General features: G+C 36.8%; 3 protein-coding genes across 3 annotated transcripts; all 3 read left to right on the forward strand.

Annotated features, from left to right (window-relative positions):
• The first annotated feature begins 1,872 nt into the window (after positions 1-1,872).
• LOC138326233 (QRFP-like peptide receptor) lies at positions 1,873-71,927 on the forward strand. Its single transcript, XM_069272358.1, has 6 exons — positions 1,873-2,179; positions 32,255-32,376; positions 44,553-44,676; positions 59,698-59,903; positions 64,640-64,778; positions 68,756-71,927. Exons 1-6 carry the CDS (start codon positions 1,922-1,924, stop codon positions 69,149-69,151), a joined length of 1,245 nt encoding a protein of 414 aa, XP_069128459.1. The 5' UTR covers positions 1,873-1,921; the 3' UTR covers positions 69,152-71,927.
• An 8,272-nt stretch (positions 71,928-80,199) lies between these two features.
• On the forward strand, positions 80,200-87,845 carry LOC138324710 (uncharacterized). Its single transcript, XM_069269808.1, has 2 exons — positions 80,200-80,695; positions 86,252-87,845. Exon 2 carries the CDS (start codon positions 86,270-86,272, stop codon positions 87,347-87,349), a length of 1,080 nt encoding a protein of 359 aa, XP_069125909.1. The 5' UTR covers positions 80,200-80,695; positions 86,252-86,269; the 3' UTR covers positions 87,350-87,845.
• Positions 87,846-90,024: 2,179 nt separating this feature from the next.
• Positions 90,025-94,503, forward strand: LOC138326152 (mucin-5AC-like). The gene is made up of 4 exons (XM_069272280.1): positions 90,025-90,059; positions 90,722-92,072; positions 92,110-93,473; positions 93,558-94,503. Exons 1-4 carry the CDS (start codon positions 90,025-90,027, stop codon positions 94,501-94,503), a joined length of 3,696 nt encoding a protein of 1,231 aa, XP_069128381.1.
• Positions 94,504-103,356: the final 8,853 nt, after the last annotated feature.

Below are 103,356 nucleotides of genomic sequence, written 5' to 3' on the forward strand. Positions count from 1 at the left end.
CTACATTAGGGCAAAAGTTAAAATGTAACAAATATCACGAACATACTGCAGTCTACCAAAATACACCTATTACAAATAACACGCAGCATTCACGGTGGACCGTCCTTATATGACCCTGGCTGTTAATAGGACGTTTTATCAAATAAACCATACAACCCAATCAGATTACTAAATTGCCAATAACGATTCAAATGACGTGAGTAAGTGTAAGCGCGGCACTTTCTAGTCTGTCTGTAATGGGCAAGGCTAACGGTGGAATAGTTGATATAACAGGAGTTTATACGGAAATGTTCATAACGATTGGAGATGTTTTAGATGTAGGCCAAATGAAACATTCTATTAGATTATGTTTATTGCTATGCTTATCTCCGACATTTCTTTCCAGATTAAATCTGTTATTTTCCAGTCGAGATAAGATTAAGTCTGCAAAACCGTCTAGTAATATGAGAATCCTTTTGATGTTTGAGAATTATCTAAAAACAACATGTCATTTGACCATTAACACAACAATACTCCGCTATAACCGGCAGCTCTGTTAGCTACGAAATCAAAACGCTTGTGACGCCGTAAACGGCTGAATTTATACAGAAAAATGTCTCATAAAATGCACAATAATCTTCATTTACCAAGCTCTATAAAAACATTGGATTGATATTGCTTTATTACATACGTTGTAAGTAATATCAAAATTAGAATCATTGCCGAACGTGTGTGGGAAATTGAAGACGTGAAATATCACTGATTCAGTATATTTCAATTACATTTGATTCCGAAACTATCATTTTTGTAAAGAAGTTCTGTTGACTTGAATGCATTTTGTAGTAATAATCCAACTTTTAATGTTCAGATAATACAATAGCTATTTGATACGATTTGATGTATCCTTTAGATTTTAATCAACCATCACTTTATTGTTGACAAGCATTTCGGTAAGATACATTACTTTGGGATAAAGATATAATACAATGATTATTTTAACATGGCTTAAAATACAAATAATTTAAGCATTGTTAGGTTAACACAATAAAGAGCTGGATAAGTATCATCAGTCACGTCAAAAACCATGAATATGTTTACAGTCGAGTGTCCGTCAATTTCTACTCAATCCCAATTCATACAAAGTAAGCCCTTTGACATTTTCAATGATTTTGCAAACTCTACATAAAATAGCACAACAAGCGATATTTAGTCATACAATAGTAAGATTGAAAAATAATTATTTTTAAAATATGATTTGATCATATTAAACAAACAAGTAATTAATTTCTAACGTAGCTCCTATTCGTAAAAATATTTTTTTGAAAATTATTACATTAATGAAGAAACAAATGAATGGGTCACAAAGATTACCGCGTTCGTGTCGAATAAAAGTGTGAGAAATGGCATTAGAAAATGGTAATTTAAGTAATACATTAAATATCCAACGTTTGACATGGAGCACTTGACACAACTATCGCTGAGGCCGACTTGAGTTCTTCTGTGGCGAGGGAGTGACCGTGGCGAGGACTTAACATCAGTTGTCGCCTCTCGGCCATTAACAGAACAGCAGAGCAGTGCCGCTACATTGACAAGCAGAAGTCGGTGAATGGTGAATGAGTAAAGCACAGCCAGTCAGACAGACTCCATGATCAGTACCACATCGCTAGTATCTGATTCTGGTTCGATTACGGAACTACGGACAATTTCCATACCTAGTCACAAAGAAAGAGACATGACATTCTGGGTGAACGGTAATGTGTCTTCAGCAATACTTTTTCGTAAAGAGTCGTCTTAAAATTAATTAACAATATTACACATTTTTATACATAAAGGCATAACGTGAATTAATTGTTTGTTTCAAACTTTTTACTAACTACTTATAAAAATGACATCCAGTGTGGTATATACGTCATTTTATGAAAATACATCAGTTTTACCTGTGATGTTCGGAAATACAACTTTAAACGAAACTGATGTGTACGACTACGACTATAACTCGTCTATGGGTTATCTGCCGTTGAAGGAACTCCTTCCGGTTTCGATGGTGTATGGAATAACTTTACTGTTCGGACTTGTCGGAAATGTTCTCGTCATCGTATCTGTGGCTCGGTTTAAGAAAATGCAGAATGTCACCAATGTGTTCCTGCTCAGTTTGGCCACGGCAGATCTTCTCCTGGTTGTAGTATGCATTCCGGTCAAGGTGAGTCATTTCCATGACCTTTAACCTCGAAGATTTTCTTGTATTTCAGTCTACATTTAAAATCAATGAAATCTTTCTTTATCATAAGCTGACTTAAAATGAAGAACTTTTAGACTTTCAATCCATGGTGTTCTAGTATTCAAATATTTACTAATTTCTATTTGGTGATTATCGAGAATGATGAAGATAATCGTAAAAATATTTTCTACTGTGATCATTAAACTTAAAATACCAAATCATTTTACCTTTACTATACGTAATGACGTATCAAAAGATAGGACATTTATAGACAACACATCGAAATCTAAATTATACAACTATAAGATTATTTTCCACTGATGTGTCATAAGACTCAAATAACGATGCTTTTGCCGCCATATATAAAATATTTCTTCTCCCCCCCCAAAAAAAACCCTCATTTTTTAGCCATTGTCTATAAATGGAAACACGGGTTTATAATCAATGTACCTTAAAAGCATGAAGTTTACCAAATCAGCACAGAGTCCTCCGTACATGGGATTGGTGGTAATTTGATAGAGAACATTGAGTATGAGAGTGATTATAAGGCCACCTTTTAGGATCCCATTGCCATGATGGACCAAACCATATGATATCTCCCTTTTATGGTGTCGTCCGTTTATTTTGATTATATAGACAGTAATCAAGTATCCGAGTGGAAAAAAGTACCAGTAAGCTCTAAGTACGGTCCATTTCTACAATGAAATCAGTGGTTCCATCACTGAAAAAATATTTGGGAATAGCGCAATGACACCATCTGTAATACGTTTTCATACATTTTTCAAACGTTATTCCCGTTACTTTTACAATTATCATTGACAAAATAATTAATCTAGATTTGCACAGGATTTCTTATTTTACAAATCAATATGATGATCAATGTGACAATGGTAATTGTGTATTTATATTGTAACTTATAAAATGAAATGATCCAATCAAATTGATACGGTCGTCCTTTTACATACATTGGTACATTGTAAGTCCATAGGCCCTAGAACAGAACTGTCCAGATGGACATTGTGCAGGTCGAAATGTCTGGTATTCTTACTCTTCTGATAGAAATGGTATCAGTGCTTTTGACTACTAACAATTGATTTTAAATAAAAAAAAATAAGTCTTAATCAAAAATTAAAAACCTTATCTTCTTATGAGACATGAAATTACAAGGGTAATACACCAGTCGATATAGTACTCGTTATTATCAAAATTCATTATAAATTTGCCGTACATTTCTATGATTGAACATTAATGAATCAGAAGACTCTTTTTATTTCAGAACGCTTGGTCCAATTCTCTTATCTATAAGCACTCTTTTGATGTTAACCTCTGTATCACTTGTATTATTACTTGATACAAAAACGGTGCTATTAAATGTCGAGTTTTCAAATTTGTTCTAGTGTCATGCTGTTTCTCGTTTTTGGACGATATTGTTTTGTCAAAATTTAAGTGCATAATTGTATAACCCTTAGTCCAGTTTCTGTATTTATAAGCATTCATTTAAACCGAATTATTACTTGATATAAATGTCCTGTATTTCAGTGTTTCTTTTTTTTGGCATGATTTTTTTAAAATCAAGTGCATGCATTTCCTTTTTCGTTTCTTTTCAAGAGTCAACATCAATATTCCAACCATACCACTTTAGATATGAGTTATAATACTATTGGGGTTCATATTCAGATTAAATATGAGTTATAACACAGGGGAATCAGATTCAAAGACAATACTATGTTGCAGCCTTTTATTCTGATGTTACATTGAACGAGATTTTGGCATATTTTCAAATTTTCTTCCGTTTGACATGGCTGTGGGATGTCGATGTGATTTATAAAACATCGAGTGTTGCCAAATAGTTCATGGTGGTAGGATATAGGTCTGGTACATCGAAGAAAATCTGGAACAAAGCGCCAAAATATCCTGAAATGTTGTACAGAGAGGCAGAATTTCATATGAAAATGACCTCACCAGTTTAAGATTTTAGATAGTTTTTATCATTTATGATTAAATAAAAAATTGTCATATTCTGTATTTGCTAATAACAGAGTTATCTGTCCTTATAGGTAGGTATAGATTGCGGCATCGTGGGTTTGTAACCGAAACGTCATAATTTTCAGAGAAAACGACGTAATTTTCACTCACTAACTAATGATGTCATAGTCGATACCTTACCGAACAGGCAAATAAATATGTAATGTGCAAAAACGGAATACATATGTAACAATATAAAAGATTACTCTAAATAAACGCAAAGCAGTTAAAGTTCAAGAAGTATTGTAATATTACTATGAAACTAAATGTGTATATCAAAACCTGATAAAAAAAAAACAAAAAAAAACAAAAAAAAAAGAAAAAAAAGGCAATTATAAACGAAAATACAATTTATACATGAAATTAAACTGATTTTTTTCTAACGTTTTCATCGAAACTGTTGTTGGTTGTTAAAAGATTAGCGAAATTTAGAGTTTTGAAATGGACACTTGACATGTAAACAGTCACTGGTAATTCAAAATAATTTTAATGTAAACATGTTTTCGATGAGAAAATAACTGAAAAAAAAAACATTTTGCGGATGATTCCATTCTCAAACGAGGCCGGTATTATTGTTTCTTTGTAAAATTTAACTCTAAGAAATCTCTTCATGTACACCAATACATGAGTAGTTAGTCTTCAAATAACCAAAACATACTTTTTTACCATTTCTTTAAACACACTTTAATTGGGTATCGGGTATACGTAACAGTAGGGATGGAACAATAATTGGGAACGAAAAGAACGAATAAATACCATATATTCCAATGTTTTGTGATCGGTAACAACCTAGTTGGATTTTCTGCCTACATATTCTGCCTCAATATTATTGACTGACTGTAAAGAATCACCATGGTTACGTCCATAAAACAATTAGACACACCTATAGTTTCATCTCACTGTACTGCACTGTTAAACATTTTGTGTGTCCTGTTAGTAATGATATTAATTTACAAGAGCAAGACAAATGATCAGTATCGTATAAATTTCCTCAAAGTTCACAATAGTAAAAGCTAGTGCAGTTATGGGGCCCATCTCACTGTACAGCACAACATGTCCTTATATGGTAATGTTTATTGACAAGCATATTAAAAATAATAATCATCGACGTAATGTTATTGTTCAGTCGGCCTATAAATTTGGATTCAATCACACTCATGCCTATCGAATCTAGCTCATTAAACTCCCCAGCTCAACAGCATGTCCTTTTATGAATGCTACTTATCCGAAAGCCCGAGAGCAGTAATAAACATCATCAATGTTTCGGTTTCAAAATGTTACACAATTAACATATACCTTTAGATCTATCACACTGCATTACATGATGTTTTATGTAGGTCTAAGTGATACTTACTTTGCTAACAAAAAAAACGTTGATATAAAACAATCGAAATAGGTTATTGTTCTTTCAAATACACCTCATGATACTCAAAATATGGGTCTTATTGTTAAACACAGGGAGTTGTATTGAAGATTATTTTGAAGCATTTAAAAAAGACGAAACTTTGAAATACGCTTTTTCATACTGAAGAGATTCTGTAGAGTAACACACGGTGAATGGTACTGAATCTAATGTACAAGTATTTACATATCTTTAATATTTTTATTGCCATACAGCCGAATATGTTTGTGATCTCGCGGGAAATTGTAATGCTTGCGAAAACTTGATCCTCGAAGTATTGAGAAACGAGAATAACCGGCTATACGGTATTTCACCTCCAAGTTCATAATGTCCGGCATTATTTTCTCAGTATCAAACAGAATAACGTCATTGACTTGCCGTTATCTGGGAAAAAAAACACCAAAGTAAACTGGCAATATTCGAAGACATGTTTTCCCCCATATCTAATTTGGTTTTACGAATAACACTTCAATATCCAATTCCACGTCATGTACTGTACACGAAATGTTATTTGATTATGTTAGTTTTGTATAATAGATAATGCAAAACAAAGTTGCTTCTTTTTGTGGTTTTCGCTGAGCATGGTAAATTATAGCGAAATCACTTGAATGGCATATTTCCAGATTAAGTTAGATTGAAGATAATGCGTATGACAATACTGATACCATGTCTTATTCATTTACACCTAAAACTATAATGGACTGTCCCAGGTCTTGAAGTAGATGAGTCCATATGCGTTTTCAGGGATGAATGAGTTAATTGGCTATTACGTGAAATATCAAGAGGATATGTCACAAAGGCGATATCAGAGGTAATGGCAATCTACTTTAAATCTTATTGATTTCTTATTGATTTCAGGAGAATATACTCTTTTCGACACAAAATCTCGTCACTTAATACTACCAAATTAAGTAAGTTTCAAAATAAAATAATTAGAAAACGCCAATCTAAATAACAAGTTGAAAGATAAAAGAAAAATTCTGACATACAATGAGTTTTGACAATTAAAGAGGATTACGTGTTAATCATACTTCTTAATGTTATATAGCTTCATGAAATAGCAGTCAATATTCACTTACAATAATACTATGTGTCACTATGACTTTAAGTATATATTAGTTACAGAAAACAAATCAGCAGAAGAACGTTTGATAGTGAAGCGTAAGACCTTTTAGAAGATTTGCTAATTTCTATCGATATAACAACAGGGATATGAGGACAAATTCTACATAGGCCTAATGAACTGCATATAGCCTCATAAACGTTAATGTTTCTGACATATCCTTATTGTCTGTATCAAAACACTTAATGCTTTCTCGGTTAAATCTTTGGCAACATATCAGCATGTTCTAATGCAAGCAAACATGAATGTAATTAGGGTTTCGTTAGATCGTTGGAGTGTGATGCAAACTTACGATTGAATTGTTTTGCAATTCAAATCTGCTGAGAGGACACACTCGAATGTTATGAATGACTGAAGGGCACGCTATCTGAGATCTATGACACATTTTACACCCAATTGTCTTGGTTTTAAACTGTTGATGGTTCGTAACATGTACCTTTGTTACACATTTTCACACATTCACAGAATAACTTGACAACTTTATTCCGTCTTTGCATACTACAGAGTTAGCTCCCTTGCGGGTAGGTATCGATTGTTATGTCATTATTTTGTGAGTGCAATTCACGTCATTTTCTCCGAAAAGTAAGACGTTACGCTCGAAAACACATGACGTCGCAATCAATACCTACTCGCAAGGGCAGATAACTCTGTAATATGCAAATACGGAATAGCTTGTAGACAGGATACCTGGTATATGTAAAGTAGACATCACAATCCCTGTGGTCTCATCATACTCATCACCAATTCATTCTCTGTGAGTGTAAGCAATTAAAAAAGAATTGGTGTAAATAATGCTATTTAGAAATTCAATATACTTTAACACCTTACATTGATATTTCCATTTTCTTTGACTTCAAGGCGTCGGTGAGATAAGAATTTTTATCTGGATCCCATCAATACTGGGATATTCTAGCGGGATGAAAGAGATATAGGGAGAAATCTTTTGGTATTATTTTCAATGCATTTAGAAGGACATTCAATTTCAGTAAAATTTCTTCTTTGAAACTCGGTATTATCAACTGTGGTTCTGTATTGTAGCTTATAATATATCCTCCGTGTTCAATAACACAAAAATATGTAAGTTCATAGCTATAAGATAGTGCATCAAATGGTCGCTGGGACTAACACTTTTATTTTTTCATTTCCTATTTTAATGCATATGATAATGTACGAGTTATCATTGTAACTTCAAATCTTGCTCGTTTGGAATCATTCTATAGTCTTTCGAAAAATACATAAAACCATTTTGATGTATGCTTTAAAAGCATTTCCTAGCGTAATCTTGTATTCATTTACAAAAATTAACTTATCAAAGTGATTATGAATTGGCAACTGAGGTTCAGCAAAGATCGATTTGCTCGGAGGAATCGAATATGTTGTGATACCACTCTAGTTGAAGTAATACTTTATTTGGTATTCCTACGATATTTCCATAATTATTTGGAACATTTTCTCCTGAGGAATTGTGTCATACAATATATGATGATTTAGCACTTTCTGTGGACATCGACTTGCACAACGTCTAACCGTCTAACCTAACTAGTCTTATTTGCATATACCATACGTCTGGTCGAAGAGCTGACCATTGGAAGGTCGCATGTACTGGACTGCATAGTGTTGGTCAATCGCATGACAGACATCATCCGTTCAATTCCCTTGTTGACGAGGGGCCGCGATGGCCGAGTGGTTAAGATGTCTCGACACATTACCACCAGCCCTGTTCGTCTTTGGGTCGCGAGTTAGAATCCCATGTGGTGAAGTTGACATGTACTGACCGCTGGTCGGTGGTTTGTCTTCGGGCACTCCGGCTTTCCTTCATCAACATACCTGGCACGTCCTTACACAACCCTGGCTATTGATAGGACATTAAACTTATAAAACCCAAACCCTCTGTTGACATTAATAATGCTTCATTTAATTCAGTTAGAGTCAAAATAATATTTATATGAGTCGATACCTAGAATGATGAAAAATAACAATAAATAAATGGAAATGTTTGCTGTGACAATGTTATGTTTTCATACTTTAAACTAGTGTTGTAAAGATAAATCTGCCTTATTGGCTGGTCGATTGAGAGTTTTTCTGAAATTGGGTAGTGAAATTGGGTAGTGTTTATATGGCCGGCCGAGTTATAGACCTTGACCCAGTATTATACTTTATACTTATACTTATATTAGAAACGAACACCGGTGGTAGCACTGCACATAACGGCAATATGGCCTCTAAATGGACGAACATCATCCTAGCGCAAAGCGTCGTCAACGGGATTTTATGCAGGTTCAGACTTGAGCAGACATCGCGTTTTAAACTTTGTCTGGATTTATGATGATTAACAGCACGTATAACAGCTTAAAAACAACAACAACCCATACAGTGTATGGTGTATCGTGAGTCCATAGTGTATGGTGTATCGTGATGAACAACAACCCATACAGTGTATGGTGTATCGTGATGAACAACAACCCATACAGTGTATGGTGTATCGTGATGAACAACAACCCATACAGTGTATGGTGTATCGTGATGAACAACAACCCATACAGTGTATGGTGTATCGTGATGAACAACAACCCATACAGTGTATGGTGTATCGTGATGAACAACAACCCATACAGTGTATGGTGTATCGTGATGAACAACAACCCATACAGTGTATGGTGTATCGTGATGAACAACAACCCATACAGTGTATGGTGTATCGTGATGAACAACAACCCATACAGTGTATGAACGTGTATAGTGCATGTTGTGGTATATTTTGACTCTAAATATCATCGCGGAGCAGTATCTTTGTGATTCTAAAATTGTTTTTCTCAAATAAAATTATATGATCTCATCAGCATTTCGTTTTCAAAATTTCTAATCAGTGCTTATACAAATTCAAATAATTGTTTCATTCCAATTTATCTCAAAGAATTCCAATAAACACTTTCTGATTTCTGTCCAGTAGCGTGAAATATAGTGAAGGTTGAATATAACAGCAATGCGGACAATTAGTTAAATTAATCAAATGAAAAACGATAATGAGGTTAATGATACAAACATGCGATTTCAGTCACCATCTTTGGTTACCTAGCAAAGACGCTGTTCTTTAGGTGACATAAAACCGATATTAAAGCGAAATCATTGACGGGTTTCTGAATATTCTTTGTTACAGTAACGGTTAATTCTTAGTGAAATGTGGAAGTGAAAATAGTTGCCAAAACAGCTGCTTTGTTTTGCCTTGCTTTCTTTAAAATAATTACCTTTTCTAAAACTAGTTTAATAATAATTTTTCGTAAATTCAAACAAATAAATGTTATGTGATAGCTTGTGTATTTTGCGATTTGATAAACAATTTTTTAATGAAAAAAATGGTGTGATTTTCGGTTTATCGTTGCACGGTAATTGCATGGTGATAATTGTAGAAACAAAGAACCAAAAAACACCATCGTGCATCTTAACAAGATAACGTCCTTCCCTTCTATCTAGAATTCGATATGGCAGATGTTTAGAAGGAAAATCTATTTCCAAATTGAGAAGGAATTCCTGTAGAATTTTATGCTATTAATCATTCATGGTTGAAACACTATATTTTAATATTTTTCCTTATTTTATTAAAGTCATTACTACTATTACAAATGGAAGCTATGGCCCTACCGACTGACTCTGAGAGTACAATTCTTTTTTTTAGAGATAAAAAATATCTATTCGAATGGAAATGAATTTAAAAAAAAACCATAATCTCGTAAAGATGTCTTCTAATTGCTTTGGATAGTGAGTTAATTTGACTGTTACGTTACGTAGAGACAGACATAAAGCACTAATGTGTAATTCCGAGTAGATTACAGCTCTGCTATCTCTGTGGAAATTAATGTTAAGATGGCAGATCAGAGCTGATTACGTGTAAGATCTGCTCGTAATTCCGGAACAGACAGAAAATGCTATAGTTCATATAATGATTTTCATTTCCCTAACAAGGGACCCATTCATTTTTGATACTTTCACTTTTGATATCATTTATAGGCAGATGACGTATAACGTAGCAGGGATTAAGACGAGTTTTCATTGCTATCGTGTTTTAATGAAGTGTTCCACGACTACTACGGGAGTGGCAACATTGGCATTTATTAGATCTTTATAAGGTGTTGGTTAGAAATTAACTGTTGGTAATGGAGCTAGGGAGTCTTCGAGTTTACGTCGTTGTTCTGAATGACTTTATAGTAAGTACTATTTAATGAGATAAGCGCCACATTGACAACAACTCTATGGTTTGAAGCGGTGAAACAGTTGATAGGTGTTACAAAGTTAGTGTATTAACTGTTGTGGATCCTCTTAAGAATCACAATTAACACAAATTACCATGTAAGTAAGAATAAACGAAATGTTGATATTAAGATTATCAAAAACTGAGATAACGGGAAAGTGTCGTTGTCGTATCAAAACGAATGCGCAGATTTAATTTATGTGAAACTATTGATTTTATCTCAATAAAATAATCCACTTTAGATCGTCTTAGATAATATATCCATTGAATGTAAGCTCTTTTTTTAAAAGTTGGTATTAAAAAAATATTAAATCATGTATCATGCTATCAAAATTATGCAGGTTAAAAAATATGCAATAAAATAATAAACATATCGGTGGTTAAACTTCATTTACTTTCTAGTACACGTGCCCGACCCATGCCGAATGTTTATGTCTGTTTTAAATATAATGTCGGTCATCTATGAGTGTTCAATAAAGTTCTGTCATCAGCTCCTGTCATATAAAGGTACAGAGACGGGCCTAATGAGTTAACCTCCCTTGGTACCATAATCCTAGGCGGATATTCCTTATCGTTGGTCCTGGCACGTTCGGTGTAGAATTCGATAAAAAAAAAAGTCATTCACCTCTCAATAGAAAAGCGGTCATAGCATTTCCATTTCCTTCACACTTCTTTCACAGAACATTATTTTACTGTGGTCGCCGGAAACTACTGTGTTAATGCTATGTATTTTTATACGGACTGGAAAGGATTGGTACTTCGTGTTATGTACTTTTATACGGACTGGAAAGGATTGGTACTTCGTGTTATGTACTTTTATACGGACTGGAAAGGATTGGTACTTCGTGTTATGTACTTTTATACGGACTGGAAAGGATTGGTACTTCGTGTTATGTACTTTTATACGGACTGGAAAGGATTGGTACTTCGTGTTATGTACTTTTATACGGACTGGAAAGGATTGGTACTTCGTGTTATGTACTTTTATACGGACTGGAAAGGATTGGTACTTCGTGTTATGTACTTTTATACGGACTGGAAAGGATTGGTACTTCGTGTTATGTACTTTTATACGGACTGGAAAGGATTGGTACTTCGTGTTATGTACTTTTATACGGACTGGAAAGGATTGGTACTTCGTGTTATGTACTTTTATACGGACTGGAAAGGATTGGTACTTCGTGTTATGTATTTTTATACGGACTGGAAAGGATTGGTACTTCGTGTTATGTACTTTTATACGGACTGGAAAGGATTGGTACTTCGTGTTATGTACTTTTATACGGACTGGAAAGGATTGGTACTTCGTGTTATGTACTTTTATACGGACTGGAAAGGATTGGTACTTCGTGTTATGTATTTTTATACGGACTGGAAAGGATTGGTACTTCGTGTTATGTACTTTTATACGGACTGGAAAGGATTGGTACTTCGTGTTATGTACTTTTATACGGACTGGAAAGGATTGGTACTTCGTGTTATGTACTTTTATACGGACAGGAAAGGATTGGTACTTCGTGTTATGTACTTTTATACGGACTGGAAAGGATTGGTACTTCGTGTTATGTATTTTTATACGGACTGGAAAGGATTGGTACTTCGTGTTATGTACTTTTATACGGACTGGAAAGGATTGGTACTTCGTGTTATGTACTTTTATACGGACTGGAAAGGATTGGTACTTCGTGTTATGTATTTTTATACGGACTGGAAAGGATTGGTACTTCGTGTTATGTACTTTTATACGGACTGGAAAGGATTGGTACTTCGTGTTATGTACTTTTATACGGACTGGAAAGGATTGGTACTTCGTGTTATGATTAAAACAAGCCTGCAATCTCTAGCGCTTTCGCAGCTTTGCTGCTCACCAGTTTAATGATCATTAAAGATCTCCTACTGAGCAGTGAAGCTGCGAAAGCGCTAGAAATTACAGATTTGTTTTATTTTTGTAATATCTTAATTCCATCACAAGGATATTATATATTTATTTATTCTATAATTATATATATAAATTATTTCTCAACATTTAGTTTTAATTCAAATCATACTTATGTTGCTTTTTCTATTTGATTAGTGACGTCATATAATAGTGTCCAAGCCCCATATTTGACATAAAAAGACTTTTGTTGAAATGGATTGTTTTATAAATTGGAGAAATGACAACTTGTGACATGATTTAGACACAATAGCCTGAGGTAAAATTTTAATACTAAAACAGGCATAATAAACCTTTCTCAGATTGATATATGGATTGAAATGGTAACATGAATTACTGGATTTTCGATGCTTTTATCTTTTTCGAAATTCGAAACCAGAAAACCATTTCGGTTATAGATGGAATATTATCGGATGCTATATACTATGTCCGTATATCAACAACCAGTGCAAATGTACTTACCTCAGTGTTAAGAAGACAAATCATGGCACGTGTTCTAATGAATTTTGAAATATTTTATATCAGTTCAAACAATTTGAGGAATGAAACGATTTATCAAGCTTTGAATGCATAGATGTTAAATTGAAGTTGAGACATGTCTCTGCTCCGAAGAACGGATTCTAGGCGTTATTGGAAACGGTATGGAATTCCAGTGTAATGTTTACATGCATTTCCTTTCTGCCGAGCAGAGTAGATGCGAACAATCATTAAAACACACAGGTATTATCCATGTTAGACATTATTGCGTCTGTGAGTGTCTGTCAATGCCTTTCTTGTTAATAAAATGTGTATAAAATGAGGTTTACAAAAAGCAATATATACCTTTAAAGTAAAATGAACAAGATTTTATTTCACTCAGGTTAAAACCTTCGGGACGACATTGCTACAAATCTTGCAGATATTGCAGACCTCTTGGCTGTATTTATCAATGTAGCTTAATGAAACCTTAAACCAATTTCCAATCTTTGACGTTTTAAAACTTTTTGGTATAATCTAAATAAATATTTGAAAATGGAGCAACCTAATAATTCTTTACGGTTTAATGTCTTTTACATGATAATTCGTTCTCAAGTTCGATCATCAGATCTTCATCACGGCCATGATCGAATCTGTCTCACGTATAGAATCAAGTGGTTTATTTTTTATTTATTTTTTTTTTTTTTGAATCTTCACAAATCTTATGAGATCCATGCTACGCCGATGCCAAACTTGGATAACTGAAAACGGTTGCCTTCCAAGTGATGCATCACGTTATGTAACTGTTCACCCCTGCCTTTTGCTTATAGACTTTTAGACAGATCAACAGTACTATTCTCAGCTCAGCTCCAAGCTTAGCAACAATCATTAATTGATACTAATATAGATTTTGCAACAATTTAGGAATTCTTCATTTAATGATTCATTTAAAATAATACTCTGAAAAATACCTTAAAATTAGGTTAATAATATTGCACAGGCTGTAACATGTCAAGAACATTTCAACTTAATTTCATGGGAATAGTTTATGATTATATGAGTTGGCAATGAAGCATCGGAAAAAAAATGGATTATAATAAATTCAAAATTACGAACTAATAAGACGTTTTAATCCATACAAATCCGGTCATCAGAAAACACGTACAGTGTATACTTCAAAGAGTTATCCCACTATCGTAAAGCTGAACTCCTTGTACAAAAAAGTAAAAGTGGAGATGTCAATACAAATGCCTTTCGTCGATGACATCATCAATTTTTACGCATGAAGACGTCACTATCATGACGGCACGATAAATATGCTTCTTAGCAAATGGAATTCCAATTAAACATCTCTGTTGTTTTTTCTTAGTATAAACATCATATTAAACAAGGGTTTGGGATAGATTGATTGGAACTTTCTCGAAACTTGTGAAGAAAATTTTCTGCTTAGCACTTATCATGTCTCGAGCAGATCAGTGAATATTGTCGAGTAGATAGACGTTAGCAGATTCTTACATGAGTCTGTCAAGTGGACAGGGGTTTTGGCTTGTCAACCCGAGGCATACCGACGTTTGACGATCAAAATCTTTCACGAGGATTGAGAAATCCCTGTCCACCTGACAGACCCATGTTTGATTCTTTTTCTCCCATACGTTAACGAAACATTATGAAAATGCAGTCGTTTAGAAACATTTACAAAGTGTCATCATAGGAATGTCGCAATGCGTCAAAATCAATGACTCCGTCAACTTTTCCGCATTCGCACATTACAGAGTTGTCTGCCCTTGCGGGTAGGTATTGATTGTGACGTCATATGTTTGTTAGAGTAAAGTCATACGTTTCGGTGAAAACGACGTGAATTGCGCTCACAAAATAATGACGTAACAATCGATACCTATCCGCAAGTGAGCTAACTATGTAATATGCAAAGACGGAAAAGTTGGCGCATGTAATGATGACGTCAAGTCATTGTCTAGCGAGTGGGAGCTCTTTTTTTCCTACCCAGTGTTATCTTTTCCCTAGCATCCGTGGGATTATATGACTCTTTCATATGTACATATGTAGGATAGAACTATTCCACCCGAGGGTACAGAATTTTGGGTCAGAACCGAGGCTTGCCGAGGTTTCTGACCCAAAATTCTGTACCCGAGGGTGGAATAGTTCTATCCTACATAATTTACATATGAAAGAGTTATTTTCTCACATTGCTTGTCGAGTTACTTGCACGAAAGGTGAGGCAGCCATTTTGTTACAAAATCTTAACTTCTTAAATAATTCATCGATTTTAAAAATAAGAACGCCATTCGAAAGAGCTCATCAAAGTTTGGTTTATATTATTAAATATAAACAAGAAATCTTAGGTAAAACGGTTTGAAATGCAAATTAAACAAATGAAATGGTAAATAAATCCGGCAAATCAATCGAAATAGAAGAAAAATGACGTCAACTTTGGCTGATATGACGTCATTTGATAGTTCGGCAATTGTGACGTCACAGCTATGTAAGATAGATTTATGTTACATAGCTGTCTTTCATGGGACAACTCTATCTTACATGGCTAGCTATGTGAGAAAACCCTGTCAGTTATGGAAGAAATTTTAAACATAATTTAATATTTTGGATGGTCAGTACTCAACAAGCATACCTGTTATATTGGTAGACCTATCGCTATGTACCCTACAAAACCATAGTTAAAAGATTTTATTAATCTCTTAGACCCGTGTTTTTTCTCCCTTTTTTTTATTGTATTTTATTTCATTTGTTTGTGTTTTTTTATATAATTAAGATTTTTATTTTCGAACTTTAGTATCAATAAAGATCCTTATAGTTTTCCTGCAACAAGAAAACGAGTATCCATTGGAATATGAAAACCTAGAAAAAATGGACAGAATAGAACGTTTTACTATTAGCTTCAGGTATGGCAGATACGGTGAAAATGGATTTTGTATCATTTTTTTAAGAACAGAGTTTGTGAAAATGGCAAGCAAATGTAAAAAATACAAAATGTGTATATCCCAACTTGTAAATCTTCAAATCGAAAATGCATTTGATAAGTTTTAGAGGCCTATAATGACTATAGATGAAATTCTTTTAGCTTTAATGATATAATCGAAACATCAAAGCTTGCTATATAGTAATTAATATCGCACATGATGTAATGTTTCTAATGTTCACCCGAACCTCTGTGGGAAATGTTCTATTTACCAACTAGCATTGATGTCACTAACTTTTAATTTTTCCATACCCCGATGAAATTAAAGAACGGTGACATTATTACTTAACCCTTTCAATGCCGAATTTTTGAATTTGCCAGAAATGACGTAATAATTGATGACGCCAAAAATTGATGACGCGACATAAAAAGGCTCATCGAGAGAGATCACGTCAAAGGCGCGATTTGCCGATGGAAGCGGTGACGTCGAACGTGTGTAATTTATGGGTTTTCACCGAATTGTTCGAATCCAAAAGAAAAATAGATATTTGCAAACACTAATAAATAATCGTAAACTTATTTTATTCCATAACATTAAGCGGTCGGATATATGCAAATTCCAATACATTTAAGAAATAAAATAAGTACTGATCCAATTCCTCGCACATCTATATTGATCATGTACACGCACAGGGACCTGTACAACCACATACTCATTGTTCAATACGTTGCATGTCTCACTCTCACACTGTTAGGCACTTAGATAGAGTCGATGCATACTGGGCAATATACCGGCCACGTCATTTTTATATATTTCATGCATGGGACAAATTTTAATCAATTTTCATGGGTTCATTTCCCATTTTCGAGCGATAGTAGCAAAATTATAGACAGATTGCTTATAGTTATAATTTATGGTGGCTGATTACGGCCATCTCGTGTTGTTGTGTTGTCGCCTTGTCGAGTTGTCGCGGTCTCACACTGCGACAACTCCAAATTTAACAGTTAAAATGTTGACTTGTCGCGTTTTCGAACCGCGACAAGTCGACAACACGACAAGACGACAAGTCGACAACACGACAAGTCGACATTTCAAACACGCTAATTAGCGAGTACAGAATCTCGTGTTGTCGCGGTAAAATGTCGACTTGTCGTGTTGTCGGCTTGTCATGTTGTCGAGTTGTCGACTTGTCGCCTTCCTGTTACACATGCGCAAATCATATGAAATAGCCACTATCTTTGAATATAGGAAACTGAAGTCAGTGCTTGTACCATATATTATGGTGGCATATGTCTGCCATCGATTTGCCGACTTACGACTTAATAATGTCGACATCGTTAAGGCATTAAGTCGACATCATATCGGAAGATGTCGACATAAACAGAAGAATATGTCGACTTACCACATGTACATGCCCACATATTGATTCCAAGCTATTTATGTAGACAGTCGGTAACTCGGCGATTAATGTGTTTATGCTCGGGTGTGACACCGACTTGTCAGTTATTGATGTCGACATCTAAACTAAAAGATGTCGACATCTGGTCTTGAATGTGGAAATCAAAGGCCACCCTTTCATAGGGCACTGTGTATATGCAGCAAGGCACCATACAGCAGAGATCGACGTTGATTTTGTTAATTCAAGTTTTTATTTATTTGATTTCAAAATTTAAAAAAATTGTGATCCTGCACATCCCGGCCATGAAACTGTAGTCTACGTAGCTGTTAGCCCGAGCCAAGGAAGTGTACAACGAATTATTAATATATATAACCGTGGGTTGAAAATTCGTTTCAAAGCTGTGTGTGTGTTTTGTTGATTGGCATTCGTACCAAGTCCATGTAGTACATACCGTAATATACTATATTAAAAGAATGAATGGAAAAAAATAAAAAAATAAAATAAAAAAAGATTTTTTTATGTTGTATTTTCTTGTGAATCCCGAAAAATACCAGTTACGTAATTTAAAAGCCATAAAGGTCACAGTACAGGTACACAATACACATTGGGAAACCAGCTATACTTGTTAGCTTGGCCTGTCCATATACAATAAAATGTATATATACATAAATATTTACATCCCTCGATGCACTTATATAAAGGCACAACGAATTTTTGTTACGGTCTTAATGGTCAGATTCAACCTTTGGGCTAAAAATCCTCCAGGGACGCGGTTTTAAACTCCCAACTCGCGATACATCTGCATCTATTTTTCGTAGTAAAAACATGCGTTCTTTGTAGTCAAACGTAGTAAAAAAAAGTCACGTGCTTATACCTCATTCATGCCATTGGCCGGAATATACAATTGTGTTATGGGTAACTAGTGATCACGTGATTTTGTGTTTACTTCCAAATATGGTGATAGTTTGCTTGCCATTTCTTCGGAGAAATTGATTTATTTGAAAATATTTAGCTCCAAAATGTCTTTAATATTGCATGCATATCATTTTGACTTGCACATATGCACTGTTTTACTCAAAATAATGAACTGAATGAGTTATAAAACTGACATTTCCACGTTTTATATATAAATGATATAATACGAATTGACCAATTCAATAGGTCTAACCGTCTAATCTAGGATTAGCGAAGATCGGCTACTCCCGGCTAATTTCGTAGAATTCTAAATCTATATTTATATAGTTTATTACCTGCTTTAGGGCTCAGAACATATACATATAACACAGAGAAAAATAAGGCCAAATTATGTATAAATACCAGGTCAGAGAAATCACTCTATTTTGGAAGTAAACACACACTCATGTGATCACTAGTTACCCACTAAAACAATTCCATATTTATTTCGGCCAATGGCATGAATGAGGTATAATCACGTGACTTGTTTTACTACGTTTTACTACAAAGAACGCGTGCTTTGTACTATTATGGGGGAAATCCTCCGCGGATCGTGGTTTCATTTCCACCATTATTTGCTCAATTTTCATAGGAAACAGATGTAATGGAATCAAATACTCTTCATATATTAAAAGGTTAAATGGATATCATCACTGGCTGATTTCATGGGCCTGATAGGCCAATATATGGTGCTTATATACAGTGTATGTATTTGCTTCATTCTGTATCCGAACTCTGGTGACCAATCAGAAAAAAAACATGCATGGCTGACAGGTGGCTATGTGTTTTTGTTATTCCTGCTATATAGACTTCATTTTTAGTTTTCCCATGTTATAAAACAGAAAACAGGAAAGAAAAAGGTAAAAAAAAATACAGAAATAGAGAAAAGATAATCTTTTATTGGCATGATTTACATCAGTCAGGAGTGGGTACCAAGTTCATTAAACTTTTTAAATGTGCAACTGCAGGGGCGTAGGAAGGAAAGGGTCCTCCTGCACATTTTTTGTACTTCATTTTAGAAAATTTTGCCGCTTTGCAGCGCATTTCCTAAAAGTTCAAGCACGTAATGTTCAAACCTTTAATAATAAAAATTCAATACACATGAACTAGACTAAAAATGTCCATCAAGGGATTCTACTATTTCAAAAATGTTTCTTAAAATATTAAATTGTTTATATGTCTAAGCAAGACAATTAAATCAATTCATTTTTTTTTAGTTAAACAACAATGTGCTGATGGTGTGAAGTCGTATGTTGAGATCGAGCAGGGTTGCATAATGATATGACGACATTCACAATTATAATTTCTAAAATGCAGGTAAATGTAAATCGAAAAATTACCACGTTAAGAACGCATTAAAATCCTCAAAATACACCGTAAAACTCATCTTGGCCATTCCAAATCGTAATATTTTTCGCGGGGGAGACCCCCGGACCCCCAGAACACCAAAGTCTCGCGCATTCGGCGCTCGCAAAATCATCAAAATCGTAATTTATTCCGGGGGAGATCCCCGGACCCTCAAAAACACCAATATCTCGCGCATTCGGCGTTCGCAAAATCATCAAAATACATCGTAAAAATTATCTCAGCCATTCTAAATCGTAATATTTTTTTCCGGGAGAGACCCCGGACCTCCAAACACCAAAATATCGACTCTTCGACGCTCGCACGCCATTTTGCATATTCATTAATTTCCTATTAGCGTCGCCATTGATATGGATGTGTACAAGGATTATATGTAATGATTTATGAGAAAAAGTATATAAAGTATTATGGTTGTGTTGTGGTTGTGTGTAATCTCCTCCTGAGTGACCTATTGCAATTGTCTTTTTGTCGGCATCATCCAGTGTCTGTGGTAAACAATTTACAATCTTCTTAATAACCAAGAACCTCATACATGGACATGTTATTGGGCCATAGCATGCTGGGATGAAGGGATACAAAGTTTGTTCAAATCAATGATCTTGACCTATGTGCCAAGTCACAGGGCTGAGACATATTTATTTGTTTGTTTAAAAGCAAAACATTATTTATAACTGTGCATATCGGAATTTAGGTGACTGTTAGACTTATATATCCTTATTGCCTTCTGCTCATTCTCAACTCTCATCCATTTGTAAACAATTCAAATTTTAACAAATTTCTTCTCCACAACACGGTTTTTTCTCATTTTACAGCAAGTACAAACAACAACAATCAAATAACAATCATGAATATTTTGTATTGATATCATTTTTTTGTAAATTTTCAGCAAAACAAACATGTTTCAAATTAAATTAATACACATATTTGATTAATATATTTGATCTGCATTCATTATTGAATTAAAAAAAAAAATGAAAAAAAAAAATATATCATAGCAAAGGTACATGGTTTGTCATTTTAATCAAGGGAGATAAATCCGTTTTGAAGGATTTTCCACAAAGTGGAAAAGTTAAGATTAATTCACTTCCCATGCATTATTCAACCAAATTTAGCCTGGTACATTTCCTGGTCAACATCAATTATAATTTCAACACAAATGAATTAGATGATGTTTCAAGTAATTGTCGAGTATATATACATGAACTTTGACATCTGCCATGGCACAACATGTAATCTTCAATTTATCAATGTTTCACAATCAAAGTCTACTCTAAGCATTCTGTTTCAAATGGTGGAAATGAAATCACGATCCGTGGGGGATTTTTCCAATAATGGTACAAAACACGCGTTCTTTGTAGTCAAACGTAGTAAAACAAGTCACGTGATTTTACCTCATTCATGCCATTGGCCGAAATAAATATGGAATTGTATTATAGGTAACTAGTGATCACATGAGTGTGTGTTTACTTCCAAATAGAGTGATTTCTCTGACCTGGTATTTATACATAATTAGGCCTTTTGAAGAAGATCTTATTTTCTCTGTGTTATATGTATATGTTCTGAACCCTAAAGCAGGTAATAATATATATAAATATAAATTTAGAATTCTACGAATTTAGCCGGGAGTAGCCGATCTTCGCTGATCTTAGATTAGACGTTTAGACCTATTGAATTGGTCAATTCGCATTATATCATTTATTTACAAAACGTGGAAATGACAGTTTTATAACTCATTTCAGTTCATTATTTATAGTAAAATAATACATATGTGCAAGTCAAAATGATATGCATGCAATATTAATAACATTTTGGAGTCTAAATATTTTCAAATAAATCAATTTCTCCGAAGAAATGGCAAGCAAACTATCACCATATTTGGAAGTAAACACACAATCATGTGATCACTAGTTACCCATAATGCAATTGTATATTCCGGCCAATGGCATGAATGAGGTATAAGCACGTGACTTTTTTTACTACGTTTTTACTACAAAAAATAGATGCAGATAAATCCCGAGTTTGGAGCTAAAACCGCGTCCCGGTAGTAACATTTTGGCACTTATTGTATGTTTATTGTGTTCATGTTGTTGTTATTGTATAGCTATCGAATTACATGTGACAGTTGAATTGAATTGTAATTGTAATAATACCACACTCGAAAAATGATTATTTAGCCGCTAAAACCACAGGGACCTGGCACGATTTTTTTAAACAGTATACATATATATATATATGAAACCCGAAGATCGGCCCAATCGGTCCTCTGGCACTCTGGAAACCCTAAGATCGGCCCAAATCGGCCCTACGGCACTATAAGGGTTAAATGTAACATTCTCGTAGATTTTCAAGGGATTCTTTGTCCGAATCAAATACGCAACGTCAATTTCTCTATTGTGACGTCACAATAACGTCGGGTTTCGCGCCATTCTCGGCTTTTTTGCCTAAGCACACCCGAACCTCTGTGGGAAATGTTCTATTTACCAACTAGCATTGATGTCACTAACTTTTAATTTTTCCATACCCCGATGAAATTAAAAAACGGTGACATTATTACTTAACCCTTTCAATGCCGAAAATTTGCCAGAAATGACGTAATAATTGATGACGCCAAAAATTGATGACGCGACATAAAAAGGCTCATCGAGAGAGATCACGTCAAAGGCGCGATTTGCCGATGGAAGCGGTGACGTCGAACGTGTGTAATTTATGGGTTTTCACCGAATTGTTCGAATCCAAAAAAAAATAGATATTTGCAAACACTAATAAATAATCGTAAACTTATTTTATTCCATAACATTAAGCGGTCGGATATATGCAAATTCCAATACATTTAAGAAATAAAATAAGTACTGATCCAATTCCTCGCACATCTATATTGATCATGTACACGCACAGGGACCTGTACAACCACATACTCATTGTTCAATACGTTGCATGTCTCACTCTCACACTGTTAGGCACTTAGATAGAGTCGATGCATACTGGGCAATATACCGGCCACGTCATTTTTATATATTTCATGCATGGGACAAATTTTAATCAATTTTCATGGGTTCATTTCCCATTTTCGAGCGATAGTAGCAAAATTATAGACAGATTGCTTATAGTTATAATTTATGGTGGCTGATTACGGCCATCTCGTGTTGTTGTGTTGTCGCCTTGTCGTGTTGTCGCCTTGTCGAGTTGTCGCGGATCTCACACTGCGACAACTCCAAATTTAACAGTTAAAATGTTGACTTGTCGCGTTTTCGAACCGCGACAAGTCGACAACACGACAAGACGACAAGTCGACAACACGACAAGTCGACATTTCAAACACGCTAATTAGCGAGTACAGAATCTCGTGTTGTCGCGGTAAAATGTCGACTTGTCGTGTTGTCGGCTTGTCATGTTGTCGAGTTGTCGACTTGTCGCCTTCCTGTTACACATGCGCAAATCATATGAAATAGCCACTATCTTTGAATATAGGAAACTGAAGTCAGTGCTTGTACCATATATTATGGTGGCATATGTCTGCCATCGATTTGCCGACTTACGACTTAATAATGTCGACATCGTTAAGGCATTAAGTCGACATCATATCGGAAGATGTCGACATAAACAGAAGAATATGTCGACTTACCACATGTACATGCCCACATATTGATTCCAAGCTATTTATGTAGACAGTCGGTAACTCGGCGATTAATGTGTTTATGCTCGGGTGTGACACCGACTTGTCAGTTATTGATGTCGACATCTAAACTAAAAGATGTCGACATCTGGTCTTGAATGTGGAAATCAAAGGCCACCCTTTCATAGGGCACTGTGTATATGCAGCAAGGCACCATACAGCAGAGATCGACGTTGATTTTGTTAATTCAAGTTTTTATTTATTTGATTTCAAAATTTAAAAAAAATTGTGATCCTGCACATCCCGGCCATGAAACTGTAGTCTACGTAGCTGTTAGCCCGAGCCAAGGAAGTGTACAACGAATTATTAATATATATAACCGTGGGTTGAAAATTCGTTTCAAAGCTGTGTGTGTGTTTTGTTGATTGGCATTCGTACCAAGTCCATGTAGTACATACCGTAATATACTATATTAAAAGAATGAATGAAAAAAAAATAAAAAAAAATAAAATAAAAAAAAGATTTTTTTATGTTGTTATTTTCTTGTGAATCCCGAAAAATACCAGTTACGTAATTTAAAAGCCATAAAGGTCACAGTACAGGTACACAATAACATTGGGAAACCAGCTATACTTGTTAGCTTGGCCTGTCCATATACAATAAAATGTATATATACATAAATATTTACATCCCTCGATGCACTTATATAAAGGCACAACGAATTTTTGTTACGGTCTTAATGGTCAGATTCAACCTTTGGGCTTGAAATCCTCCAGGGACGCGGTTTTAAACTCCCAACTCGCGATACATCTGCATCTATTTTTCGTAGTAAAAACATGCGTTCTTTGTAGTCAAACGTAGTAAAAAAAAAAGTCACGTGCTTATACCTCATTCATGCCATTGGCCGGAATATACAATTGTGTTATGGGTAACTAGTGATCACGTGATTTTGTGTTTACTTCCAAATATGGTGATAGTTTGCTTGCCATTTCTTCGGAGAAATTGATTTATTTGAAAATATTTAGACTCCAAAATGTCTTTAATATTGCATGCATATCATTTTGACTTGCACATATGCACTGTTTTACTAAAAATAATGAACTGAATGAGTTATAAAACTGACATTTCCACGTTTTATATATAAATGATATAATACGAATTGACCAATTCAATAGGTCTAACCGTCTAATCTAGGATTAGCGAAGATCGGCTACTCCCGGCTAAATTTCGTAGAATTCTAAATCTATATTTATATATATTATTACCTGCTTTAGGGTTCAGAACATATATACATATAACACAGAGAAAAATAAGGCCAAATTATGTATAAATACCAGGTCAGAGAAATCACTCTATTTTGGAAGTAAACACACACTCATGTGATCACTAGTTACCCACTAAAACAATTCCATATTTATTTCGGCCAATGGCATGAATGAGGTATAATCACGTGACTTGTTTTACTACGTTTTACTACAAAGAACGCGTGCTTTGTACTATTATGGGGGAAATCCTCCGCGGATCGTGGTTTCATTTCCACCATTATTTGCTCAATTTTCATAGGAAACAGATGTAATGGAATCAAATACTCTTCATATATTAAAAGGTTAAATGGATATCATCACTGGCTGATTTCATGGGCCTGATAGGCCAATATATGGTGCTTATATACAGTGTATGTATTTGCTTCATTCTGTATCCGAACTCTGGTGACCAATCAGAAAAAAACATGCATGGCTGACAGGTGGCTATGTGTTTTGTTATTCCTGCTATATAGACTTCATTTTTAGTTTTCCCATGTTATAAAACAGAAAACAGGAAAGAAAAAGGTAAAAAAAATACAGAAATAGAGAAAAGATAATCTTTTATTGGCATGATTTACATCAGTCAGGAGTGGGTACCAAGTTCATTAAACTTTTTAAATGTGCAACTGCAGGGGCGTAGGAAGGAAAGGGTCCTCCTGCACATTTTTTGTACTTCATTTTAGAAAATTTTGCCGCTTTGCAGCGCATTTCCTAAAAGTTCAAGCACGTAATGTTCAAACCTTTAATAATAAAAATTCAATACACATGAACTAGACTAAAAATGTCCATCAAGGGATTCTACTATTTCAAAAATGTTTCTTAAAATATTAAATTGTTTATATGTCTAAGCAAGACAATTAAATCAATTCATTTTTTTTTAGTTAAACAACAATGTGCTGATGGTGTGAAGTCGTATGTTGAGATCGAGCAGGGTTGCATAATGATATGACGACATTCACAATTATAATTTCTAAATACAGGTAAATGTAAATCGAAAAATTACCACGTTAAGAACGCATTAAAATCCTCAAAATACACCGTAAAACTCATCTTGGCCATTCCAAATCGTAATATTTTTCGCGGGGGAGACCCCCGGACCCCCAGAACACCAAAGTCTCGCGCATTCGGCGCTCGCAAAATCATCAAAATCGTAATTTATTCCGGGGGAGATCCCCGGACCCTCAAAAACACCAATATCTCGCGCATTCGGCGTTCGCAAAATCATCAAAATACATCGTAAAACTTATCTCAGCCATTCTAAATCGTAATATTTTTTTCCGGGAGAGACCCCAGACCTCCAAACACCAAAATATCGACTCTTCGACGCTCGCACGCCATTTTGCATATTCATTAATTTCCTATTAGCGTCGCCATTGATATGGATGTGTACAAGGATTATATGTAATGATTTATGAGAAAAAGTATATAAAGTATTATGGTTGTGTTGTGGTTGTGTGTAATCTCCTCCTGAGTGACCTATTGCAATTGTCTTTTGGTCGGCATCATCCAGTGTCTGTGGTAAACAATTTACAATCTTCTTAATAACCAAGAACCTCATACATGGACATGTTATTGGGCCATAGCATGCTGGGATGAAGGGATACAAAGTTTGTTCAACTCAATGATCTTGACCTATGTGCCAAGTCACAGGGCTGAGACATATTTATTTGTTTGTTTAAAAGCAAAACATTATTTATAACTGTGCATATCGGAATTTAGGTGACTGTTAGACTTATATATCCTTATTGCCTTCTGCTCATTCTCAACTCTCATCCATTTGTAAACAATTCAAATTTTAACAATTTCTTCTCCACAACACGGTTTTTCTCATTTTACAGCAAGTACAAACAACAACAATCAAATAACAATCATGAATATTTTGTATTGATATAATTTTTTTGTAAATTTTCAGCAAAACAAACATGTTTCAAATTAAATTAATACACATATTTGATTAATATATTTGATCTGCATTCATTATTGAATTTAAAAAAAATGAAAAAAAAAATATATCATAGCAAAGGTACATGGTTTGTCATTTTAATCAAGGGAGATAAATCCGTTTTGAAGGATTTTCCACAAAGTGGAAAAGTTAAGATTAATTCACTTCCCATGCATTATTCAACCAAATTTAGCCTGGTACATTTCCTGGTCAACATCAATTATAATTTCAACACAAATGAATTAGATGATGTTTCAAGTAATTGTCGAGTATATATACATGAACTTTGACATCTGCCATTGGCACAACATGTAATCTTCAATTTATCAATGTTTCACAATCAAAGTCTACTCTAAGCATTCTGTTTCAAATGGTGGAAATGAAATCACGATCCGTGGGGGATTTTCCCAATAATGGTACAAAACACGCGTTCTTTGTAGTCAAACGTAGTAAAACAAGTCACGTGCTTATACCTCATTCATGCCATTGGCCGAAATAAATATGAAATTGTATTATAGGTAACTAGTGATCACATGAGTGTGTGTTTACTTCCAAATAGAGTGATTTCTCTGACCTGGTATTTATACATAATTAGGCCTTTTGAAGAAGATCTTATTTTCTCTGTGTTATATGTATATGTTCTGAACCCTAAAGCAGGTAATAATATATATAAATATAAATTTAGAATTCTACGAATTTAGCCGGGAGTAGCCGATCTTCGCTGATCTTAGATTAGACGTTTAGACCTATTGAATTGGTCAATTCGCATTATATCATTTATTTACAAAACGTGGAAATGACAGTTTTATAACTCATTTCAGTTCATTATTTATAGTAAAATAATACATATGTGCAAGTCAAAATGATATGCATGCAATATTAATAACATTTTGGAGTCTAAATATTTTCAAATAAATCAATTTCTCCGAAGAAATGGCAAGCAAACTATCACCATATTTGGAAGTAAACACACAATCATGTGATCACTAGTTACCCATAATGCAATTGTATATTCCGGCCAATGGCATGAATGATGTATAAGCACGTGACTTTTTTTACTACGTTTTTACTACAAAAAATAGATGCAGATAAATCCCGAGTTTGGAGCTAAAACCGCGTCCCGGTAGTACCATTTTGGCACTTATTGTATGTTTATTGTGTTCATGTTGTTGTTATTTGTATAGCTATCGAATTACATGTGTAATAGTAAAAGTGTTAATACAGTTGAATTGAATTGAATTGTAATAATACCCACTCGAAAAATGATTATTTAGCCGCTAAAACCACAGGGACCTGGCACGATTTTTTTAACAGTATACATATATATATATATGAAACCCGAAGATCGGCCCAATCGGTCCTCTGGCACTCTGGAAACCCTAAGATCGGCCCAAATCGGCCCTACGGCACTATAAGGGTTAAATGTAACATTCTCGTAGATTTTCAAGGGATTCTTTGTCCGAATCAAATACGCAACGTCAATTTCTCTATTGTGACGTCACAATAACGTCGGGTTTCGCGCCATTCTCGGCTTTTTGACAGTGGAATGCAAAAACGTATTGGCCAATCAGAAAACCAGAATTAGAATGAAAACAAAGATAAAATAATTATAAACGAATGAATGAGTAAAAAAATAAGTATTTCAATCTGTTTTGGTTTTACGTTTAACATACAAACTCGTTTACACATCCTTACGCCTGCTTTGATATGGAAGCGAACAAGGATCTAGTCTTGTTCTATTTCCATATACATACCAGCCCATGGTTCTCAGACACAAATTTATATGTCAGTAGTTTGTACTGGCTGTGAATGTTAAATGTAGAAGGCTTTAGGAGCAGGAACTTGAACTATAAATCAGAGAAGGTATACATCAGCTATATCCCAGTCACACAGTAAGTGCACAGGCTTGATCACAGTGAAACCAAACGAATCTTAATGGCGTTACCATGTTATAGTAACTTTCTTCTTTATTCTATTGTAATACACGGGGACTGGTCATGCTTGAATTTTCCGATGCGGCCCCAAGATCGTTAAGTAGCCACACGGATTGACAAAACTACCATTACGGAATCAAACTCGAAAACGGATTTTACGTAAATGTTTATCCATAAAACAGCGAGGATGGAGGAGAATGTAAGGGGGATTTACATTGTAGAGCCCAAAGAAGCAACCAATGCCGAAATAGAGACAATTTTACGTACACGGTATAGACAGGAATCTTTGCTACTACGACTAACATGGTCTTCTACTCAATCTTTAGTCCTTATACTATATTGTTAATTCCTGATTTTATCGCCATTTTGATATGCTTCAATATTTCAACTTATAAAGTTCTGATAAAATTCCAGGGATTATTTTAAGTATTTGTTAAAATTTGATTGATAAAGATGAATACAGCTTAATGAGCACAACCAAATCAAAGCAAACTATGAATTTCAAATTCGTTATACAAGAAGACACAACACCAATATATCGCACTCATACACGTTATACATGGGATGCCGTCCTTACATGACCCTGGTTGTTAATAGGACGTAAAACATTTGACCTAACCAAACCAAATCGTTCCGACAGATATATGAAGGTTCGAGATATTTTCTATTGAAAAACGTTTATTTGATTAATCCATACACTTTATCTAAGTATCGTACACAAAATTAACTTAACAAGGAACGTCAACAACAAACACAAATTTCATCCAGCACTTGACTCCATGACGTCATATATAGGCTATATATTACACCGACAAACTAACTGTGTTAGGAATGGTTGACGTTTTGTATCCATCAAACACAATATAAAGTCTGTCACTTCATCTGTGAACTCGGGATATTTCAGTGTAATGTTCAACGAAGAGGGATTGTGTTTTTGCCTTTTGAGACAGAGTGGCGTGTAGTATTGGCAATGCATAATTGTATTTGTTTTCTCGTGATGAAACGTCGTTACACAATTTTATTTGATACGGATTTGCTCGAGGTCAATTATAGCGAGCAATTACTAATACAAATGATGATGGAATTTCTCGCCGCCGAAACACAATAAAAACTGAGCAGTGGAAAACAAGGCATTAAACTAGTATCGAGTAACAAAAATCACTCAATTTCCTAGAGAAGGTTAATTAGCGTTACAATGGTATAAAATCTTTGCCAACAGCCTTAGAGGGTTATTCAACACTCATCTATGTATTTTTATTATTTGTTTACATTTTGAGGGAATCGTTTAATAAATGGTCACTATAACAACATTTGTAGAGCAATAAACAGATGTATTCCCAAATCAATCTTACTTAATTAATTGATTAATACAGAAGTCGTATAACTCTGATCCCTTATTGGTATTATGAGATACACACCCTTTATGTTCCATGGGGTTACTATCACTGTCGTTACATCCACCCCTGGACAATGTCATAGTGCAATTGAAGGCACTATTGTGGCGACAACAGATGCGACAGTCAGCTCATGTACATAAAAATGTCACTATCTGTAATATCCATCGGAAGTATCTGTAAATATGTAATTGGTATTCTCCTGAAACTCCTTCAGTTTTAATATGACTTAGTCCATGGTAACGTTAGTGATAATAACCCACTGAATATCGAGGATGTTAGATAACATATGGATCAAGACAATATCGTAGACTGTGCTCCTAACTATCAATGGACCGTTTGACAAATTGGTTTTGCCTCTTGACATTCGTTTGATAAAAGGTATTAGCATACTATAATATACGAACACAAGGGAACCTCTTTAAATGCTCAGAATGTGAAAGAAGTAAAAAAATATAATACGTACTGATTGGTAATGTTTCAATTAAGTCTCTCGAGGCGGTTAATCTTAAAAAAACTGAAGGCATCATGTAGTCGCCAATCCTTTATAATGAATGAAAGAAGCTTTTAGATGTATTAGCAGTATTACTATGACTTTATTTTTAAATTTCCGATTTCGGAATTTTATTATGTATGTAATGCTCCATCCCATATTTTAAAATCCGCAATCATTCATTAAATAAGTTGAGATATCTCGGGAGGGTTCCGAATCAATAAAATCAAGATAACTTACAAGTAATTCTAACTCTATCCTGCCATTTAACATCATCATACCGATATCAATAGTTGTAATTATTAGTCATATTGAAATCAACAAATAGTCCCTAGGTACTGATTCGGTAAGATTGAGTTTTGGGCAGTACCGCTAGACATGATAAAATATCAAAAAATAAAGATCTATTTTCACAATGTATCTATTTTGTTTATATCAAATGGACGAATTTGACAAAAATACATCTCCTAGTTTCCCAATTCTATTACAAGTATTGTCATATATATGAAGATGATATGAGAAAGCGATCTCGCCAGATCATTAAGACAATGAATGATGTTGGATATATCAGCATTGCTGTGTGATGTGGTTTATGGCGTTTGGGAATTACTGGAAGCCGAAAAAGTAATATGATGTCATGTATCAAATAAACAAATATAGAAAAATAACATAGTATATATATTTATGTCTTCGTATAGACAAAATTATTGTCAACTGTCCATCTGATAAATGAGGCAATTTATCAAAAGAATGATAAACCTTCTAATTAAAGAGACACCAAACATATTGTTCTATTACATACACTGTATCCCATACCGTCAGAATCAGGGTAACTAACATGTGTTATCCTATTCAGAGGATATTCATCTCCATTAAACTAGGGAATGGCGAGGAAAAAACCCAGAAAATCTTGAATTTCCCTTCCTCTTTCTTTGGTAACCTCCATTTAAAATCATGCTAAGTGAAAAACCTAATTTGCCAAGATATAACTGATTAAATAATATGTTAAACTTTACAGTTATCACCAATATCATATGATCTATACTCTAGATAACATATCACGGCCATGTAATCATAAACCTCTTTCATGTATAGATAGGAAGGGTAGGACTGTTCTTACCAAGCCGAGGGTTTTACAATATTCTGTGATCTTGACGGTAGAGTATCACTTCCTATCCACATATCAAACGCTATTATTCTCTCTCATACCTCAAGGTTATTAAAGGTAGTAAACAATACATTACAGGCTACCAAATTATGTAAAATTATTCAGGATAAATTGAAGTTGAATTAATTAAAAATTTTAGTTTAGTGTGAAATTCGCCATTAACTATCGTTGATTTTCATGAAGACTTACAGAGGTAAATTAGCCCTGAAATTGGTATGAAGTTGACATGGAGTATTCGTTATTTCTTTAAACTAATGTTCATGTCATTTTAATGTCAATTTAGGTCGTTTTCATGTTAATTAAAACTTTACCATTTTAATCTTGTTTTATTTATAGAATTTTATAACAATGATTTTTATTATTTTTTCAGTGCGTGGCATTTTTCTCGTATACCTGGCATTTCGGAGAAGTGCTGTGTAAATTAGTCAACTATCTACAGAACATTTCCATCATCTGTTCGGTGATGAACCTGACCGGCCTTAGTCTTGAGCGGTAAGTACAAGCCCTTCCCCAACCTGACCGGCCTTAGTCTTGAGCGGTAAGTACACCCTTTTCCCCAACCTGACCGGCCTTAGTCTTGAGTGGTAAGTACACCCTTTTCCCCAACCTGACCGGCCTTAGTCTTGAGTAAGTACAAGCCCTTCCCCAACCTGACCGGCCTTAGTCTTGAGTAAGTACAACCCTTTCCCCAACCTGACCGGCCTTAGTCTTGAGTAAGTACAAGCCCTTCCCAAACCTGACCGGCCTTAGTCTTGAGTAAGTACAACCCTTTCCCCAACCTGACCGGCCTTAGTCTTGAGTAAGTACAACCCTTTCCCCAACCTGACCGGCCTTAGTCTTGAGTAAGTACAAACCCTTTCCCCAACCTGACCGGCCTTAGTCTTGAGTAAGTACAACCTTTCCCCAACCTGACCGGCCTTAGTCTTGAGTAAGTACAACCCTTTCCCCAACCTGACCGGCCTTAGTCTTGAGTAAGTACAACCCTTTCCCCAACCTGACCGGCCTTAGTCTTGAGTAAGTACAACCCTTTCCCCAACCTGACCGGCCTTAGTCTTGAGTAAGTACAACCCTTTCCCCAACCTGACCGGCCTTAGTCTTGAGTAAGTACAACCCTTTCCCCAACCTGACCGGCCTTAGTCTTGAGTAATCAATACAACCCTTTCCCCAACCTGACCGGCCTTAGTCTTGAGCGGTAAGTACAACCCTTTCCCCAACCTGACCGGCCTTAGTCTTGAGCGGTAAGTACAACCCTTTCCCCAACCTGACCGGCCTTAGTCTTGAGTAAGTACCCTTTCCCAACCTGACCGGCCTTTCTGAGTAAGTACAACCCTTCCCCAACTGACCGGCCTTAGTCTTGAGTAAGTACAACCCTTTCCCCAACCTGACCGGCCTTAGTCTTGAGTAAGTACAACCCTTTCCCCAACCTGACCGGCCTTAGTCTTGAGTAAGTACAACCCTTTCCCCAACCTGACCGGCCTTAGTCTTGAGTAAGTACAACCCTTTCCCCAACCTGACCGGCCTTAGTCTTGAGTAAGTACAACCCTTTCCCCAACCTGACCGGCCTTAGTCTTGAGTAAGTACAACCCTTTCCCCAACCTGACCGGCCTTAGTCTTGAGTAAGTACAACCCTTTCCCCAACCTGACCGGCCTTAGTCTTGAGTAAGTACAACCCTTTCCCCAACCTGACCGGCCTTAGTCTTGAGCGGTAAGTACAACCCTTTCCCCAACCTGACCGGCCTTAGTCTTGAGTAAGTACAACCCTTTCCCCAACCTGACCGGCCTTAGTCTTGAGTAAGTACAAACCCTTTCCCCAACCTGACCCGGCCTTAGTCTTGAGTAAGTACAACCCTTTCCCCAACCTGACCGGCCTTAGTCTTGAGTAAGTACAACCCTTTCCCCAACCTGACCGGCCTTAGTCTTGAGTAAGTACAACCCTTTCCCCAACCTGACCGGCCTTAGTCTTGAGTAAGTACAACCCTTTCCCCAACCTGACCGGCCTTAGTCTTGAGTAAGTACAACCCTTCTTGAGTCTTGAGTAAGTACAACCCTTTCCCCAACCTGACCGGCCTTAGTCTTGAGTAAGTACAACCCTTTCCCCAACCTGACCGGCCTTAGTCTTGAGTAAGTACAACCCTTTCCCCAACCTGACCGGCCTTATGTCTTGAGTAAGTACAACCCTTTCCCCAACCTGACCGGCCTTAGTCTTGGTAAGTACAACCCTTTCCCCAACCTGACCGGCCTTAGTCTTGAGTAAGTACAACCCTTTCCCCAACCTGACCGGCCTTAGTCTTGAGTAAGTACAACCCTTTCCCCAACCTGACCGGCCTTAGTCTTGAGTAAGTACAACCCTTTCCCCAACCTGACCGGCCTTAGTCTTGAGTAAGTACAACCCTTTCCCCAACCTGACCGGCCTTAGTCTTGAGCTTTAAGTACACCCTTTTCCCCAACCTGACCGGCCTTAGTCTTGAGCGGTAAGTACAAGCCCTTCCCCAACCTGACCGGCCTTAGTCTTGAGTAAGTACAACCCTTTCCCCAACCTGACCGGCCTTAGTCTTGAGCGGTAAGTACAAGCCCTTCCCCAACCTGACCGGCCTTAGTCTTGAGTAAGTACAACCCTTTCCCCAACCTGACCGGCCTTAGTCTTGAGTAAGTACAACCCTTTCCCCAACCTGACCGGCCTTAGTCTTGAGTAAGTACAACCCTTTCCCCAACCTGACCGGCCTTAGTCTTGAGTAAGTACAACCCTTTCCCCAACCTGACCGGCCTTAGTCTTGAGTAAGTACAACCCTTTCCCCAACCTGACCGGCCTTAGTCTTGAGTAAGTACAACCCTTTCCCCAACCTGACCGGCCTTAGTCTTGAGTAAGTACAACCCTTTCCCCAACCTGACCGGCCTTAGTCTTGAGTAAGTACAAGCCCTTCCCCAACCTGACCGGCCTTAGTCTTGAGTGGTAAGTACACCCTTTTCCCCAACCTGACCGGCCTTAGTCTTGAGTGGTAAGTACAACCCTTTCCCCAACCTGACCGGCCTTAGTCTTGAGTAAGTACAACCCTTTCCCCAACCTGACCGGCCTTAGTCTTGAGTAAGTACAACCCTTTCCCCAACCTGACCGGCCTTAGTCTTGAGTAAGTACAAGCCCTTCCCCAACCTGACCGGCCTTAGTCTTGAGTAAGTACAACCCTTTCCCCAACCTGACCGGCCTTAGTCTTGAGTAAGTACAACCCTTTCCCCAACCTGACCGGCCTTAGTCTTGAGTAAGTACAACCCTTTCCCCAACCTGACCGGCCTTAGTCTTGAGTAAGTACAACCCTTTCCCCAACCTGACCGGCCTTAGTCTTGAGTAAGTACAACCCTTTCCCCAACCTGACCGGCCTTAGTCTTGAGTAAGTACAACCCTTTCCCCAACCTGACCGGCCTTAGTCTTGAGTAAGTACAACCCCTTCCCCAACCTGACCGGCCTTAGTCTTGAGTAAGTACAACCCTTTCCCCAACCTGACCGGCCTTAGTCTTGAGCGGTAAGTACACCCCCTTCCCCAACCTGACCGGCCTTAGTCTTGAGTAAGTACAACCCTTTCCCCAACCTGACCGGCCTTAGTCTTGAGTAAGTACAACCCTCTTCCCCAACCTGACCGGCCTTAGTCTTGAGTAAGTACAACCCTTTCCCCAACCTGACCGGCCTTAGTCTTGAGTAAGTACAACCCTTTCCCCAACCTGACCGGCCTTAGTCTTGAGTAAGTACAACCCTTTCCCCAACCTGACCGGCCTTAGTCTTGAGTAAGTACAACCCTTTCCCCAACCTGACCGGCCTTAGTCTTGAGTAAGTACAACCCTTTCCCCAACCTGACCGGCCTTAGTCTTGAGTAAGTACAACCCTTTCCCCAACCTGACCGGCCTTAGTCTTGAGTAAGTACAACCCTTTCCCCAACCTGACCGGCCTTAGTCTTGAGTAAGTACAACCCTTTCCCCAACCTGACCGGCCTTAGTCTTGAGTAAGTACAACCCTTTCCCCAACCTGACCGGCCTTAGTCTTGAGTAAGTACAACCCTTTCCCCAACCTGACCGGCCTTAGTCTTGAGTAAGTACAACCCTTTCCCCAACCTGACCGGCCTTAGTCTTGAGTAAGTACAACCCTTTCCCCAACCTGACCGGCCTTAGTCTTGAGTAAGTACAACCCTTTCCCCAACCTGACCGGCCTTAGTCTTGAGTAAGTACAACCCTTTCCCCAACCTGACCGGCCTTAGTCTTGAGTAAGTACAACCCTTTCCCCAACCTGACCGGCCTTAGTCTTGAGTAAGTACAACCCTTTCCCCAACCTGACCGGCCTTAGTCTTGAGTAAGTACAACCCTTTCCCCAACCTGACCGGCCTTAGTCTTGAGTAAGTACAACCCTTTCCCCAACCTGACCGGCCTTAGTCTTGAGTAAGTACAACCCTTTCCCCAACCTGACCGGCCTTAGTCTTGAGTAAGTACAACCCTTTCCCCAACCTGACCGGCCTTAGTCTTGAGTAAGTACAACCCTTTCCCCAACCTGACCGGCCTTAGTCTTGAGTAAGTACAACCCTTTCCCCAACCTGACCGGCCTTAGTCTTGAGTAAGTACAACCCTTTCCCCAACCTGACCGGCCTTAGTCTTGAGTAAGTACAACCCTTTCCCCAACCTGACCGGCCTTAGTCTTGAGTAAGTACAACCCTTTCCCCAACCTGACCGGCCTTAGTCTTGAGTAAGTACAACCCTTTCCCCAACCTGACCGGCCTTAGTCTTGAGTAAGTACAACCCTTTCCCCAACCTGACCGGCCTTAGTCTTGAGTAAGTACAACCCTTTCCCCAACCTGACCGGCCTTAGTCTTGAGTAAGTACAACCCTTTCCCCAACCTGACCGGCCTTAGTCTTGAGTAAGTACAACCCTTTCCCCAACCTGACCGGCCTTAGTCTTGAGTAAGTACAACCTTTCCCCAACCTGACCGGCCTTAGTCTTGAGTAAGTACAACCCTTTCCCCAACCTGACCGGCCTTAGTCTTGAGTAAGTAAACCCTTTCCCAACCTGACCGGCCTTAGTCTTGAGTAAGTACAACCCTTTCCCCAACCTGACCGGCCTTAGTCTTGAGTAAGTACAACCCTTTCCCCAACCTGACCGGCCTTAGTCTTGAGTAAGTACAACCCTTTCCCCAACCTGACCGGCCTTAGTCTTGAGTAAGTACAACCCTTTCCCCAACCTGACCGGCCTTAGTCTTGAGTAAGTACAACCCTTTCCCCAACCTGACCGGCCTTAGTCTTGAGTAAGTACAACCCTTTCCCCAACCTGACCGGCCTTAGTCTTGAGTAAGTACAACCCTTTCCCCAACCTGACCGGCCTTAGTCTTGAGTAAGTACAACCCTTTCCCCAACCTGACCGGCCTTAGTCTTGAGTGGTAAGTACAACCCTTTCCCCAACCTGACCGGCCTTAGTCTTGAGTAAGTACAACCCTTTCCCCAACCTGACCGGCCTTAGTCTTGAGTAAGTACAACCCTTTCCCAACCTGACCGGCCTTAGTCTTGAGTAAGTACAACCCTTTCCCCAACCTGACCGGCCTTAGTCTTGAGTAAGTACAACCCTTTCCCCAACCTGACCGGCCTTAGTCTTGAGTAAGTACAACCCTTTCCCCCAACCTGACCGGCCTTAGTCTTGAGTAAGTACAACCCTTTCCCCAACCTGACCGGCCTTAGTCTTGAGTAAGTACAACCCTTTCCCCAACCTGACCGGCCTTAGTCTTGAGTAAGTACAACCCTTTCCCCAACCTGACCGGCCTTAGTCTTGAGTAAGTACAACCCTTTCCCCAACCTGACCGGCCTTAGTCTTGAGTAAGTACAACCCTCTTCCCCAACCTGACCGGCCTTAGTCTTGAGTAAGTACAACCCTTTCCCCAACCTGACCGGCCTTAGTCTTGAGTAAGTACAACCCTTTCCCCAACCTGACCGGCCTTAGTCTTGAGTAAGTACAACCCTTTCCCCAACCTGACCGGCCTTAGTCTTGAGTAAGTAGTACAACCCTTTCCCCAACCTGACCGGCCTTAGTCTTGAGTAAGTACAACCCTTTCCCCAACCTGACCGGCCTTAGTCTTGAGTAAGTACAACCCTTTCCCCAACCTGACCGGCCTTAGTCTTGAGTAAGTACAACCTTTCCCCAACAGACCCTTCCCAACTGAGCTAGTTCCCCTACCTATCTTGAGTAAGTACAACCCTTTCCCAACTGACCGGCCTTAGTCTTGAGTAAGTACAACCCTTTCCCCAACCTGACCGGCCCTTAGTCTTAAGTGGTAAGTACACCCTCTTCCCCATATATAGTGGTATTATCCTCACGATGATTTTTGTTTGTGGTCTAACTAAAGATACATTTACATACAAGTTTATCTGACTAAAAAGTGCAACCGTTTACCCCCCCCCCTTTTTTTTTGCAAAAAAGATGTTCATAAATCCTCAAGCCGCCTTTCTACATATTTTTTTTTTAAAAAGTGTCAAAAATCTGCTGTATAAGCCTTAAAAGCATTAACAACTTAGTTCACATTTCTTTTCCATTTACTTTACACACGCCTATCATAAACAACCTCACTCTTAGACTTTATGAGAAGGGATTCAATAATATTCCTCGTATTTTAAACAGTATTATCAAATAAGCATATAAATTGTTGGTGATAAATATACTAGTCCTACGCCGTACTACATGATTCAATTTAAAGTATTCCGTCTTTGCATACTACAGGGTTATTTCTCTCTCCGGAACTTTAAATTGTGACGTCATTATCGTGTATCTGTCTGTCTTGTAAGGGGTATACGTCGTTTTCTCTTAAAAATATGACGTTTAACTTACAAAAGCATTACGTAACAATTAAAACGTAACCATATAGGTAAATAACTCTGTAATATGCAAATGCGAAATAAACCAACAACAGGTTTCAGTACCAGTTTAGATTACCGATTATCTAATTTACTTTCGATCGTTATTTCTCGCTATAACAGCATTAATGACGTATGTGTGATTCTCTTCCTGAAAGAATACATAGAAAGGTTTTAACTTGGCGTCACATTGGCGAGATCCATTCGAACGCCGAAGCCGTACAAACACATCTTACTGCACTGTCTCAACTGCAAATGTGTAGACGTTGTCGATGGTTAATATGTATCATATGGCACACAAGATAATTAAACTTCACATCATGTTTGTTACCATGGCTTTTGAGACAGACATCGACTCCCGACGGACAAATTGATTACGTTCGAATGAAACAGGATCAAGAAGATTGCGGTCACTATGATAAACAACGCCATCAGCACTGGTTCCGTCGCCTTGATTGTCTTCTACATAAATATATTAAGCAAACGAATGACATTACTATTTACCAGAGTTACTTCCCTTCGTTTCACTCAGTCAGTACTAGAGCAGAAAAAAACAAAGAGAACTAACTATGATAGGTCAGAAAAAATCGTGACGTTAAGAAAATTGTACAGGTTTATTCAAGCGGTTGACAATTCATTCACGACTCAACCTTAATAGTTCTGTATTTACTAATCATTAATTCTTATCGTCTTCTCTTCTGCCAATATGAATTAGAAAAGGAATCTTTCACCAAAGGAATGTCATTATATTATTATCTACTCGGCTTTGATTGGTTGAACTCAATAAACTGGCATCAAGTGATTCATTCATTGATGTATTTCAACATATACATTTACACTTGTTGGTGCGAGATCATTCTAAATATTGGCAACGTTGATAGCATGGGATCTACTTCTAATGTTAAAGGTCATTGTTTCAACTTTTAAAAATCGAGTCGTTCGTAATTACAAGTGCAGTAATGTCAAATATCTGCTTATCTACACTTTTTCTATTTCAAATCTGCGATTTTTCATTTCACTAGCTTAGCTACCTTAGTGACGAATACAATATTTCTTACGGATATGTGTTGTACATTATCTTCCGGCTTAAAATAACCCCGGAAAACTATATTAGTCACACTGAGATGTGCTTTTTCAACTTATCACAACAACAAGGAAGAGATTGCCACAGTGTGTTGGCTTCCGGTTGAAGAGGTTGCATTTCCACTGCCTTCTGGGCGTTATAATTGCAAAACTCAAAATATTCCTTCTGAAGTTTATCGACAAAAATATGACAATGACACAACTGTTTGATTAATGAGAACTTCACATTATTGGTGATTGAGGTTATTTGTTAAAATATTTCACCAAACAAAAGATTCTATTTCTTTTAACAACTAGTGATATTTCTTGACAAACTATGATGTTGGTACAGAAACTTAACATAACATTACTCATAAATAGTATTTCTCTACAAAATAATTCACTAGCACAAATAATCCATTGAAGATATTATCGTATTACGCTCAATAGATCACTGAACCTAGCTTGTGAAGTTGATATTGTCTAGGTGTATCGTCTTAGTATGTGATACGCTCCCTAACGATGTTCAAACCTGGTGTTTTGTTTAGTCCAATGTGACTTTGTGTTGTATGTTGATAAACTATTTTTATACCATCCATATATATAGTTATTTGTGAAAAGTGCTGGTGAACAAGCAAACAAACAAAAACCACCTAAAGTTACATTTAATGATAAAATGAAATTGTTATGAATGTTGCCATCTCTATAGAATAAAGCAAACGCTTTTTTTTTTTATCTTTTTAAGGCTGGTTGGTTGTTTGTTTAGGAGCCACGTACTATTGAAGGTCAGGGTCATTCAATATCGGCCTTCCGTGTATACGATGTGTTGGGTGAATGTGAGTGAATATCCGTATATTTTGGAAGGCTGCAGTATATTCGTACCTTTTATAATATGTGGGTTATAAAAACACGGTCGCTTGTCACATAAGATAGGGTGTCGCTGAAAACAGTCCCATTATATGGCAAACTACGTTGAGGGTCTCAAGTAAGGTTACATAAGACAGAGAGTCGCTACACACAGGAGGTCGCTCAGAAGGTCTCGACTGTAATATGTCGTTTTGTAATGGTTTAAACTCCTACCCATTTTATGCTGTTAACTTACTGAAGAAATACCACCAGAGACACCGCGCAGCACACCCCAAGAGGTCATATTAAGATAAAAATATTTTAGCAATTAAGTTCATGTTATATATAAATTAAGTAATAAGGATGATGCTGCTTTTACAACCAATCCTTCTATTCTAGATCTTTAGATCGGGATACATGTCTCTCTGTTGTGCCACAAAACTACTGCTCCATAATTCTTTCTCTTCATATAAACATTACCTCCTTACCAGGATGATCTACCACAGAACAAAACAAATGCACCATGCAGCGAAATATTCCATTAATTCAAAATATAAACAACCCATAAACAGGTATTTGAATGGTATGATTTTTACTGTTTACATCCACGTATTGCAGATCCTATTGGCAGCTTATGGTCATTAAAGGACTTGTGTTCTTCGTGTAGACAAAAATGGATTCCCAAGAGACAAACCACCGACTGTCGACCAATATCAGTTTAGCAGACATGATTAGCTAGCCGTGGAGTAATAAACGTCTTTTGTAGAATAGGAACATTCCTACTGCACACTACTGACTATTACGTCGTTTACCTACATAATCAAAAGGCTGGGCAAAATCGCAGTGAATTCAAAATTGCTGACACAGACAAGGAAAAACAATTATACAAAATCTTTCAAAACCAATCAAAATGTACATACATTGATGGGTACAAAAATTCCCCATGGACTAAAATAGTTTTAGAAGAATTATATAGAATCGAGAAGATATTACTTCTTTCAATCAGAATTTACTGGGTTTGCGGTTTTAATTCGTCTGCGCGTGATGTTTTCTGTCGCCAAACTTTCAATTTTATGGCTCAACCTACGAAGTTTATTATTGAAAAAATGTGGTGAATCAAATGAAATTCAGATTAAAAAGTTGTATGAGCTCTTACGAGGTGTATCTGTCTCGTAGCACTGTCCTTAGGGCAAGATTGGTAGCCTCAGTCTTGTTCTGTTACCTGCATTCACCACCAAGGGAAACATTCAGATAATTAGGGGACTGCCATTGTCAGAGTTTCTGGAGCGATTGATGGTTACAACTTGAAATCAAAGACAGATTTAGATTATCAATCTGTGTTTAATACAGAGATGCAACCAACTAGATTTCAATTTTACTATCCAGAAAATAATTTGTTGTCGGTAATTCAATTTTATATCAATCAAAAATAATTTTTTCGTGACTTGAATGTTTGATATTAAATAGAGGACAAGCAAGTCACCTCGAAATTCTCTCAGAAAATAAAATATCAACTATCAATACAAGAATATGTTTCTTTATGCATCATTATCGTTCGACATTTAAATCTATTTTATTGGCTATGCTGTTAATTTTTTTAGCTCGTGTAGATATATATTTAGGAACTTGATATACTTTTATGTGGAGTAATTTTGTTCAATGATGAAAATCTATTTTCCATGAATGTCTAGAATTAAGATTCCAAGTGTCCTATATCTGACTTCTGTTTATTAGGAAATATACTTCTTGAGTACACAAAGCAACTGCCTTACATCAATATCGTGTATAGATCCATCATTTGAATAAAAAAATCTTTGGCGAAGTCAAAATTGATGATCGGATGTCCAAAGTCGCTCATTTATTGAAGATAAACATGCAACCAGTCGTGGTATTCAATCTCAACACTTCTTCTGGCAACCTGGTAACATTTCAATTCTGTCGGGACAAAATGTGAAAAACAAATTACCTCATCAAGATTTAAGCGTTAATGTAGAAAATTGAACTCGCTATTTTGGAAAAAAAATACAGCCTTGAATTATATGAATTATTAGATAGGATTTAGTTTGGTATGTTTTGGCCGAACGTTTAAGGTGATTAAAGGGCTGCTAGGCTAAGGAGGCGGAGAAATATTGGAAAACCATGCTTACAACCAGTGGATGGCAGTTGATCATTTTGGTTCCATACTCACAATTTAGACATGGGGACATCGGTAAAACATCAGACACACGTAAACCACTCGGCCTCCGTAGAATCACTAAATTCTGAATAACATTTTTGAAAAACCATTAGAAAATGAGTAAATGTATTGATAAATTAATGAATTAATAAAATACCTCTGAAAAATACCGCTCAAAATCAACCTTGGTTTCATATTCTGCTGTATTTTTGCATAGCTTGGGTGAATTCAGTAATGAGTATAGGGCATTTGAATTATGCAAATGATCTCGGTCAGAGGTTATTCGATAACATGTTAGAGTTAGTATAACTCTGTTTTGGTTCTCCCCAAGTCATCATATATAATGTGTAAGTCCAAAGAACAGAATTGACAACCGATTTTACTGTTCTAAAAACTCTGTCGGCAAGTCCTGATATATTAATCCAAAATGTTTTTTAATTGATATCGCTAAACTTTGGTTTGGCGTAAATGCGAACACATTGAGACATTTGTAGTTGTATAAACAGAGGTTTGCCTGTAGATGAGTGTTTGTTCAGTGGATTTACCGATGTCTGATAGGACCAATCCGTGCAGGCTTCACTTGTATTAACCGTATATCGGTCCTCAGAGGTGCAAAACCAATCCCATTGTTTTTGATTATAAGATTAATTATAACACTAGATAACACACACAATAGTGAAGATAGACAATCATTGTCTATAAAGGCTAGAAATTCCCATCCATTATATGTAATACGATTTGAACCACTTAGAGAGGGCAAAAAGAACATACAATTTTGTCTATTTTGAGAATAACACAAATGGAGTTCATTCCTTACGATCTCTTTTACAATTTATCCAACTGCACGGAACTTGGTGTTTAGAACAATCAAGGATCTATATTTCATCATAAAATGTGACTTAACGCACTGACGACCTGTTACCATCCAATACTAATAGCAACTTAATCCATTGTGGCAATGCCACGAACAATAGCAAAGAACAGGACTTTCAGGCCCGCTACAGGTAAGAAAATTTGCTGTAACTAACGCTTTACAGAACGGACTGTTTTGTGGTTTTGTGGCCGTACCCTTAATAGCATCTTATATATTCCTAGCAAACGATTTGTTTTCAAGATAGTGTAGGATTTGACCAACTTTGATACCCTTGACAAAGGACGCACATAACTCCTTGCGTAGATTGTCATTTTTGACATGTACCATGAGTAGCATGTGTGTATCCACGGTATCTATATCTGCTAAAAACAAAACACTTTCAAAGGAATTTAGCCCAGAACATAAAGGATGCTTCGGTACGTACGGTGCACTAAACCACCAAACGATCGGTAAAGTAATACGTTAATTACAGCTCATTTTCTTATCTGACGCAGACCTCAAATTTGTCGTGTACTCTACCTTTTAATCACATGGCTTTCATTCTAAGGTTTGAACTACTGTCAAACCTGCCTTAGATATCACCTTTGCATAAAAACCACAAGGCCAATTTCTCTTAGGGTCCTTAATGGTCAAGTTAAAAAAATGTTGTCCTGTGTATACAGACCACTTGGCTATAAAGACCACTTTTCTTTGCCCCATGGGTGGTTTGTATAGACAGGTTTGTCTGTGCGCTCGCTTACGATTATTCCCCATATGTAGCGCTTTTAGTATCACCTAGTATCTTATGGATAACTTGAAGGACGTTTTTATTATGAATGTATAATTCTATTGTTGTTTCAGGTATTACGCAATCATGCACCCTATGAAGGCTAAATGTGTGTGTACGATGACGCTCGCCAAGAAGACAGTGATAGCGATTTGGGTATTTGGTTCTGTATTAGCTCTCCCAACACTAGTGGTACAGGTAGGTCTGTTTTAAATGTTTTATTAAACAAACTCCTGAGAGACTCCTTACTTTTTATCATAAGACTCTTTCATATGTGGATATGAAGCATAGGGATATTCTGTCACAAAATGTAACATCACCCGAGTCATTGCGAGGATTTTACAACATTGGTAGAATATCTTTATCCTTTATCTTTCATATGTAGATTTAATTTACCTCTACTTTATTTACGCTATGTAAAAGTTACTTTGTTTAATTGACTAGCTTAATTCCTTCTTTTTCAAAAACCCTCGCTCAGCTGTGTGTTAGTCTTTCCAACTAGCACACCCCTGGAAGCTAGCACACACCCGGACTCGGTTATTTCCGTTTCTACCACAATAGACGGAGTTCTCTCAGGATATCAGATAAATGATGCAGCTGTTGATAAACAATTTGTTTATACCACACGTGGTATAAACTCTGTACGCATTCTAATTGACTCACACGGTGAACTTTGACCGAACTACTTATTTCTCATTGCGACGTCATCATTTATCAACGTAACTAATAATCTAGTGACGTCACGCTACAATGAATGTTGTGATCGCCGCCGCGTGACGTCAACACTGCTGTTTGTAAGCGTTCGGTATGCGTCGAGGTCATTGTGTCAAAAACGTGACGTTTTTTAAGTGAAGTGTTACTCGTTTTGACGGAAAAGTGAGTTTGGTAGAGTAAACTAGTCCGAAACGGACTTTAACTTGATCACAATGGCTTGGTGATTATTTGGCGGGAATAAACGGCACGGTTCTGCCGTGTGCATGCTTTTATATAGTCCGATAATGAGTGTATACTGTACGTAACCTTGAAAAACTAACTTTGATAATACCTTAAATGAGAAATATTCGTCATAAAGTTGTTCCAAATTCAAAGACTTATATTTGAATGGATTCTTTATCTAAAGATGACTTTTGAATATCAAGTAGTGGATGTTTGCTGATGAAAATATCACTACATCTTATTTGCATACCTCGTTGTATTTCTATCGGCTAAAACGAATATAATTGTGGTAGAAACAGGTCACACGAGTCGTAGAGGTTACCAATCAGATTCGAGGTGGATCACGCCATCACTTTCTAGGCGACGTTACAACTGATGGAGCTAGTTTCCGATCACGTCATCTCCGTTGACGTAATCAAACGAGGTTAGTAACGATCGGAAACTGTTTCCGACCACGTCGTCATGTTTATCTTGTAAGTTAGAGGTTTGTGAAAAATAAAATGGGGTCAGTGGACAATACCTTTTATATGTACATGTACGTGCAGGTGTTATATACATTTTAGGTTACCTGTAAGTTGTTAACGTCTCATAATTTCAACAATACATGTATACAAATTAAGTATTATGCCTAGTTGTATAAAATGTTGAAATATTGAGAAATCATAGCGTCATCAAATCATAACCTGCGGTTTGAATAGAATTCTCTCGAATTTGCCTATTTCCCTGGGGTCCGCCTCGGGTCCGCCTCGGGAAATATACAAGTCTCGGGAAACCAGAAACTTGCAATACCCCTCAACCTCATGCTTTAACTGTATAATGAAGCAAGGGAATATTCTGTCCAAGGGTCACAAAATCTAGTATTACCGAGACTTTCCGAGGAATTTGCAACATTTTGTGATCCCGATGATAGAATATATTTATCCTTTATCTTTCATATGTGGATATGAAGCATAGGGATATTCTACCCAAGGGTCACAATATGTGGTAAAACCCGATGCTTTCCGAAGGTTTTACAACGTTTTGTGATCCCGAGGGTAGAATTCCTTATCTTTCTTATCAACGTATGAAACTGTATTTTTCTGTTTTATTCCTCGATATTTTATAGCACTTTTCTTACTATGATTTCCGTCGTTTTGAAATACATTCGAAAAAAATGCGAGTGCAAGTCAATTGCACATACATGAAAAATGCATGATATTTTCATTGCAAATCCCATTGTTTGTTTCCTTTAAAGTAAAACCAGTCTAATTTCTGAAAAAAATGCTCAAATTGCACCTAAAAATAGTAAGTTTGTGGACGTTGTGACGTCAAGAGGCTTTATTGCATTGGTAGCCATGCAATACAGCCTCAGGCGACATGGGTATATTGCCCTAGACTAGCCAGTGTTACACGTGTAAGTATGAGAGGATATTTTCTCTTATACCTTGGAGGTTTTTTTTGTTACAATTTTCTCGTTAGCATATGCAGCTGTTTGGGAAATTAATTTGTTCTTGAAAACAAACAGAAAACTACGACTGCAAACCAATTATCCGTACATGAAAAGTTCTTGTATTTCAACACAAATCCCACTGTTTTTAAGTGGGAGGATGCGTTCTTATGAGACAGTTTGCACTCCTAGAACAACCCCGATATCAATGTGACTTTTTCATGCGTTTCAAGTCAATGTAATTTTAATAAACAGATACATGATCCATGTTTGACGAATCAGAACCAGAAAATAATAATAAGAGAACATATGTCGTTGGATGTTGGTGGATTTTCCTTATCAGAACCATTTTCTTTTTTTTTCATTTCCGCTTATTAAATACCATGCTTTCTTGCAGCAGCAGTAGAATTGTGTGTGATGTATGAAATCAAGACTCATAATACGAGGTTGAAAGTTATATGTTCTGCGATGCATGCCCAAGATAACAGTTGTAATACGAGTTTTGCGTATGTCATTTAGTGAAAATATCGACAATATCTTACATCGTTAGTATCACTAGACGCTAAAAATCAATATTTAACATCAGAAACAAACGTAGGGAAAGTAGAACCATCCTCGAAATTTCAGGGATGGATATAACGACAGTGAGAGCAAACACTTGGGTACCGAGGATGCATGTGAACAAGATGATGGACAGAAGTTCGTTTACCAATTCATTATGGTATAACTAATTAATTAATCAACATGTTTTCGTTCTTCCACCGAAATTTTTCGAAAATATAGTTCCGATGTCAAGTAAATAGCACCTTTGTTTTAAAACCAATACACAAGCAATATTTTGTTTTCTACTTTTGTTTGGATTTCTAAATTTCAAGTCGAATTCGCATGAAATTCACAAGAAATTGTAACTGTCATTTCCGAAAAATGTGGATGAAAAATTGAGCAGTAAGAGAAACATCAATAATTCCTGCACATTATACTCAAAGAAAAAACATCAATAATTCCTGCACATTATACTCAAAGAAAAAAGGATGAAAAACTCACGTGAAAATGACGTGTAAAATTTGCGTAAATTTTACGTGAAACGGCCTCCACGTGAAGTTAACGTGAATAAGCCTGTCAACCATCGTCATGTGTAAAATAGTTTTGTTATATACAGTTAAATCTTAACATGCACATGGAATGGGCCTGATGTAACGAGAACTGACCCAAGCTACGATGTTAGATAATTTGTATATCTCTTCTAATTCTTAGTTTTGTATATTGCCTTTATTTCGACGGTATGAAATATGCGATGATAGGAAATTTTCAGTTGCTTTCTTTATACAGGACTTTGTACTGCCTGCTCGTCTGTTTCTCTGACTTGTAAAATATGCTGTATGCCACCTGATTGTGTGTACCATAGAGGACATATTTGATTGTATATTCCTACTGCAACGTATTTCGCCTGATCATCAGATTCAATGGAAAATTCCAATCGCATTTTTAAATTTCTCACTATATATCTAGGTTTCTAAGTGATATTCCCGTATTTCTTGTTGTTATCTCTGGGAATAATTTTCTGGAAGAAAAAGTTTTAAAAGACGACAAAATGCATGCTTTTATTCAGTGTATCGATTTTTCCTGTAAATGGCATTAATAATTGTTCGCAAATTGAATACAGTGACAAGAAGTTGGAAATACGAATTTTTAGTTGACAAGGATGCTGTATAATTCTTCCTCTGGTTTCCTCTGAATGCTGGAAGTGTTAAGAGCGTCTTTATATCGTATCGTTAAATAGCTGTTTTTTGTTAGTTCTGTGACTAAATCTACTTTCTAACATGAAATGAAGTGATTTATCTTCATCTTCTACCAAAAACTGTATTGTATTACTAAATAATAACTGATCGCCATGTCGCATTGTCTTATTTCAGAAGAAAATCTATACATAAAGCAAAGAATTACCCGAAATTAGACATTTTGAAAGACGGAATATTTGTTGTAAAAATAAAAATGATAAATTTATTTATGATTCGTAATAACGTTTAGATTAATTTTGCAATAAAATTTGATAGTGACAAAACAAGTACATGAATAGTATACTGGATGGCTATTAAGAAAACACTGCCACTCTGATAGATTCTGATATACTTTTGTGCACAGGGATCTGGAAATAAGCTACACTTTATATAATCATGGACCCACCAGAGTGCCTTTAGACCATTTTTAGACGTGTTAGAGTTCTAGATCAAAAATCGGCAAAATCATACTCTTCTTAATACTATTCATGTTAAGGGTGGAAAGCACCCCGACTCAAAACTTCTACCCCACTCAGCTTTAGCGGCTTAAAATCACATTTCTAGGACGTCTTCATAAAAACAGCTACTACCGATGGAAAGAGCGATAATTTTCCTTTCAAACTAACCCTACACATCTATACACTATGCCGTCACTAAGACGATATCAGCTCCGTTTCTACAAAAATATGGGCCGATCGGGGTCTGGAAAATGGCCTTAGGACACTCTGGTTGGTACATAATTATGTAGTTTTTTTTCTTATCCGAGATAAAAAAATTTATCCGAGAATGGCGCCAGGCTCCGACTTCATTGTGACGTCACATGACGTTTCGTACTGATTTGGGAAAAAAATCTCTTGAAAATTCATTAGACTGGTAAATTTATACATTTTACATATCTCCCCGACGCTATCATGACGTCACAATAGAGACGGCGATGTTGCATATTGACTTGAAAAAAATACTCGTCGGAAAATTAATGAAATCGTTCGTTTAAACTATTTTATGTTATGTACATATAGTATGGAAAAAATTATAAGCATTGATGTAACTATTGCTAACTTCATCGGAAGAACAGCGGATTCTCACAGTTTGCAAACAAAATTTCTTTCAAAAATAGCGACATCAGAGCTTAAATAGAAAAAAAATGTCAGTAAACTTTTGTGAGAATCCGCTACGCGGAACCACATAGTTTGCAAACATTTTTATCCCGATGGAATTAAAAAATAGTGACATCAATACTTAAATAAACTAGAACTTATTATTCTGGTGTGCCTCGGCCAGGATTAAGATATCTTACCAGACCTTTCCTCAATGGGTCGAACACTTCAGTACAGTGTTTAAAAATAGCAGTTGGAACTAGTTTTTATTGAAATTCCTTAATCATATGTCATTTCCATCAATAATAAGTACTAAATTTGCAAAAAGAAAAAAAAAATTAAGGAGTCCTTACAAAAATAAACTGCCGTATGGCAACGTGTATAAATCAAGATGTTTAATGAAGAGAATGACGTATCAAGACGGTGTTTATTGCGGAACACATGGGTATACTGCGGTCGTAAATAACACAGTACACTTTCCTAATATGGGAAGGTATTCCAAAAACATGATGTTTGAAGGACATTAAATGGGATGACAAGATAGGTAAAACGACTTATACATAGCAAATTCACTTATATTTTGACAATAAGTGAACAAATTCAACCACGTGACTCGTCTTATCAACTCATACCAGTCGTCTTAAATTTAGTCCATTTTATACCGATGTTTTCAGAATCATTTGCTAGACTTGTTAGTATTAAAGTCCCATTATTGTGTTTTGCATCAGAAATGAACACTCTGAATACATTTATATTACTAATGAATATATGTTTCGACAAAATGTATATTTACATATCTGGAAATAGTGATAAATAGTAATACACAGGTGTTACTTTTCAAAATAAAAAATATCCTACTTTGGAAGTACTATGTACTCTACACTGACGACTTTGAAGATGCAGAAAACTGAGATTATTCTTTTAAAATATCCTGTTAACCATCCGGTGTTTCATCAAATTGCAATTAGGTAAAGCGAACATCTGAGCTTAAATGACAGAAATCGATTAAACTTCTAGTTCAATTACTGTTTATAACAAACAAATAAAATAAGCACTTCTAACAAAATAAACCAATATCCTAATATTTAGCATAAATTACACACCATCACCACATTGTCACGATGTCAGCGACAGTCAACTTTTCATTCATAATAAGTCATAACGATTCAAAGGTCACAAAATTTCTACGTTACAATTTATTATATCCACTACAAGCGCCACGTTTAAACCTTACAAGCAGTAGGTGTCTCTGTCTCTCCAAATCCACTGTAGCATAAACAGTGCTTTGTAATAACATGATGACATGCTCAGCATAGCAGTAAATGTAAATCCCTGAGCTGTGTTATATACACAGTATCAACTGGTGAAAACATCATGGCGTCAATTTTCATGCTGTCACTTCCATAAAGAAATAATAAAATATCAGCCAAAAACTATTTCACCCATGTTTTCTCTTCAAACGTTATTTGGTTTCTAAACTGTGTCGATAATACAATAAATATATATCGGCTATCAGAGTGACCAGTGGGTAGAATTCCTATTGAATCTAACAATGGACGCTTAAGCAAAAGGTTTCTTATTGGAACTGTTAAAATACTAAGGAATGCTAAGAAATGTTGAATTCCGTTGATATAACTTTTCCTGGTACCTTTAAAAAATGGGTAATCAGACTCTAAGTGGTTGATAAGATTTTTTCAGATTTTAATACTGTACGATACCCCCCCCCCCCCCTCCCCCACCCGTTTGAACCAGGTACGCCGAAGGAGATACATAAATAATCAATATTCTAGACAATGGTGGCCAGTATATTCAAGCACAAGCACATTGTTTTGAAATGTCAAATGTAATATTTTTTAAACAGTTCCGTATTTGAAAAACAAGAATATATATCTGATATGACACAACCGGACACGGATATGATTGAAACTAGACATGTGATTTAGCTGGTGATCTAGCGAAGGCAAATCAAATGGCATGTAAAATGATGGAGCGTCTCTCCAGGGAAATTCTCCCTCCGCCATTAGGGGTGACAATGACTTTAGTAATCCTGTCAACAAGTACGAAGCCTGTCATGGCGAGGCTCCACTCTGTCATACACTCAACACCAATTCTACACATGGGGTGGTATATGATACTCCAAACGGTCTACTTAACTCTCCATTGATGAGATGAACGTAAAATAAGACTATTGCAATATTTTGAGTAATGTAATACATAGAAGTTTTCTTTCACCATAACCGTTCTACATAGGTAACCAAACAACATGTAAAATGTGTACAATACTTTGTTTTTGAATCTATCAGCGAAATATGCTCCCTACAGAATGTATATATAATAAGCAAAATATTTATTTCAATTTATAGCTAGCAAAAAATTCGTTGGATCGCCTCTTCATGCTCAGTCATTGACCATCGTCTCCAAAACTTTCGTCTGTTTTGGGATTCTGCAATAATAGACATAAAGAGGAGTATATTATCCTATCTATTTCTCATCTTATACTAACAAAAAAATAATCTTCATTGATTCGTAGTACAATATTTTGAGTCGAAATTATATTTCCGGTAATTTATCTGACATGTAGATTCATATTTACTAAATAGATCAAAGTCACTTGGACACAGCTGAACTCTCTTATGAATGCTTTACACCGTATCCTAATCATTGCGGGTTGATTCGCGTAGATTTTCTGTCGCACGTAATCGTCAGATTGTAGCGTCGGTTACATGTCCACAATTTTTTAAATCATCTTGATAATTTTGAGTACCGTACATCGACGTACATGAGAACAGCTGTACCAAAGTGTCATTGATGCAATAGTTCCAATTTTATAGTATTGCTACTCTGTCCCAGTGGTCCAATTTAGAAATAGCATAGCTCTCCTGGAGGATATGTAGTTATTGTTTATCTTTTCAGAACAGACAATCATAAAAGAATTGCGGTCCTTCAAACTAGTGTTACTATTTCTTATTATATCGATTTTAAATATTTATTTTATACATGTCTCGTCATTTTTTTTTCTTTGTGTTTCGGTCCTTCCTTCCAATGTTTGATTTCCTATTAATTTAGTTTCTTTGTTTTCGGTGTTGCTTCCATTAGCGTATTTGATTTTGCCTTTTCTGCTGTAAATTATATACCTTAACGTGTGTTTGATGCAGTCATCCACCTGCTTTACTCTTTCTTGCCTATTTTTTCTTTATTAATTGATGAGCGTTCTATCTGACACTGTTTTACCCTTCATATCACCCCCTTTGTATTGGTCAGCCTAAGTTTCTATTTGACAATGTATTTTATTCTCTACTACTGTCTTTGTATTAGTGACCCCTACCTCCTGGTTGATAGTATACAGTTGTTGACTGGGGTTGTGGGCAATAGATGGTTTGTTTCGCCCGAAGACAAACTGTTTCCCTAGGCCGACTGAGGGCAACAGTTTGTTTGAGGGTCAAAGAAATCATTTGTTGCCCGAAAACCCAGTCGATAACTGTGTTGGTATACCCATTGTGACGTCACTACGGTCAACAGTATATTCTCACAGTCGATTTTAACAGTTCTTCAGACCGCTTGACGGAACAGTTCATTTATTGGCATTTTTTGTCAATAGAGTTTAAATAGAAACTATTTCATGGGGGTATAACAATCTTTCCTGTTGTTTTGCTCGTTTTTTGTATTTAAGTATCACAGCTTTTGAACTTTTAATGCCATTTTATTTTGATGTCCTTTTATTGGTATCGGTTCACTTTAATTTCTGACTGACTTGTCTTTCGGTTACTCTGACCTTTTCTTTAATGATGTATTATATTCTTGTTTACTGGTACCAGGAGATACAACACGAATATACCGCAGCCTCCCACATCACATACAACAGAGACTGTCCCTAAATAGCAAGTTTATTATTTCTGAGGATGTTTGATATTTTCTTTCAAATTTCTTTGTCTATTTTCTTGTTGACGTTGCCTTTTTATTCGTATTTATCTCTCCTGACCTTAATCAGTTTTCGTCTTTAATCTGGGGTAATATGTCTTGTATTTCGGTCGACTATAACATTCTATAGAGTGTTCAGTGTTCCATTTCTCGCATTGCACATAAGTACAATACAGATAACGATTGTTCTGCACATCTAACACGTACATATCTGTCAATTAAGAATGACTGATAACGTGGGTGACTTCAATTATGCCACAGCGAACTTGTAATTATGCCACAGCAAACTTGTAATTATGCCACAGCGAACCTGTAATTATGCCACAGCGAACCTGTAATTATGCCACAGCGAACCTGTAAATATGCCACAGCGAACCTGTAAATATGCCACAGCGAACCTGTAATTATGCCACAGCGAACCTGTAATTATGCCACAGCGAACCTGTAATTATGCCACAGCGAACCTGTAATTATGCCACAGCGAACCTGTAAATATGCCACAGCGAACCTGTAAATATGCCACAGCGAACCTGTAAATATGCCACAGCGAACCTGTAATTATGCCACAGCGAACCTGTAATTATGCCACAGCGAACCTGTAATTATGCCACAGCGAACCTGTAAATATGCCACAGCGAACCTGTAATTATGCCACAGCGAACCTGTAATTATGCCACAGCGAACCTGTAAATATGCCACAGCGAACCTGTAATTATGCCACAGCGAACCTGTAAATATGCCACAGCGAACCTGTAAATATGCCACAGCGAACCTGTAAATATGCCACAGCGAACCTGTAATTATGCCACAGCGAACCTGTAATTATGCGTTTTATGTACATTTACTACATGTCACTATCGTGACAGCCGTCGTGAATAATGAAACTATTTTAGCAGCGTGTAATGAGACCTTATCTATTATATCTATTTCTTAATCATTTCGTTAATCTTTCTCTTATTTTCCTGAATATATATATTCTTTTTTTTCAATCAAAGACGTATATGAGAACTTATCGATCCTTGGTTTAACAGCGCCATATGCCCGGGAAAAAATATCGAGTATCCCTCAGGAACCCATTTCCTTCTATTTCTCTTCGCTCTCGGAACCTCTCGGGCGTTTCCATAACAATATTATCATCAGACAAACAGAAATGTGATGTTATAGATTCGGAATAATATCCGAGGGAAACATGCATCATCAAGGGAAACAAATCTTCATGTCTCCTTCATACCAGGGCAATAGATATGTATAGTAATTTTAACTAATGTGTGACGTTTTTATCAATGAGAGGTTTGGGCGTCCGACGTTTGGATATGACAGATTGCACGCGCTAACCTTTTGATCCTCATCGTGCAGTATGACGTAACAAAGGTTCTTTCTCATTGTCAAAAATGACATCAATTCTTACACATACTTGACATATCTGTGATAATAAGTACCACATGAAAGCTTATATTTTATCCTTTTCTTGTAAAATGAATAAATTGTGCAACCTTCACAAAGGCAGGTCGACCTCAGGAAACTTGGCACTGGGTATCAAAAATCACTTAAATATTACAAAACTATTTGCTCCTTCTCATGCATTTTGTTGATTCTAGTAGTCTTTATTAACCAATAAGCTTGGTCTTTAGGTCTTCAGCATTCATAACATTTATTATTCTTTCATAACGTCTTATGTTTCCCGGCGTCGTGCTAAATACCGCGCAGTTATTGAATATCATTACGCCACCATACGGCATTATAGCGAAATTTTGATATTTCTTTATTAGCATAGATTTACATAAGGAGAACTGCATAAAATGTGCTTGGTGTGTAGGTTTCCAACCAATCCTGTTTTGAGAAAGACTGCCGATCTTAGCGTTATGTAGCCTTATACATTATATCAATTTTATATCAACAATGTTGTATGATGGTGAATTTAATTATAGACATGACAGAGCAGGCGAATTATGGAAATTTAATTAGACAACATGATAAATATGAAAAACTCTTATATGATGATAATCACCCAGGTTATTTTATACGACATTACGTCAGTGTAATCCAAAAGCCGTACTTAAATATATAAACCAATAAGGTCGCATACGCATTCAGTGTAACAAATGTAATGATTTTCATTTCCCTGAGTAAAGAAAACTTTATCTATCAGCTGTAGGAATCAGAAAATACGTATGTAGCGGCTGTATTTCTATGACTGATAACTTGCCTGATTTAGTTTCGAATCTGACATTGACAATTTGCCAGCTCTACATGCCTCGAGTTCTGTTTCTATCGATCAGAATAGACGACGCACTAAAAGCAGTAAATAGGACAAAGATACTATAGTTATCCCATAAAAATCGTGTCAGCAGATTGTTTTCACTGACAAATATTTTCAAGGCGAATCCAGGACATAAACAAATATCAACTGTCTTTTATATCGAAACATGACCTACAAAATAGGACACACCATCATTGAAAAGTCATTTTAAAGACCTTTCTTTGAGAATAAGGCGAAAAGATTCACTGTAAATTTTTTTTTTATGAAATCAAATCATCGTCAGCAGAGCAGAATCATTCTGAGTTCCTCAAGCATTACAGAGCCTCAGATACACCTAACAGACGTTCGGTTACAAATCCTGTCGGTCCGTTACATAAAGCACCATTACGCTTGGATTCGACCATAGAAAAACAGCAATATCCGGTGGCAGTTCCCAGACACAGCATTAAACTCCAATCACAATGTGAGTGAGAGGACTCAAACTTTGATTTTAGACGCTTGTGTCAAATCGCCACACAGCTACAATTAACGTCCTGCGATGCGTAAACGCGGCATCAAAGTCTTTCAAGAAGAATAACATCGGACTAACACGATATCTGCACATAAAATGAAAAGCATTAGATTACCAAAAAGGAAGCTATATAAAATTGCAGATATATGGGAGGCATGGAATTTGAACTAATAATGTGCAGTTCAACATCGTAGTGATAAAATACTTAAGTCTGATCGATGGAAGATCGTCATGAAAAGTGTATGTACAACTTGTTTGAAAGTAATGCTCATTTTGACTATTATTCACCTTTTTTAATCACTGAAATGAATGTGTAAGAATCTGCCTATCAAATATTCGTCAAATCGTGGGACTAAATGGTCCCAGTCAAAGGTAACTTGTTCAGCCAATCAAAACGAGTTCATATCACGTGTTTTTAAAACCATATGCTAATCAGCTATGTCAATGCTTATTTGACACTCTGAAAGTTGACTAAGAAACCATTGATATAGAAAATAAATTAGGCTCCGTCAAACTGCTCATTTACTCAATGATGTCTGATTTTTTTTACATGTATGAAGTGTTTGCAGAGTTTATATTTTTTTCAACCGCCATACACGCTATACTATGACCTGAGAACCTCTATGATGCCTTTGTTTACTTCCTATTTCCAAGAACAGAACAATGTTTCCATCCTTTTATACCAATCACATTTGAACCAATAAATAAGAACAACAAAAATGTTGTAGAGGCACGTATAATGTTTATATTTTAAAATTAATTACGCTACTAGATATATTGAAATATAGTCAAACATACTAGATGTAAATGAAATTGATTTGATAAAATTTGCAAAATGTTACTCTGAGTACAACAACGGATGTCTGAAATGTTGACTACGTCGAAATATATTGTTTGGGTTTTCACTGTAAGCACATTATCACCGAGCAACACGATGTAGACAGCAGCGCCGTTTACAAAGAATAAGATGAAAAGTTGAACAATTTAATGGTTGCTTAAATCAATATTTCATGAAAAGTTAATCTGATTAATTGTTGGGATAGGACCAATATGATTGCTGAACATCAAACATTAAAATGCATTTTGTTCTTGTGAAGTACATCCGACTGATTACCCAAATTCACGACACTAACAGTAATCGTGTTAGAGATGATTGATTACAAATGAAGACATTGAATGTCATAACTATTCAGTGAGGTGGCGAGGTTTCATTCGAAAACAAACATTTGAAAAATACCTAATTTCAGAAACTTGTCAAAATAAAATTCAGTTTAATTACCTGTTTAATGAACTTATACTTCTTCAAAATTCTGTCAAATGAAAACCACTCCTACCTTCGAGTCAGCAAGACAGTGTCTCCTATATTAAAGAATAAAATATTTATAAGAAATAGATATGTGTTACCAGCCGCAATCTTTAATAACAGCCAAAAATCACAATTGAATCAGAGGAGAGATTTTATTTTGCGACAAATCGAAAGCAAACGAGCGCCAAGCATTATCAAACCAATACATATTTTGTATGTTATGAACAATAAGTACAAAGTGTTCATTTTATAAATTGGCGAGCTTCATACTTTATCACATTACTACAGCAACTTACATTTCGAAGAATCTCAATGTCAAAATGTGATACAAAAATCCAGCAGTGGTCGCCATTTTTTCACGATGTCTTCGAATCCTGACGTCATGTCATTGTTTACTGACGTCAAGGCATGACGTCACAATAAATTTTTAGCCAATGAAAAACGCTCCAGGTGATATTACACCAGTTACGTAAGCAGAAATATTATACGGGCGAAGTCACAGGCTATCAGACTAATTGCGTAATAAACTGAAATAAGACATGATACATTTAGATAAAAAAAATACAATGATGTTGGCAATATCACTGCAGATCGATGACTTGTTATACCATATTTCAGTTTAGTATCTCAATGTATCATGTTATGTCCATCCTAGACCTGTCTATATTAGATTGAGACAGCAGCCGTATTGCGTGGTATACTTGAATAACAAGCATGTTGCCTGCAGACACAACGTTTTTTGGCTTTCATTTTTTACATTTCTATCAATATGTCAAAAGTCCAGTTGCATGTGATCAGTGAAAGGGATCGAAATAGAGCAAAGGTGGTGTTCAAGCTAATGTTAAAAATCCCATAGAAACTGCCCACAGCCCAATTCTCTTGAAACTTTGCATCTCGAAAGTACATCTAGTTGTCCCTTTAAAATGACACTTGTTTTTCCTTTTGTGAATTTAAAAATGCCCAAAGGGCTGAATTCTAAGTATTCATTTTCTTTTAAACTACCTGCACAAACTTGCAAAAAAACATGCTTAAAATTGTCATCATACATTTATTTTTTCATCGGTGACGTTATTTCTTTTCTTTTTTATCCTTCTTCTCTTATTCTTTTTTCTCATATTTTGCATGTTAAAATTGAAATTAGTATTCTTAATATTAAAACTAAAACTAAATTAGTTCTTGTTTGTTAATGATAATTTGTGATTATCCTTTGTCTTAATTCTCATCTTTATTGTATACATCGTATATTGATACTTTGGTGCTTCTGCAATCCGATGGAAGTAATTGTGTAGAATAGAACTTGTAAGATAATTCGCCAATTCAGTTTTTTTACAAGTAAATCAATTATTATACCCTATGACTAATGATTCTTACCAGTGATTGATTATTATGAAGTTTCACTGATGTCAAATATGACTGAACACTACCACAATGACTCTTAGATGCAAACTTGAAAAACAATTCTGTTATGTATTGAGTTTGCTATGATCCGGATTTATATAGTTTGGTTCCAGTCATTAGTTACGCCCTGCGCAAGAATGCAACCTGTCTGTCTGTTAGTGAATAAAAAGTAGTTCTAATAATGGTGAACACGTGCTGTTGATGTTTGTCATCAGCCTCAGACGTAACAAATTCAAACCCATTATTTGACAGGTTCCAAGCTTTTTAAGAGTTTGAAAAGTATCCTAACTGGCAAACAGGATATTTACTTGGTAGTTTGGCACCTGTGTGTATCCGCCAGAAAAAAATCCAATTACAGCGAAATCAGTATTATCTGACAGTTTGATATATACAATAACTAGAAGGTATGGCAGCAGTTTACCTTTCAATCAAAACACCATTTGAATGGGGGAGTTTATTTTCTAACCAGATAACTTTAATATGAAATACTTGCTGATTGTCTGATTTACTGTGAGAGATCTTTTCATGACGTTTCATAATATTCTTAGTTAATCAATTGATATAATTATGTGTTAATTTATCTTGACAGAACCACGAACGAGTTGGACATAGACAAATAGCCTATTGGTGTGTATTGAACCAGGAAAACGCCACCTACAGAATGATGCACGGCATTTACATGTTCCTTATTATCCTCGTCATACCCTTCTCACTCATGTCGTTTGCTTACACAAGTATCTGTCGTCGGCTGTGGCTGATGCGGTACCACAGGACAGACGCCACTAATTATATCGGGTGAGTATTGATATTGGGTGACTCATTATATCGGGTGACTATTAATATTGGTTGACTAATCATATTTGGTGAGTATTGATATTGGGTGACTAATTGTGTTAGGTGTGTGTCAAGTTTCATTAGCTGTCAATATAGTCTCATAGGGAATACGAGAGCCGTTGAATCTCACGGATCAGAATATGCACGTGCATGGTGGTCATTGGGTTATGATTAATTAATTAGGAATGAAGGTGTACCATTGACAAATTGACAAATTATCTCTGCAATATTCCTAATTTGAGCATTAATAAAGGAAATTGATTACGTAAGATATGGCTATTTTAATCGGTGATGGTCTTTTAAAACTTTCATTTTTGGCTGCTCCAAATACGTTTCACTAATTCCAACTTTTCCACTTTGTCCAAATCATAGGTACTGACATAAAACGTTATAGTTACCAGTATTCAGAATGAGTTCATAGCCAACATCACTTAAATATTTTTTTAACCTCATCAGGGTATGAGAGAAATTTTGTTTGCAAACTGTGTGAATCCGCGTGGCGGATTCTCACAAAAGTTCACAAACAAAGTTCCATTGATTTTCCAAGGGATTATTTTTTTCCAATTCAATACGCAACGTCAATGTTTCTATTGTGACGTCACGATAACGTCGGGTTTTTGCGCTGTTCAGAAAGCCAGATTTAGCATGAAAACAAAGATAAAATAATATTTTTTATATCTTAATTAAATGTGAAAATATTCACTAGGAATTAAGTACATTAAGTTATTCATAGTGGTTTTTTGGGTTTTTTGGGTTTTTTTTAGATTTGTTGGCGATAAGAGATTACTTAATGTATCAAACGAGTATTTCCTGTAACAACCTCAATGCGGACTCGGTTAACAAATGTGTTTGCTTGTATGAAATCTACCTGGGAGGAAACTTCTCGAGTTTGAGGTGGAAAATGGAACTAATGTCAGAATAAATTTGACCTGAAAGTGACCTTAAATTGACCAAAATTTTACAATTATAAAATTGGGCCAGAAATCGACCTAAAGCCCCAGAATAGGTCAATGTTAGGTTTACATTTCCTGTGGTCAATTTCATGGTTAAAGATTTTAACTGTGCATTGCTCCATATTGTATCAATAGTTCATATTATGACAGTCGGAGATCACGTGACAATGGAGGACACCAATGTTACAGGCTTTCCAATGCTTGATAATTACTTAGTTTATTAAAGTATCAAGCATTGATCAACATTTACTACATTATACAATACAAAATATTCACAATATATTGATAATCACCCACGTCTTTCTCGATACTCCAGGGGTTACAATTATAGTAAAACTGAAGGTAGCTCAGGAGAAAAAGTCTGAACCAATCACAGGCCTGCAAAAATTTCCTTTGAAGACTATAGAGAGAGTGACGCCAAACATCAGAGCCACACAGTCAACCACAGTTTACCGTTATACGGCTCTTTTGATGTACATCAAAGGACCAAATTACCTGTTCTGTTCTGCTGCCTCCAGTTTTACTATGATATAGTCCAGGGGTGGATATAACGTCAGTGATAGTAACCCCTGGACTATCGATGAAGCCTCCAGACAGTATGGTTGACTTGACTTATGAGACGCTGAAAACAGTAAAAATTATCAGTTGATGTTCTAATCACCAAATGATGACGTATAAATGAATACGAATATTAATAAATCACCATTTTTTTGATCTCGCACTTTCTCTTTGATAACGTAGTCACGTGAAGAAACTTTATTTCCGCAATAAATCCTCGGAATGACAATCATAATTCCAATGTTACAAAGCGAACGGCTTCATTCCATATCAATTTCTCACTTAAAAAGAATCATTTCTTGGAATAATATTCATTTATCAATACATTTCTGGAATATCAGATATATAGATATATTCTAGGCCGAACCTTCATGGTTTTAAGTACAAAAATAAGGATGTTTTAATATGTTTGTCAATTGATATTTTGGTTTAAAAGAGCAAAAAAACCCATTATGATTATAAAAAAAACCCTTTAAGTTTTTTTCTTCGCGTGCAGATAAAAACCATATCTTTACGATATCGAACTGGAGCTTTACTTCAGGAAGTAAAGTGGTATAAATAACTATTTTGTTATCCTCCCTGAAGTGTGTCATTTACTCGTATAGAGACATTCAACCATCAAATGTAGTATTGGATTACATGTTGGCGAAAGTTACTTTGATACAGTGTTTGTCTGAAAGAGGTGGGAAGGCTTTCTCAGACAGGACTTGACATGCGAATTCAAATAAAACGCACATTAAGACAGGCTTCAAATGAAGAATTATACGCCCTTTTCTTTAGAAGCAATACAGTATATACATTGAAATAGCCTTTTACTGTAGCCCATTGAAGTGAAGTGTGAGAAAGTGACTGTTTTGAAATTCCTATGGTTGCCTATAACAACAAATTAAATATAACAACAAAACAATATCTCTAAAATCCAGAAATTTATTACTGTATGGATGCTATTATTTGCGGGGATTTAGTTTCGCAATTTTCGCGAATAAAATGGAAAGAATGACCAGCAAGTCAACCTATATGGCAAAAATATAAGGTTAATGTTAATAAAACTGCCACTGCGCGTACAATTCTCCCCGGGAATAGGTCTCAAAGAAAACTGAGAGACTTATTCCAACGAATTAAAACAATGTATATGTCACTGGGACAACGGTGTTATGTGATTACACGGTATTAATTTAACTCTGTTTTAGTCATGGACAATACTTGATATTATCATCAAATTTAACCATTAACGTTAGATTTGATAAAATGCTTAAAATTAGGTGGTTCATTTGAAGAGTTTTCTGATATGTACTGGTCCATTTTCAACAACTTCAGTGTAAAACTGCTCCTATATTCTGGCTATCAGACGCCTACACATAGGCTGATCACGTAAGTAACTGACGGTGTTTCTTGTCTCGTGTTTGTACGATCATTTAGATTAAACACAGCAGTATCTCTATAGGAGTCATAGGATGTGCTTTTACAAGTCCGATGTGATTTTAGACAATTTTCCATCAGCCCATCCTCGACGCTCCAGGGCTTATTGACGCTGTCGTAATATCCACTGGACTATGTCATGGTAAAACTAAAGGCAGTTCAGGAGAAAATCAGCCACAGGTCATTGAAGAATATGTAGAGAGCAACGCCCAGTCTCAAAGTCATGCGGTCAACCACAGGGTGTGTTATTTGATGCACATCAAAGGACCAAAACAAATTAAATTCTGAAAATGCAAATGTTAGACCGATCTGGAGATTGATTCTTACAATTCTTTAATCTGCAAACTACCTGCCTCACCTGTTGTCGCACAGTTAACCTTTTGTCAGTTTTGCTATGACATAGTCCACTGTTCGATATAATCCCATATAGTGATATTAACCCTTTGAGAGACCGGGATGCCATTAGCTATATGCATCTGAAAGTATTGTACTGTAAAATGTGCATACATAAAATATAATTAATATTTGAGTTGATGAAAATTTAAGATAAAACCCTGAAACAAATCAGTATCTCAAAAATCTTAAAAATTTCAGGAAAGATTTAAGATAAAATACTGTAGTTTTAATAGAGATACATAAAGAGTAACATTATTACGTTATTTAGCAACAACTCTACAACATTAACAATTCATGGGTTTGAATTTTACAAAACCAAATGAAATCTCAAAATGAATGGTAGCTAGCTGTATTCACACAAATAATGATATCTACGTAAATTGTATAGTAAAGCGAGTATGCATTGTCAAAAAAGAAGCCATACAGTGGCCAACGACCTCCATTTCCATTCGCAATGGGCAAACGATGCGGTTTTCATCAAAGTGCAAATGTATATGATTAAATGCCCACTCTGAATGGAACAAATTGTAGCTATTCTATTTAAATATAACGGAAAGTGTGGCATTTTCTCAAAATTAGAACACGAAATGGTTTTCCTTGGGATTTTAACTCTAATTAGAATTAGAAAAAACTACTCCTGATGCTTTAGTTACATAATTAAATAAAGGTAATTGGTTTGGTTAAAAGTTATGGCATGTCATAAACAATTTAAAAATGTGCGAGAACGCATTCATAACACTCAATTGTATTCTTGTGCCTAACGACAGATCGATAGATCGAGTGTTTAATTATCACAATTGACTGAATGTCATTGCAATGTTATTGACAATGATATACTTACAAGCATTCAGAATGATTTAAATTACAAGAATGAAATGATGGAATCAATACTAAATATCCCTTAAAAAGGCACACACTTAACAGAACATGTCTGTTAAAGACAATATGAAGATCGAAGTTCCTAGATTTATTTCTTTGTTCAAAGACAGATTAGTTAGCTGATATCTTCCAATTGCTTAGAGGTGTTTTGGTAAAGCTATGAATTGCCAAACGCTACATTTAACAAAAATGAAATTTGTGATATTGTAAAATTCAAAATTGTTCCTGATTGGATATAGAAAAATGCATTGAATGTTAATTTAGAATAAGCATACGCTTAACATTATATTTGCCAATTTTTTTCATATGGCCGAACATACACCTATCTATTTACCCAGTATTTAAAACGTATTTTATCACATAACTAAAAAAATAAGCATTATATGTTTCCAACAATTTTTCTTATAAATTCCGACGCACACCTGCAAATATTGTTGGTTTTTTCAAGCTTTTCTAGCCTTTTACAGCATAGTTAAATGTTCATTTTTCTAGCGAAGAAGACTCCAGGTCATACACTGGGATTCTCCGTAAGGCTTCGAGTGGTCCAAGATGTCAGAGGAACGGAGAGGTACTGATGGTACTCCGATCACGGAAATCTCCGATAGGCGAGGAAAACCAGACACGGAAACAGGTAAAATCTTCGGTTGTAATGGTATCTATGTCGGTATAGTATCCCACCACCCTCACCCTAGCAAAAATATAAATCCGTATACTCTATTATTTTGGTCTTGTGAATGAAAAATAAATTGTGCACGTTTGAATATCAAAAATCGCTTAAGGTTAAATTTGGTGAGCGTGTTGGCAAATGGCGTATTGTTACTTTAAATGGAGGTTATTATCATACTGTTAAAATGGTATTTTACATTACAGTTATGATGGTTAAACTTTACATAACTGGCGCTTACTTTATTTGGAAACCCATTGATATTTTGAAACCCTAGAAAGTGGTTGCTGGCGACGTCCATTTTTATTCGCCCCTAACAGATTTACTTTGCCAATATTCCTAAACTGGCATCGTCTTTTCAGATCATGGTTTCTAGTGTAATTCAAGTTGGGTGTACAAATCTTGTTTCTTAATTACTAATCAATGGTAGTGTTAATACATTCAGCTGTATAATAACTTCTGTGACGTTCGTGAATTGAAGTCTACGTTACTTGAATGATGCCATTGATTTACAGCCGACTTTTATAAATGAAATAATCTTTAGCCTTTTTATATGGGTATTATAGTTGACTTAAACAATAATATCTGCATTCACTGTAACTAAGCAAATTAGTCACATACCGTAAAAAGCTCTGAGGGATAAAATCAGCCAAATGATAAAGAACAGATTGATGTAATGTTGATCAAGGCTATAAAGATCAAGGTCCCAGACTCACGAAATCTGCATGGCGTAAAAAGTGATCCTTTTGAAATCCCGTGTCTCCATTTATTTGGGGTGACAGTTATGGCTGATAATATTTTCCTCGTGGAGGGCGCGTGTGGCCTTCGACTATAATCGACTTTCGGTACACTTCTTCCGCTTTCTATTTTACAATCGTGTTTAGGCTATCATCCGGATGATGTCTGTGTAGGTCAGTGAAGCGAGTTATAAGAAACCTGACATTGACATATATATTCTTGTGACTTAATAGAACTCTTCAGTGCATCCTTTGTTAGCTAGGATATATGTCCACGTACCAAACGGAGACAAAAGTTCTCTTGACATCGTCCAATACCGATGTAGAAAGGTTGATAAAACAGCGACGATGTAGCCGAGCCAGTATTCATAAATGCGTTGCCACACGACCATCGTGATTGGGGGATTAGACCTCAGTGCTTGTTTCTGAAATCAGGCATTCAAAGGCCTCATTTTTGGTAATTGGTGGCGTTAGAATCAATCAAACAACTATTCTTCCAAATTCTACTATTGCGCATTCTTAAATCTGGTAACAGGATACACATCGGAATTCAATGGTAAAACTAAGACGGAAATTTATTTCAATAAGTCAAAATAAAAGGTTAAAAGTTCAGTTCCGTTGAAGATTCGTTTCGACAAAGATCAAAGAAATTAAGAAATTTTAAAATACAATCTATCAATATATGTAGGGTGTTGCTAGTTGCAAACTTTGTCAAAAAAATTACATTTCTATTTTTAGTAGATTTTTTTAAACGGAGATTTTAAGAAATGGACCATTTTGCGGCCATTTTGAAATTATGTCTTTTTTTCGCTTTGAGTAGAGCCACAGTTTTACCATTTGAAACTGAAATTGTTTTTACTTAAATCATCACTGCGCCAGCATTTTTAGTTGTATCGAGCTATTTTTACTGTAAATTTTACTAGGTTCGTTCGTGGTAGTTAAAATATTGAGCATTAATGTGTGAAAGGATACACTTTTGGCACTTTATTTTTTACATTTAATGGTAATTCGAGAACTTTCATTTTTTACTCTAAAAGATCAAAGAAATTAAGAAATTTTAAAATACAATCTATCAATATATGTAGGGTGTTGCTAGTTGCAAACTTTGTCAAAAAAATTACATTTCTATTTTTAGTAGATTTTTTTAAACGGAGATTTTAAGAAATGGACCATTTTGCGGCCATTTTGAAATTAAATCCAATATTTTGTCAATTAGATATCGTTGATTGACAATAGCTCAAAAACGAGCACACAGACATATGTTTTTCTTCCATTTTCTTTTATGATATGAACCCCTATTTCCAAAATTTTATATGAGAAAAAAAGTTTAAAACAAGAAAATTTTGACTTCTCAGAGGAGTACATCCTTAAGGTTAAATCCAAGATAAAAATATTTAACAACTTGATTTATATGTAAACAAATATATATTTAGGACACATTGGTATTAGCTAGGTAATAAGTGTAGAGCTATTGGTGCTACGGATGTCTAGACATATTAGAGTAGGGCTTAACAGTGATATCTGTAACCATAGAAAGGTCGTTCCTCAGGGGATGTCGACTTGACGATAATACCGTGTAGGTAGGCCCATGGGAGCTATTGTCATGGATAGTTTTTAAGGTGGTCAGAATGCGGTAAAAAGAGTTGACAATTGTTCTAAATGTTTAATGTGTAACTGTCTTGTCCTAGATTGTGTCCTTTTTTCTTTTTTTTTCTTTGACCCTTTTGAAGGGGAAAGTATATGTCAATAGTTATCTTTATCATCGTACTTTAAAAGAATTTTTAGAAGAATTTTTTTTCTTATCAGAGGGAAATGATACATTGAGTTGCCCTCACACAAGAGGGGATCCTTTGGACATATCCACTTTTATACTTAATATTTGATAAATTTAAAAGGCACATTTTTGTATATAACAGGGTTCAAACAGAGAAAAAAAAACCCTTGAAACATCACATTGATAACCCCAGGCCTATTTTTAAATTGAGGCATTGTTAGCTGTTAAGTTTCAGACAGAGTTAAGCAACACGAATATCGATCTTAGGACTATTTTGGAACTGTCTGTCATTCAAAATGGTTTAAATAAATATTCAATGTCCGCAATTTAATTTAATTGCATTTTCGTAATTTTAAGTACTTTAAGAAGTTTATCATAGTCTATGTTCTATTGATTATTTGTCTTTTTCAAGATGTCACCATTCATTGTTTCTTCCTTTTCAGTATATCTTTGATACATTCCTTAAGAAAGCAGCATCCGAAATCCATTTAAACAACATCTAAAGAAGAAAAAAACCCAGACAATTAGAACAGTATAAAGAATATAGAAACAGTTGATAAATATAAAAAAGGATGCAGAAATAAAACCATTTTGTGCGTATATGCACCCTATAAACGTTATATTAAATACTGTTATATAAATGCTTTTTTACGTTTAAATGTTTCTGGTCTTTTTGTATATTTCTGTTTCTGTCTTTGTTCAACACAACCTTAATTCGATTAATCCCGTACTTGCAAATAAAAAGACTGCGTTGTATTTTTTACCATTCAAAAGAAATGTATTTGTTGTACTGTCACCAGAGTTAATAAAGCTCATAATTCATTTCTTTACCACTCGTAATTGTACTTTAATAGCAAAACCATTTGTCATATGGCCATTACATTTGTTCTGAGTAGAGAGTCTACTTTATAATATCGTTTGATTCGATCTTTTTATCAATGTGTTATGTAGACTTGACTTTTATTAGAATTTTACTAATATGATATTTTGTTATAGTATTTCATTTAGCTACATGTGCTTTGCGTTCTAAATTATCGAAAAGGAACTCGAAGAATAAGTCTTCTAAATACCAATATCTTTGTGGGACCCTTTTTAATATCTATTATAAATTCAAAAGAAAACATTCATCATATAACACATATTTACTGAGAGCGAACATCGAGAGCAAATACGTGTGAACCAATCTTTAATTTCACACTTAGCATCACTCGGTAAGTAGAGCGTAACGTAGTACAATCAACCGTTTGGTGTCCGTCGATGCATTGTTAGGTATTAGTTTATTATCTACCTGCCTTTCCATAAAAACCCCGTCCGACATAAAACATATATCATAACGACATTCTTACTATCCTACTATCTAAGACTACATTGTATAATCATATAATTATGTCATGAAATGGATACCAACATTTTGCTCCTTTCTGTATTTTCAGGTCATAAAAATGCTGGTTGCCATAGTGTTGCTGTTCCTTCTCTGCTGGGGACCAATCATGTGTAACAATCTGCTGGTATCTCTCGGTATCCTTGACGACCTTCACTTTGGCTACCTAAAGCCCATGCGTCAATTGTTTCTTCTGATGTCCTACTTTAACAGTTGTGTTAATCCAGTCGTTTACGGATTCATGTCCAAAAACTTCCGGAACTCCTTTCGGAATACCCTTGCACTTGTTTGTGGCCATCAGACTGTAATGACAGTAAATGATAACGGAGTCGTTCGGTATTCATTTCAAACTCGGTCAACATCGTTCATTTCCGGAAGACCCAATTTACAGCTGCAAGATTATACTGGAGACAAAATTAAGACAGCAGTACATGAGGTGGAAACGTAACTCAGTTCATGGAATTCATTTAATGTCCCAGATTACATTTAGAATGTCATATTAAACAGAGTTGTAGAGAAACTAGAGGCGAGTGTGGGAAGTATCTGTTGATGCTCTTTCTCTGCTTGGTATTTAATTGTAAGGACTCATTTGCCATAGATTGAAAAGGGAAACTGTTAAATGCAAGAACGTGATACCTTGTCAAGAAACCATTTCATCCAATCGTCGAAAATCTAATAGCAGCCGAAAAAGTGGCATGGCTAATAAAGTTAAAGAAAGTGACGTAATATTAAAGTTAATACATCCGAGTTCAATAACATCTCACATGGATATGCCATTCCAAAGATTCCTTTGAAAATCCATTCCCACTGTTATCAACGACAAAGCCTGTAATGATTGTAAATAGCTGTTTACCAACTACTGCATAGTTCTAAAGGTTAGAGATTTATATATCTAACAAAATACATTGACCAAGTGCCCATATTGTCACCTTTAGATCGAAAATGGGGGATGGGGGTATAGAAATTTATTTCATTTTGCAGGTGGATGTCGGTACGAATATCTTTACTTTATATATAACTTCATAATCTATATATTGCAGAGAGTCTAATCAAATTTGAAAACAAAACAAATCTAGTTATTGTTTTTACCTACGGTCCGTCTTCAACATTTTCTAGTAAAAATTTCTTTTTGATGTAAAATATCATTAGTAACATCTCTGTAATTGACCTAATACGAATATCCGAATCATTTGTGCGAGATGTATATATAGCGTGAATGAGTTAAGTAGTTTCATTACATGTTCATATTTGTCTATAACTACGACCTGACATAAATGTTAATTTATGAGAGATTGAGGTTTTGTGTGTCCATTTTCGAGCCTTAAGAAACCACCTTTAAACCTCGAGACCAAATACAAAATGTTGCTAACTAAATTTGAAGTGGATAAAACAAAATATGTGGAAAATGAATACTTTAAAAAAAACAATAAAAAATGTGGATTTAAGACAGCAAGAATAATGTTCATACCATGGTGCATCGACAGAGGCTTGTAACGATCTTATGGGGTTCACGTATCCCTGTGGCAGTGCCGTAACGATCTTATGGGGTACACGTATCCCTGTGGCAGTGCCGTAACGATCTTATGGAGTTCATGTATCCCTGTGGCAGTGCCGTAACGATCTTAAGGGGTACACGTATCCCTGTGGCAGTGCCGTAACGATCTTATGGGGTACACGTATCCCTGTGGCAGTGCCGTAACGATCTTATGGGGTTCAGTATCCCTGTGGCAGTGCCGTCGTAACGATCTTATGGGGTACACGTATCCCTGTGGCAGTGCCGTAACGATCTTATGGAGTTCATGTATCCCTGTGGCAGTGCCGTAACGATCTTATGGGGTACACGTATCCCTGTGGTAATGCCGTAACGATCTTATGGAGTTCATGTATCCCTGTGGCAGTGCCGTAACGATCTTATGGAGTTACACGTATCCCTGTGGCAGTGCCGTAACGATCTTATGGGGTTCACGTATCCCTGTGGCAGTGCCGTAACGATCTTATGGGGTTCATGTATCCCTGTGGCAGTGCCGTAACGATCTTATGGGGTACACGTATCCCTGTGGCAGTGCCGTAACGATCTTATGGAGTTCATGTATCCCTGTGGCAGTGCCGTAACGATCTTATGGAGTTCATGTATCCCTGTGGCAGTGCCGTAACGATCTTATGGGGTACACGTATCCCTGTGGCAGTGCTGTAACGATCTTATGGAGTTCACGTATCCTGTGGCAGTGCCGTAACGATCTTATAGGGTTCACATATCCCTGTGGCAGTGCCCTAATGTTGCTTACATTGATCGGAAGTAATGACAATACAATAACAATGGACTTTTATCGTGAAGACCTACCCTACGGCCCGAAATCAATTTGTTTATTATCAGCAGATGGTATCGCCGAAATGTTATCAAGTCTATCTGAAATCGTCTCTCTGGACTTACGTAAAAATTTACGACGAATGTGAAATTTGACTTCAAACAGAACATCAGGCAGCCGGAAACCAGATTGGTCCCACACCTCGAATTACCATCTTCTTGTAAATTATCTTTGGAGGTGAATGACTAAGTGAGGTACATCATTCGGCGTGCGGCAGGTTAGACACCAGTGAATGCAACAGACGCCGGAAGGTCATCCATCTCTTTAGTACTGATTTATTGTCAGACTGTATCGTTGTTGGAGAAAAACCAGACGGTTTCCTAGTTTCTCGTATTTGCATTCTATCGGGTTCTAACATGTCCCTGCTTGTGATATTACAGCAGATCATGTCAGTAATGTGTTTTTCTTAACAATTTCACAGTTCACTTGTATAAAGTATCTCAAAGGCGATGAAATTCTAAAGCAATGTATTGCCTATACTGGAAACTTGAAACTTGTAGAAATCTTGTCCTTAAAAATTTGACACTGATCATCGATTTGACAGTGATTTATTTATCCTCGAACTTCATTCCATACTTAACGACACAGATTTACCTCGCGAATCGAGATGATATGAGTGTTTGAATAACAACTGGACAATGGCGAATTCAACATGAAGCGCTTCAATAAAATTGGCGCTGTTGTGTTGGCATTCATACTACTATAACTGCCAATTGAATGCAGTTCAATGCTTTATTTGATATCTGTAAATAATAAGATAGAAGATAGAAACAAGAATCTAGTTTTGTTAAGTTAAACTTTTAAACCGTTTAACTCCAAATATAATTCTCAGTTTATCTGAGAATAATATTTGGCATTACAAGTCTGAGACACTGCTCGATGATTTGTTTTAGCCCCCCCCCTCCCTTACCTGACCATATTGTGTATTTTTAATATGGCTACTGGGCATATAACGACTTTCACCTGAAACTGTGGTATGAAGCAGTCCTATAGATATACATGTATATGTGGCTTAAAGTATCAAAGTAAAAAAGTGTATATCATTTATTGTAATGCTTTAGATAAGAACATGGAGTTAGTTGATGTTTACTTTCACTTACTGAATATTGTATCAATTTGATAATATGAAGGTACAACTTGTGTTTCTTCTCCGTCGCATTATATCAGGTGTACATACTAACATTTCATTTGGTTTATCAAGATTAAAGTCCTATTATCAGTCGTGATTATTTAATGACGGGCTCCCCGATATGTAGCATGTTGCATGTGTGAATATATGCGTTGTGTCTCCTTGTGGTATATTCGCGTTGTGTCTCCTTGTAAGTAGTGGAACCCATGCCCTTTCTATAGTGCTATCTACCTGTAGTATGCCACCAAAGACACCAAACAACACATCCCACCCAAGTCACGTGAAACTGACAACGGCCAAACAAGTCATCCCACTTCATATCTGCTGAGGGTTAAGTATGAGTAGAAACTTTAAAGTGTGGTGTATAATGGCAAGGGGACAAAAGCAAAAGCATTACTCACAAAAGCGAACGCTCAGCTCAAGGCCAGAAGTGAGACGGTGTCGAGGAAGACTTTAGGGAGAGAAAATAAAGAAGAGTACATAGTATTATTCTTGTGATTACATTTTTCATATCATAGTGTTTAATATCAGGTAAATAACAAAATGTTTATAATAATTTAAAATGATATAGGAATAAATTAATGAAAAAAAAAATTGCTCAACTTTTTTTCTGTGATTGTTTACTTAATTTACGTAATTTAGAAACAATGTACAACGACCAATCATTTTTATATATACACAGAGTATATGAATGTAATCCTCAACAATGAGATACCCTAGGATATCTGACGGTGAAATTTATGTATATTTGGGCAGTGCATATGTGAGTTACAGTTCCTTCATGTCAAGCATTTTACATAACAAAAATGTCTTTTGAAATAAAACTGATATAAAGGATATCACTGGTGTTATGTGTAGCCATTACCTTGAACATGAACAATATCTACTCTTTGTTTACTATAACACAAGTGGGTTAGTTTTATTAACGTCCTATTAACAGCAAGGGTCATTTAAGGACGTGCCAGGTTTGTTGATGAAGGAAAGCCGGAATACCCGGAAAAAAAACCACCGACCGGCGCTCAGTACCTAGCAAATTCGGACCCAGAGATGGATCGCTTGTGATATAATGTCTAGACATCTTAACCACTCGGTCACCGCGGCCCCATTATGTAAAACACAATAAAGATTTTTAGTGTGGAAATAGAAAGAAAAGATTACCATAAAACATATATCTATTGAAGTTATACCAAACCTTCTATCCATCGTGATGTTCGATGATGGCAATCAATTAAACTATTCCCTCCAATGTTTTTCATTGTTGCTCACTTCAAAGGATTCTTTCAGTTGAGTTACTTTTTTCAAAATAAACCCGAATTCATTATGAAGCGTTTACAAAGTTAACGAGAAGACAGGACAATTAAAATGTGTATCCTTCTCAATGAAATATAAGTAACCCGTTGTAAGTATTTACTGGTGTTCAAGGTGTAACATCTACCTAATATATAAGTGGAGCGCTAAACTTCGATACAGATAATCATTCGGATATAGACTCAATCAATGGAAAAATATAAACCTTCATATTAGGTACATTAATCGCGAAATGTTTTAAGCAAGTAATGAAAACTTTAAAAAAAAGTGTCCCTCTGAAATTGTAATGTGAGAGAAAACTTTATTGATTAAAAATAAAAGAAAATTCTTATATAAAAATAAACACAGTCTTCTTAATTGTTTTCTATCATGATAAATAAATGATTTCAACACCTAAAACATAAAAATATGTAAACAACCAAGAAATATAAAAATACATAGATTCTTAGAAGGACTCCAAAAAAGTGAAGGCGAATTCTCGACAAATTATACTTTTCTCACTCTTTCGGAAATCCGTGAGACGAGAAAAAAAAAGTTGAATGTAAAAATAATGTTTTCAAATTTTAAATTTCTGAGGGAATAGCTCCTTTGATTGAAAAAGAAAATTTAACGTAATATGGCGTTGTCATTGACATTGAGGTATGTGTTAGAGGTCATTCGTGGTAAAATGACGTAGGTTGTACAGAAATTGATGATTTACACCTGACAGAAACAGGTCTGTGTGGGATAAGCTAGGCCCGAGGTGCAAAATGGCGTCTCCAAAGGCAAGAAATTACATCAATCTTGTTTTGACATTTTAAAAATGATACATTATCTTTGAAAAATCAAAATGAAAAACAAAATCTTTTGACACGTGTCACTGCTACCAAAGAAAACTTTTTTTACTTTGATACCAAATTTTTTCACGATTTTCCAACAATGGAAACGTACTATATAATCAATTTCTTATCAAATTAACTTTTAAAATGGTGCTAAAAAGGTCTACGTAAGCAACACAAAGAAGTACTGTTATCATATCTTTATTGTTTTAACGAGAGGATCTTTTTTCTGTAGTAGCTCCTGTCTAGTCCAGTGATCTTAAATCCGGTTGTCCTAACACAACTACCCCATGGGTAAAATACCTTGTCAGTGTCGCGATGGATTTCAATTTCAACAATATTTTTAGTGATATTATGTACACGTACATCAATAGGATCGGACATCAGGCTACGCCTATTTAAGTCCTCTCCAGATCTTATTTTAAAGTATAAACATGAATTCATTCTGCAATTCATTAATACATATATTTATATATACAAATAAATTGAATTAGTTACAGTATAGTGATAATAATAGTAATAATTACTAATTAAAGGGGGATAACTCCAATTTTATTTTTAATAGAAAATGTTTCAGAACAAGTTTAGTTATTTGGATTTCATATTCCTAGTGATTGTAGTTTTTGGATAGGGATAAGAATCATGCTCATCTATTGACAGACTAACATACATACACACCATGAGATATTAGGCCAAAAAGTCCCTGTGCTTATGCATAATGACCCATCCCCTTGGAATATGTATGAGAGTCTGACAACAAATGAGCATTTTGTCTTCAGTTGAATATGTAAAAAAAAAAAAAAAAAATTGGTAGGAGATTGAATGCAATTTTTTATACAATTGGAGTTAACCAACATTTATGGTTCTAATATGTACATAGTTTGATTATTCAATTAGATAATTATTATAGTATAAAAGATTCTCAATATTAGATAAACAGTATTCAGTATCCATCCAGCCAGGATAGTTTAGAGTAAATTAGAAATAAATATTAACATATACAATAGTTTAGATGTTTAATTGCACTGCTAGATAGTATTTTGACTACCAAGTAGTTAGATATGGGTACTTGTTAGTTGTTATTATTTGCTTATATATGCAGAGGGCTATATGATACATGTATATGTTTATCAGAAATCAAATCTTTTGATACTTTTTTTAAATTGTTCTAATGAATTACATATGAGTTCTATATCTGTTTGATTAAATTCTCTTAGCATTGAAGGAGTAAAGCTGTTGGAGTATAATTCAGTTCTACATAGGGGGGATTAAACAGGCGAGTTTTCCTTAATGTGTAAGGAGTATTATTATTATCATTAAAGAATGGTTCAATCAAATTAGTAAGATATCTAGGGGATTCATTATTTACAATTTTAAACATCAATATTGATTTATGTAGTTTTCGTCTGAATGCAAGTGAATCAAGTCCAACTTCAGCATAAAGTTTATTATGCGATGTTCCTCTTCTCAGGCCTGTTATAATTCGTATTGCTACTATCTGTACAGATTCTAATAAGTCTTTATCTTGGTTTGTACAATTATCCCAAATGACATCACCATATTCTAAAACAGGTCTTATAAAGGATGTATATTTTTTTTAAAGGCTCTTTCTATCTACATTATGTTTTAGTAATCTTAAAATATTTAGTCTTTTAGAGGCCTGAGCGATGGATTTCATTTCATCAAATTTTATTGACAAAGATGTTTCAAGTCAAATGGATTAAATAACAGGCAATGCCTATATAAATTCCCTCCAATGGTGGCAAAAGTAATAGTTTAAACTTACATCAATTATAGATATTATATTTAAGTTTTGAAATGAAAATTTTATAACACTTAATAGTCCAGCAGATTACTACAGATTTTCAGAAGAATTGTGCACAAGGTGGTAAAAGCACCAAATTTGGCACAAATGTTCTTCATGGTATACTCTTTCATTTTAGCGATGGGGGCAACTTGTAACTTCCGGTGTGGGGTGATGGCGGCCATTTTCCAAGATGGCCGCCAAAACTGTTAATTTTATTGTTATGGTGACTCTAAAAGACACTTTGATTATTTGTTTTATGCATTAACCATGTTTTTATAACTGCATTTACTTAATTTAATGATTCAATTCTGTTTTAGTTATATAAACTATGTACAAGACGCCACCGGAACAATTCAGAAGCGGCAAATGAAAAAAAAGTGTTTTGTTCTACATATGTTTATACTATATATATGTGTTACCTTAATTTCTATAATCAGTCGTTATGTATAAAATGGCATAGATCGTGTTACATAAAATACAATACAAATAAGGTGAAAAACGAGCTGAAAAAGGCATCAGAAAAAAGACATTGAAGTTGATGGTCCATCTGAGAAAAAAGCTACCAGAAGAAGCCTGTCATGTAAAACCACCATTGGCGGATCAACATGTTTCTTTTGAGTTGCAAAATTCTGCAGTTGCACAACTACACCAATCATCAACTTTTGCTATCGATCAACGTGTTCGCGAATGTGCTATAAGGCTCCAAGATTTAGCTCTTCTGGCAAAGTTAAGTGCAGGAGACCTGGTAGCTCAAGAAGTCAAATATTATACTAAATGTTTGGTAGCCTTATACGATAGGACTTCGCGAATGGGAACTGGTATTACTACAGAAACAGAATTGAATAAACGGGCGATCCATGGAGTAGAGCTTGCGGAACTCATCAGTTACATAGAGGATTCACGATGTGAAGAAAACGTTGCCCCAGTCTTCAAGATGTTGGAATTAACTAAAATGTATATTGATAGAACTAAAAAAAACTGGTGTTAACCCACGAAAAACGACTACATAGCACCAGACTAATGAATAGAATTCTTGCTCATATTCCAGATATTGAGGCTCATAAGGAAGGACTTTGTTAGTGTTCCAGGATGATGTAGGAGCTGCTGTCCGCAAAGTTTGACAACGGAATCAGTTTTAACATACATTTTCATATCATCATATGGATGTCAGAAATCGCCAGTGCCAAGATTTTTACTGGCCTATGGTGATGCATTGACCTGATATCAACAGAGAGGCATATTCGCAACAGACTCTTTCTGTTTCACAAATACTGATGCGACAGACTCTTTCTGTTTCACAAATACTGATGCATAATACATTCAAGGGCGGGGAACTAAGTTCTGGCGCGCAGCGACATCATGCGAGAAGGGAAACGCCTTTACCCGTTTATCTCGGTATAATGGTTCATCGTCAGACTGGGAAGCGGAGCCTCATCGATGTCCTGTTCCATCTTGGAATGTCAGTTTCTTATGACAGAGTATTTGCCATATCGACAGATTTTACCAACTTACTTTGCCAATGTTACCAGTCGGACAATTTGGTATGCCCTCCCGCACTGAAGAACTTGTTCACCACTAAAGCGATAATATAGACAATAACCCCAGTTCGACAACAGCAAAAGATTCGTTCCAAGGAACCGGGATATCTATCTTCCAACACCCCGATAACGACAGATCAGGCCAGGACAGACAACCTTTTTACGTCACATCCTCACCGAAGAGCCTCTTGACAAGTCTCCAAGTCACGTACACAAGCATTCCTCCATCTATTTTCTGCACGAAACCCCCTGTACCGTCCAGACAATTTGAACATCACTGATACAGAGGAAAACTAGATGGAAAGTCGTCGTAAGGAACTCATGTATTGAACAAAACAAAATATATTATGACATGTTATTGTTTTTTATGCTGCTAAATAAAAACCAATTATCTGATTAGCAGATAGATATTTTAATTCTGTTAAAATATACTATATATCATAGGTGGCGGAGACTGTATCTAAGATAGCTAACGGTGACCACGACATCGACAAGGAAACAGCAGCATCATTGTTCGCGTTTCACGCACATACAGGTCCCGTCTGAGAAATCGTCCCAGCATTAGCCGCTCTTCTATCGCTGTTCGATGATGAGGACAAATCCGTAGCAATGATTCTTCATTCGATTATTTTAGTACAGAAGTGCGTCCGGGAACTGAATCCTTGGCAGATTCCTGTCATCGCATTTGTTCAGCCTCTGCACGCCATCGCGAAGACAATTCAGTGGAACTGGCCCAACATCTACGGACAGGACAAACGCGTGGTAATGTTCGGGGGACTTCACATCGAAATGGCTATCTTGAAATTTTGGCTGGACGGGTCTGGATGGACGAGTGCTCTTGTGCAAGCCAATGTTGCTTCTCTCGGAAATGTTGAGACATTTCTGAAAGTATCAAATGTTTCCAGAACCAGACGCGCACACAAGGTGACTCCGTGCTAGTTATATATTCTCCTTCAGACTGCCTAAGAATTTGTTAACGCGAGTTCGGAAGAAGAGCCATCCGATTATGACACCTGGTGCAAGAAGATGGCAGAGAAGAGTCCTCAGTTCCAACACTGGTTGCATAACTTCACATGTGAACTGAACGCACTTTTGTTTGTACGATCTTTCAGGGAAGGGAACTTCAGTCTCTACTGTGAAACGCTGTCAAAAGTTCTCACATGGATGTCCGCGCTGGACCATGTAAACTATTCAAGGTGGTTATCTGTGTACGTCAGGGATATGTATACACTGAACGAAGTATGCCATGAGTTTTTGGCAGGGAATTTTGTGATCCGTAAGACGAACCACAATTTTGGCAATAGACAACGCACATGAACAAAACAACAAAGTAGATCGAAAGCTGATGGAGGAGCTATTGGCTTGACCAAAAGCCCGGTCGTCCTCAGACGATGGATGGTCGCAGGTCGAAAGATGGCAAGATTAGCAAAGGGGTTCGAGACTTTAGTTCGACCACAATCAAATACAACCGTTTCATATCACGAGGACAAAAAGTAGTGCAGAAATTTTTCCTAACAAACGTTAGATATATGGTGGAAACGTTGGACGAATTTGGAAACCCCTTTACAGAGGATAGTGGAGACTTGCTTGTCCTGGACACAAAGGATATTGCGTCAAATACAATAGAATACACTGCCATGTGATCCTGTGGGGCAATGTGTACACCACCAGTGTGAATGTTCTGGACAAGTTCGTTGGAAGTGTGATTGTAGAATATAAAATTATGGTTGACTACTAGTATATGAATTAATGCCGTTCATTGTGTAAATATCATCTAGTGTAATTGTTTTACTTGTAGGGTTTTGTTATAGTAGATGCATCTTACGGCATCTCTACTCGGAAAATATATAGCTAAATGTTCATTCAATATTGTGTACATGTATTTGGTAAATATATGATTAGATGTAGCTATTCCTAGCGATGTTTTTTCAGAAACTTAGGTTCATTACCGTAGCTATCAATGTGTAGTTGTGTACGTACGATGTCCATCCTCACTTCGTTTTTCTAGGATAAGATATAAGGATCATTTATATTATAATCATCAGAATTAGTAATGTTGTCTAAAGTAAATATGACATACCTTTTATAAATAGAAGTTTCCATATAATAGTAATTTATTGTTGTACATTATTAGTCAGCGTCTGCTAGTTTGTAGATCGCCATCTTTGTTTTAACTTTCGGAACTCTCTGACTTTATTGTCTTAAGTAAGCGTAAGCATATCGCATGTAAAATCTAGAGAATTGTATATCCGGGTACTTCTATTTGTATCGCGCCTTTTGATTGGTCGATCAATAGTATAAATAGTTGGCACCCGCGAATATTCAAGGAGAGCGATTTTACTCCTCTCACGAGACGGTTGATCTCCACACTCCTCATACCAGCTTACGGATATACTTTTCCACAAGTATTATGAATTCAGCTGAAGAGGTAAAGAACTAATGATATAAATACTTGGGCGTTTTTTGTAAAAGAACATCACCCATAATTTTATACTATATTATATAGTATATATATATATATATCTATCTATCTATCTCCCGTCTCCAATATTCGCCAATATCCGCCATACTTAGTATTTTTTTATAATAGAGTAATAATGAACATTTATAAATGATAAACCTAGTTATTGGTGCTCTCGTGTAGTTTAATAAGTTTTTAACACAATTTCTTTGATATTATCAGTATTAGGCTAAATTGTCAATAATCGCCAATAATCGCCGATAATCGCCAACATTCGCCAATATCTCCAATAGCTTCCGGCTGGAATATGTTGTTGTGGCGAAGGTGATTTTTGGAGAGAATTTATATACGAAAATGTTGTAAGATATTGATGTGAATGTTAAAGTTTATGAATGTGTTGTACCATTAAATATCATAAATTGTAATTTATTTATGAGTTTGAGTTATTATTGTCTACCAAAGAAAGTAACCAATAAGTGCCAAAAGCCGAGACCAGACGAACTCAATAGACGTTAGCGACTGAATAATAGACAGCGACGTTACAATGGTGGCAGCGGTGGGATAGGTAAATAAATACTTATCCTTTATATACTTGAATTAACTTCAAGTGAAAAGAAAATATATATCTTTATTTATATCTGGTATTGGTGGCGTATTTGGTTTTTGGTACAACAATACATTCATAAACATAAAACATGGACGATTCAAACATCGTCAGTTTTAGAGTGTTAAGTACAACATCAGAATGTGATGAAAACGAAAATGGCTTAGTTGAGCTACATGAGAGAGACCAAGTAACTTTTACAGAAAATAATAGTTCTGGAGACGGGAACGAAATTCGCAATGCTATTGAAAATCACATGAGTATGTTCAATTCTGAAATACAGAAAAGTCTAAGTTCTGTCCAAGAACAAATGCAAAAATACTTTGTAGAGTTTGATAGTAAACTTGATAATTTGCAAAGTCAAATTTCCAATACGCAAGTTAAAGGTGTAAATTCTGAAACTGAACCGGAGACAGTGACTTCTTTTATACGGTCAAATAACATGTTAGGTCAGAGACATTCCAGTAGCACTCCTCACCGCTCCGATATTGATATCACTGAGAGTGGTCAAAGACCCTTGCCAGTGGCTTCCTCTAGTCGGAACGATGATGAGTTTTGTACAAATAACCCCTTCCCGTCGAATGGATTTCCTCAAAGATCTAACTCTAGAAACAATAGTGGTAGAATGAAACCCCATACATATGACGGATTGGATGATTTAGATGAATATCTAACTCAGTTTAACATTGTGTCTGAAATAAATCAGTGGAGTTACGAAACAAAATCGTTATACTTAGCTGGTAGTCTAGTTGGAGGTGCTAGGGCTCTTTTGAATGAAATGGATTATAGACAAAGGCGAGATTACAGAAGTCTTGTCGAAGCACTAAGCAACAGATATGGTTCAGAGAATAGGGCCGAGATTTTTCGTTCTAATCTCCAAAGTAAAACTAGGGAGAAAAATGAGACGATACCCGAGTTAGCTCAGTCTGTAAAAACGCTTACGAGGAAAGCATATCCAAATGCTTCCTCTGATATGATAGAACTCCTGGCTTTGGATTTCTTCATAGACGCGTTAACTGACACAGACATAAGATTGCGACTTAGGGAAGTTGGTCCAAAAACAATCGGCGATGCTGAGAGAATAGCTGTTAGACTTGAAGCTCACAGGGTTGCCGACAAAACAAGAGGTAAACACTCTGTAAGAGCTTTGGATGTCAATCCTAAGTCATGTAATCTAGATGAAAAACTAGATAAGCTCAATGAACAACTGTCTTCTTTATCAAAGGAGGTTAAAAACATAAAGAAACAGAAAGGTTCGCAAGGGCATAGGGATAAAAATACAGACTCTGCGAAGAATGGTCATACCAGTACAAACAAATCAAACTGGAATCCCGGTAGACAAAGTGCAAACAATGGAAATAGAAACAATGTTAGGTACAACAACCAACATACAAATAATCAGGGAAACTTCCAACGGTCGGGTTTGAGGACCGAAACTCACCAGAATCACCAAGGTCCGAGATCAAATTAAGTGCAAGTGTTTCAGATACAGACGGTGGTTTATTTGTTTTAGCACAAATAGCCGATACCCCAGTATCTATGTTAGTTGACACAGGTTCAAGTGTTACAATATTGAAAAAGAGTATTTTGGAGTCGTGGCCTCTTTCACAGAGACCAAAAATAACACCAGTTAACATGACCCTAGTAACAGCGACTGGGGATTCATCAGCTTTTTATGGTAAAATGAACATTGATATTGAAATGGGTGGAAAGTTGTTTAACCAAGATGTTTTATTGGCGGACATCAGCAGTGATGCCATTCTTGGTATTGATTTCTTAAATACCCATCAATGTGACATTATCATGAGCAAGAAGTGTATCAATGTGAATGGGGAAAGGATACATTGTTTTGTTAAAGATGAGACAGTCTCTTCATCCTGTTGTAGAATAGCTGTAACGGAGAATGTTATAATTCCTCCTGAAACAGAAGTTATAGTGCCAGGGAAAGCTATAGACTTAATCCAAGATACTATTGGATTGTGTGAACCACATCAACCTTTTATAGAAAAGAGTGGTCTTTTAGTGGCTAAATCCTTAGTCGATTTAAATCGAGGGAAAATACCAATCAGAGTGGCTAACCTCAGTAAAGTTCCCTTTACAATGTATAAAAATACAGTTGCTGCTACTTACGAAGCAGTTAAAATTCCAATGGTAGAAAATGTTAACAGTGTCAAATCGAGTAAGGGATGTTCCAATCAAGAAGATATCCCCGATCACATGAAAGACATGTTTGAAAAGACAGCAGCAAATCTGTCTTCAAAACAAAAGCTCAAGTTGAAGGAAGTGTTTCTGAAACATACAGCACTATTTCCAAATTCCCAGGATGATCTTGGCTGTACTCACCTAGTGGAACATACAATCGATACAGGGCAAGCGAAACCAATAAGACAACAGCCTTATCGCATTCCACTTGCAAAGCGTCTTTGTGCAGAATCTGAAATCAAAGACATGGCAAAGAACGGAATTATAGAACCTTCAAATAGTCCGTGGAGTAGTCCCATTATCATGGTGAACAAGCCTGATGGCTCAGTGAGGTTCTGTTGCGATTTTCGCAAGCTCAATGATTGTACCATTAAAGACAGTCAACCTTTGCCGAGGATTGATGACACTTTAGATGCGTTATCAGGATCAGCTTGGTTTAGTACGCTTGATCTTAAGTCAGGGTTTTGGCAAGTAGGAGTAGCAGAAAAAGATCGTCCAAAAACTGCCTTTTCTATTCAAGGCAGCGGGCTTTGGCAATTTAAAGTCATGCCTTTTGGACTTTGCAATGCTCCTGCTACATTTGAGAGATTGATGGAAAGGGTTCTTCATGGGTTAACGTGGAACATTTGTCTAGTTTACTTAGATGACATCATTGTCTTTTCCAAGACATTTGACGAACACATGGATCGTCTAGATCAAGTTTTAACTAGAATAAAAGAGGCAAATTTGAAGTTGTCTCAAAAGAAATGTTCATTCCTCAAACAAACCGTCTCATTTTTAGGTCATACCATAAGTGGAGAAGGTGTTTCCACTGAACCTAAAAAGATTGACGATGTCAACAACTGGCCTACCCCAGGAAATGTTAAAGAAGTAAGAGGTTTCCTGGGACTGTGCTCTTACTATAGAAAATTTGTGCATGGTTTTTTCAAACATAGCAAAGCCTCTGCATAAATTGACAGAAAAGGGTGAAATCTTTGTTTGGACAAAAGAATGCGACGAAGCTTTCAGGCAGCTCAAACAATCTTTGACTAGTGCACCAATCCTGTCATATCCTACCTCAAATGATATGTTTATACTTGATACAGACGCAAGTAATGTTGGGATGGGGGCAGTACTTTCACAAGTTCAAAATGGTCAAGAGAAAGTAATTTCTTACTACAGTAAGTGTTTCTCAAAAGCGGAACGAAGATATTGCGTGACCAGACGTGAATTGTTGGCAGTGATCAGTTCTATTAAGAACTTTCATCACTACTTGTATGGACGTCACTTTCTAGTTCGAAGTGATCATGGAGCCTTAAAGATGGCTCACGAACTTCAAGAAGCCTGAAGCACAACTGGCAAGATGGCTTGAAATTCTAGCTACATATGACTATGAAATACAGCACCGAGCTGGCAGAGTCCACTCAAATGCTGATGCAATGTCACGTAGACCATGTGTCAATGACGAATGCACTTACTGCTCAAGAGCAGAATTACGTTACTCTGATAGTAAGGCAGATATAGACCAGTGTTTTCCAAAACGAACAATTGATTCATTGGCCACTGGACAAACGGACTCTCAAGAGGATGAAATTCTTGACGATGCAAGCCATAAACCGGCTTCAGTTAAAGATTCCATTCATAGAAGTGACTACACTTTTGTTACCCAAGTGGATGATGGAAACCAGTTACGCGAAGTCATTGCTTGCGGGAATGAATCAACTGAGAGTGATTCCGTTGATATGAATCAGGAGAGTCTTGAAGACAGTATAAAGAAAGAGAGTAAACGTGTCTTTTCAGTCAACGTCTCTAATGAAACAAGTGGTATAGGCCTACGGACGAATGCAACTGTCCGCACTTGTAGAGACCTACGTAGCAATAGCAAGAAAGTAACCAAGTGTGAAGAGACAGTAGAAATGGATAGAGCTTATCTCACCAAAATTCAAATTGAAGATCCTACTATAGGACTTCTGAGAATTTGGAAGCAGGAGAAGACGATCCCTGTTTGGTCAGAGATCGCTCATCAGTCAGTAGAACTCAAATATTATTGGAATCGTTTGGATTCTTTAATATTGGTAGATGACATATTGTATAGGAAATGGGAAAGTGACAATGGAAAGGAAACTCAACTTCATGTGGTAGCACCTAAATCATTGATTCCAACAATTATGCAAGAGTTGCATGACAGTCCTTCTGGAGGACACCTTGGAATCAAGAAAACACTTCACAAAGTGCGACAACGTTTCTTCTGGTTCTGTTTACGAAGAGATGTAGAAAAGTGGTGTAAGGAATGTGATATTTGTGGATCTCGGAAAGGGCCGAGGAAATATCCAAAAGCTGCTATGTTACAGTACAATGTCGGAGCACCTCTTGAGAGGATTGCTCTTGATATCATGGGTCCATTACCTCGTAGTAATAATGGAAACAAATATATCTTAGTGATATCAGATTATTTTACAAAATGGCTAACAGCCATACCCGTAAGAAATCAAGAAGCACATACTATAGCAAACAAGGTTGTGGAAAAGTTCATATCGGTGTTTGGTGTCCCATTACAGATCCATTCGGATCAAGGTACAAACTTTGAGTCTTTACTATTTAAGGAAATGTGTCAGATACTTGGTTCAGAAAAGACGCGTACGACTCCCATGCATCCTCAATCTGATGGTTTAGTGGAACGGGCAAATCGAACATTACAAAACATGATTGCATCATTTGTTTCAAGTAGCCAAAAAGATTGGGACAAGCATTTACCTGTTCTTACTATGGCTTACAATTCTGCAATTCACCAGAGTACTGGATATTCACCAAGTGCATTAATGTTTGGCAGAGAGATAAACATGCCAATAGATCTGATACTTGGAAATCCAGACTCGAATCAATTTCATGCAACTGATTTTGGTTACGACTTGCAACAGAAGTTGTCGACAGTTCATGATTTTGCTCGTAAGAACATAGCTAAAGCAAGTGACATACAGAAGAGAAAATACGATCATAAAGCATATCAAAGTTCATACTCCAAAGGTGATTTGGTATGGCTATATGCACCTCAGTGTAAACCACAGAGAAGTCCTAAGTTGTCTCTTCCATGGGTGGGTCCATTCACTGTAACAAAGAAACTAAATGAGGTGATTTATAGAATTCAGTTAAACACCAAGTCAAAACCAAAAGTGGTACATCATGATAGATTGAAACCGTATCAGGGAAGTCGCACTGTCTCTCGGAACAGATCAGCCTCTGAAACAGAAAATAAGAAATAGAAATTAAACAGTTGATAAACATGTGCATGAATCTTGCCAGGTCACGATAAATAACAAATGTTATTATTTCTTGCAGTACACCTGTGCAATTTGCATGAACATCAAGTTTGAAAAGATGTGCCGAGCTGTCCGCCACGTACAGGAGAAGCATTCGAACTTTTCCTATCAGTGTTTAAAGTGCCTGTCGTTATTCAGCCGAAGAAATTACAAACATGGTTGCAAGGACGTATCCAGATTGGATCTTGAAATGATTAGCCCAAGCGGAGAGCGCGGTGAAGCGGCTTTACGTCTCTTTCGTTTGTGGAAGGCCAAAGACCAAGCCAAACTAATCTTGAGCACCGGAGGAGCGCCGACCAAATGCGACTCTGAGTTATCACTTGATGAGTTTCGGGTCCCGGAGACTTTATTACCTTTACCTGCTACGCCACAGAAGTCTACAAAAACACCATCGGATGACCTAAGCGATATATCAGAAGTGGAATTGGAGGACTGTCCTGAAAACACAACATCTAAAGAGAAATCTCCGTCCAAGAAGAAGAAAGTCAACAGAAGGAGGAAAGTGTACAAATCGAAGTCTGTGTGCTCCAGTAGTTCATCTTCCTCATCATCCTCATCTTCCTCATCTTCCTCCAGCTCCAGTGAGGATGAGCCTCAGCCTGAGCCTGAAACTGAGGTTACAAGGGCCACAAAGAGAAAAGTCTCATTTCGGGATGAGGATGTAGTGGAATCCGTCCCCTGTAAGTCTTTGAGTGATCCTTCTGAAAAGGAAAGAGTATCGGAAGTGCAGCTCCTACTGAAGACACTGCAAGAGGGAAGAGTGATACTTAATGTTGGCGGACGACACTTTGAGACCAGCAAAATGACCCTGAGAGCGGACACTAACTCCATATTTGCAGAGTTGTTCGCAGAAGGTAGCATCTTTGAACCCTACAGCAAGGACACATATTTTATAGATAGGGATCCATCCCACTTCCGATTCATCCTCAACTATCTTCGTAACGGTGTTGTTTGCGACCTGAGGACACTGCCATCAGATTCTAGATATCTTTATGAACTGTACTACGAGGCTAGGTATTACAAGTTAGAGGGACTACAAACGGCCATCACTATGAAACTGAGCCAACCCAACCTAATTGGACCAGGATTCCAAAAGGAAGCCCAGTTTTTGTCTTAGGGGAAGTGCGCGAGTTGAGACATTCCAGAATATTTTTTTTACGCGAGTGAACATTAGAAGTGCGCGAGTTGAGACATTCCAAAATAATTTTTACGCGAGTGAACCTTAGGATAGACGTGAAAAATCGAAGTGCGCGAGTTGAGACATTCCAGAATAATTTAACGCGGGAGTAAACGCAAGATGAAGATGACATTTCATTACAAAACTATATATGTATTTCATATTTTGAAAATATAATAATTCTTTTGGAGACCAAAATTTTATGAAGAGGGGGGCAATGTAATGCCGTTCATTGTGTAAATATCATCTAGTGTAATTGTTTAACTTGTAGGGTTTTGTTATAGTAGATGCATCTTACGGCATCTCTACTCGGAAAATATATAGCTAAATGTTCATTCAATATTGTGTACATGTATTTGGTAAATATATGATTAGATGTAGCTATTCCTAGCGATGTTTTTTCAGAAACTTAGGTTCATTACCGTAGCTATCAATGTGTAGTTGTGTACGTACGATGTCCATCCTCACTTCGTTTTTCTAGGATAAGATATAAGGATCATTTATATTATAATCATCAGAATTAGTAATGTTGTCTAAAGTAAATATGACATACCTTTTATAAATAGAAGTTTCCATATAATAGTAATTTATTGTTGTACATTATTAGTCAGCGTCTGCTAGTTTGTAGATCGCCATCTTTGTTTTAACTTTCGGAACTCTCTGACTTTATTATCTTAAGTAAGCGTAAGCATATCGCATGTAAAATCTAGAGAATTGTATATCCGGGTACTTCTATTTTTATCGCGCCTTTTGATTGGTCGATCAATAGTATAAATAGTTGGCACCCGCGAATATTCAAGGAGAGCGATTTTACTCCTCTCACGAGACGGTTGATCTCCACACTCCTCATACCAGCTTACGGATATACTTTTCCACAAGTATTATGAATTCAGCTGAAGAGGTAAAGAACTAATGATATAAATACTTGGGCGTTTTTGTAAAAGAACATCACCCATAATTTATACTATATTATATAGTATATATATATATATATCTATCTATCTATCTCCCGTCTCCAATATTCGCCAATATCCGCCATACTTAGTATTTTTTTATAATAGAGTAATAATGAACATTTATAAATGATAAACCTAGTTATTGGTGCTCTCGTGTAGTTTAATAAGTTTTTAACACAATTTCTTTGATATTATCAGTATTAGGCTAAATTGTCAATAATCGCCAATAATCGCCGATAATCGCCAACATTCGCCAATATCTCCAATAGCTTCCGGCTGGAATATGTTGTTGTGGCGAAGGTGATTTTTGGAGAGAATTTATATACGAAAATGTTGTAAGATATTGATGTGAATGTTAAAGTTTATGAATGTGTTGTACCATTAAATATCATAAATTGTAATTTATTTATGAGTTTGAGTTATTATTGTCTACCAAAGAAAGTAACCAATAAGTGCCAAAAGCCGAGACCAGACGAACTCAATAGACGTTAGCGACTGAATAATAGACAGCGACGTTACAATATGAATTATTTGATGTTTAGCATGTACAATAGACCGTACATTGATGACTGACACATCGATTTGAAAAACTTTTGCTTTTACGCTTTCAAAACTCACTTTGACAGGTGACCATTCTTTCGACTCAATAGTTTCGCTCCAAGTACCACGATCAACAAGTTAATGTGACTCAATTTGTGATAGCTTTACAATATCTAAAATTAGTTTTGGAGTTACTCAGTGTATGGTCCTTTCAACTATAATAATTTTATTTTCATAAAGGTGGTCACCTTGACTCACCAAAATGTTCGTCTCACATATGACGGTTTTCGTCAGGCTAACATAAACGCTTTAACACAATATGTACAGGAGCGTACACTTTTTAAAATGTTATTGAAACATTGAATCATATTCCAAATGATTAACAAATATTGTATATGTATAACATGTTTATAACTTTGTATGTAATTACAATTTTTCTAATCATGGTTTTCATTTCGGAACAGTTTTTTAAACAAATTCTTGCTATAGACTTGTGTTCTTTACTTTTCCTAATTTTTGGTGTAAATCAACTCTAACAAACATTTGGAAGTATTTAACAACAACAAAAACATTGATTTTGATAATAAATTTTCGAAGAAGTTGGCATGAATATCATATGTTGATGAAAAAAATGAGGTGGCAGCCATTTTTCAAAATGGCCGCCATGTTGGTCACGTGACATATGCAGATTGCACCCATCGCTCAAATTATTCAGAATACCCTATAGAATAACTGTGTCAAATTTGGTGCTTTTACCACAAAGTGCACAATTCTTATGCTAATCTGCTGGACTATAAAGGGATAACCAATATATTTATAAACAAGTTTAATTAAGTATACAAACCATTCCAACTATTATTTGTTCAGTTCTTTTAGAGGTGAAGAAAGAGAATACTTTTTTATGAATAAAACTTTAGACCTAAACTTTAATCTTAATAACTATGTTACAATTATGACAGTTGATATTGGCACTTTTGATGATATCTCATTGATCAAATTTTCGTGTAAAACGTCCCTTATAAATACGAAAATATTACCTCAGCTGATAAAACTCAAATGCTATATACAACTGCAGTACATAGCGTATGTAGTGATATTTCAAAGAACCGCCCCCTATGAATGGATGAGGAATCGGTGAAAAGCTATTTCAGAAGGTTGATCAGTTACCTATTTATCTTCGTGTATCTATTAAGATAAATAGCAGCTGCCATTCATGGCTAAAACAGGTCAAACAAAAACGTGGTCAAGTCGGACAAATTGGACAGTAAGACAAATAGGTTGATTCCGCATTGATATATCTCACATTAGATACAATTTATAGTGTTTTATTGGCATGGTCAAAAGAGTTTTCTCGAATAAGTTATTCCCAATCCTCGTAGATTGACTCACTACTACCAATCATTAATTATAAACAGCAGCCTTTTGTGGTGTGGCCTTGTCGAATCAAGGCTAGTTTATCTCTTTCGTCTGATAAAGAGTTATATCAATCTCGAAAACAAGCCCCTGTAAAAAACAGGCTGGTTTTTTTCTCGTAAGAGGATGGTTGACCATACATAAAGCCCCACCTGAGGTCAATGTATTTTCCTTGTTTCTGATAAGCATTGAGGTCCAATTGTTTGGTCAGAGACGTTTCCTTGTGGTCTGATTTTACGGAATCTAAGATAATAGTCACTAGGGACAAAGGTGTTTGTCTAAAAAGAATGTATACAAAATCTTTATCAATGACTATAGCACCGCTCCGTATTTTAAGTTGTTCGTTTGTCGATTAACAATTGGGAGTTAATCCAAACCAACCAACTGCTTAAAATGAACCAAGTCAACCGGCCAGTCAACCAAACATTCAACCGGCCCGCCAACCAAACAGTCAACCGGCCAGTCAACCAAACATTCAACCGGCCCGTCAACCAAACAGTCAACCGGCCAGTCAACCAAACATTCAACCGGCCCGCCAACCAAACAGTCAACCGGCCAGTCAACCAAACAGTCAACCGGCCAGTCAACCAAACAGTCAACCGGCCAGTCAACCAAACAGTCAACCGGCCAGTCAACCAAACAGTCAACCGGCCAGTCAACCAAACAGTCAACCGGCCAGTCAACCAAACAGTCAACCGGCCAGTCAACCAAACAGTCAACCGGCCAGTCAACCAAACAGTCAACCGGCCAGTCAACCAAACAGTCAACCGGCCCGCCAACTAAACAGTCAACCGGCCCGCCAACTAAACAGTCAACCGGCCAGTCAACTAAACAGTCAACCGGCCAGTCAACCAAACAGTCAACCGGCCAGTCAACCAAACAGTCAACCGGCCAGTCAACCAAACAGTCAACCGGCCAGTCAACCAAACAGTCAACCGGCCAGTCAACCAAACAGTCAACCGGCCAGTCAACCAAACAGTCAACCGGCCCGCCAACTAAACAGTCAACCGGCCCGCCAACTAAACAGTCAACCGGCCAGTCAACTAAACAGTCAACCGGCCAGTCAACCAAACAGTCAACCGGCCCGTCAACCAAACAGTCAACCGGCCCGTCAACTAAACAGTCAACCGGCCCGCCAACTAAACAGTCAACCGGCCCGCCAACTAAACAGTCAACCGGCCCGCCAACTAAACAGTCAACCGGCCCGCAACAAACAGTCAACCGGCCCGTCAACCAAACAGTCAACCGGCCCGTCAACCAAACAGTCAACCGGCCCGCCAACTAAACAGTCAACCGGCCCGCCAACTAAACAGTCAACCGGCCCGCCAACTAAACAGTCAACCGGCCCGCCAACTAAACAGTCAACCGGCCCGTCAACTAAACAGTCAACCGGCCCGTCAACTAAACAGTCAACCGGCCCGTCAACTAAACAGTCAACCGGCCCGCCAACTAAACAGTCAACCGGCCCGTCAACCAAACAGTCAACCGGCCCGTCAACTAAACAGTCAACCGGCCCGCCAACTAAACAGTCAACCGGCCCGTCAACCAAACAGTCAACCGGCCCGTCAACCAAACAGTCAACCGGCCCGCCAACTAAACAGTCAACCGGCCCGCCAACTAAACAGTCAACCGGCCCGCCAACTAAACAGTCAACCGGCCCGCCAACTAAACAGTCAACCGGCCCGCCAACAAACAGTCAACCGGCCCGTCAACTAAACAGTCAACCGGCCCGCCAACTAAACAGTCAACCGGCCGTCAACTAAACAGTCAACCGGCCCGTCAACTAAACAGTCAACCGGCCCGCCAACTAAACAGTCAACCGGCCCGTCAACTAAACAGTCAACCGGCCCGCCAACTAAACAGTCAACCGGCCCGTCAACCAAACAGTCAACCGGCCCGTCAACCAAACAGTCAACCGGCCCGTCAACAAACAGTCAACCGGCCCGTCAACCAAACAGTCAACCGGCCCGTCAACCAAACAGTCAACCGGCCAGTCAACCTAAACAGTCAACCGGCCCGTCAACCAAACAGTCAACCGGCCCGTCAACCAAACAGTCAACCGGCCAGTCAACCAAACAGTCAACCGGCCCGTCAACCAAACAGTCAACCGGCCCGTCAACCAAACAGTCAACCGGCCAGTCAACCAAACAGTCAACCGGCCCGTCAACCAAACAGTCAACCGGCCAGTCAACCAAACAGTCAACCGCCAGTCAACCAAACAGTCAACCGGCCAGTCAACCAAACAGTCAACCGGCCAGTCAACCAAACAGTCAACCGGCCAGTCAACCAAACAGTCAACCGGCCAGTCAACCAAACAGTCAACCGGCCCGTCAACCAAACAGTCAACCGGCCAGTCAACCAAACAGTCAACCAAACAGCCAACCAAACAGTCAACCGGCCCGTCAACCAAACAGTCAACCGGCCAGTCAACCAAACAGTCAACCGAATAGTCAACCAAACAGTCAACCGGCCCGTCAACCAAACAGTCAACCGGCCAGTCAACCAAACAGTCAACCGAATAGTCAACCAAACAGTCAACCGGCCCGTCAACCAAACAGTCAACCGGCCAGTCAACCAAACAGTCAACCGAATAGTCAACCAAACAGTCAACCGGCCAGTCAACCAAACAGTCAACCGGCCAGTCAACCAAACAGTCAACCGAATAGTCAACCAAACAGTCAACCGGCCAGTCAACCAAACAGTCAACCGGCCAGTCAACCAAACAGTCAACCGAATAGTCAACCAAACAGTCAACCGGCCAGCCAACCAAACAGTCAACCGGCCAGTCAACCAAACAGTCAACCGCCAGTCAACCAAACAGTCAACCGGCCAGTCAACCAAACAGTCAACCGGCCAGTCAACCAAACAGTCAACCGGCCAGTCAACCAAACAGTCAACCGGCCAGTCAACCAAACAGTCAACCGGCCAGTCAACCAAACAGTCAACCGGCCAGTCAACCAAACAGTCAACCGGCCAGTCAACCAAACAGTCAACCGGCCAGTCAACCAAACAGTAACCGGCCAGTCAACCAAACAGTCAACCGGCCAGTCAACCAAACAGTCAACCGGCCAGTCAACCAAACAGTCAACCGGCCAGTCAACCAAACAGTCAACCGGCCAGTCAACCAAACAGTCAACCGGCCAGTCAACCAAACAGTAAACCGGCCAGTCAACCAAACAGTCAACCAAACAGTCACCGGCCAGTCAACCAAACAGTCAACCGGCCAGTCAACCAAACAGTCAACCGGCCAGTCAACCAAACAGTCAACCGGCCAGTCAACCAAACAGTCAACCGGCCAGTCAACAAACAGTCAACCGGCCAGTCAACCAAACAGTAAATCGGCCAGTCAACCAAACAGTCAACCGGCCAGTCAACCAAACAGTCAACCGGCCAGTCAACCAAACAGTCAACCGGCCAGTCAACCAAACAGTCAACCGGCCAGTCAACCAAACAGTAAATCGGCCAGTCAACCAAACAGTAAACGGCAGTCAACCAAACAGTCAACCGGCCAGACAACCAAACAGTCAACCGGCCAGTCAACCAAACAGTCAACCGGCCAGTCAACCAAACAGTAAATCGGCCAGTCAACCAAACAGTCAACCGGCCAGTCAACCAAACAGCCAACCGGATAGTCAACCGGGCAGACAACCAAAGAGTCAACCGGCCAGTCAACCAAACAGTCAACGGCCAGTCAACCAAACAGTAAATCGGCCAGTCAACCAAACAGTAAATCGGCCAGTCAACCAAACAGTCAACCGGCCAGACAACCAAACAGTCAACCGGCCAGTCAACCAAACAGTCAACCGGCCAGTCAACCAAACAGTAAATCGGCCAGTCAACCAAACAGTCAACCGGCCAGTCAACCAAACAGACAACCAAACAGCCAATCAAACAGTCAACCGGCAGCCAACCAAACAGACAACCAAACAGTCAATCAAACAGTCAACCAAACAGCCGACCAAACAGACAACCAAACAGCCAATCAAACAGTCAACCGGCCAGCCAACCAAACAGACAACCAAACAGCCAACCAAACAGCCAACCAAACAACAACCAAACAGCCAACCAAACAGACTGCCAAACAGCCAACCAAACAGCAGCCAACCTTGTAACCATAGTCAATTTTGCAACCAGCCAACCAAACACCCAAATTCAAAAGCACAACACAAGGACAGTCAACCTTGAAACATTTCTAAAAATTGATATACTAAAAGTTCAACCAAGGCCAGTCAACACGAGGCAAACACCTTGCATAAACAGCACAAGGACAATTACCCAATTTGTACCCTGTTTGCGTAAAACTTGATTTTAGTCCAACCATACAGTTTTTTATATCGGTAGAACAAAAGTGCGAATAATCCATTGCCGCAAATTTTTTTATAAATTAATTGGGAAATTGACCAATGAATTAATGCCAGGGATTAGTATATCGAGTAGTTTAGCAGTTACACACTCCCCGAAGTTTACAATGGAACTGTCCGAGAGTCAACAGCAAATAGCGACACGTATTTAATTAATCAATAAAACACCGTCGTCAAAATTTACGTCATGCTACAAGGGAAACGAGTAGCACAAATTAATAGGCATTAAAGCGGTTTTGCTACAATAGACTTGATTAAATTCCTTGCATAGCTATTGATTGTGTTCATATGTTTGCGAACGTGACACCACACTTTTTCGTTTACAAAATAACAAGGACGAGGTACCTACCCGTACCTAACATTAAAGTTTACGCAAAGACGGAATATTTACCAAATGAAATAATTTTGACAAAACGGCAAAACCTTGATAAATTGATATGTTCTAATCATAAAAAGACCTTACTCAGTTGATAGTTTATTGACATGCGAGTTTTATAATCGTATTGCGCGTTAACCTTTTTTTATCGGGTACTATGTACGTACATTGGACATACGACGGATAATCCATTGCCGCAAATCCACTATTTTTATGTTACAAATTAAAATTCAACGCAATGATAAATGAAATCACGGGATAATCGGCCAAGGTCGTCTAAATTAGTATTGAATATGGGTTTAGCAGTTTGTTGACTCCCGTTAGTTTATAGTGGAATCGTTTGTCCTAAAAGCAGTGATTTGCCAACAGGTACAATTGATGATAAAAGTTACCTGATGTTGTACTTCGTCTATTAATGTATATTCATTAATTTCGCTAGTCAAAAGTCTCGATATTTAAGAGATACATATTTTGAACCAGGGGTATATGAATTAATGTAATATGACACAGAATAATTTCGGCCAGGAATCTAGAATAGAAATTAAAATGACGTAGCATTCGATATTTTTACCGCCGATTTTAAAGATTCTAATATCTAAAACCGGTACAATTTCTTCTTTTTCAATAGATAATGATATAAAAATCAAGAGCTTCAGTATATTTCACATGGAAGTAATTGTAACAAATAAAAAGTAAAGTTTTTTCCAAATACGTCATTTTCGGGGCATAGGTATAATGTTTATTTTTTGACCTTATTTTAACCAAATAATGTGTATCAATAAAACTATGTTGTTTGTAATGTTTTTAAATCTACAAGTTTTTTGCATGATTTTATTTGTGACGTCATATTTTCATATGTTTTTCTCTCGATAATCATCCAATGTACGTTTAACAATCACATCAAATTATATTTGTAATTTTCAATAAAATACCACTATTTTATACATATTTATCACATATGATCGGTACTAAAAAACAAAACACGATACAACTATTTGAAATACGGTGTAATCTCTGACGGTATCATACTTTATTATGATTTGTTGGGGAATGTTTGTTGTGACAATGGTATATATAGTCTTTTATCCTAAAAGCAGTCCCAATCAACAGGTAAATTTACCTGTAAAAGTTAAATGTGTTGATACTTATTAAATGTAATTGATAAATTTTATCGATCATGATTTCAATTTAATATAAAGTTTGTCGATATATATTACAATGCATAATATGTTTTACATAAATAATGAACGTTAAATATTTTAAAATATACATTTTTCGACACAATTTACTAATTTAAATATATATACATGTCGTTCTATTGATTTTGTACTACACGTATAAATCTATTCAATCAATCATTAATATAGAAGTTTTCATAACATTTATTCTCAGTATAAAATTTGAAATTGCTTTTAATCGATTAAGTAACAAGACCTACATACATTTACGTTAGGGTGTCCGTTTATTATCAGTAATATTAATGTACAATTATTTATTACCAAATAATAATAGTTGTTTTATCGACTCATGTACATATTACACACATATACATAGGTGTCCGTTTAATCGTATAACAAAGTCTTCATATTTGTATTTAGGTGTCCGTTTATCGATTTTACAAGTTTACAAAATATATATATGTCATGTTTATTACCATACATTTGTTTCAAGGTATTTATGACTTAGTCAATCATGATTGTTTTCAACATTGTAAAACGTTATATGTGTCCGTTTTATCGACTCAGTACATATTACACAATATACATAGGTGTCCGTTTATCGTTAAATATTTCTTTTAATAGTACATATGAAACACATTTACACGACATACAAGTGTCCGTTGAATATGACAAAGTACATAGGAATGTTATTCGACTCAGTAATTATTACTAATTTTATACATAGGTGTCCGTTTATCGACTCAGTACATATTAACACAATATACATAGGTGTCCGTTTATCGACTCATTGCATATTATACATTATATACACGAAAGTACATATTACATCATAGGTGTTCGACTCAGTACATAGTTGTCTTTTTATCGACTCAGTACATATTAACGTTTATTCAGTACATATTACACACGTATACATAGGTGTCCGTTTATCGACTCAGTACATATTATATATTAGTGTCCGTTTGTACATCCATAGGTGTGTTTTCGACTCACTACATTTATATATTAGGTGGTTCAGTACATTACACATTACATAGGTTGTTTAATACAGGTGTACACAGGGTGGTTTTACAACATTTACACATAACGTTTATTTAATAATTACACACGTTATACATAGGTGTCCGTTTTATCGACTCAGTACATATTACACATGAAATATACATAGGTGTCCGTTTATCGACTCAGTACATATTACACACGTATACATAGGTGTCCGTTTATCGACTCAGTACATATTAACACGTATACATAGGTGTTTTAAACAGTACATATTACACACATATAGTATAGGTGTCCGTTATATTACTCAGTAATTACACAATATACATTGTCCGTTTATCGACTACAGTACACGTGCCAAAATTACATAGGTGTCCGTTTATCGACTCAGTACATATTACACACATATACATAGGTGTCCGTTTATCGACACAGTACATATTATATACATAGGTGTCCGTTTATCGACTCAGACATATTACACACGTATACATAGGTGTCCGTTTATCGACTCAGTACATATTACACACGTATACATAGGTGTATCGACTCAGTACATATTACACACGTATACATAGGTGTCCGTTTATCGACTCAGTACATATTACACACATTATATACATAGGTGTACGTTTTATCGATCGTACATTTTTACACATATTAGGTGTCCGTTTATCGGAATATTACAAACATACATAGGTGTCCGTTTATCGACTCAGTACATATTACACACATATACATAGGTGTCCGTTTATCGACTCAGTACATATTACACACGTATACATAGGTGTCCGTTTATCGACTCAGTACATATTACACACGTATACATAGGTGTCCGGTGTACATATTACACATTACGACTACATAGTTTTATCGACTCATTACATATTACACACGTATACATAGGTGTCCGTTTATCGACTCAGTACATATTACACACGTATATACATTGTGTCCGTTTATCGACTCTACATATTACACACATATACATAGGTGTCCGTTTATCGACTCAGTACATTTATATTACACGTATACATAGGTGTCCGTTTATCGACTCAGTACATATTACACACGTATACATAGGTGTCCGTTTATCGACTCAGTACATATTACACACGTATACATAGGTGTCCGTTTATCGACTCAGTACATATTACACACGTATACATAGGTGTCCGTTTATCGACTCAGTACATATTACACACGTATACATAGGTGTCCGTTTATCGACTCAGTACATATTACACACGTATACATAGGTGTCCGTTTATCGACTCAGTACTTATTACCACATATACGTATACGACACAGTACATATAACACACATATGTATATAGTTGTCCGTATCGATCGACACAGTACATATATATTACACACATTCATACATACGTGTCCGTCCGTTAGACATAGGTGTCTCGAGTTATCGACTCAGTGCATATTACACACGTATACATAGGTGTCGACTCGTTATATCGACTCAGTACATATTACACACACTATACATAGGTGTCCGTTTATCGACTCAGTACATATTACACACATATATACATACAACAAGGTGTCCGTTTATCGACTCAGTACATATTACACACGTATACATACGTGTCCGTTTATCGACTCAGTACATATTACACACGTATACATAGGTGTGTCCGTTTATCGACTCAGTAGCATATTACACACGTATACATAGGTGTCCTTTTTATCGACTCAGTACATATTACACACGTATACATACGTGTCCGTTTATCGACTCAGTACATATTACACACGTATACATAGGTGTCCGTTATATCGACTCAGTACATATTACACACGTATACATAGGTGTCCGTTTATCGACTCAGTACATATTACACACTATATACATAGGTGTCCGTTTATCGACTCAGTACATATTACACACGTATACATAGGTGTCCGTTTATATCGACTCAGTACATATTACACACGTATACATAGGTGTCCGTTTATCGACTCAGTACATATTACACACATATACATAGGTGTCCGTTTATCGACTCAGTGCATATTACACACGTATACATAGGTGTCCGTTTATCGACACAGTACATATTACACACGTATACATAGGGTCCGTTTATGATCAGTACATATTACACACGTTTACATTAGGTGTCCGTTTATCTCAGTACATATTACACACGTCATATACATAGGTGTCCGTTTATCGACTCAGTACATATTACACACGTATACATAGGTGTCCGTTTTATCGACTCAGTACATATTACACACGTATACATAGGTGTCCGTTTATCGACTCAGTACATATTACACACGTTATACATAGGTGTCCGTTTATCGACTCAGTACATATTACACACGTATACATAGGTGTCCGTTTATCGACTCAGTACATATTACACACGTATACATAGGTGTCCGTTTATCGACAATACTCCGTTTAGTACATATTACACACGTATACATAGGTGTCCGTTTATCGACTCAGTACATATTACACCACGTATACATAGGTGTCCGTTTATCGACTCAGTACATATTACACACGTATACATAGGTGTCCGTTTATCGACTCAGTACATATTACACACGTATACATAGGTGTCCGTTTATCGACTCAGTACATATTACACACGTATACATAGGTGTCCGTTTATCGACTCAGTACATATTACACACGTATACATAGGTGTCCGTTTATCGACTCAGTACATATTACACACATATACACATAGGTGTCCGTTTATCGACTCAGTACATATTACACACGTATACATAGGTGTCCGTTTATCGACTCAGTACATATTACACACATATACATAGGTGTCCGTTTATCGACTCAGTACATATTACACACGTATACATAGGTGTCCGTTTATCGACACAGTACATATTACACACGTATACATAGGTGTCCGTTTATCGACTCAGTACATATTACACACGTATACATAGGTGTCCGTTTATCGACTCAGTACATATTACACACGTATACATAGGTGTCCGTTTATCGACTCAGTACATATTACACACGTATACATAGGTGTCCGTTTATCGACTCAGTACATATTACACACGTATACATTGGTGTCCGTTTATCGACTCAGTACATATTACACACGTATACATAGGTGTCCGTTTATCGACTCAGTACATATTACACACGTATACATAGGTGTCCGTTTATCGACTCAGTACATATTACACACGTATACATAGGTGTCCGTTTATCGACTCAGTACATATTACACACGTATACATAGGTGTCCGTTTATCGACTCAGTACATATTACACACGTATACATAGGTGTCCGTTTATCGACTCAGTACATATTACACACGTATACATAGGTGTCCGTTTATCGACTCAGTACATATTACACACGTATACATGGTGTCCGTTTATCGACTCAGTACATATTACACACGTATACATAGGTGTCCGTTTATCGACTCAGTACATATTACACACGTATACATAGGTGTCCGTTTATCGACTCAGTACATATTACACACGTATACATAGGTGTCCGTTTATCGACTCAGTACATATTACACACATATACATAGGTGTCCGTTTATCGACTCAGTACATATTACACACGTATATACATAGGTGTCCGTTTATCGACTCAGTACATATTACACACGTATACATAGGTGTCCGTTTATCGACTCAGTACATATTACACACGTATACATAGGTGTCCGTTTATCGACTCAGTACATATTACACACGTATACATAGGTGTCCGTTTATCGACTCAGTACATATTACACACATATACATAGGTGTCCGTTTATCGACTCAGTACATATTACACACGTATACATAGGTGTCCGTTTATCGACTCAGTACATATTACACACGTATACATAGGTGTCCGTTTATCGACTCAGTACATATTACACACATATATACATAGGTGTGTCCGTTTATCGACTCAGTACATATTACACACGTATACATAGGTGTCCGTTTATCGACTCAGAGTACATATTACACACGTATACATAGGTGTCCGTTTATCGACTCAGTACATATTACACACGTATACATAGGTGTCCGTTTATCGACTCAGTACATATTACACACATATACATAGGTGTCCGTTTATCGACTCAGTACATATTACACACATATACATAGGTGTCCGTTTATCGACTCAGTACATATTACACACGTATACATAGGTGTCCGTTTATCGACTCAGTACATATTACACACGTATACATAGGTGTCCGTTTATCGACTCAGTACATATTACACACGTATACATAGGTGTCCGTTTATCGACTCAGTACATATTACACACATATACATAGGTGTCCGTTTATCGACTCAGTACATATTACACACGTATACATAGGTGTCCGTTTATCGACTCAGTACATATTACACACGTATACATAGGTGTCCGTTTATCGACTCAGTACATATTACACACATATACATAGGTGTCCGTTTATCGACTCAGTACATATTACACACGTATACATAGGTGTCCGTTTATCGACTCAGTACATATTACACACATATACATAGGTGTCCGTTTATCGACTCAGTACATATTACACACGTATACATAGGTGTCCGTTTATCGACTCAGTACATATTACACACATATACATAGGTGTCCGTTTATCGACTCAGTACATATTACACACATATACATAGGTGTCCGTTTATCGACTCAGTACATATTACACACGTATACATAGGTGTCCGTTTATCGACTCAGTACATATTACACACGTATACATAGGTGTCCGTTTATCGACTCAGTACATATTACACACGTATACATAGGTGTCCGTTTATCGACTCAGTACATATTACACACATATGTATACATAGGTGTCCGTTTATCGACTCAGTACATATTACACACGTATATACATAGGTGTCCGTTTATCGACTCAGTACATATTACACACGTATACATAGGTGTCCGTTTATCGACTCAGTACATATTACACACATATACATAGGTGTACGTTTATCGACTCAGTACATATTACACACGTATACATAGGTGTCCGTTTATCGACTCAGTACATATTACACACGTATACATAGGTGTCCGTTTATCGACTCAGTACATATTACACACGTATACATAGGTGTCCGTTTATCGACTCAGTACATATTACACACGTATACATAGGTGTCCGTTTATCGACTCAGTACATATTACACACATATACATAGGTGTCCGTTTATCGACTCAGTACATATTACACACGTATACATAGGTGTCCGTTTTATCGACTCAGTACATATTACACACGTATACATAGGTGTACGTTTATCGACTCAGTACATATTACACACGTATACATAGGTGTCCGTTTATCGACTCAGTACATATTACACACGTATACATAGGTGTCCGTTTATCGACTCAGTACATATTACACACGTATACATAGGTGTCCGTTTATCGACTCAGTACATATTACACACATATACATAGGTGTCCGTTTATCGACTCAGTACATATTACACACGTATACATAGGTGTCCGTTTATCGACTCAGTACATATTACACACATATACATAGGTGTCCGTTTATCGACTCAGTACATATTACACACATATACATAGGTGTCCGTTTATCGACTCAGTACATATTACACACATATACATAGGTGTCCGTTTATCGACTCAGTACATATTACACACATATACATAGGTGTCCGTTTATCGACTCAGTACATATTACACACGTATACATAGGTGTCCGTTTATCGACTCAGTACATATTACACACACGTATACATAGGTGTACGTTTATCGACTCAGTACATATTACACACGTATACATAGGTGTCCGTTTATCGACTCAGTACATATTACACACGTATACATAGGTGTCCGTTTATCGACTCAGTACATATTACACACATATACATAGGTGTCCGTTTATCGACTCAGTACATATTACACACGTATACATAGGTGTCCGTTTATCGACTCAGTACATATTACACACATATACATAGGTGTCCGTTTATCGACTCAGTACATATTACACACGTATACATAGGTGTCCGTTTATCGACTCAGTACATATTACACACGTATACATAGGTGTCCGTTTATCGACTCAGTACATATTACACACG

The sequence above is a fragment of the Argopecten irradians genome, chromosome 6 (genome assembly GCF_041381155.1).
Source record: "Argopecten irradians isolate NY chromosome 6, Ai_NY, whole genome shotgun sequence".
Lineage (NCBI taxonomy): Eukaryota > Metazoa > Mollusca > Bivalvia > Pectinida > Pectinidae > Argopecten > Argopecten irradians.

Excerpts from the sequence above, each read along its gene's own strand:
- LOC138326233 (XM_069272358.1), top strand. The coding sequence starts at position 1,922 with ATGTTCGGAAATACAACTTTAAACGAAACTGATGTGTACGACTACGAC. Across the intron at positions 44,677-59,697 it reads TCCCAACACTAGTGGTACAG|AACCACGAACGAGTTGGACA; the intron begins GTAGGTCTGTTT and ends TTATCTTGACAG. Across the intron at positions 59,904-64,639 it reads GACGCCACTAATTATATCGG|CGAAGAAGACTCCAGGTCAT; the intron begins GTGAGTATTGAT and ends TCATTTTTCTAG.
- LOC138324710 (XM_069269808.1), top strand. The coding sequence starts at position 86,270 with ATGAACATCAAGTTTGAAAAGATGTGCCGAGCTGTCCGCCACGTACAG.
- LOC138326152 (XM_069272280.1), top strand. The coding sequence starts at position 90,025 with ATGGATGAGGAATCGGTGAAAAGCTATTTCAGAAG. Across the intron at positions 90,060-90,721 it reads GTGAAAAGCTATTTCAGAAG|TCAACCGGCCAGTCAACCAA; the intron begins GTTGATCAGTTA and ends AAATGAACCAAG. Across the intron at positions 92,073-92,109 it reads AACTAAACAGTCAACCGGCC|TCAACCGGCCCGCCAACTAA; the intron begins GTCAACTAAACA and ends TCAACTAAACAG.